Source organism: Cydia strobilella, chromosome 7 (assembly GCF_947568885.1).
Source record: "Cydia strobilella chromosome 7, ilCydStro3.1, whole genome shotgun sequence".
NCBI classification, from domain to species: Eukaryota; Metazoa; Arthropoda; class Insecta; order Lepidoptera; family Tortricidae; genus Cydia; species Cydia strobilella.
The window spans coordinates 9,113,370-9,227,762 of NC_086047.1; the positions used below are offsets into that span (position 1 = coordinate 9,113,370).

General features: G+C 38.5%; 4 protein-coding genes and 3 non-coding genes across 7 annotated transcripts; 3 read left to right on the forward strand and 4 right to left on the reverse strand.

The window, feature by feature from the left end:
* Window positions 1–8,594: 8,594 nt before the first annotated feature.
* Window positions 8,595–9,353, reverse strand: LOC134742733 (ubiquitin carboxyl-terminal hydrolase isozyme L3-like). Its single transcript, XM_063675922.1, has one exon. The coding sequence runs from the start codon at window positions 9,319–9,321 to the stop codon at window positions 8,638–8,640; it is 684 nt and encodes a 227-aa protein (XP_063531992.1). The 5' UTR covers window positions 9,322–9,353; the 3' UTR covers window positions 8,595–8,637.
* Window positions 9,354–16,866: 7,513 nt separating this feature from the next.
* On the reverse strand, window positions 16,867–109,148 carry LOC134742831 (dedicator of cytokinesis protein 4). Its single transcript, XM_063676017.1, has 35 exons — window positions 108,978–109,148; window positions 107,612–107,695; window positions 104,514–104,707; window positions 100,808–100,956; window positions 69,723–69,837; window positions 67,925–68,212; window positions 66,510–66,722; window positions 64,876–64,975; window positions 63,972–64,207; window positions 63,278–63,437; window positions 62,455–62,578; window positions 61,102–61,253; window positions 58,421–58,589; window positions 56,247–56,381; window positions 55,722–55,968; window positions 55,293–55,479; window positions 54,342–54,589; window positions 51,672–51,833; window positions 49,577–49,705; window positions 42,937–43,081; window positions 41,299–41,527; window positions 38,373–38,529; window positions 36,790–36,903; window positions 36,205–36,333; window positions 34,846–35,040; window positions 34,056–34,197; window positions 33,342–33,502; window positions 31,824–31,931; window positions 31,327–31,640; window positions 30,329–30,418; window positions 29,196–29,295; window positions 23,853–24,031; window positions 22,748–22,851; window positions 22,012–22,200; window positions 16,867–21,208 (listed from the first exon to the last, which is right to left on the reverse strand). The coding sequence occupies exons 1-35, from the start codon at window positions 109,012–109,014 to the stop codon at window positions 21,033–21,035; spliced, it is 5,661 nt and encodes a 1,886-aa protein (XP_063532087.1). The 5' UTR covers window positions 109,015–109,148; the 3' UTR covers window positions 16,867–21,032.
* LOC134742734 (large ribosomal subunit protein P1-like) lies at window positions 29,397–29,805 on the forward strand. Its single transcript, XM_063675923.1, has one exon. It carries the CDS (start codon window positions 29,409–29,411, stop codon window positions 29,721–29,723), a length of 315 nt encoding a protein of 104 aa, XP_063531993.1. The 5' UTR covers window positions 29,397–29,408; the 3' UTR covers window positions 29,724–29,805.
* LOC134743279 (U2 spliceosomal RNA) lies at window positions 47,849–48,041 on the reverse strand. The gene has a single exon (XR_010128004.1). It is a non-coding gene; the product is annotated as a U2 spliceosomal RNA (small nuclear RNA).
* Window positions 57,085–57,288, forward strand: LOC134743280 (small nucleolar RNA U3). The gene has a single exon (XR_010128005.1). It is a non-coding gene; the product is annotated as a small nucleolar RNA U3 (small nucleolar RNA).
* Window positions 59,802–59,963, reverse strand: LOC134743278 (U1 spliceosomal RNA). The gene has a single exon (XR_010128003.1). It is a non-coding gene; the product is annotated as a U1 spliceosomal RNA (small nuclear RNA).
* LOC134743057 (innexin inx3) lies at window positions 76,856–99,435 on the forward strand. The gene is made up of 9 exons (XM_063676337.1): window positions 76,856–77,138; window positions 81,552–81,724; window positions 93,076–93,290; window positions 94,071–94,193; window positions 94,694–94,789; window positions 95,668–95,778; window positions 96,175–96,311; window positions 97,290–97,437; window positions 97,714–99,435. Exons 2-9 carry the CDS (start codon window positions 81,562–81,564, stop codon window positions 97,897–97,899), a joined length of 1,179 nt encoding a protein of 392 aa, XP_063532407.1. The 5' UTR covers window positions 76,856–77,138; window positions 81,552–81,561; the 3' UTR covers window positions 97,900–99,435.
* Window positions 109,149–114,393: the final 5,245 nt, after the last annotated feature.

Consider the following 114,393-nt stretch of genomic DNA (forward strand, 5'->3'; position numbering starts at 1 on the left):
AAAAAAAGAGACACTTTTAAAAAATGACTCCCAATTTATTTCAAGTATAAAAAGTCACATTTCCCATGACACCGGCCTGGGCGATCTGCCCGTTGCCGTCCTTCTTTATTATATTTATTTTCTTAGTCGTTTTTTATTTGAATCACATTGACATTTTCGAGTCGGGTCACTTATTAAATTAGGCTTTGTATTTAAATGAACAATTAATTATTGTGTGAGGTTTCTGTTTCTCTTGGGCTTCTGTTTTGTGATAAGATTGTGCTGCATGGTTATGTGACTATGTATGTCTGTGGAAAGTGTCGACTGTCAAAAACATATCATGTATGTAGGTATACACTGCGACATCAAATTGGACATATTCCTTTAAGGACCGACTTGAGCAGAACAAAGTGAGGGGGAGGCATTATTAACGTCATATTTTCATAGAAATTTGACATCGCCACACTGTCATTGCAAATGCCATGCAGAGTTAACTTGGTCAGACTCTACTATTAAATTGCAACAAATAAGTTCCTATCAACCATTGGGTCAAATGTTATTTTATTACTAAATGAAGGAATTATAGGACAATCTTATATAACATAAGTAATTCGACCTAACCCAACAGTAAGTTCAATAAGGCTAATGTCTTAGGTAGGTATTAGACGACGATAAATATTATAATTGATATTTAAAACTCAAAATAGTTCTTTGTTTATACTCGAGCAAACGAAAAATTTAAAAATGTGGAATCTTGAGCGTTGCGAAGCGAGGGTTTCAAGGCACGAGGGTTAATCAAACTTTTAATTACCGCGTGAAACACGAAATTTTTCACCATACCAACGTGTGATAAATACTAACTGTAAAGAATGTAAAACATTTCAAATCAAATCCAAATAAATGCTATTAATTTTTTATCATTCAAAATCATCGCTTAAATTAAAAGTCAATTCCACCAACCAACATGAGGTAACAACCCAAACTTTGCATTTAATTATTTTACCACACTTGTGGATAAAATGCAATGTTCTTATACGTTTTTGAAGAATAAAGAAAGCCCTTACGCGCTGGTGTGGTGAAATCAAAATTTCCGTGCTTATCACATAAATAAATGTCCTTACCTTAGCTTATAAGGATTAGGGGTAAATAAGTCAGCGTCGCATATAATAAGACAAATACTTGATTAAATAGGTAGATAGTATGTGGATTTGATAGTTTATAGTTTACTCTTTTAATAATTCACGGTACGGTTATTAAAACAATACCCCTACTAATAGGCCAATCAAATTAGATCCAAAAATAGCGTTTTGAGGAGTTAATTCTCAGCAAGCTGGAAATCGTTTTAATACTTTCATTTGGTCCTAAATGCGCGTAATCCGAGTTTGCTCCATCCCAGGAGGTGTGCATAAGTTTTGGGACCCTTAGGAGATAAATTTTCCTTGGATTGCCAAACCACTCGATGTAATTCTACCAAAAAAAAACAGAAATTTGAAGAGGCGGCCATTTTTTTGCAATTAAGACTATGAATTCATATTAGGGTAAGTACCTTTAAAATGCTCAGATATCAATTTGATTAAAACACATTTTCCGTCAGACGTACCGTTTACGTATCTATGTACAAGCAGAAAACTGAAAAAGAGCAAAAATTTATGCACACTTTCTGGGATGAAGCGAACTCGGATTACACGCATTTAGGACCAAATCAAGATATTAAGATATTAAAATACTACTTCAAAAAAATCTAATTTCATTGGCCTATGAAGGAATATTTTGGCTTATTTGTTCTCAAGACAAATAAGACAAAGTCAAACCTTAAATGTAATGATTAGCCGAGCTTTAACTTACAAAAACGCCACATATCAAAATTAAAGTGCTCAGTCACTCAGATCAGTTCCCATGACCGATCCCTCAATAGCGCAACAATATAAACCATCGGGACAAACGGGTAAGTAACTGATGTCCGACATTAATCCTAATGTAGCAACCTACTGGTTAAACGACGTTTAATCTAAACAAAAATATTTCAATGCGCCCAATAAAACTATGGAGCGGAGAAAAAACCTCAGCCGAGTGGGCCATGGTGCTCGTAAGGCATTCGATGAGTATGACTTCTGAGAAGCAGTGCCCGAGCACTGTCATATCATGGAGCTAGGGCTGCCCGTTGGGCAGGTGTCGATAAAACCATGCTCTACAGAAACGGGCTCAAGTTAGGTATAAAGTTAACGCTATCTCTACTGAGCTCGTTCACTTACTTGCCCGTGCAGCATGGTTTCCCCTATCACTAAGTCCGTCACTTTCGCACTCACATACTTGTTAGAACGTGACAGGCATGGTGATAAGCGTACCGTGCTACGACTCCTGTACTAACGATTGCATTCTGTTAAACAAAAGCCATTATTTCTTTTTTGTGCGCGCGTGGCCTTTATGCCTGAGCGCGTGGCCATTGTGTGTGAGCCTCAGGCATAAAGGCCACGCGCTCACACAAAAGAAATAATGGTTTTTGTTTAACAGAATGCCATTCAGGTAAGTGAACGAGCTCATTAGAGATAGCGTTAACTATACTAATGCTTATAAAGAGTTTATTAAAGTAAAGTAAAAGTAAAAATAATTTATTGTACACAAAGATTTAGGATGAAACAAAAATTATCTGGTCTTAAAACTAAGAGACAATTATACATTTAAGCATTTACAATGAACGTTGTACCGGTTCCTACACTAGGCGTAGCCTGTCACGTAGGTTATTAGATAAACTAAAAACCACAAAAAGAAAGAAACCAAAAAACAAACAAACAACAACAAACAAAGGTAGGTAGGTAGCTAACAAAGGTATTAACATGAAATAAAACTATGAAAACGGATTATATCACGTATATTGAATTTATAATACATGCCGACGTTTCGAACCCTTTACAGCGTTCGTGGTCAACGGGTGACTGAGGAAAAATTACAAAGTGCAAATAGGTCCCTAGGTCGCACTGTGTATAGGAAACCTACTCATACTGATAGGTACTTTAATGACAAATCGCATCACCATCCCAGTCAACTTGCTACAGTAGGCAAATCTTTGTTTCAGAGAGCCCAGAGGATATGTGACTCCAGGCGAACGAGTTCAGGATACCGCGGGTCAACCAGAGGTCCCACATTAAGATCCCCACAGTCGAGCGCAGGCCTGCCATTCTGCCTTTTGTCAGGGGGGTCACGGACAGGATCAGCCACATCTTGAAGCGTGCTTCTATAAAAACATATTTCAAGCCAATGAAGAAGATGTCACAATTCCTGAGGCCTGTAAAATGCAATACCCCTCTACAGATTGCAGGAGTGTACAGGCTGGACTGTGAGTGTGGCCTATCATATGTCGGGCAGACGAAACGGAGCATTTCCACTCGGGTGAAGGAACACATAGCTGATGTCAAGCACCGTCGACCTAGGTCTGCAGTCTGTGAGCATGTCATGGATAAAGCCAATCACTCAATCAAGTTTGATAAGCCTCTGGTTCTTGCCAAGGAGAAGCGTTACATACCCAGAATGCTGCGCGAGGCCATTGAGATTAAGAAATATCCAAACTTTAATAGGGAAAATGGCTTTTCTCTACCACCAGCTTGGGATCCTGTAGTCCATCTGATAAAGGAGCAAGCGAGGCATAGCTTTTAGCAGATACTTTATAACATGTAGAACCCGACAAACGGGATCTTTTTGTTTCGCACTACGTATAAGTTTGAGGATCATACGAGTATGAAGGAATCAGCATGGGCACGGGCATTATGTGCCAGAGAGGAATAAATTAAATCAAGGATAAAGATGATTAGAGTGCGTTTCTCCCAAATATCGAGTTCGCTGAACCGTGCTTATGTATTTACGCCAGGACATGTGTAAGTATCATACTTTAGCTTAAACAAATATCGACAAGACCATAGATCCATCGGACCGTCGCGACCGCGACCCTAGTCGCGAGCGCGCGCGCACGACAGATGATCAGTCATGCGCCAGATGCTGCGCGATAAGCCCGCGGTAGCCGTTCATTAATCTACCCGTTCCCCCTCCTCCACCCCGCCACTCACCAATTAACCTGACACGGCGATACGTACACAGATTCGAGGAATCTTCGGCCTTATCCGAAACTATTTTGTTAGGATTAACTGATCGGTAGTTAATATATGCTTAGATAATATAATATAAAAGTAGATTTAGAAGTTGTAACCTGAACATTGTATAGCTATTATGTTTACTATAGGAAATTAAACACTAAACTTGCTGACAATTTACTATAATATTTACTTACCTATTGCAAAGGAATAATGTAAAGAAATCTAATAAATATCGAATTTTATTGTTATTTTAACCGAGCGACTAAAGTCCATGTCGCGGTGTGATGTTAACGATTATTTGACTGATTTAAATAAAGGTATTTAACCGTAACGACTTCAATATTATGCAGATTTCGCATCGAGTCAAAGGTGTCCAGTGCGCAACATTCTCGAAGTGGTCCAGTAGCGACCATAATGCGAACGTCGCCCGGCCGTTACTTGCCGAGGATTTATCAATCAAAAGCGGAGTTTATGAGTCCTGTCGAGCTAATGCACTAAACGCAGTAAATGCTGTTTGTTTTAAATGGAATTAATTTGAGCTATAATTGGGGGAAGCGCCGCGGGCGGCCAGTGGTTTGATACACTGGGTACCGACTACCGACGGACTTCCGAAACTACGAGTTGCAGAGATAGGCTTTATGAGAGATTTATTGACTTATTGAACTATAAGTTGACTGATTAGAAATTGTTAAAAACGGTTATTTTTTTACAAATCTTTTTTTTTTTTTAAATGGGGATCCGGGTAGGTTACAACTACGTTAGCGCTAAAAGGAGTGCCTTATACATAGCTAAGAAAGATTTCCCCTTTGTTTGCGTTGCCATCCGGTGGCTCAATCTTTACTCAAAGAATATAAAGAATCCCTTACTCACTTACTCAATACAAAGGCGTTCTCATTCACTTAGGGTAAATTTATGTTTTTCTGTTAGATAACATAAACTTCGACGGGAAAATAGTAAGATGTTTTATAACCGAGAAAACTTCATAGCCATGCAGGTTTCTGGTGACACCATCTATAAAGAATTTAAGAAATGACCAGATGAAAAAACGTCATGATAACATTAAATCCAATCTCACGTCACGAGCGGACATCTACCTACATTTAATTTAGACAATTTACCGTTTCCGCGTCGTGCCTTACCGCTGCCGTTCGTGGAAATCGTAAACGCAGCGCCGGCGCAAGATATCATCCCACTTCACATCTTTACTCTTACACCGATCTACCTTCTTTCGACAAGATTTCCAAATTTGAGCTCTATTTAAACGGCGATGGGTTGTTTTTCCAATTATCTAGGCCACTAAAATAGGAGGTTGAGTAAGCAAGTAAGTAGGCTTTCTACATACCCGTATATTCGGCAATGGAGAAGATGTTTTATTCATAAAGACGGTAATGTACGTTGCGAATCCGCGATGTCGTACAACTATGATAAATTCAGCGACGATTTATAAACGTTGGCGAATTTCTGGTGGATTCGTTGGAAAAATCTTAAGTCCAATTTAACAATAGAGAGATATGAAAGCTTTTTTGATGGAATTTGGATAATGGGGAATTTCAGTAGTCAATATTTTCAAAACTTGTTTATGTGCAATATTTTTTGACATACATACATAGATTTTTATAAGATATTTCAATAAATAAAAAAATAAACAAATAACTAACCAGCCACTCATTATTAGGCTGCTAGCTGAAATAATATAGCCAATTTATATATTAGGCTTATATTTTCTGAAATTATTTATTTTTGTAGTAGGTACTAAAATCTAGAACTCCACTACCATAAAGTAGAAAGTTCATATGACTACCACTCCCCTAGTCCCCTATAATTGGAAACCATTCAACCACTCGCTCATTCAGACACCACGCCAGAAATCAATACACACTGCTTAAACGTTCCCTAGCCACATGATTAGTATTACACCTAATACCCAGATCGACAAGAAAGTTAAATCATATGAAATATAAACGTCTTTACTACTATTTTACACTGAAATGGCCCTCAAGCACAGACAGCTTATTAATACGCACTCGGTCAAAAGTTAACCGGGCTTAAGTCCCTCGCATCGCCCACGAAGATTCATCACAATCGTCATTATTCACACACAAATTATGTAATTTCAATAAATGGAGCTTATTGAATAGTGATGAGCGTCGGTAGGCCTGCGTAGACACCCCGTCGCGAGCCTCGCGCTGCGATCCCAGCGCCTACCACCCGGAGAATACCTCCTGATTTCATTATATCCATTGCCTCTTAAACACTGCTGTTAAAAATTTAATAAACGTACGTCTCCGCGGTGAAAGACGTACAATTCTAAACGATTTCCAATTCAAGTCTCATATTTCAATGGTAGTTAACTCTCCCAATAAGCACTTAGATCCTCATTGTGGGTGTTGTGTCTAAAATAAATGTGTTTTGTTTGAATAAATCGAGCGGGTGCCGGCAGAGGTCGCGGCGAGTGTTAATGAATGCCCACTTTAGGTACTGACTAATATAAACGATGAAATGAACTAGACTACTCACAATACGAGTTAACGATTCCTATAAAAATACGAACATAAAAAATGGAGGGGATATGTAGATTATAATTTTTGAAAAGTCCTAGCCGCCGTCCACCTCTATTAAATAAATAATTAAGTGCCATATTGACCTTAATATTTTTGCATTCTGCTAGTTATTTAAGTATTTGTTTGTATTAGGGGGTTTTCAGGGAAAAGTGTGCCTTTTATTTTTTTTTAGAAAAACTAAGAACTTTTGGGTTATTTTCAAGATGCTTCAGGCCTTCGACCCTACGATTAGCTCGGCCTTTGGAGGCTTTCGAACTTCTGTTCGTTCGTATGTTTTAAGAAAAATAGCACACAACGAAGAATACCTTATGTAAAAAAGAACTTATAACAAAACTTATATAAAAAGCAAATAATATTTCTGTTCTCACTCCGCGTTATGACTGATGACCGTGGCCAACACGGTTTGAGATTGTGCTTGTTTTTTCCTTCTGTGAATATGAATACTCCGTAAAGTTAGTTTTGCTTTAGAACACTTGCTATTAAGTTGGGCGTTAGTGCGTATTGGTGCGTATTAAGTTAGGTTAGGTTAGTAGTGGTAGGTAGATAAGGTAGAAAACTCGAACTGAGTTTTTTTACACACAGTAATTGTTTGCCTGATTTTTAAATCATTTTTAAACTTACCAGACAGTGAAGGCGTCAGAAGTCCTGCGTTTGTGGAAATCCGTGGGTAATCTTTAGCAAATTGCGTTTAGGAACCAGTTGTATGTTGTTTTCAGGAATTGTGGTTTTCACAAATCTGAAACAGCAGATGTAGTGCTGCTATATATTATTGTGAAGCTGTACTCCGATATTCTCTAAATTCTTGTTTTAACCCATGAATTTTAGTTGCATATAAACACGATCCCCATTCAAGGTGCAGCTGCCTCAACTCAAGGAATCCATCGAATTCCTCGCAGCGGCCGCGTATCGATCACCGCTGTACGCGGAGTGTAAACGTCAACAAAACGTCGCGCGTCCCAACCATCACACTTATCAAAACAGTACAAAACGCGGGTTGTTATCGATAGGGATCACCGCGACAAGCCTCTAAATCCGTTTTTTGTGGGTTGACATCGCGCTAATAATACTCATGAGAAAAATGCGCGCCGGACCCCCGTCATCCTCCTTTTGTTTTTAATTTCTACCTCAGTGGCACCGATTTAATTGGGCTCAACTCGAACGAGCGCACCTCCGTATTTCACCTCGGCTCGCTTCATTTGAATATTTAAAGCATTTCGGGTCCCCGTCGTATTATTTTCTTTATTTACACATATTTATATATTTATTTCAGACCTGGCGTCATTTATTTGGTGACGTGACTTACCGATGTCGCGTCCTTCCCAGTATCGACATAGTTAACGCGATGAATTCTCTCGCGTTCCATTTAAGTTTGAAGTTCCCCGTAGTTTAACTTTTTGTCGCACCGGTTGTGGCTGCGGAGGCGCGGCGCGGGCCCGGCCGCGTGTGGCGCGCTGCTCTTCGTTGTTTTCTCGTTCTCGCCAGCCTTTATCTCCAACAAGTTTGCTCGTTTTTAAATGAAGTTATATCGTCCCGATTAAACACCGGACCAAGAAGGCGAGGCGAATTTTTAATTAGTTACCAAAGATAGAGAATTCTAAGGAGGAATGCGGGAGCCGTGTTGCGAGAGTGCGCCGATTTCTTAATTGAGACGTGAACATAGCGTTTCGAACATCGAGAGGCGATTTGTTGAATACGGGAAGAATAATTATGAATGGAAGTCTTAAATCGACTGCCGGTGCAAGCGGCCAAGTTGCGCGTATTCGCTAATGAAGAGAATTAATGAAAGCCATTTTTCGTAGTGCCATATCGAAGAATCGCGTGACGCCGGCAAGCGCGCGTCACCGCCGACGATTATTTCATTAGGCGATGATACTTTCATCGCAAAAAAGAAGAAAAAAGTTGGATGGCTGAATAAAATTACTTTAAGCACATAATAAATGTAATAACAACGTTGAAATTATAATAATGAATTAGGGAAGAAAAATAAGTATTTAATTGACAAATAAGTGATATTACTGAGCTGGCACTAGAGCCACAACATTGAAGCCAATGTTGTCTGGTTCTCTTTCGATAAATTCACGGCAAACCTTAGCGGTATCCTCCAAGAGCCCTTCTGGAGTGGTGGGTCCATGGTCGATAGGTCGGTCCTTACGCCCGTCCAATTCGTACAGATGGCCGTCCTTATGAATGAAGGTGACGAAGTGGTAATTCACAGGTTCTTCGGTTTGCTCAGCTTCGTGGCTAGAGCTGCGGACTAATTCTTTGTAAGCCTCGAGGATCGCAGCAGATCTCTCTAGCAGCTCTCCTTTGGCCGCGGAGTTCAGGTCTTTGGCTTCATCAATGTAATTCTTCAAAAGTCCATCAGCGAGTTGTATTTTATTGACGTTGTTGGCGATACTGTGTACGAGCGCAATTGTGCCGCACACGTTACTTAGGACTTGTTTAAGATGGAAGACATTTTTAGGGGGCTCCTTGTCCGTGGTTCGCAATTCGGATTCTTCTATGGTGCGGTGCACTTCGTAAGATTCTGAGAGCGGGAACAGCAGGACCACAGCAAGAACAGGTCGCGGCACCCATCCCAAGGCTTCGTCTTCTAGCCCTATGACGTCCACCATCCGCCAGTTATCGGGCACCCCTAACTTTTGTAAGTACTTGTTCATGGTATCGGGGTTCGACTCCATTGGAAGTGCTTCCATTTTTATTACAAATTAGGTGTATGTTATCGTGAAATAGCAGCAAAAATATGAAATCTTTTTTCAGAAGTTTAAGACTGTCAATGTCAATCAGTTTGTCGTCAGACTGAATCCAATATTTACCGAGGCTGTTCGTCAGGTTTGATACAAATGAAACAAAAAGGTAATAACCGAGGATTGATGCGTCATTTTATTATTTTAATGTTGTACCTATTGGGACCGTGCACGACAGCGACACATAGCGGTTGCAACTATAGGGAGTGTGCGCGTTGGAGGGTCTACCATCTTGTGGCCTGAATCGGATTTTTTTTAAATATATTGACACTTCATGCAGTGTTACTCTCTACAGTTCACGTACGTTTTCTTGTGTATTTAACCATCTTGTAAGCTACATTGGAGGCATAAACTTGACATTTACACTTCGCGCCAATAAACAGGGGGCTCCTGTGCTGCCCCTTACAGTTTATGCACGCTCCCCATATACATATTCTGTATATAAATAAATAATAATAAATAAATGAATACATACATATAACTGAACTTGCTTGAAACGCACGGAAACGGTCTTTCGACCCACAAAATACCTTGAGTCAGGCCAAGGCAGGTCTGCAACGATTTTGATAGCACACGCAGTGCAATGTGTGTACTATTAAAATCGTTGCAAACTTGTCGTGGGTCTTGGTCTGACTAATCACTTTTTTTCTTCTTACGGCAACTATCCACTTAAATCTGTAGAATTTGCAGTTCTTGTTGTTTTTACAAATGCACAACAACACATCTAGTTAGGCCCATATCTATATCTTAAAAACAGTGTCCATGTTTAATAAAAACAAAACATATTTTGATAGCTCATGCCAACACCATTGGTTTCATATTGGTTTTATGTTTAGCCGTAGCGAGCGCTCCGTGATCGTTTCGGTCTCAGAACAAGGACTAAAGCGTTTCGGTTTCCTCCGCCACCCGCTTTGCACGCAGCGAAATACATCACATTTTTTTTAAATGTTCTACTCAGAATCGCGAGCTCTTTCGGTCCTAATAGAAGAAAAATGTGTCCCAAAATGTCTACATGTACCTACATATTTCGTTCTTTCCATTCCGTTACCGTTGTACAGTGTATGAAAAATTGGTATCGGAATGGGAAAAAATCTTGAGAAATTTTTTCCTCTTATTAGCATCGAAAAAGCTCGTGATTCTGAAAATAAAATATTATCATAGTGTACAGTCAAAAATATCGATCCGACAAATGGCTCAAAATATGTGAACACGACTTTATTGTCAAAGGTACACAAATTTTCGAAACTTTGGGAATGTATATATATTTATGCCCTATACAACTAAAATCTGTGTACACGACACTTTTTTTCTTAATTTGGAAATGTATGTTAGTAAATATAAAACGATAACTGACGATAACCCATGTACTTGTGGGCCAAAATGTTAATGTACCTTCAGTAGTGGTAGTTCATAAAGTGAAAAAGTGTTTACTGTACATGCACGCATATTAGCGCATACTGATGAAAAGCATAAAAAATAGCATAAAATATTTTAAGTAATGTATACCTACAATAAGTAGGTACCTATTAATGGTGTGATATATAACGCCAAGGTAAACAAATACAATAAAAAGGTACTTACATACAGCAAAACAAGCGTGGATGGTCAAGATGTAGCGTCCACCTATAAAACGGCAATAAAACTAATGAATTCAGAATCATTCCATTTTTTATAGCTGTGAGATGGACCCGCTTACAAGAACTGAAAACAAATTTCTAAGAAAACAAATGAAACTAGGAGGTACCATTTGTGTAAATTACTATAAAATGAACAAATAGCAGTCAGCATTTCTTTCTTTCTTCAACTTTTGAGCAGTTTGCTTACTTGTGCTGTTGCTGAGCCTTTTATAACAATACCTAGGTACCCATTTTTGAACACGGACACGTTTATGAAGCCTATAACTAGGGTTGCCACCCATACTATAATATATAGTATCGTACTATATTTTAGTCACTTGTACTATATATTATACAAAAACAATAGAGTACGAAAAATACTATATTTTCATCACTCAAGAATGGGGTAAGTATACAAATGTCACCGATATCGCATCGTATGATCGATATTTTTAATTCGCCTCAAATCGGCCCTATTTTTTTTTCAAATTTTCCAGTAAATACTATATTTTTTCAATATTTCGACAAAAATACTATATGTGTATAGAAAAAAGGTGGCAACCCTACCTATAACATAGGTACATAATTTAAGTGCTGGCGGTACATCCCGAAATTCACTAAAATGCTGCAAATGGTACAAAAGGGTGGTGGTAGGTATGAAAATCGGTATTGATCTTTAGACCGTTTTAATAAATTTGACCCGTAGCACCAAAAAAAAGGAGAGGACTTATGACGTCATCTTTTTATGTATGAAAAAAAATTGTTCAGAAACCTATTGTGTGTGATATCAAATAAAAGGGCTTTTTAAGCCGATTCAAAAAATATATCACATTATTACATTATAGTCACTGTTTTAAAATTAGAATAAAAATTTTTTTCAAAACATACCAAGTTTGCGGGCTCCTCCAGATCCTATACCGCTCAAATTTTTTTTGTAATATATATATCAAAATACCTAATATCCTCATATCTAACCCCAAGAAAGCAATTTAGAAAATATTTAGATTGTATTTTTTTTTACAGTTTGATAATACCGGCGTCGAATTACTCAATACGAGTATAATGTCATTCGGGTAAAATAAAGAGTATTGAAACTTGGTTTACATGTTGCTTGGGTAATATCTAAACTTTAAGTAAGAAAAAGTTCTGATGGGTGGCCCACTACCTTTGATGTGTGGCCATCCCGCCGCGCCCGGCGCCACAAGCCATCCGACACCACTACCCTCTTTACACGCTGGCCCATCTTAGTGGGCCAGTATGATGGCCCATCGTGTAGAGGAGCCATTATGATTACCACACTTACCAGAGGCAACAATCTATTTCAAACAATTATTCCTTTTTGGTCGATAATCGCGCTTGGTGCGATCGAGTTCACGCGGATCATAGTAGATAGCGCATTGACGCGATCTTATCACCGCATTGACACCAGCCATAATTGATATTAATTGCAAGATGCAGGTGCTTTTTGCCTCCTGACGTGCTCGGTTTATTTATGAAATTTAGTTTTTATCAATTCACTGTTGCTGTTGTTATGTATCCAATTGCTCCTTTTAAAGGTGCACGTGCAGTTTCGAAGACAAATCGTAACTACCCGTAAATATATAATTTTTAATTTTCGAATCTTTTGTTTGCTCAGGTAAGCACGAAAGGTAAACGGGCCATTCTATCTAGAGTTAGACCAAGATAAGTCTGCAGCGATTTCGATAGCCCGGACAGTCCAAGTGTTATTTATACGTTATATGTGGTATTTTCTATAAAAAAGGGACCTTATTGTCGATGGCGCTTACGCCGTTATAAACTATGCTTCGATATAAATACAATGCCACGCGACGCTGTGCAGCGTAAGCGCCATCGACAATAAGGTCCCTTTTCATATAAAATGTTCATAAAAGTTAAACGTTTAAAATAACACTTGCACTGTCCGGGCTATCAAAATCGCTGTAGACTTATTTAGGTCTAACTCTAAAGTTGGACGCCACACTTTTTTTCATATCTGGAAATTTAAATGTTATTCGTACTCAGAATCACGAGCTCTTTCAAGCCTGGCAGGAGAAAACGTGTCGCTGTGGTGTCCCTAGATTTTATTTCCATTTCGTTACCATTTTTCATACTTTATGATAGTAACGGAATGGAAGGCACGAAAAATTTATAAATTTTTGGCACTTTTTTTCTCCTATTAGGAGCGAAAGAGCACCGAGAAGAGAGAAATAAAATAAAACTTCCCAAATCTAAAAAGAACTTTAAATAAAATCATAATCATAATCATTTACTTGCACATAAAAAGAACAAAAAAATACCCAAACAAGAACGTTGCTCCCTAGTAACAAATAACTACTTAGCTACATATTTATTTTCTACGTGTTTGGGTGGCTACCAACAGAGCGACAGCGACTAGACACATCTCCCTTAACCACTTTATGTTATCACCCGGGAAGACCTATGTCCAATATAGGTTGACTAAGGTCTGTTTTTTTATTCCGGAGACTAAAATGACGTTTCATGTGTAAGACATGACATTTCTTAGTATACCATATGAAATGTAATTTTAGTCTACGGAATAAAAACAGAATATAGTACATGCCTATAGGGATCCTCCGCGAGTGTTACATAGTTATAACACTGATACGGCTCCGCACTGTGTAAGTAAGACAGCGCTATGTACGTATATCGCGGTGATCCGCTCGCACACCCACAACCCATTAGGTACCAATTTGAAGAACGCCTTATGAACATAATTCGGATTACACTTAAAGTACCTCACTTATTCAACCTGGAATCCAGATTTCTTAGGATAAAAAATATGGCTTTATGAAGCAGAAAATAATAGGTTGGTAAAATAATTGATTTGGTATCAATAGCGCTATGGCTCGCTCCAAAATAAGTATAACTTGCACGTAACTCCGATTATATTACACCATGTTGCAACACCAGGTCAGAGCTTCTCTCTTATTAAGGCGTCACATTTTGTCAAACAACGTCCATTAGGGCAGCCGGGGCGGGGCTGCCGGTAATAGTTATCATTAGAGATAAGCTAATATTAAAGACTGTTGATCTCTATACCACGAGTATACCTAAAGCGGATTGTGAGCTCTGAGTGCCTACCGCGAACACCGAAGTTCGCAAATTGCGGGCATCATTCTCTTTTACTCCAATTAAGGCGTAATTAGATTGCCAGAATGATGCCCGCAATCTGCAAACATCGGTGTTCGCGGTAGGCCATCAGCAAACAAAAAGTGCAGTTCGAGAACCTGTGTCTCACTTACGCAATTTGTGTTTATTTCATCTCATGTTGGTATTACTTTACTCAAAACGAGATGCGACTGTAATTTGATTTCTTTTTCTTGGCCTGTAATGAGCCAGACATTAACACAGGCCTGAGTAATTCCGGAAAACCCCAGATTACATGGCTATCGTAGTTAATAAAGACCTAAAACTAAAGGTCTACTAGGTATTAGTTTGGTATTAGAAAATGCCGACCTAGACCAGCATTAAAATATATAACCAACCAAACAGTAATTTAAAGGAGAAGGAGAAAATAAATAAATTATGACACTTTATTTAATAATTTATATTAAGTAAAACATATTTCGACGACCGGTCTGGCCTAGTGGGTAGTGACCCTGCCTGTGAAGCTGATGGTCCTGGGTTCGAATCCCGGTAAGGGCATTTATTTGTGTGATGAGCACAGATATTTGTTCCTGAGTCCTGAGTGTTTTCTAAGTATTTATATATATTTATATTATATATATCGTTGTCTGAGTACCTATAACACAAGCCTCCTTGGGCTTACCGTGGGACTTAGTCAATCTGTGTAAGAATGTTCTATAATATTTATTTATATAGTTTTATATTAAGTAAAACAAAGAAGGCAACCTGAATCAGTATTAGTACAGTAGGTATCATCAGCATATTAATAAAATTGTCAGAATTAATTTATTTACTTAACCGTCACAATTTTTTTTGTATTTAAAATATAAAATCACTGCCACCAACAACAATAAGGCACGCAAATTATTTTTAAAGATAAACAGTCTTCATAAAGAACTTGTCTCTAGTCATCACGTAAGAACAAAGGTCTGCAGATGACTTACTTAAGTATACATTCAGGCTCCACTTAAAGAGCTTGTAAAGAAAATTATAATGTTTGAGTAGCATATGAGTAGCCATTTACCTTTTTCTGCAATTATAGCTATCGACGTTTTAAAACCTGTTGGATGGACTTAACAGTGTGTTTAATTCTTAGCCTTTGGATAAGCTTCGTGTATATTAATGAAAATTAAGTTCTTTTTTTATGGATTCCTTTGACCTTACTTCGGAAGCATAGATATTTTAAGACCTTAATTTTGTACTAAGCGGCGCCGTTTAGTACAAAATTAAGGGCTTAGTACAGTTCTTTTTTTTAGCATTAGAAAAAAGGTAAACAATCTTGACGTGCCTTTGTATTAAAAAATATTGAACAACGCTTTTAAAAAAATAGTTTATATTACTTATGAAAGCAAAAGAATGTAAAAGGTCGTATTGATTCATAATTGTAACAGCATTGCTGTGACTTATTCTTCAAAACTGATTTTTAATAAAACGACACGTCAAGATCGCTTACCTTCTTTCTAATGCTAAAAAACGAACTATAGTGAGTCTTGAAGACTTTCGAACTTTATAGTCGCGTAAACCTTGAAGGTTCAAGGTTTGAAGACTCGAGAGTTGAAGGTTTGAGCTCAAAAAGGGTTCAGAACCTTAACGACTCAAACTTTTAATGAGCTCTTAAGTGTAAGTCTATAAGACTGGGGCTGGGTCAAACTCTAATGTCGGCTGTACACACTCGTTGAGTCTCGGCACCGCTCCGATCCAATTGGAGAAGCGCGAGACGAGAAGGGAGCAGCATGTACACACTCGTTCTCGGCCTGTTTCGAAGTCTCTCGACGAGTGTGTACGGCCCGTTTAAGAACTCGGGCCTATTGAAAGCTCGAGCCCCCCGAACCTCGCAGGCCTGAGCTCAAACAAAATAAGCGCTCTAGGCAATAAGCGTTATTAATATTATTATGTATTAGCTTTTGGCCGCAGCTTGGTCTGCGTGGAATTACTAACTTGGGTAGCTTATGTAGCTTCGGACGTGCTTGTGATTGTCCAAATTTCATCGAAATGTTTATCGCTTTTGAGGCTTTTTAATGCTCCAAACCTTATGGACTTACCCCTTCAAAGCTTAGGAGGCTTTAAAGCTTGAGGCCTAAATACTCGAGGTTTTTGCGCTCGAAAGTAGCAACGAAACCTTTTAATTTGAAGCTTATAAGTTCGAGCGTACCGGGAAGCCGCGAACCTTAAAGTCTCGAGGCTTCTAGACAGGCAGTCGCGGCTCGAGTCTTATAGCTTAGGTACACCATTCACAACTTTAGGGTTTAGATATGTAATATTTTCAGGGGGTTCGTTTGTTATTTAACTATTTTAACACATATCAGTAAAAGAACATGGGTCAAAATCATATAAAAATAATAAATACAAATAAAAAAACATTTATCCATAGGTATATAATTTTTTTGGTATTTTATTTCATTTTTAGTTTCAATCGATGGCAGTAAATTTACTGTGGCTACAAAATTTACTATGACAGTAACAGTAACCCTTATCCTATATATTCTCTTTGATATTAGCCTTATAAAGAAAAGGGTCGGCAGTGCGCAGGGGACACCTCAGGAGTTCATTGTTCCGGGGGTATAGCTAATTGGCAATCATTTACTTACAGAAGATGCCAAAATACGCATTCTATTAGCGTTCGTGGATAAATGATTGTCAACTTGGCCACGGCCCCTGGTGTCCGTTCCGTACGCGATTGCAGCAATTTGTTATATTTTATTAATAATGAGATTAAAATCAAACAACTTGTACGATCCATTCTATATATTTATATAGACCGTTTCAATTACAAATGGCTACATGTCTTCACTATTTAATAATTTCCATTTAATTTAAGACTAAGCTTTGTACTTAACATTGCATTGGCCTCCACTAGACGCTAGTTTTTACACCAATCATTCCATCCACATTATACACCAATCATAAACAGTGAAGTTAAAGTTCTTACAGCCAAACGAAATGTTATTATTATTTTAAAATATCAATAATACTGATTGCGACTTATATCAGCTGGAGATTTGTAGGTATTTCTTGACTTTATAAATGTACAAGTCTTATCGACAATATCAATAAGTATTTCAAAAACACCAAATAAACGTAGTTAAGGTTAGTGCCCGATCGTTATGTCGCCTCGCTGCTTTTACACTATATTCATATAACGCCGAGACATACTTTTGACGATAGAAATAGTTAAGTGCAAAATTCAATCAGTGCCATAAAAATAGCCTATAGGAAGTTCGAACAGTCTGTAGAAATCTTAGTGGAAGACCGTAGCATCTATGCGAAATAATCGATTTATTTACTAAATAAGGAATCCAAAGAATAGTTAAGTTTACAAAAATAGCCGAATCAATTTTTGGTTTAATTACGAATAATGTTTTAGCTACATGGAATAATGATAATAGTCTATCCTAATGAGATACATTAAAGTAATACAATAATCACTTGTGTACATTACATACAAACTATCAATAATTTCAGTCAAGTTCATCCCAACTTACATAGGTAACTTAGTCATTATTAAAAATGTTAAGCCTGATACTATGCACAGAAACATAAATACATATTTAATTGAAATTTCATTGTATAACCGATGAGTTAGACATATTAAGCACCGGGCGCAAAAAAAAGAAACATTCCATTATTGTAAATCTGTTTTCAATAAACTATTTTATAAAAAAACAGTATTTTTTCACCGCCAAGGTTAAACATTTGTATTTTATATTATCGTTCAGTTGGTGGAAAATAAAATTATTCCTACCCGTTTTCAAAATCTTTATCGTGTATCGTTTATTTTTTTCAACGTGCAGGATTATGCGCATAATATGTCCGACTGCATTTACGATTAATCATATATAAAAAGTTAGATATATTTTTTAGTTTGTTTCCAACCTAATCTTAGACACGCTATGATGGCTTTAATCACAATATGTTGAACCGCTTGCAGATTCCTGTTTCCACAACAGCACTACCACGTTAATTAAACTGTTTGGGAGGTATTTGTGCGAGACTTTTCTAGTAGAAGGTAGCTTGGTGCTTAATATGGACCAAGTAATTCTAGTTTACCACCTTTAACAATTTGTGTCGCTTAACTTGAAACTCGGGTAAATCCATTTTACCCTCTCAGCAAATTTCTACCCTATTACATTTTCTTAATACCGAAATCGCATTGGTAATCTGACAGATGGATTTACTCGAGTTTGAAGTTAAGCGACTCAATTTTAGCTGCCTAGTTAGCTCATACTGTTTTATTGCTTGTTCAACATAATTTTATTGTTTTACGCGTCTCGATGAGCTTTGATCATCTTCGATAAGATACATGGCTCAAAGAAACAAACTTGAAAAATCACATTTAGGAACACCTTTTATTACTTGGTTATGATGCCGAACATCAAATAGATAAGTGTCCATTGCTTACTAACTATACCAACATGCATGTACTAATACTAACCAAATTGTATGAGTTACAAGTGTATAATAACATATGAATAAACATGTATATTGTTCGTTGAAAACGTCAACTTAACAGCTAGGTCTTAAGAGTACAAGATAAAAAAACTACAGTATTGAATAGAAACGTATAAAAATATCACGTTATCATGAAAACCTGTGTAAGAAGAAGTCGGAAATATGTGTTGTTCGCACATTTTATTTTAAAGAATGCCTAAAAAATGTTTTTGTATAAATGCGTTAATTTAAAGTCATCTCAAAGATAAATTCATAAAACATTCGAGATCTAAACTTAAAGCCGAAAAATTGAATGACAATACTATTTATCTAAAACTAAATCACTTTTAATTTGGAATATCTCACATCAATCTAGTAATACATATAGTTAGAACATTAAATGTAATAAGATGGTATAAACTCTTCAAAACACTGTGAGAATTTCATGTATAAAAAAATATGAAAAAATTGCACCATATTGAGGTCTACAAATTGCGGGTATTTCCCATACGTCCATAAAAAGAAAGTCATTGTTATATAGATAACACTGGGTAGGTACTCGAGATCAAACTCGTAATGAGTACTCGGACATATAGAACAGACGGGATGCACCTTTTATTGCTTGCTGCCAACAGCGTTTCATTCTCATGCAAATGTTATCTTTAAGCACTATTGTATTCATTTAAAACCCTTTTCCAGGCCGCACCAATCTAGGTTTTCCCAAAAAATCTAAATATATTCCAATTATTCCAGCTTTGATGATTCATTTCAAGACAAGTCACTTTTCCCGAAAGTGAGATCTAATTTGAACCTTAAATCGGAATTCTAAAGTTGAAATTGTATTGGCGCGGATGTAGTCGCTAAATCGTACTATGCCTGGAAAAGGGTAATGCTGCCAATTTCTTAATTGTTGCCAATGTAGGATTATAAAGACTTCATTATTGCCTATATTGTTCTGATGCAATAAAAAAATGCATGTATTTAGATTGCTTTTTAATCAGCCTTAGTAGAAATGGCATGAATTTAGTTGAGCAGTAGCGGAAGATCATTAAAATAAAACAGACTACATTGGATTCTATTGTCACAAAGTAAAATTGTCTTATAATTAACTACATAATTGATTGCGCGTTAATAATTTCATATAAAATTATTACAAGAATATCTACATTCAAGTGTAACTTTATACCGTGAAACCTGCCAGCTTTAACATATATCTGAAATACTGTTTCTCGCTTAAGCATAATTTTACTATGTAGGTACACTATCAAATCCCTTGGTTTAATTAGAGTCCGCAGTGCTTTATAGTTTTTCGTAAATAACTAATAACCGTGGCCTAGTAAAATTTTTCACTACACCAAGACAAGGAAAATATAAACTGTAAAATATTAAACAAAATCAAAGCAAATCGATTCAAAATGAATGTTATTAAATATTTATCATTCAAAATCGTCATTTAAAAGTCAATTCTACCAGAAAACATAAGAAAACAACTCAAAATTTGCATTTGATTACTTTGCCTCACTTTCTTATCAGTTTTTGAGCAATCAAGAGAGCCTTTACCAGCTGGTGTGGTGAAAAATAATATAGCTACGTCAAAATGCAAAACTAAGAGCAACGGAGAATATTTCAGCAAACGAGCAACAATAGCTTTTCCAGGTTTGACGGTGTACACGTAATCTATGCATATAAATTATATTACAAATTCTAAAAAAAAATAGAAATACATTTATTCTCAAATAAAATAAAATATTAAAATAAAATGTAATAATAGCATTTGTGCATAATATATTGAGAAAAAATCTGCACACACTAAAACAATTCCTATTACAAATCTCCATGTCATAATCTTCTTATATCTAATAAACTCTCAGAGCTATCACTAAAATGATTCTCTTTGTTACCGCAAAATAAAATGGCGGAATTGCACGTATCTACATTAGTGGAACGATTTATTCGATTTTGGCGATGTATCTCTGAGTTTTTATTTAATTCTGTATCACGTATTATATGGCCCCGGTTAAAAACTAAAGGTAGCACTAAGAAATAAACCGTCACAAACCACACTTCGCAGTCACACCTCTAAAATGAATGATATGCATGCCTAATTAAATAATACATTGACTAATGCTATATTTCTAGCGAATACGATATTACCCAATAAAAAGGAATATCTCATAATACAAGCTTAAAGTTACGAGTTGCAGGAAGTGACGGAGTAAACTTGAGAAGCAATATGGCGCCCTAAAATCATTGCTACATATTTTTACAGGCGCTAATCGTTCTACCGTTTTGACGGGAAGCAACTTTGAACTTTAATCTCGATGTCACAGGATCTAAATTTAAAATATAGTTTGGCAGGATATTTTATACTAAAGCTTAAGCTGGAGCTCTAGCGTTTTTAAGGAAGCTCTAGCCTTTGATTTTTTTTAAACGGTTAGATAAGTTCTCCTAAACAGCTTACCTAAGGGCTTAGCAGTTGGTCTCGCCGTTTTCGTGGTGTCCGGAGTCGAAGCTGCTGAGGTGGCCGAGCCCCTTGGGCGGGATGGGCGGCGGGGTCTCGCCCTCGTCGACGCGCAGCGGCTCCGACATCATTGAGATTATTTCCTCGTAGCGCAGAGATTCCACAGTCAGATCGAAATCTGAAACTAAAAGCGTTTATTAGTTTCACAGAAGCGATTGTATGTGTTTTATTCGGTCAGTAATAGGTAGGCAGTGGTAATGTTTTCTAAATTAAATGTTGTCACAGGTCTTCTTGTTATTTCTGTAAATTTATGTTTTTGTGCTTGCAATATTATAAATCGATTCTTAGAGTTTTGAATGATTCACGGTTAGTTTCACTAGACTTATATTGACCGGGATATAGACCGTGATCACCTTTCACCCGTGAACATGTAGCATGTAAATATCGGGAGCTTATAAATAATACAAAGGTAATCACGGTCTATATCCCGGTCAATGTAAGTCTAGTGAAATCGATTTTTAAATTTTACATCTCTTTCACAACAATCACACAAGTCTTTGCTATAACAAAACGTTTTGATTTTAATGTTTGATAAAGAGTAGCCGATTCAATATTTGGGATTAGTTGTCAAGCGGAAGCGGCTCCTGGCCCCTACGAGCCGGGACAAACACTAGGAAAATAAAACAAAGTTTTGCACGGAACACTAAAAAGAGGAGCTGATTCGATTGGTTACTTTGGTACGCTATTATCAGTATTAGGGCCACCACACACTAGCGTCTCCCGAGCGTCGGCGTCTAGGTAACTCTATGCCTGCCGCTCGGCGCAGTTGGCGCGACTGTCCAGCGACGTCATTTTTCAGAGCGCTGACTAAACACCGACACTCAAAAGACGCTAGTGTGGAGTGGCCCTTAGGGAAAATGTCGTGTTGCGTCGAGCAGCAGTCATAGAGTGACGTAGAGGCCGACGGTCGTGCGGGGCTCTTGTTACCGTGGTGGCGACGATGGTCCCCGGCGTTGGTGTAGTTGTGGTCGGCGAGGCCGGCGCCGACGCTGACTCCGGAGTCCCTGGCGTCGTCGCCGCCCGCCCCGCCCGCCCCGCCCGCCCCTCCCCCGCGAGCCTCGTCGCGCGCCCGCCGCGGCACCGCCGGAGGCATCTCCGTCCAAGACCGCGCCGAACCTACAACGACATTCATAAGGCTTAGAACTTAGAATGACCTGCGAATAATTTCTTGCGGTTTAAGAACCGCAAAAAGTGTAACGTACGGCATGCTTCATAAGCGCACGCACTTGCAAGACTGAAACCGCAATAAATTAAGCCTAGTTTTTATTTCAGTCCCGAAGCTTTTACATAACTTGCCTATATACAAATCGAGAGCGATATTTTACAAAGGAGGCAAAGCTTCGGGTTGCCCAGCGGTGTTTAATTTGTCACTATTTTTTATACAATTATAAATATATATATTTTTGGTTTAGTAGCGAACAGTCCAATCATGTTTTTCCATAAAACCAAGAATATAATTTCTATCTCTTGACTTGTGACAGCTAATGTATTTTCATCCTATTCGTTGACATCCATATCCATTAATCTACGGTCAAACACCTTTGAAAACACTTGCTTCTCCCTGACCTCCATGTGCTGCTCTCGCCATAAATGCACCATTAGTATATCTAGTAAGACAACGTGACAATGTTTCAATAAGTTTATGAGCATGTACATAATGTACCTGAGACCCTCGGCGGCAGCGGCGGCGCGTCGCCGGGCTCGCTCCACGACGCGCGGCTGTGGCGGCGGGTCTCCACCGCCACCGCCTCGCCGTCCAACGAATCGCTGGAAATATTACGAGTACACTTCAATTAGGGTCGGTTGCACTAAAACGTCTGTCACCGTTAAAGCGTTCGCTAAATTTTATTGTATGGAAAGTTTGATAGTTCACGGCCAATTGCTGTTGATCAGTCTGTCAAATGTGGATGGTGCAACTGGCCCTTATATAACCATTTTGACGAGTGATTATATGTCTTAAGTAAGAAATAATTGCTAAAATAATTGAACATTACAAAAAAATGCCCAGAAATTATATAATAAGTTGCCAAAATAAACTAAAGCCGAAACTAATATCAACACCTTCAGTCGCAAAGTGAAGAAATTGCTACTCGATAAGACATTGTTACAGTGTAAAGGAATACTTAAACAATGAGTACTGATTCCACCGCAAATATGTAATTTAAACTATTTGAGTAATTCTATCCGTAAATTGTAAATGAATAATGTGTAAGGTATGTACTGTTAAAATTATAGTATATTATCTGCCAATTAATTCTATAAATATTTTAATTGTACATTATTATATATTGACGATCTTAATATGTATTCATTTTTATATTCGATTGTAATAGAAACATGTAATACTTATTGAGAAATAAATGAATCTAAATCTAAAGCTAATGTTTATGAGACCTTTGTTGAGCGAACAAATATTCTTAGCCTGAAATAAAAACTTAACTAGTAGCATACCGGTCGGGCAAGCGGCTCTGAAGATCGTGGGTTCGAAACTTGGCAATGAGTTTCTTTAGACGTTTGAACTTAGAAGTAATGACGGAAATATCATTTGATATTCACTAGTTGCTCTACGGTAAAAGAGAATATTGTCAGGAAACTTAACTAATCCCAATAAGGCTTAATTTTCCCCTGTGCAGCTGTGTTCGAAAGACAGACGCCAGTCGCTTTCGTACAAACCGACGCGCCACTATCTTGGTTTCAGTTGTCCAAAGCGGGCCTCAGGCTCTATTAGATGTCACTGGATTAGCACTAATATAAAGAGGAGTTAATACCGATACTTGTCGAGTGGAGGCCGAGTAGGACTCCTGGGGTCGCCGGACTTGGGCCTCGATGGTAGAGGCGGCGCGGACTTGATCATGGAGTCGTCACCATCGCTCTTTTCACCGCTCAATGGCAAACTCGCTGACATTATGCTCTCCGGTCGTTGCTCGACGCAGTCCTCTAGCGAGTACTGAAATAAAATGTAACTGATGAAGTAAGACTACAAAACAAGATAAAACTTAGGTACTGGTCCGAAACCAAGATGGCATATGTTTTTTTTTTTTTTTTTTTTTTTTTTTTTTTTTTTTTTTTTTTTTTTTTTTTTTTTTTTTTTTTTTTTTTTTTTTTTTTAGGAAACAAACAGTCACATACAGATAAGTTTAAAGTTGCAGATGTACAATAAGACCTATAGTTCCATTAATTATAACATACTGATATTGATAACAAGTAGAAACAGGGCTTGTTCGGCACTGCCTATAAATAGGAAGATACACAGAAGTAACAATTGGATACACAACTAATAAAGTACCTAAGTATCAAACATGCTTACAAACATACATACGTTACATAAGACTATAGAACAATTACAATTTTTTTTTTTTTTTTTTTAAAGCAAAGACTGCTATGGAAAAAGTAAGCTCCGCAGACCACTACTATATTTACCGAAAGACAATGAGAAGATATCTAGATTTATGAAATTAACATTGTAATCATGACAGGCTCGTCTAAAAAAAGTATTTTTGGCGAAATTAGATCTACAAAAATCGATATGGAATGTTTGGGGGTGGCGCGTGGGAATACGAGGCAATTTAAAGACAATTTTTTCAAGAAGAGTGGAAGAATCAGTAAGGCCATTTAAGAGTTTATACAGAAACATTTGGTCTATATAAACACGTCGTGTATCTAGTGGCCCTAGACTACGACGGTGTGTGCTATTCTCTGACATATTCAGACCGTGGCGGAAATTGAGCGACTTTAACAGCTTTTTTTGGATTCTTTCAATTCTTTTTATGTGAACGGTATATTGAGGGGTCCAGACGACGCTACCGAACTCTAAAATGCTGCGAACGTAAGAGGAGTATAATACTTTTAGGGTGTTTGGTTCTTTAAATGGTTGAGATAGTCTAAGTATCAGGCCCAATTTCTTGTAGGCCCTCTCGGAGATGTGGTCTATGTGTGAAATGAAGTTAAGCTTAGAATCCAAAATAATACCAAGATCTCGGACCTTGGTGATTCTATTTATGATCTTTCCTGAAAAACTATAATTGAAAAGAAGGGGACTTTGTTTATGAGTGAAAGTAATACAGTTGCATTTATCAGGGTTCAGAAGCAATTGGTTATAACCGCAATATGCGGCAAAGCTATCAAGATCGCGTTGCATGTCCAGGCAGTCGTTCTTTGTTTTTATGATTTTGAAAATTTTTGTATCGTCTGCATAAACTAGATGTCTTGAACTAGAAAACGATGAACCCATGTCGTTTACGTATATGATAAATAAAAGCGGTCCTAAATGAGAGCCTTGAGGGACCCCTGAATCAATGGTTAAGTATCTGGAAGTATAGCCTCTTAGTGATACTGCCTGGCATCGGTTCTGGATGTAGGATTCAATCCACCTGTAGAGGTCTCCGTGTATACCGAGTTCGTATAATTTGTGTAATAACATAGTGTGATTAATTTTATCAAAAGCTTTTGAGAAATCGGTATACACGGCGTCAACCTGATGACCGTTGCCAATAGCGTTCAAAATAAAATCAGTGAAGGTAATAAGATTGGTGTCAACACTACGGCCACGAAGAAAACCGTGTTGGTCAGGGGAAATTATACGAATGATACAATTTGTCAATTCGGATGTAACAATTTTTTCTAATATTTTGCCAAAAATGCATAATTTAGATATGGGTCTATACTGTGTAACATCATGTTTATCTCCGCTTTTATGTATTGGTGTTATTAAAGCCGTTTTCCAAACAGACGGGAAACAACCCTCGGATAACGATTTACGGAAAATAATAGTAAGAGGAGTAGCCAATTCCTTGCTACAGCGAGAGATTAAAATTGGATGAATACGGTCAAGTCCCGCTCCCTTATTTGTGTTAACCTGTTGGAGGTGTTTAAGAACGAGTTTATTGTTTATGTTAATTGAAGAGATATCTACCGGGCTATTGTTAGTATGAGAATTTGGAGAAACAGGGTACGCGATACCTTTAACAAAAACTGAGTGGAAATAATCGTTGAAATAATTAGCTACTGTCTCACTGTCAGTTGAGGAATTGCCTCCATAATACATACAGTCTGGGGTTTTATTTGCGGAAAACTTTGATTTAATGAAAGACCAAAAATATTTAGGACACTTACGGATATTTTTCTCAGCAAAAGATATGTATGAATTATAGCAATCCAGTTCCATTTTGTGCTCTCTTGTTCTTAACAGCTTGAATGCAAGATAGTCTAAAGGATTTTTGTAAGTTTTCCACCTGGTGTGAATTTTACGCTTTTCTCGACCTAATTTCACTAATGCCCGGGTGTACCAAGGGGGACGATTACTAGAGCAGTTTGTCTTACTGAGAGGAACGTACTTTTTAATAAGAGTATTTAAGATTGAGTAAAAATGAGTAGTAGCCTGTTCAGTATTCATATATTGCATTGGGGTCCAGTCAGTAGAAGAAAGAGCGTCACGTATTTTTTCGTAATTTGCAGCATAAAAAAGTAATTTCTCTCTAGGAGGATCATACGCGGCCGAAAGAAAAGGAAGCTTGATGTTAATGTCGAGAGATTTGTGATGGGAGTCCTCAGGGGTTAGTGGTGTCGTACAATGCGTAACAGAGCAAGACAAATCGCTTAACACCAGGTCCAAGATCCGATTGTTTACATTCGAGCACCCGTTAAGTTGTTTTAAACCCGAGAGGTTTAAGAAATCGGAGATTAAGGTTGCAGTCGTATTGTTGTTTGTGTCAATAACTAAGCTTCCATTAAGAAGCGTCCAAATGGCATGACTAATATTAAAATCGCCTAGAATTATGTAACTATCGTTCGGATTACTAATTATAAAATCGGACGCAGAGTCAAAAAAGGATTGCAAGTCGGAATAATGTTCACCGCCGTGAGGGAAATAACAACAAGCAATAAATAACTTAGCCCGATGCGCGGCAGCGCCGGGCGGGCGCGTCCGCGGCGGCGGCGCGACGGTGCCGGCGCGTTCGATGCTCAGCCACAGCTCCTCCCGGCGCGGGCCGGAGCGCAGCTCGGGGCGCTCGCGCACCGCCAGGCCGCGCCCGCGGCGCACCGCCACCAGCACGCCGCCGCCCCGCCCCGCGCCGTCGCCGCGCGCCGAGCACCGGTCGTGGCGGTAAACGGCATAATCATTCCAGAAATACTCAGCATCGTTAAAGTCACTCGTCAACCACGTCTCTGTCAGGCATATAATATCATAATCGGCTTTCAAAACGTTTGCCAGAAAATAATGCGATTTAGTTCGCAACCCCCTAACATTTTGATAGTAAACGTTTAAGTCAGGTACTGTCGTCACGAGAAATACAGGTTTGTATAATATATTATGAAATTCAAAAGTATTAAATGTGGTAATAAAAATAGGTATATTAAAGGGCTATTGTTATTGAGACAATTTCCGAACGTAACAAAAAATAAGTTGAGTCGCCTGTACGAGAAAAGTATGTATGGGTGGGTAAAACGAGTGCAGTTAATTGTAATTTTAGGTATAATTAGAAACACGGTTATAGTCAGTGAGAGTGTGTTTAAATTGTTTTTATAACGTAATAGTAATATCGTTGATCGGCGTAGCAGTAAAGTGAGCACGTAAACAACGTAAATAATGAGTCATTTCAGTTTTGAAAGGTCGGATTCGTTTGAGATATGCAGGATTTTAGATTTATCATTTTTACGCATTAAAATCTTGCAATCTCTAACCCACAGGTAGGCATAGTTTAAATTAGATTTAACTGCACGGGCTTTTTTTAATAATAGCTTATTTTCGCGAGTTAGGTGGTCGTTTATGTAGAGGTTTTGTGGGGGCCCCGGCATTCCGATGTCGACCGTGGTGAGTGTCCGGCGCGTGCGCATAGCCGCCAGCAGCTCGTCCTTGCGGCGGCGCTGCACGAATCGCACGATGACTGCTGGCTCGCGGTCCGCGCCGGCGCGCCCGGCCCCGCCGCTCGCTAAAGCGGTGATGGTTCCAAAGCGACGCACTCGGTGAATGGAATCGATGTCGGAGTCCGACACAAAAACTCCTAGCTTTCTTGATATATCGGTCAAAAGAGACATAAGATTTTCCCCACTTTTATAGGTTAGTCCAGAAATTTCAATGTTGCTCAAGCGAGAGAATTGATCGCGACTATTCAAATCGTTTTTGAGGGATTCAATAGTAACACAGGCCTCGTCAAAACTCTTCTGCAGGGGACCCAGTGAGGAAACTTTGTCTTCTACGAGAACCAGCCGCGCATCTATGGCAGTAAGCGAGGTGTCGAGCTCGCTCCATTTTGCATTAAGCTCCTGCAGGCCCTGTGAGGTTGCGCGAATCTCGCTTTTAATAGTGTTAACATCCGATTTCATTGCGTTAAAGTCATTTCGAAACGATCTGATCTCGTTCAGAATGTCGGCGGTGGTTCCGGTGTCCGCTGATGGCGATGGGTATTTGGATACAAACGAAAAATCACGAGGTTATTTATTTCCATATATAAAATTGTGAAGCGGGTAAGGGTGGTATTTCACCGGTCCACTTTCTTTGTCCAATGTTATTGCGTCTCACTCTCTCATTAAGCAAAATGTGAGATGCAATACACATTTTTGACGAAGAATTTGGATAGGCGGAATAGCATCCTAAGGCTCGGTGATCAAGGAAAACGCCCGGACGCTTTCAAATAAATTATTTATTTTAAATTTAAAAAAAACTGCCGATCGAGGGTCGTGGTAAAAGTTAGTTAAGTTCAAATAAGTCTGTCTGGTTCCGTTTATGTTTTGATTGGCGTCCTCTATAAACGATTGCCACTTGTTACTTGGTAGCTGTACTAATACCCAGAGCGTAAGAATCTTTTTTGTCGAATTGTATGCAAAGGGAAGCATGCGTGAACTGCAGGATTTTTTTTTTTTTTTTTTAAATTGAAATCATTTATTGCATATCACATAGCAGGTACAGGTGTTCTTAAATATAAGCTGTTCATGTGACGCCCTGCTAGGGCACGGCAACATAGTTCCACATATTATGTATTGGCGTCAAGTGCCAATGCAAGGTTATTATTTCCAATTTAGGCCTCAAGATGGTGTACGATCCACCGCACACAATTCTTATAGAGTTTAGAATAAATTAGACAATGAAGTGGTGTTATGTATGAATTACTTACGATAGGTTTGTTATAGAGATGGCCATCCTCATAGTAGTTGTCATTCTGTTGTACACTCTGCGATCGTTTATCCATCTGCGGCACTGGCGGTAGCGGCGTGCTAAAATATAAATACGACAAGCTTTAATAATAATATTAAAAAAAACGTTTGATATATAGATTAGATTAGATATATTTATTTCACAACATATGATTAATAAATAATTAAATAAAATGGCATCAAAAGCTGAATTAGCTTGTGTTTACTCCGCTCTCATCTTGGTCGATGATGATGTCGCTGTCACCGGCGAGAAAATCTCTACGATCCTGAAGGCCGCCGGCGTGGACGTGGAACCCTACTGGCCGGGCCTGTTCGCCAAAGCCCTGGAAGGCGTAAACGTGCGCGAGCTGATCACCAACATCGGCTCCGGCGTCGGGGTCGCCCCCGCCGCCGGCGTGCCGGCGCCCTCCGAGTCCGCCAAGGAGGAGAAGAAGGAGGAGGAGCCTGAAGAGTCCGACGACGATATGGGCTTCGGTCTCTTCGACTAAGAAGCTTCACAGTGAAGTTATTTTATTCCATCAAGAGCTTTACTAAGCTTGTATAGATGTAAGGCAAAGTGACAACATAAAACTTGATTACAGTACAAATTACATTAATGTTACATTAATCTACATTGTGATCGTCACAATGCAAATGATGATGATGAAATGATGTGGATGTATATCCTGCAAACCCACTTTATCAGTAGAAAAGGCCTGAAATTCAAATTTTCTATGGGAGTATACCCTTCGCGTCTACATTTTTAAAATTTGCCGCCTTTTTTTATTGACGGAAATGGCTCTAAAAACTAAATGTGCATTATTTATTTCATATGTAGGTTCAATTGTCTTTGCCGCCCAGTCTACAAGCAATAAGAAGTATTAACCAAAAAAAAGTTAAATATAAAAGAGGCGCTAAATTAGAAATTATATTGGATACGTCTCTTCTTTGCGGCATGCATGCAAACTCAAACGAAGATGGCGCAACTTAAGACACTTTTCTTCTTAGAAATTGTCCGATACAAGAACAAAAAAGGTAGTCGAGGAGATAGAGGGGAGAGGTATTTGCCAGGTGGGACACTCAAAGGGGCCAGGAAGGGGTAATGGATACTTACTTGACAATGCTTTCTGACATCTGCCGCCTAGCTCTGGCCAAGCCAGGCCCAAGGTTTTGCCTCAGTTGATTAAATCGTTCCACGAGCCGCCTGCAAAATAGATCAATCTGATTATTTTTATCCGTCAGTCAGTCCGTAAATTTTAAAACGAGCGACGACACCATAAGGATGATGGTAAACAAGTAATATTTATGAGTGATAAGAAAGATAGATATAACTCCGTAATAGATGGATACAGTCTAAGAAAAAAAACGTGCCTCGAAAATCACGAAAATTTGATTCTCGATCAGATGGCGCCACTAGCTTTGGCCTACTCTCGTATAGAGGGCGTTGACGGTCATCATCATATAAAAATCATATAAAAATAATTAATGCAAATAAAAAAATCATTTATCCATATTTAAATACATTTTAACGTATTTTTATAAATCTTCATTTTTAGTTTTAAAGATGGCAGAGAATTTACAGTGGTTACAAAATTTACTATGACAGAACCGCTCTATCTTATTATATCCTCTTTGGTGATAACAAACCTTTTGTTTAAAACTACCAAAGAGTGAAATCTTTACAAACGTTTTTGTGGCGAACTCAACTATGCAAAGGTTCGATATCTGCCTGCGCCAATCGTCCATGCAGTCAATCCCGCATCTACAACTGCCAGCTGCGAGGCCACGAGGCGCCTGAGCTTGAGCTCCTTCGGCCTAGCGGTCTGCGCGAACTCGGGTGTGAGAAACGCTTGCTCGTGTTTAGTGGGAATCAGTTTGAATTTAGGTACTAGGAGAGCTCACCCCTGCAAGGGTTTGACATCCTCCGGCGCCAGCCATCCGTGTAACGTAAGTGCGGCATCCACTACGGCTAGCTCCGATGCCACAAGCCGCCTGAGCTTGGGCGCGGCGGTCGCTTCTCTCGGACTCGAGGTCCGAGCGAACTCGGCCGTGAGGAACGCTCGCTCGTATTGGGAGGGAATCGGTTTAAACTTAGGTATCGTTAAAGCTCACCTGTGCAAAGGTTTGACATCTTCAGGCGCCAGTCGTCCATGTAAAGTAAGTCCTGCATCCACCACAGCCAGCTGCGAGGCCACAAGGCGCCTGAGCTTGGCCGCCGCAGCCGCTTCTCTCGGACTCGCAGTCCGCGCGAACTCGGACGTGAGGAAGGCTTGCTCGTATTTGGTGATGCCGCCCTGCACGTTGGCGTCGATGGTGCCTTGCAGCCGCATGGAGAACGGGTTGATGTTGCGCGTCGGGTCGGCGGTGTACTGCGATATGAGGCCGCGGAGCTCGCGCTCCGTTGACTCCATTGTTTCGCAGGCGAACTGGAAATTGTTGTTACTCAATGTAGACAATTTAGCGTATAGTATAGGTAATACGGTTATGTCACACATTTTTAACGAATGCATAGGGCACGCGACGCAAACGAAGTTCGATGCGGATAACCTGAGCCATGCCTAAAATATAAAACTAGATGAGCTATACATATTTCAAGTTTTATTACTTACTTCAACAGGTGGAATTTCTTCAACTGATCTTGATACAACTTCAGACCACCTAAGAATGCCGGGAAGCGTGTTTTCGGTAACCAGCGTCGTCCTTTCAATCCAGAGACTCTGCAAATGGAAAGTAACGAATAAGTTTGATTTCAATCAATAATAATAAGTTTGTATATATCATTAATTTAAAAGCGCATTAAAGGGGAACTGACTTACGCCGAAAGAGAGAAAAGCACTTGTAGAATAGTAATAGGGCAATAAGAGACAAGATTATTTTTCACTCTAAATATTAAACCTTTTTATAATTTGTGAGGACCACTCCTCTACCCCTTCATTCCTTAACCCGTACCTACTCCTCTGCAATTAATGCATTTAGGGCCTGTTTAGAAATCGATTCGTAATTTTGTTCTGTTGTTCGTAAAAGTGTTACTTGCGTTTAGTAGCAGTTTTGCTATCTTGAACTCGACATCATGGATGCTTGTGCAGCGGGCGGCCGCACAGGGAGGTGTAAATCGGACACGTGCGCAGAGTAATTCTCATCGTGATTATAAGCACTTGCATCATCCACTCATTTTTATAGTTAGTCTTTATCCGCATGTAAGTTAGTTTTTTAACTTAAATTCGTATTGTATATTTGTACTCTCTCATGTACTCGTATTGTAGCACCACCTAGTTGTTAATTCGTTTTGCTATTTCTGTCTCACCACAGTCCTCACGACACAGACTTAACCTAGTGTGAAGGCTGCTGTTAATCTAACTATTATGTATTATAAATGTATACTTACCTAGTTTTGTCAATCTTGCCTGCTCCTCTTTGTTAATAAAGAAATTTTGTATTGGTATTTGTAAATAATCAATAAAATAAGAGTTTTGAATGATTCACGGTTAGTTTCACTAGACTTATATTGACCGGGATATAGACCGTGATTACCTTTTGTATTATTTGTGAGCTCCCGATATTTCGACGCAAACACACCAAAACACGCGTAGTGACACCGTGAGTGTAGTGTATTTGGACAGACCAACGAGTGTGAACGCGACCGGACCAACAAGTGTGAATGCGACCGTTGGTAACGTTGAAAGTGAACGCAGCCGACGCGCAAGAATGAGGGTAGACAGAGAGCTGTCTACACAACTTTGACACCCACCCGCTATCTTCAGTCACCCGTGAACATGATGCATGTAACTGCGTCGAAATATCGGGAGCTCACAAATAATACAAAAGGTAATCACGGTCTATATCCCGGTCAATATAAGTCCAATAAAATAAGTTCAATTATAAATATCGTTGCACGCGTAAAACTGCCGAATTTGCACCGGCGCCCGCCCCTCTGCTATCGTACAGCTAGTTTCATGTTGCGGCAGGGCTAGCACAGGAGGCGCGCGACAGTATCTCGCCCGCGAGATAGACTTCCCGTCTTTTTATTAAAGAAGGACGGGTAGTATATTTTGCGAGCGAGATACTGTCGCGCCCCTCCTGTGCTAGGCCCCTCCTGTACAGATCAACGTCTGTAAGTGTAAGTGTACCTTGAACTCGTTGTCCTTGTCGATGGGAGGTTTGTGCAGCGGGCGGTCGCACAGGAACGTGTTGACGTCGTTGCACGCGTAGAACCGGCGCGCCTGCTCCGGCGCCCCCGAGCCCCACTGCCGCCGGCCCGCCACCGGCTTCACGTTGCAGATCTGGATGTCTGCAAGTCGCTCACATGTTACACTATTTAGGTATACGGCAACCATTTTAGGTTGTCCGCAACATACGACAGAAGCGAAGTACATGCACATGCGAGATGGCTACAGGAATTAAAAATCGGATTATAAATGTTGAGATCCGATATCGCACTAACGCGGAAAAATCTTTTTTTAGGGTTCCGTACCCAAAGGGTAAAAACGGGACCCTATTAATAAAACTCCACTGTCCGTCTGTCTGTCACCAGTCTGTATCTCATGAACCGTGATAGCTAGGCAGTTGAAATTTTCACAGATGATGTATTTCTGTTGCCGCTATAACAACAAATACTAAAAAGTACGGAACCCTCGGTGGGCGAGTCCGACTCGCACTTGTCCGGTTTTTTACAGAGATTAAAGGAATTATCCATTTTGGAAAGTTCTTCTTCGGAAACTGAGAAATTTTCTAGATCTATGTGGAGTATCACAAATATTATAGAAAATTTCCTTGGCCAACTAAGATAGAGATGCCACCTTAGGATATTTTGTAAGATTTGTACATAATATTTGAGCACTGACATTGCGAGTCGTTAGCGATGATAGAGTCGTCGGGCGGTGTGTTGCGCATCATAATGTGTGCAGCGACGTATTCTGACTGCAGACGCTGCGTGAACGCGCCGATGCGCTCGTAGTCGTAGCCGCGATAGACAAATTGCTTGTTCTGTAAAAAAGAAAACAATTAATAAGTATAGTTATACATTTCCTAAACCAGTGTGAAAAATTAGTTTACTAATCAGAATATTTCCGATTTTTTTAAGTACTTTCTCATTTATGTTATTGATACATAACTGCCACATGAAATACACAAAATGCTAGCCCTTAGCCCTAAAAAGGCAGCTAATTACACAGGTTCTGCGATGGCAGCATGGTTGCATTTTTATCGCTTGTCACTATCCCTGTCACTTTCGCACTTACATACTTGTTAGAACTAGAACGTGACAGTCATGGTGACAGGCGATAAAAATACGACCGTGCTACCGCCGCTGGTCGTAATTGAGTCAGTAAGAGTTTAGGAAAATCACACATTTAGCCAGGCAATGCCTTAGACGCTCATAGGCTCCAGAGTTACCATAGTTACCAGATTCCGGACGAAGTTGTGTCAGCATAGAATCCAGGAAAGGGCCCGCAGGCAGTGAGGGAGACGTACAGGTTGATTCACGAAAGCTGGCACGAATGGAATAAACGAAATTTTCGAAATCGGTATACAGTCAGAGCCACCATTTTATTGGGTGCCAGCTCTCGTGAATCGACCTGTACTTAGTCACAAAGGTTTTGTTCGTGCACCGTTACCAATAGAAAGAATACTTACTCTCACAAACAGCGGGCATCCTTTTCCATAGAAGCCGACCCTGAAGTACTCGGGTTCCGGGCGAAGTTGAGTCAATATCGAGTCCAGGAAAGTCGCATGGGTTCGCAGGCAGTGAGCCAGACGTGCGTAGTCGCAGAGCTTCTGTTCGTAGAGGGTTGCCAGTTCTCGCAGCAGAGGTAGACCTTTTTCCCAGCACTGAAAAAACATATGACTAGTGATTGTAGCATTAAATCACATTTACAATCGGGTCTATCGCGAATTTACGTACGTATGGGTACGGCTACAACCGCAATGGATAAGTTAAGGATATACGATACGATACTTGTACGATGTTAATTATAACTATGTGTGTACCTATTATATACTTATAAAATTTGACATGTAAAATACAATGTTTTATGAATAAAAGCTTGAATCTAAGGAGAATCTGAAAGAATCGAAACGTCACAAACACCACGAAGTTTCGGCTTGTACGGGCCCTCGTTATTCCCCTATTCTTATATGCTGCGGAAACGTGGACTATCCAAAAGACTGGGGAGGAAAAGATAGACGCTCTAGAGATGTGCTGGAGAAAAATGCTGGGGATATCCTGTACAGACTTTCGAACTAATGTCTCCATCCTTAAAGAACTCCGTATCAAGCAGCGCCTTTGGACTCTCGTAAAGACCCGCATGCTCAGTTTCTTCGGTCACATCTCAAGGCGAAACAATGACTCCAAAGAGCGTCTAGTGGTGCAGGGTACAGCAAACGGAACAAGACCGCATAAAAGGCCACCTATGCGATGGGCTGACCAAATCAAATCTGCCATGGAAGGGCCCGTGAACGAAATTTGCCAGAATGACCTCCAACCGCGGAAAATGGCGAGAAATCGTACGGCAAGCAACATCTGTGCCTGATGTCAGCAGTTGACCACGACACTGCAAAGAGTATAACGACAAAGAAGATCGCGAATTTGTTTTGTTACCTTTATTTACCGACATTTCGACACAGGTTTCACTGGTCGTGGTCGCGGCTAACTGACGTCCCAGCAAAATGTCAAAACAGAGATGTGTGTGACTACCCGACGAAAAGTGTTTATAAAACAGTTTGAGGTAACACACTTTCAAACCACCCACTAGTAAGTTGACACAGGATTTGCTTAAACGGACTCTAGCTATTATCTATACATCTCATAAAACAAAGTCCCCCGCCGCGTCTGTCTGTATGTTCGCGATAAACTCAAAAACTACTGAACGGATTTTCATGCGGTTTTCATTTTCCCTATCAATAGAGTGATTCTTGAGGAAGGTTTAGGTGTATAATTTGTTAAGGGTAACCCGTGCGAAGCCGGGGCGGGTCGCTAGTTTAAGATACATTTACCTTTCCGCGATCGAAGTACTGTAAGACTTGATTGTATAGAGCTTCTTTTCGCTTCCATTCCGGTGTCTCGGGGTATTCTGGATCTACACCAACTTGGTCGCTTTCCCAACTCAATGTTTCTGCATACAACTGCAATATAAAAATCATCTTATAGTTAGAATGTCCAAATTAAATATAATTTTCACCGATTTCTCGCACAATTTGTATGACAAATCGGTGTAAATTATATTTCGTCAACAATAACTGATGTGTAGAAGCCGATAATTAATATTTGAAAAAAAAAAAACGAACTTGATAGATAGCGCTACCGGTCTTCGTAGGTGTTATTTTATTTTATTTTTATTTTAATTTGGTACATGGAAAACCAACAGCGCTATACATATCAAAAAACTATAATAGAATTAGAAAGCCAATTATAGGGTATGAAACGATCTTAAAATTCGATGGTTAGATTGGTTTTTAGATATGTTAAGTAGTACAAAAATGTGATAAAATTTTTTTCGAGTTTCCCTTAATATAAAAGTAATGTAATAGTGGGTATGTATTGAGATTATAATTCGAAGAAACTGTGTGCAGTAGACTTACCAAGAGCGTGCACCCGGCTTCAACAAAGTTATCTGACGCGATGTGCAAATCGTGCAGCTTGTACACGTAGCGTAAGTACATCTCTTTGCGGTCGATCTCGTTCTTGTAGAAGCTCTGTAACAAATCAGATAAAAGAATAAACATTAAAAACTGTCGAAAAACTGCGTGAAAACGCGAAATTGTGAAATATACATACACAGTACTCTTGCAATTTAATTTCAATGAGCGGCCATAGATGGCGCTAGTAGTGCAAGTGTTTTGATACGAAAGCGCGCGTTTCGTAATGTATGGTAATGTTTTTTGTTACAGTGTCCTACTTTTGGGCTAACTTGATCAGGACATATAATTTAGATGAACCTTTCGTCTGTATTTCATAAGGATCCGGGGCGAATTTTTCAGTAGTTTCTTTGCATTTTTTTCCAAAACGTATTTTTTGTTCGATACGGCACGACCGAGGTTTTAACCCACAATTTTAGACCACCGCACACATGCGACAGGTTAATCTGATTATTTTAATCAAAAAAACGCAGGGCAATTAAATTTCAACACTGACACACTTAATTTTCAAACTTAAACATAGATGGCGTTAGTAGGCGCAGAAAGTACTTAATATTTTTCTATTAAATTTAAAATAAGAGCCTTAATCGAATATAAGCAAAATTTGTTTGCTATTTTCTTTTAATAAATGCACACAATACTACAACACATCTTCAAATACTGTACTGAAGAAATTAGAAAAGTTGCATTTAATGATTTTAGCCCCAATTATGCGGTTACGTTTTTCAAGCGCTATCTGCGCTATCGTTTGACAAATTAGTTACTACAAAACGTATACCACCGTATGGGACCGTGACTGTGACTACAACCAAGGACAGAGTTTTGCATGAGGTTTAACTTACTAACCCTTTCAGCCATCAAAGCTCATTCAATCCGATTTTAAAGCCGCACTCGCCGCAAATTTTGTTTCCCTAGAGTCGAACCAAGATAACTCCGCATGGCATTTGCAATGACAAAGTGTTGCATGTCATCGTTAATGTCAAATTTCTATGATAATAATTAGGTCGTTTACAATGACACTACCTCACTTTTTTCTATTCAAATCGGTCCAAAGTTAGCTTATGTTTTATAACATTGTGTGACAGGGACAACACCTACAAGTTATCAATATTATCACGCTGTCCGTGTCACATGATGTTACATAAGATTTTACGGACTCTAGCTTAGTACCTGTGTTCCTTTGCCTATGTTCGTAACGAGTCACGGCAAAGGTTTAAAGTTTATTAAAGGGGCCCACTGATTACCAGTCCGCCGGACGATATCGGCCTGTCAGTTGTTCGGAACTGTCAAATTTTAATTCTAACTGTCCGGCGGACTGATAATCAGTGGGCCCTGTAAAGTCAACTGTCACTGTGAGGGGGCTTGCTCAGTAAAACACAAGGTTGAGTTCCGCGTCCACGTGCGATACGTCCACCTTCCGTCTGCTCTACCCACCGAATGGTCATGACAGCGGGCGGCTCGCCGTGCACATTTATTTATGTATACCTACATTACAGGCCCCTTTAGATAACAACAACGGTACTCACAAGAAGGTTGACGGTGGCGGCCATCCTCTTATCGCGGTGTTCGGCGCCCTGCATGACGGCGCGGTAGTCGAGCAACCTCTCCAGCAAGCGCGTCACGCAGCCTACGAACGCCGCGCCAGCCTCGCGCCAACCCTCGGTTGATACGCGCTCCATAAGTCTGGTGATGGAATATATAATACATATTAATAATTATGTGGACCCCACACCCCTCCGTGGCTCCGCCATTTTGAAAAAAATCCGAAAGCCGAATCAACAAAAACTTCGTTAACGTTCGGTCAATAGCTATAGGAGTTTCGCACATTTCAAACATAACATGCGGTAGCACGTTTTATTTTCGAGGCCGTTATAAACTTTGAACCGATACTATTTATATTGCGATTTAGTAATATATTTGTATTGCTAAACTCATCGACATGTGTATCCTGCCTATCCTAACCTACGGTGCTCAAACATGGTCATTAACTGAGGCGTTAAAGTCCAAACTCAAGGTTTGCCAGCGAGCGATGGAGCGCAGTATACTAGGTGTTCGCAGAACTGATAGAATCAGAAACACGGAACTGCGCTCCAGAACTCGAGTTGTAGATGTAGGTGTCCAGACCGCTAAGCTTAAGTGGAACTGGGCTGGGCATGTCTGCCGCATGCACCCTGAAAGGTGGGCCAAAATGGTTACCGAGTGGGACCCACGGAACACCATAGATGGTGCTGGCCGGGGTGCAGGCAGGCCGAAAAGGAGATGGCGGGACGACTTAGACGCATTTTATCCGAATTGGCGGGACACTGCAAACGACAGGGTCGAGTGGAGGAAACGAGGGGAGGCCTTTGCCCAGCAGTGGGACACTGGATTGGGCTAGTAAAAAAAAAAAAAATTTGTATTGCTATTTCCGTTATAGGTACGAGTATATTAGGCCGTTTCATTTTGTATTGCTACAAATTAAAATTAAACGAATACTTACACAGAACTTAGATGCTCCCTGCGTTGCAATAATGTGGCATGTGCAATAAATAAGAATTTAATAAAAAAAAACCACACAATGTGGCGAATCAATATAAAATAATAGGTACTAAGTTAAATTTTATTTAACAGTAAGATTTAATCATAAACATAAGCTTCGAGCCGAATAAATTAACATATCTTTTCATCGCACTTAAACTATCTTTTCATTTCTTTGTTTTACATGTATGTAAAATGTATAATTATTGGTGCAATAAAGAATATTTACTTACTTACTTATACCAGTATATAAACAAGTCCTAAGTCTGCTGCAGTTATCCAATCGCTTATAAAAATGCCCTTACCTTACTTATGGCGCGTAACCCATAAAAAAATTAACCAATTTACCAAATACCGGGCATGGGCAGAGACATGTGTCTACACCGCGTCGTCCAACAACAATTCAATAATCAATTTGTCATCAAGATCCTATGGCAGAATACGCTTGCCTTGCATATAATCAGCAAAGGATCCCAAAAGCAGCTAACCGTCTAGTAGTTATGATTTACTCCTTTGATGCATACGCTATTAAGAAGCTAGGGTGCTCACACGCAGTCGAACAGCCAGCGGTAGTGGTCGTCGGCCTTGTTGTCGGCGACGAGCGAGTCCAGTTTGTCGACGAGCGCGGCCTCCGTGCGCCGCGCCGAGCCGGTGGCCTCGCGTTCCATCGCCATGAGCGACTAGCGGGGGAGTCAATACTCACACGCAGTCGAACAGCCGGCGGTAGTGGTCGTCGGCCTTGTTGTCGGCGACGAGCGAGTCCAGTTTGTCGACGAGCGCGGCCTCCGTGCGCCGCGCCGAGCCGGTGGCCTCGCGTTCCATCGCCATGAGCGACTAGCGGGGGAGTCAATACTCACACGCAGTCGAACAGCCGGCGGTAGTGGTCGTCGGCCTTGTTGTCGGCGACGAGCGAGTCCAGTTTGTCGACGAGCGCGGCCTCCGTGCGCCGCGCCGAGCCGGTGGCCTCGCGCTCCATCGCCATGAGCGACTAGCGGGGGAGTCAATACTCACACGCAGTCGAACAGCCGGCGGTAGTGGTCGTCGGCCTTGTTGTCGGCGACGAGCGAGTCCAGTTTGTCGACGAGCGCGGCCTCCGTGCGCCGCGCCGAGCCGGTGGCCTCGCGCTCCATCGCCATGAGCGACTAGCGGGGGAGTCAATACTCACACGCAGTCGAACAGCCGGCGGTAGTGGTCGTCGGCCTTGTTGTCGGCGACGAGCGAGTCCAGTTTGTCGACGAGCGCGGCCTCCGTGCGCCGCGCCGAGCCGGTGGCCTCGCGCTCCATCGCCATGAGCGACTAGCGGGGGAGTCAATACTCACACGCAGTCGAACAGCCGGCGGTAGTGGTCGTCGGCCTTGTTGTCGGCGACGAGCGAGTCCAGTTTGTCGACGAGCGCGGCCTCCGTGCGCCGCGCCGAGCCGGTGGCCTCGCGCTCCATCGCCATGAGCGACTAGCGGGGGAGTCAATACTCACACGCAGTCGAACAGCCGGCGGTAGTGGTCGTCGGCCTTGTTGTCGGCGACGAGCGAGTCCAGTTTGTCGACGAGCGCGGCCTCCGTGCGCCGCGCCGAGCCGGTGGCCTCGCGCTCCATCGCCATGAGCGACTAGCGGGGGAGTCAATACTCACACGCAGTCGAACAGCCGGCGGTAGTGGTCGTCGGCCTTGTTGTCGGCGACGAGCGAGTCCAGTTTGTCGACGAGCGCGGCCTCCGTGCGCCGCGCCGAGCCGGTGGCCTCGCGCTCCATCGCCATGAGCGACTAGCGGGGGAGTCAATACTCACACGCAGTCGAACAGCCGGCGGTAGTGGTCGTCGGCCTTGTTGTCGGCGACGAGCGAGTCCAGTTTGTCGACGAGCGCGGCCTCCGTGCGCCGCGCCGAGCCGGTGGCCTCGCGCTCCATCGCCATGAGCGACTAGCGGGGGAGTCAATACTCACACGCAGTCGAACAGCCGGCGGTAGTGGTCGTCGGCCTTGTTGTCGGCGACGAGCGAGTCCAGTTTGTCGACGAGCGCGGCCTCCGTGCGCCGCGCCGAGCCGGTGGCCTCGCGCTCCATCGCCATGAGGGACACTAGCGCGCCGAGGGCGGCGCGGCGGAGCTCGCCCACTAGAGTTATCTCCAGGAGGGCGCCGACCGCGCCTGGTACTAGGTGGAGTTGTGCTTTACCTGAAAAAGTAGTAATGAGTTAAAAAATACTTTTTCACATCACCTATTCGAAAAGGGAACTTTTATTCCCTGGTAGGAGGGATCAAAGTGGCATTTTTCTGTTCAAGGACATTGCCAGTATGAAATATTGACACGAAGACATATGAAATTAGTATGCATGTAATCGATTACAATTTCTTTATAATCGATTACGTGCATACAATTTTTCTAACTTAAATAATATTTTGTTGTAATTGTAAACAATAAAGGTAATTAGCGTATTTTAAATTAATTAATAGTATATTTAAATTAAGTAGATTAATTAATTAGCGTAATATTTACAAAGAAACGTAAAAAAACATTAGTTTAATAATTTAATTTTTATTTTGACATTTTAGGTCTCCTTAAACGCAGCCATACTTGTCTATGCAATTTAAAAAGTTTTGTACAAATATTTCACTAAGCATAATTATGCGGTTCTGTATTGTGTATAAATTTGTAAATATTTAGTTTAAATCAATAACTTTATAATAATAAATAATGATATCAGTCTTCATAGTGTTCTTCCGAAGATTTGGTTCAAAGGGGTAAGAGCTAATTTGTTGCCAGAAAAATCTACAAAAATAATGTACTTGATTTTCATTGTATCATTTTAGGTGTTTGCTGCTGTCTTTGAAAAGATATTAGGTACATAATTATGAGCTGTAGGTACTTTTAATTTATCAGTACAGTCACGTCTAAAAATATCGATACGGACAAAGTGCCAGAAGTATGTACCTATACTAAGGTCGTGTATACATATTTTTGGCACTTTGTCCGTATTGATCTTTGCTTAAAATAACAATGTTTTGAAACCTAATAATATATGTGGTATTTTCTATAAAAAGGGACCTTATTGTCGATGGCGCTTACGCCATTATAAACGATGCTCCGATATAAATACAATGCCGCGCGACGCTGTGCGGCGTAAGCGACATCGACAATAAGGTCCCTTTTCATAGAAAATGCCTCATATATGTATGTAATTCCCTCATAGGTGATGTGAAAAGCAGTATGTGTCACATGGTAGCAAAATTATTTTCACCTTGGGCGTTAACACTTGAATCCCTCACTACGATCCTTCGCTTCGTTTAGGATTCAATTGTACGCCCTCGCCGTAAATATGTCATTTTGCTCCCTTGTGACACAATCTACTATTATAAATGGCCGGAAGTATATCAGCTAGGTTCGTAAATAGAGGCGATTTACAGGCAAGGGTAAAATTATAAAAAAAAAAACTATTTCAAGGGTTTCACTTTTTTGATGTCCAACTGGACTGATTCGTTAAGCTAAACTCCGAATTCAAATTGAGCTCAAAAGCTGCCGCGCTCGAGAAAGCTGTAAGATATTCCACATCCTTCCCGTAGCCGTAGAGCTAAAGCGCGCCTTACCGAGGCGGCCCCACACGGCCAGCACCTGCAGGCCGGCGGCGGCGCGCATGCGCGGCCGGTCGGGCCCGCGCCCCGCCCAGCGCTCCGGCGTCAGCGCGCTCGACGTCACCAGCGCCACGCCCAGCTCCATGTACCCCGACCATAGCTGAAAGCGGTTACAATTTACTTAAAAAAATAACCGGCCAAGTGCGAGTCGGACTCGCGCACCGAGGGTTCCGTACATTACATAATTTTAACAATGTATTTTTTGTGAGAAACGTGAGTGAAAGGTAAATTGCGGTTAAGATTTGACGCATTAAAAAAAAATACTTACTAGATCTCGTTCAAACCAATTTTCGGTGGAAGTTTGCATGGTAATGTACATCATATATTTTTTCAGTTTTATCATTCTCTTATTTTAGAAGTTACAGGGGGAGGGACACACATTTTACCACTTTGGAAGTGTCTCTCGCGCAAACTATTCAGTTAAGAAAAAAATGATATTAGAAACCTCAATATCATTTTTGAAGACCTATCCATAGATACCCTACACGTATGGGTTTGATGAAAAAAAAATTTATGAGTTTCAGTTCCAAGTATGGGGAACCCCCAAAATTTATTGTTTTTTTTTTCTATTTTTGTGTGAAAATCTAAATGCGGTTCACAAAATACATCTACTTACCAAGTTTCAACAGTATAGTTCTTATAGTTTCAGAGAAAAGTGGCTGTGACATACGGACGGACAGACATGACGAATCTATAAGGGTTCCGTTTTTTGCCATTTGGCTACGGAACCCTAAAAACCGCCAGCGACCCGCTCGACGGGTTCCCTAATTCGATGACGCTTTTCACTACAAAGCGAAATTTGAAACATGTAATCCACTACAAACGTAGCGCGTAAAGTACGCTGGGCGGTACTTCTACTGTCTAGTGAAAGTACTAAATCACGTAAAGATAACAAATGTAACACACCATAACTCAATGAATCGTTCCAAATAACTGATGCTCTGTTATTATACTGAACCACACTGAGAGAAACGACTGACCGAATTCAAAACGTATTTGCTTCCTTTTTGACTCGGGCGGTAATCTACCTTCTAGAAAGGAAGGAAATGGTTATGAAATTTTGCCATCCAAATTTTGCTGATGGAAGGTAACCATAATCTTCTAAATTTACCCACTGAGTCAAAAAGGAAGGTATTATACCTTCTAAATATACTTTAGTAGGTAATAACTGGACGGAAAATCTGAAATCCAAAAATATTCAGATTCAAATATTAATTAATTATATTTTTCAATTGAAATATATCCTTCCAAAACGTTTGCAGTTAGTACTAGGGCTCGCGGTCGAATCCGTGTTTCGTTTACACGTTTCGAATACCCGTTTCCGAATAATACGTAAACGGTTTTCTGGCCCGTTCCACACGTTTAATTAAGAAACGTGTAGTTAAGACCCGTGTACACGGATAAACGGGTATTCGAAGATACGTATCTTATTTATCCGTGGCTCCGGACACGTCCTTGACGATAGTAGCGAAGGAACGAACGCCAGCTACAAATGAATAGACAAAAGATTCATGACGAGTTTCTGTCATATTTAACCTTATTCCGTGGGTCATAGAGTCGAAATTCAATAAACGGTTTAGAAACTCCTTTCTTGAGCATGTAGTTTTTGCTTGCAATAGGTATTAAGAGTATTCACGCTTCTTATCAAAGTATAGTATTTTATATAGTACTTTAAATAGCTACTTTTTTTACGTTGCGGCAGGCCTCCTTCACTCGCTCAAAGCCACGCGCTATATGCCTACCGCTCGGCGTATCGTCGACGATATAATTGACAGAGGGCCGCCGAACGCCCGCCTGAGCGCTCGCACCGCACGTTTCCCGCGCTTCGCTTCGAAATGCCGAAACCACGTAATTATTGTGCAGTAGATGGGTGTAAAAGTCAAAAAACAAAAGAAAATTTGTCGTTTTTTTAGGGTTCCTTACCCAAAGGGTAAAAACGGCACCCTATTACTAAGACTCCGCTGCCGCTGTCCGTCTGTCACCAGGCTGTATCTCATGAACCGTGATAGCTAGACAGTTGAAATTTTCACAGATGATGTATTTCTGTTGCCGCTATAACAACAAATACTAAAAAGTACGGAACCCTCGGTGGGCGAGTCCGACTCGCACTTGGCCGGTTTTTTCATTTCCGAGAGACGAAGAAAGGTGAGTAGTATTTTAAATCTATCTTTATGAATTTTGTCACTATTTATTTCTTTGAACATAAGTAGATAAATCGTAAATTAAGGAGTTTTTTGAGTCAGGTATTATAAGTGTTGTTTTTAAATATTTGATTGACTAATATAAAATATGGTTGATTCGCAACAGTCGTTTTATTACAATAATAACATAAGTAACAGTACAACCCTAGCGCATTCTTACGATGACGCGTTGGCACGTGGCTCGCGCGGCGAGCAAGGCAGTCTCGACTCTTTGTGCGCATACTTATGGTACATTTCTTCTCGTCCTGAGCAGCAGGTATTATTATTAAGATTTTGTAGGCTATTATAGCGTAGGTATTTTCGCTTTTGTATGGGAATGATGTATCTGTTACGTAGTAACTATTTATTAATCTGTGGTTGCGGTTTAGCAATATAATATAAAACCTGCTAGTACCTATTTAAAAAGAATATTAGAACCATCGAGTTCAGTATGTAGGCAGGAAGTCAAACTAATGTTCGAAATTGGCATTAAGTATTTATAAAAAATACAATTTTAACTTGCTTCTTTATTTTAAGTTTAATTTAAGAACATGATATGAAATTGTATTTCTTGTCATATAATGTAGGTAAACCTTATAAAACAAAGTCCCCCGCCGGGTCCGTATGTCTGTCTGTATGTTCGCGATAACCAGACGTCACCTATGAATGAAGTTTTTCTTTGGGAATGTTTGTGTATATTTTGTTAAGGTTTTGTTTAAATTGGTAGAAATATGACGATGTTTGCTAATGAAGTTAGAAAAAAATCACGCTGGCTTAATCGAAAACGCTGCCCAATCTATTTGATATCAATGTATGGTGGACTTGTCTCTCTTTTATTGGTCTACAAAAAAGTGCGCGATGGCTGTCTGTCTATAGTTTAAGAATAATTAACCCATTATTAACTTTTAAAAAAACCGGACAAGTGCGAGTCGGACTCGCCCACCGAAGGTTCCGTACAAATACATCTGTAAAAATTTCAACTGTGGTGACAGATAAATGGACATTGAACTCTTAGTATGATTAGGCTTCCGAAGTGAATACTTGTTACAGAATGTATTTTATTATGCTTGACTCTCCATGCGAAGCCGGGGCGGGTCGCTATAGTTATTAATAAACACTTTAAATCAACTTGATAAAATTGCACCTTCTCAATAAATTCTAATTGTTTTTACTTTAGGTACCTCTTACCACAGTAAAACGCTTTTTAGTGCGGTGCAGCTACAAAACAATTGAAAACATTTTCTTGTGCAGATGTTTTGACCTTATTACAACGACATAAAGCTTGTAATTGGCGGTGACACTTGTGATAATAGTTTGGGAACCTACATGTTTTCGACGATGACAAACAAAAGGATATTGGAAAACAATGGATGGATGGACCACCGGTCGGCAACGTGCGCATTTAAGTTTATTACCTGAACGCTAGTGCGAAAGTGACCAAAGTGAATTATGAATGATTACCAATTTAAAGATCTATCTTAATGTAATTAGCAATATTATCGCAAGTTATCCAAGGTAGTATGGGTTTTTATGGTTCTTGGGTAAAATTACTCGATATTCGATAATCCCGCTTTTGTGTACCTACTAATAACTTTTTTGCGCCGTTGGCAGGTTTGTTGTTTTCGCAAAGCAGTAATAGATCCGAGATAAAAATAACCACGAAATAATTAAACTGTTATTTTTAATTAATATTGTATTCTGTCTGCACACCTATTATTAACGAAAATACTATACCATTATGTAATTATAAAAAAAAACTATGATCGATATCAAATTTTTGTACTTAGCTTAGAAGCAATCGGTTTTATTAAATGATATAAATAGTTTAAAATAAAAATTATGTATCCCTACTATTAAACATAGGATGATTAGGAAGATGGCTCAGTACCTATGTTTTATCAATACGGTTAAAAACAATAAATAAAAAAAAAGTAATTGTGCGGTTTTATGAAACCACGATGCAAGTGAAACTTTTTTCGGATTGTAGGCATTTAACTAAAAAAAATCGGTATTAAAATCGCGGTTTTAATCTTAACTTAATAAATTGGGGCGATAGAATAAAAGCTTCACTTTAAACATCGTACGACAAACGAATTCATCTGAAGTCAACATAATAATAGTGGACCTTGTTACCATTGTACATTGGCTCAAACTGGTTCGGAGTATTTGGACCCGTTCGGAACGGTCTTAAGTACCCGTGTAAACGGAGATACGTGTCTGAGATACGTTTCTTGGGAACGTTCCTTCGAAACGTTTTCGAATCCCGGCGGTTCCGTGTAAACCGGGTTCTTAGTACCGCCGGGCTTAAGAACACGGGTATTCGTATCGGCGTGTAACACGGATACCGGGAGCCCTAGTTAGTACCTTCCTAATTACCTCCTTTTGCAGAAGGAAAATACGGAAAATATGAATCGGTAGGTAAAAAAATTAGTAATAAAACGGAGATTTTCTTTGACATCGGCGGAATGATATCGCCTCGTTCGTAGATATAATACAATAGTACAGTCAGCACCAGATGTAGCTACGCTACGCGGGCCTAGTGCTATACACGGACTGTCGGACTATAATGTCAAGAGAATAAGGTTCGGTGTAGATTCATTCTGAACGTGTTATTCTGCTGCTGCTGACTGCACACATACTGTATGCAAACCATAAACCATAGCAAGTATATAAGAATTTTTCAAGAAATTATGTGGGCCAATCCCGGCGGCACTGCAATGCCGGGCCGACCCGTGACGGGAGTGGAGCGAGCCCCGAACATCCCGTCGGTTTACAAAAATCAGTTTAATATACTGGTCCCTCAGTGAGGGAACTTTCAGATATTAAGCTGAAAAGAACAGATACTACACTTTGATCTTAGCCAAAAGGCCGAGAAGCGATAACTGTACAACTTATTCGAAGAGGGTCATTGAATCAGGAAAAATCTTAACACCGCGATGTACGATTTCCATTGAAGTAGCGCAGCGACATCTAGCGACAAATTCGGTAACAAGTTTCTTCTGAGCGGCCATGGTGCTCATAAATATCTGAACACGCCTCTATTGTCAAGGCGTTACAGTGCGTGTTCAGATATTTTGAGCACTTCGGCCACTCCGATATATCTGGGCCCTATTTCAAAGAAATTACAATTTACAAGTGACAAGTTTATAAGATTTAACAAGTTTGTGTACCAGAAAACATAATAGGCGACAAAGTATTATTTATTTTTTAACAAATAAGTAAATTGTAGAATTAAATCTACATTTGACATAAGGGTTCATCCATTAATTACGTCACACGAATTTCGAGGTTTTTTGACCCCTCCCCAACTCCTTGTCACACTTGGTCACATTTGGCAAACCCTTCCCACTTGGTGTGACGTCACATTTTTTCAATGAAATCGGCAAATCGAATTAAGTATTATTAATATTTTATCAAAATATTTTTGACAAAAGAAATATTGGTAATTTTATAACCCAAAACAGATTTGAATAAAAAAAAAATTAAACGATTAAAAACGATTATCGTTCCAAAAACTTGTTATTTAACTGTACAGCGATTAAAATAACTTAAATAAGTTAATGTGACGTCACAAAGTTTGTGACTCCCCCTCCCGCTTGTCACAACATGTCACATTTTCTTGACCCCTTCCCCCCTAAACGTGTGATGTAATTAATGGATGACCCCTAAGCACCATGTTTTTGTGTTACGCGTTGTTGTATGAATTTTTTGTAGATTGTAAACTTGTAGATCTGATATGTATGTAATAATTGTGCACGTAACACATAAGTCATGTTGCTAAGACGCAGTTTGCAAGATATAATTGAAAAACCGAAAACTGGGACCTTCTTAGTCAGATATTGTGTTCTAAGCATTTCCCTCTATACCTTCTTATTGCTTGGCCTATTTGATACAACAACATTTGAAGTGAAAAATATAGCGGGTGCCGGTTTTACTTTTCAATTTATATTTTTTTCTAACTAACGACAGCTAACGTGGCAATGATAGATTCATTCAGCCAAATAATAAAAAAGATTTTTAGTGAAATATCGGAAATATCGTATTATATAACCTTATTTTATATAATAACTAATAAATATTTACTTTATATCGTGTAACAACACTTTTTGCAAGTAATAAATGTCTAATGGCAAAATAAAAACATATAAAGTTTTCGAACATCCAAATTCTTTGGTGGGGACGTATCGATTGCGGCCAGAATTAAATTTGAAAAAGGTGCAAAATTAAAAGAATAGTGATAAAAAGAGACTACCGTATCGTTCGCCACGGAGCGAACGATTGGCACCTTGATGTTTCAAAACGTTAAATGCAAAAAGTTAAGGCCGCTCGGCGCAACAAAAACAGTTTAAAATATTAGGAATAGATGTATCGAGAAAGCTGTATTTCGAATTATTCGATAAGTTTTAAGGACTTACTTGAGAATCAAACTGCGGAGGCTCATCGCCCAAGAACCTCTCCAATAAGGGCTTGGCCAAATCTTGTAGTGCGGAAAGTAGTACTTTGCAGCTTTGTACTCTCAACACCATCCAGTCGGCCGGAAATACCTGCGCGAAAACGTGATAATATTGTGACAAAAAGGACTACAGTTATAAACAAAGCTTTTAATTTAGTTCCATAGAGTGGCGATAGACGGCGTTAGTAATAGCTTGTTTTGATAAGAGAGAGTCAGTTTCGTAATGTGTTTTTTAGGGTTCCGTACCCAAAGGGTGAAAACGGGACCCTATTACTAAGACTCCGCTGTCCGTCTGTCTGTCTGTCACCAGGCTGTATCTCATGAACCGTGATAGCTAGACAGTTGAAATTTTCACAGATGATGTATTTCTGTTGCCGCTATAACAACAAATACTAAAAAGTACGGAACCCTCGGTGCGCGAGTCCGACTCGCACTTGGCCGGTTTTTTTTCTTAGTTTATTACATGTCCTACTATGCCCTGCATGGAAAGTTTGATTAGAAATAGTTGATTGTGTATCAAGGGAGCAAAATGTTAATATTTACGGCGTGGGAGTAAATTGGATCCTGAATGAAGCGAAGGATTCTATAATTGATTCCTAAGCGTAGCGATTAATTATTTACTTAATTAAAATACGCTATTTATTAATTTAAAATACGCTAATTAGTAATTACATTATTTTTTTATAATTAAAACAAAATATTATTTAAGTCAGAAAAATAGTATGCACGTAATCGATTATAACGAAATTTTAATCGATTATATGCATACTGATTTCATATTTCATTGTGTCATATTGTGTTAATATGTTATACAGGCAATAAAATGTCCTTTAACAGAAAAGTGCCACTTTGTTCCTTCTAACAGGGAAGAAACAGTCCAATTCCGAATAGGTGATGTGAAAAGAGTATTTAGAAAGGATTCTAAGCCTAGAATAAACAGTGAGAACAATTGACCACAATTAGTTTTGCAGATATGAACATAGATGGCGTTAGTAGACCTAGAAAGTACTGATTTTTTTTATGGAATTGAAAATAAACCAGGCGTAACGCAACTCATGCTAGAAAGTCTGATTGCAATGACTAACTTAGCTATTTTCTTCAAATTATGGCACACTATAGTACGATACAGCTTCAATACTGTATTCAAACAATTAGGCTCCAACTAGCGGCCTTAGATATTTTATCTGAATTAGTTAGTGTTTAGTAGTAGTCTACGTAAAGGTTAAAAAGCTACAAGAGGTCGCGTTTCGTGATGTTACAATAAAATAATAAACAATCATTCAATCTTTATAGTACACTTTTAGCTTTCAACAATTAACATAGATGGCGCTAGTAGGCCTAGAAAATACTGAATTACAAATCGGAAAAAGTACACGCCCACAATATAGTCAGAATCTGAAAACTCTGCAGTGTTGCAATACGGCGCTGATGAAAAATGGCACCGATAAATTTAATAAAATCCCAGAGAATTTTAAAGTACTTGACATATATGAATTCAAAAAACGGTTTACTTCGTATCTTATTGACAAATGCTACTATGCTTTTAATGAATACATAAATGATGACAATGGCTCAGACTTATATTAGAATTGTATTCGATTATTGCTACCTAAATGTATTTTTATTTTGATTTTATTGACAGTGTATTTAAATTTTGTATTAGAATTGTAAGACTAATTTTTTTTTTTCCCATTGACATTGTATTTGTTACTTGTTGTAAATTTGTAGTAGTATTACCAATAATATTAATGTTTTCAATTAGGTTAGACATAAGCATGCGTTTATTTGATAACCGCACGAGACAATTTTGTACACCTGCATAGTGGGTAAAACATAGAGATCTAACGTATATTTATGTAGCTCATCTTTCATGTAACCTATGTTTAACAAAATAAATGAACTGAACTGAGCTGAATTAATATTTTGGGCAAAGATAGATATAACTCCTTTGATTTTGGGTTACTAATTCTGCTATTTTCTTCAAATTAAACCGGTATATTAGAATACGTAAAGCTGAGATTAGTAAAATAAGTAAATAAGAAATTAAGTTCACTTACATCTTGTTCGATAAGATGTCGGAACACCAAGAAGGCCCGCATGAGGAAATCCTTGAGCGGCTTTCGGTCCTGTGGGTGCGGGGCGAGATGGCTCCACAGCCTTTGGTAGTGGGCTGGTCGCAGCAGCTCCATGCAGCCGAGTAAATCAGCTACCATTGATCCCTGAAGTGTGAAGAATATGTGAAGTATGATACTCTAGTTGTTAGTTTACTTGGACAAATTGTGGCGTCAGTTAATTTGACAACTAAAAGATGTAAAGAGCGTCCCAATGCTATGCACCATGCAGGGAAAGACAACTAGACAGCAATAGTACCTATTGGTGTCTAGTTGTAAAAGTAATAAGGAATTCGTTTTTTTTTTTTTACTTTTAAACCATACATTGCATTATGAGTATACTTGGTACTATACATGAACATTAGAGCACGTTTCCTTATGCCACATACGTGTAGGTATACAATGTGGAAAGAATGAAGGGCCCTGGAGGGAAAGTACCTCAAAACCTTCAGTTAGCTCATTTTGCTTTAAGGAAACATTCTTTTATTTTTGAAAATAAACAAAACTGCATTCAAAGATTTTTCATTTTTTTTTAATTTTGCTTGTATAAAAATATTCTTGAATACTAAATATTCGATTTTATGGATATTTTGTACGACAGACGAGTGTAAGGCCTAATGTTTCTTGGAGAAATGTTATCATTACCAGTAACTGTATCGAATAGTATAATAAAATAGCAAGTATTTTTTTAGACTTATATTGACCGGGATATAGACCGTGATTACCTTTTGTATTACCTTTAGTATTTTGTAGCGCTCTGTTTACCCTCATTCTTGCCAACGAATGAGGGTAGACAGAGCGCTGTCTACACAACTTTGACACCCACCCGCTATCTTCAGTCACCCGTGAACATGATGCATGTAACTGCGTCGAAATATCGGGAGCTCACAAATAATACAAAAGGTAATCACGGTCTATATCCCGGTCAATATAAGTCTAGTGAAACTAACCGTGAATCATTCAAAACTCTAAGTATTTTTTGTCGGTTCGATTCCTGGGTGAAACAAGCGAATTTCAAAAAATCTTTGAATGCGGTTTTGTTTCTTTTATTGTGAGATGAACAAGAACGGGTGTACAGAGGGCCTACCCTACCGTGAACCACGTTCGACGTGTTGCCTTCCTGTCACACTTACGTACGAATTTACAAGTGCGACAGAGAGGCAACAAGTCGAACATGGTTCCCGGTAGGCCCTCAGTACTGGCGAATTAACTCCAATCAAATGCAGTACAGTCTCAACAACTCATTACAATAGTTTCTAGATATAAACATAGATGGCGTTAGTAGACCGAGAAAGTACTGAATTATTTTTTATAGAATCGAAAAAAAAAGATTGCAATTAGGGGATCCCATGCCCCAATGACCTTCGATTTGAATCCCTTAGTTTTCTAATGTTTTTTGTAGCTTATCATATCAACAGCAACGGATTTTAGCAATATAGTATCCCATATTTACTTCAAAGTTTATTGTTTTCGAAATATTTGGCATCAAAGTTGAACAATTTTAGGCCAAAAAACTGGTTTTCCGGCCATAACTTTTGTGTTAATTAGTTTAAAATTAAAACCTTAGACAAATTTTTAGAGACGTCTAAGACGAACCCAAATATGTAGATTTCGTATAAGTAAGATCTTTCACAGCAATCGAGATACGAAAAAAGTGTTTTTTTAGACAATGTTTAAAACAATCATAAATAAATAAGTATTCATTTTTTTCACAATCCGGTAGACAAAAATGGAGATAAAAAATTTAAGAACCGATAGCCGCTTGTCTTATAATTCTATATGTAGTGCAAAAGTAGGAGATACGATTCAAAACTTGTCAAAAATTGATGAAAACCTCAGGTAGCCCCATAAGTCAAAAACTAATTTTGCTATTTTCTTCAAATAAATGCACACAATAGTACGATCAAAGATAGATATAACTCCGTAATAGATGGATACAGTCTAAGGAAAAAACGTGCCTCGAAAATCACGAAAATTTGATTCTCGATCAGAGGGCGCCACTAGTTTTGGCCTACACTCGTATAGAGGGCGTTGACGGTTTCGTTTGTTATTTATAATTTTAACACATATCAGTGAAAGAACATGGGTCAAAATCATAAAAATAATTAATGCAAATAAAAAAATCATTTATCCATATTTAAATACATTTTATCGTGTTTTTATAAATATTTATTTTTAGTTTTAAAGTGTGTCGACAGATGGCAGTGAATTTACTGGGGTTACAAAATTTACTATGACAGTACCGCTCTAGTATAAGTTACTCTATGGTACGATACAGCTTCAATACTGCATTCAAATAATTAAGCTCCAACTAGCGGCCTTCGATATCTTATCTGCAATCTGAGTAAGTGTTCAGTAGTTGTCTATGTAAAGGTTCGAAGGCTACAGTTTCGTAATATTGCTATAAAATAATAAACAATTATTCAGACGATTAAAAAACTATAGTAAAGACATGTAAAGATAAGAAAGCTTAGTACCTTTAGTTTTCAAGCATTAACATAGATGGCGTTAGTAGGCCTAGAAAATACTGATTACAAATTGGAAAATAAAACTATTTCGGATTACTAATTCTGTTATTTTCTTTAAACTAAATCGATATATTGGAATCGTACAAACCAGTACTGGCGAATTCCCTCCAATCAAATGCAGCACAGTCTCCACAAGTACATCCAGCGTGTTCAGGCACAGAACATCCACATCTGGATCTAGTTCATCCGGATCGACCGCTTCGTCCGGGTCTTCCTTCTTCCATAACAGTGAGACTAGTTCGCTGAGCATCTCAGCGCATTGGGACAGCTCGTCGCGACGGGCGAGGTGGACTCGGAGGTGGTGACATGCGGTTGTTAGCACTATGTTGCGGGCCTCTGGAAGATGGACAATATATTAATTCAGATTGCTATAGGGTATAGGGTTGTTGACACATGTTGAATTTTATAACTAAATCTAATTAAATAGATACAAAATGAGCAATTTATCACAATAAATTAGAAATTTTATAAATATATTGGAATAGTAAAAAAATACAAAACATCAATTAAGTTTTTTTTAACATCCAAGAAGGAAATATAAAATGGTACCATTCGATTCCTTACATTTCATTTAAAAAAATATTGTTCAGGAACTATATATAAAAACGCAATATTTCACCTACAAAATCTCAATGGCCATATTTTCCATACATCGAAACGGCTTCTATAACATGGTGACGTCACGATGTATTGCCATTTCGTTAGGCGCTCCTAACGAAATGGCAATACATCGTCAGTAAAGTGCGATTGTCAGACTTTGACTATCATTTATGACTTTTATATTGCTTTACGGCAATGGGTCCCATACAGACATTTGATCCTCAAAACAAACCTGATCGACTGATACCAATAATATATATTTGGCCAGAAATATGGCGTGCAGAACAATTCTTTAGTCCACAATATCGTCTCGCCTTTATTCATTTGTGTCTTGCCTCTGGAACAGTGTCAACCCGCCCGACAGCTGGGACCACTTCTTGATAGCCCAAGGCTAAGCCATCAGGGCCAATGGTAAAAGTAGAGCTGTTTATGAACGTACCGGGATCCTGTCCGAGCGGCCCCTTGAGTATGTCCTGCGCGGCGGCGAGGCGAGCCTTGGCGAGCGCCGGCGGCGAGCTGGCGGCGGGCGCGTCCAGCATCGATGACGTCACGCGGGCCGCTTCCACCGGCCCCAGAGCTGAAGCCACTTCTTTGGCCACGCTCGCCCATGATGTCATTAGGGCCACCTATAAATGAAACCATGCCTTTTATTACGCAACGTACATTAGGAACATAAAATGTGGGTAAAATTTATTTTGATAACCAGAATTATCAGAGCAATTGAGTGACGGTGGCTATTTTTTGCGCGTTAAAGGGGTGAAGCTCAATTCAGGAAGCTTGAATTTCACGACAAATAGACGTCGCGCTCGCACTGTTTACCGACACCAGCTCTTATTCCAATTACATAAGATATGATGAGTATATGTACCTGTGCTGGGGCTAGATGGTCTCTATGCGGATGCTGCGCGAGCGCCTTAAGCGCATGTAGCGCTGCGCGCACGTCCCGCCTAAAGCTGTCTTCATACTGTCCGCCCGTGGCGCGCGCGAACAGTCGTCGGGAACGAACAGCGAGTCGGAACACCGCGCCGAGAGAGCGGAGACACTTTCTGATTGGTTCTTGGCCTTCGGCGCCGGCTGCCCATTCGGCGCAATGTTGCACTGATGAAAGCAGACCTCTGTGAAAATAAAAACCGTACTGACCACAAAATATTATACTTATTAGGTAATATAACAACAGCTTGACTAAATAATGCTATAAAAAATTATTTTCAAAATTTGGTTCTGCCGTCTTCGAGAAATCGCAGAACATACGGGGAAAAAAATTGAACCTGTTGAAATTTTTAAAGCTGCTTAAAAATACACAAATTGAAAGTTAACTCATTGTAATTAAAGCGAGGGAATAATGCTATTTCTCACCCACATTTGGGTTCATAGAAAAGTAATGTGCACTTACTTGTACACTAAGGCAGCTGAAAAGTGCTCTTCGATGTAAACATCCAGCACGGGCTTGAAATGCTGAAAGCGACTCTCGTCCAACAGACTGCAGATGGAAACCAGCACCAAGAACACTGTTCCTGAGTGCGGCGTACTGAAAATTAATAGAATATTCGTATAAAAAACTTGCAAAACGATGATAAGACTTTATACAAGCCCGTACGAGTAACAACCGATGTAATTTATATATACTTTCTTACTATTTGACATTAATTGAGACGAAATCAAGTGTTTCATATTACCTCCTTTTTTTTTCGAGTTAAATAAATACATCGCCAGGGTCATTCGTAATATGACCATAACAATTAACAATAGTACAGTCGAAGGCAAAAATATTGATCCAAACAAATGGCTCAAAAATATCTGAACACGACTTTATTGTCTAATGTGTAAGAGCGTACACATATTTTTAAAACTGGGAATGTATATATATTTGTGCCCTTGACTGTACAAGACCACCGGTGAGACACACAGTTGTAATGCAAAAAAATCGACCTAATGTACAATGCCATGACGAATTTACTCGTGCAGTCATTATAATCGCTTACCATCAGGTGATCCGTCTGCTCGTTTGCCTCCTATTTCATAAAAAAAAAAAACGTGTGCGGCTGTTATAGATGTAGCATGTAGCAACTACGTCTCTTACGTAACCCGGCAACTAAATATAAAGTCCACGTGGTGCCCACGTTTACCTAATTTCACGGAAGATGTCGCTGTTCTGTCCGCGTCGAATCCTACTTCGCGGTGTTAAGATTTTTCTTGCGATCATGACCCTTCCCGCTTGATTTCGTTGCGGCAAGACCTTACTTCATAGGATCATTTCTATAGTAAGCTCTTCACCAGGCTATCACAATACGTGAGCTGACCCCATCCACGAAGATGAGATGTGGCGCGGTGCCCTGAGCGTGAGAAAGGCGATGACTGTCTGGTCATCAGCCATCGATGATCGTTCACTTCTCTCTTCGGAGAGAGGCGTGGGGTACTGTCGCTGTCTGAGTGGCTGGTTTTTTAAACAATTTATCTAACCTACAAATTCTCGCAGATTAAGATGCCTGATGGTGATGATATCTATAGTATGCTATGAGTAAAAACAATGCGTGTGCATGTAGGGTACATGAGGGCATTTTCACTTAACGGCCGGTTAGCAATTGTTACAAAACTGACGGTCAATGTCAAATCCCATACATTTTGTCAGGCATGTGGCGGAAGTATAAAAGTTAACCCTTAAATGCATAATGATGTATATATGCATCGTATATTTGATGGTCCGTGGCTCAATATGCAGCTATCCAAAATCACATTTATTACTTTTATACAGCATGACACATCTATTTCAATTTATTAAAAAGTTATACAAAAAATCATGCATTTAAGGGTTAAAATGCCCATATACGTAGGCCGCACCATTACATGCTGGACCTGAGCTTGTATGGTATCTGACGGCATGCGTACATAAGTAGGCAATACAATTAATTACTGGGCCTGACCCTAACCACAGCTATACATACTATACAGTATACTCCATGTTGTAATGGATAATTTTCGGTGTGTCGACAGCTACTTATTGTAAGTAGCAAACGTCCTACATATTTTATTCAACATTACATACTTATTTTACGTAGCAAAATGAGGCAGTGGTAAATTACGTCGCCCAACCAATATCAGTAGAACGTTATGCTTCATGCTGTATCATTTTTGCATGTATTTCCAGTATGCACTTTACGTACATATTTTTATTTTGTGTATAGTCTGTAGATGCAGGATTTTCGTAAATATAAAATAGTAAGAGGATTAGGCGGCGGTAGCCGGGTGGATCTAACGTCTGACTTTCAATCCAGGTCGTCGGTCGCGGGATCAAATACTGGCATACCATACATCATCAGTTACGTATACTAGACGTATATAGAAGGCGCCACCCCGAGGCATGTGTACATAAAAGGAAGCTCCTTAGCTCAGTCGGTTTAGAGTACTTAAGAGCGATTGGACGGTTTTCAAAGGTCGCAGGTTCAAGCGAAGCTCAGAAGCGGTGAATTTATTTGTAGTATGAATTTCTCGCAGACGTATCTGCTTGTTAACAAATTGGTATATAGACTATTATAGACTGAATTATTATATAAGAGGTTTACACGGTACCTGTTCCCGTCCTCAGTGGAAAAGAGTGCGAAGAGCGCGTCGAGGACGTCTCTCAGAAATTTGATGAGCTCTTCACAACTGAGTCCGTCGCCCAACCGCAGCACCCGCAAAAGCGTTTCTTGCACCTTCTCTGGCCGCGCACGCCATTGTAACAGCGCCAGTAGGTCCTCTGCGCAATTTGAATGACATTTTTTAGAATCATAAGAAAGAAAAGAAAAGAAAGACTTGTAAAAGTGACGTAAAACAAACAAATAGAATTACACCTTTTTCTAAGAATACGAACGTATAACGTATACAGAAACTGCTTAAATCATTCTGGCTTCACCTTCGGTAGTTTTAGAGATTTTGGGGGTCAGTCAGTCAAGCCGAAACCGCCACATCTAGCCTATTATAAAAACGCTAGAATGCTATGCATGCTCAGATATTTTTGAACAATTTCGCACTAGGACCCTCCGATTCGATTTACACAATATGAAAACAACTACATTACTCATTTAAGCACTAAGTATACTGTTTGGATGGTATGTTTTATGATATAGTTTTCTATAACATTAGTATTTAAGTTTTGTTACTAATACTGATGTGGGTTAATGCCTGAATTAAATGATTATTTAATTTACATTATTCCTTTACTAACTAGACATGGGGGATAAATAACGTGTTACTGTGACTTTTCACAGAAGAACAACGTTACATAGCCTGCATAGAGTAACTTATACAAGAGCGGTACTGTCATAGTAAATTTTGTAACCCCAGTAAATTCACTGCCATCTGTCGACACACTTTAAAACTATAATTGAAGATTTGTAAAAATACGATAAAATGTATTCAAATATAGATAAATGATTTTTTTTTATTTGCATTAATTATTTTGATGATTTTGACCCATGTTCTTTCACTGATATGCGTTAAAATTGTTAAATAACAAACGAAACCGTCAACGCCATCTATACGACTGTAGGCCAAAACTAGTAGCGCCCTCTGAACGAGAATCAAATTTTCTTGATTTTCGAGGCACGTTTTTTCCTTAGACTGTATCCATCTATTACGGAGTTATATCTATCTTTGATAGCCTGTAAAAGTGGGAAGGTTATTTTGGATCAATTACATGTGTGATAACGGTGTGACAAAAACATGATGATAATAGCACCGCGACAATATCATATGGTGATATAAGTAACAGGCGTGACGCGTGACATAGTCACGTTGAAATAACAGTGTGACAAAAAAAAAAAACGTTCGTTACAGGACCGTGACGTGTCACAAATATCATCATGCAGTGACACCGGGTAACAGGCGTGACAAAGTCACGATGACTTGAAACAGGATCGTCAGGCACAGTAACGCTTTTCCCCATTCGATAATTTCAAGTTAATAACGGGGGGGACAGCGCGTACGCAGTCCCCACTACCAAAAATTACGCATCCGAGTTATCCACATTAGGGATAATCGCAAGGGTCAACCCAACCGCAGTGCAATGGAAGAGTCTCGCCCTGGGGGAACCGCCTTTTTGATCACGGTATCCCCTATGCCAGGTAAGTATGATTTCACAACGTTAGGCGAGGGACGTCACTGACGCAGGAAAAATCTTAACACCGCGAAGTAGGATTCGAGGCGGACGGCACAGCGACATCTAGCGGCAAATGTTGAAACTCTCACTACCTAAAAATATGCTCACGTAAATACAATCAAATATAAACCAAACCAGGTAGCATTTCGATTGAGGCTTTTAAATTTATATTTTTTTTGCCATATTGGAAAAAACTGAACCCGTGTGAACGTTAACCGTTTGTCACTGTTATTGAACTCGGAAACTTTAGAGTACATAATTAAATAGTAATTAAATTTGGATTTTAGATTTTATTATGTATATAAACTAAGATACAAAAAAGTTGTACAGAACACGAACTTAATGCCAGAAAGTATTCTTTAAGCGTTAACCCTCGGGCTAAACAGGGAATTATTTACAATATATGAGAAATTGAACACTAAATATAAATAACTATTTTTTAAGTTATATTTTACATTTTTTTTTGTGGAGCGTATTGTAATGATTACTTACTTTTATTTCGTTTTAAATTCTTTTTTTTTAAATGAAATAGGAGGCAAACGAGCAGACAGATCACCTGATGGTAAGCGATTACCGCCGCCCGTGGACCACCAGTGGGGTTGTAAGTGCGTTGCCGGCCTTTAAGATGGGAATACGCTTTTTTCTTGAAGGTCATATCGGTCGGGAAATACCGCAGGCGACAGTTCATTCCACAGTTTAGCTGTGCGAGGCAGGAAGTTTCTAGAGAAACGCACAGTTGAGGACTGCCAACCATCTAAGTGGTGAGGATGGTAATTATTTGTAATTTCTGTAATTTGGCTAAAATAAATACGTCCATATTCTATGTATTTATTGTAAGGGTTCATATTAATAAATTAGATATAAACGGGTTATTTCCACTAGTTACCACCAAGTTGTTACCAGTGGTAGCTACTGGGTTTTTTTTCCACCAGTGGTAAAAAAACCCAGTAGATACTAATGGGATTTTTTCCTAGTAGTTACCACTGGTAAAAGGTGGGATTTTTATTTCCCAGTAGTTACCACCAAAATATTGTTAGAGTACAATACATACTAATAAAAACACTGATAACAACTTGGTGGTAACTAGTGGGAATAACCCATATAAACTTACCATTCTGTGTCAGTTTAGTAGAACATAAAAGCGTGCTGATGGTACAGTTTTCTTTGGAACTTCTTTGGAAAGACACCACGACGCCGTTAGTGGGCGTGCGGGCTGAATCAGTACTACACGAAGGAAGTGATAGGTAGCTCGCTGTTGCTAGTCTGAAACAATGATGTTAGGGGTAAACTGGCGATTATCTTTTCAAACAATGCCCTTGTTTCATAATTTCCTTGGGACCTCTAGGGATAATTTTGAAATACGATCAAGGGAGTCCCCGGCAAGCTCGGTTGAATTTCATTTCCCATTCAAATGGAGTTTCGTTTCATTTTAAAACTACGTGTTGGATTGTAATAAAACTTTGCACATACAATGAGTTGAGGTTTATTAAGTTCTGTAATTAGTTTATATAGCTCCAGTATATAAAACAATCGAATAAGAGCTAAAACAAGTTTCGTATGAAAAATTTAAATTTGCTGTTTTTTTTTTAACTATGGTATCTAAAGCTACATAAACTACCTACAGACCTAGATATACCTTAGCCTAATGTAATTACAAAGTTTCAGAGCAATCTAGCTAGTTGTTTTAAAATGAGAGCGTTACTACGTTTGTATGGTGAACCGAGCTTGCCGGGGACTCATATTAGTATAGAATCTGCCCGTCTTGCTTTCTCGGTATTTTTATTTTAATAAGGGCACTTTAGACGTTACTTTAAACGGCAACATAAAATATAGCGTACAAAATTTAAAAATATTTTCTTACGTTTCCCGGGTTGTCACAATTTAGAACAAGATGGCGCTAGTTCTGCAACATTTTAGAATTATTCAAAAAATATTCATGTTTTATATCTGTTTTTTTAACACTGTTGGTGGCAAACGAGCATACAGCCCGACTGGTAGAAAGCGATCACGGCAGCCTAAGGACACCTGCGCCGCAAGAAGCAAAATATTGAAATGCAAACTTAACAAAGTCCCCCAATAGATGTCGCTAGTAGTCTAAGCAATTTCCCATTGTAAATTTTGTAAATTTTTGCCCGAGAGTGATAACCCGATAACTTCCATTTATCATTCAAGTATTTCTAAACATGACGATTTGTGGTTATTTATTGAATTTCCTTGTTGGATAAATGATAAGTGAAACACTTAGAATGAAATAGCCATCTGCTTTAATATAACAGTCTCTATCACGCAAAATAGGCGCCAGTCGTCGAGTTGCGGAAAATCACCCGAACTACAATACAATAACAGTCTCTAAAACAACGAACTTTTTTGGGTGTCTATTCATATGGTCATATACTTTAAAATTTCAATACAGTATTGGCGGTTTGCCAAATCTTAAAAAAATTTGAGACTACAAATGAATTACTTGGTGGGATCGTCGCATTTGTAAACGTAGAGTTCGTGTGCGCCGTCTCGTAGCGTCGCGCCGCTCGCTTCCATCAGCCGGGCGAAAGAGAACCCGAATAGCTTGCGCTCGTTCTTATCGCGTGCTGCAATTTATAGGTTATAAATTAATAACGGTCTCATAGCCTGGTCGCTGGTCGGTAGTGACCCTACCTACGAACATAGAGTAACTTATACTAGAGCGGTACTGTCATAGTAAATTTTGTAACCCCAGTAAATTCACTGCCATCTGTCGACACACTTTAAAACTAAAAATAAATATTTATAAAAACACGATAAAATGTATTTAAATATGGATAAATGTTTTTTTTTATTTGCATTAATTATTTTTATGATTTTGACCCATGTTCTTTCACTGATATGTGTTAAAATTATAAATAACAAACGAAACCGTCAACGCCCTCTATACGAGTGTAGGCCAAAACTAGTGGCGCCCTCTGATCGAGAATCAAATTTTCGTGATTTTCGAGGCACGTTTTTTCCTTAGACTGTATCCATCTATTACGGAGTTATATCTATCTTTGCTACGAAGCAGGTGGTTCGAATCCTGGTAAGGCCATTTATTTATACGGATACATTATGCGGTATGGTATCCCCATAGCTAGACTGTCAGCCATTATAGTTTGATCACAAAACTTATGACATCGTTAAGCAAAAGCATTATCTAACTGGCGAAACTGCGGTACAATATTTAGTATCACGTTGTGCGTATTTAGTTGTTGTCTGCTTTGCAATGGACTCTTAATTTTTGAATTTTCTGTCATAGCTAGATTGTCAGCACTTACTTGAGCAATGTCGGAACTCGATGCGAACGTGTGCTAGTGTGAAGGTCTCCAGCGGCACGGTGAGGCGCAGTTGTTCGCCCCACGCTGGGCTGTTGTTATGGTACAGCACTAGTGACTCGTACAGTGTCGCACCACTGCCGCTCGCACCCCATACGCAATCCTAAAACATTGATAAACTATATTTTCATTTCTCATGCTCTGAAAGAGGGTCATTGTTGTTCTAAAAGGTGTGCAGAAAATGATACGTGCATTTTACGTTCGTTTACGTTCGAAGTACGAATTTACACTTATTTCTATCCGACATAATTTTTGTGCCACCTTACTTAAAATAGCAGGTGCCTTATAAGATGAACGATACTATGTATTAATTAGTTCGGAGGCTTAATTGGTCCGTCGGTGAGCATGCGTATTTTAACTTTGGAGCCGCTATTAGGCTGATATTTTGTTTGAAGTTAGTCTTCCATGCTTTTTTCGTTCGCTGGTTGATACACAATCCGTGTATTTTGTCAGTTTCATTCTAACTATTTATCTATCAAGTAAAAAAAATATGCGGTATTTCTAACCTAATAAAGGTTTAATTTAACTATTATCATTAGTCTGTCTAGGCTGGTCATTTTCAGGAATGACGGTATCAGAGAAGCCTCGTTTGGCTATCTCTGTCGCACCACAATTACTATACATTAGTTTAACTCACACTAATAGTCTGTCCAGTGTTGTCATGCACCGTGACCGTAGCCAGCACATTCTTCGCTGTACTCTTCCCTCCCCTTTCAAACTCGGCTTTTTCTAAAGTCAGATAGAGGTCATTCCGGACGTCTCCGGGCATGATGACGTCAGGGAAGCCCCGTTTGGCTGTCACCGTCGCGCCTGAAGCGACGGCTTCGTTGATGCTGCCCGCGTTGGTTAGTAGTCGTAATGCTACTACAATGCCTGGAAATATAAATATGACTATATCGTTTAATAAAGTTCAAATACACCGTTATTCTGATTTTTTTTAATTAAGCTAAGTTTTTTCGAATGCTGGATTATGCATAATATCATTTTCTTTTAACGCGCGAACGACTCTAAATTTACACAAGAAACCTTCTTTCTAGAGATGAGATTAGCAACGCCATCTATTTGATCTAGTACGCTTTCTAAAAATAAACGACAAAGACGGGGATGTGACTTTGCACGGAAATTAAGTATTGACGACCGGTCTGGCCTAGTGGGTAGTTACCCTGGCTGTGAAGCCGATGGTCCTGGGTTCGAATCCCGGTAAGGGCATTTATTTGTGTGATGAGCACAGATATTTGTTCCCGAGTCATGGGTGTTTTCTATGTATTTAAGTATTTATATATTATATATATCGTTGTCTGAGTACCCATAACACAAGCCTCCTTGGGCTTACCGTGGGACTTGGTCAATCTGTGTAAGAATGTCCTATAATATTTATTTATTATTTATTTATTTATTTGTTACTTGCCTCAGGTTTTGTTAATATTTTAACTACATGCCATTGTAATATGCAACCAAATGGACCACTTGCAGCTTGCAGGGATAAAGAGCTTGCAGCTAACAACATACAGGCATTAGATATCTACATATGAAATACGTACCATAGTTCGGTTGTCCTGGTAAAACATTACATTTATTAGTCTGCTTCCGAATCAGCATATCGTGTAACTGATGAAAGTCTTTTTCTTCGCTTTGGTATACCTGAAAACGATAACAAATCCATGAGACCAATTTTCAAACAAACATTTTTCATACGAAGAAGCCAAGGGTACTATTATCTAGGTCACCTAACAAAAACTGCCAAATTCGGGACCCACCTCTTGGCCGTCTTAAAAAGGGGACATAAAATGTTATTTGTAACGCTCAGATGCCCTAGTAGTTTCAGGGCCCACTCAATATTCGCTCGCGACCCACCAACATGTATTTATAAACGGGGACACGTAATCATGGTAACATGCCACAAGAAAACGTTGATTGGCCCTAATAAAATCGTCGATAAGTCGTTCTTTTATGTCTTTGACAATCAGTGCGGTCATATTAATGCAAGTCAACCGTTAATTTATTTCGTCAGTGTTCATTTGTGAAGCAATAAATGTGTCAGGCCAGTGATCAAACATATGAACTAAAAGCGACCATCAGTAGACTTCTTTGTGTTTGCAATAAGGTTTACGAAATGTCAGTTAATGTGTGGTACATAGGTCCCTCAATAGGTACAACATACATTGCGGACAGAGAATATAAGTACTTTTTACCTACTTACTAACTACTCGCGCTCAAAATGTGAACAGGGTGGTGCTATTATAACATTATATTGTTGCTTATCCGTGGACGCCTACGCACTAATAGGCTATGTGGGGGTCAGTAGCGTAATAAATTTCTTTGAAAAAAGCATAGAATACGCAACGTAGCAATAGATATTCCAGGCTAACGGTTGCCGCTTTTGCCAGGTGTTCCTTGGCAAAGTCGCGCTATTACACTGATTACCATCTTTAAGGTTTCTTCCTTGTCGTATCCTCATGGCTGAGGGACGTGACGAATGTGGACACTCTTCACCAGTGCTCTCCAAGCCGCTCTGTCTTAGGCCCAGTGCATGCTAGCCTGCAATGTGGCGATTGTCTCTGACGTTATTCTGTCCGCCCAACGCGTGGCCGTACGCTTTAAGGTTTTAGAAAACACGATCGTCTGCATTTCAGCAGGTCACTCATCCCCACGGCGGGTCATAGAACCCGAGCCTTACGGACTATGGTGTAGTCAAAAGACTGCACCTTACCTTACCCCAAGCGGACGGCGAGCCATGGGGCCACACCGCTCGCCCGTACCGCCGCCACCAGCACCGGCCAAGCGCCCGAATCTCACCATCTACGCGTTTTTTTTCTTTCTTCTTGATGGACTTGAGGGCGGTGTTGCCCGTAGCCAATATCATGTAAAGGGGTAGTAACAAATTTAATGCTCTTAGAGCACGATGTTGTTCGGTGGTTGTTGTAGTTGTCTCGTAAAACCGATAGCTGGATTTTACGAGAAGCACGTGGACTACCAGCCGTTGACTCCAAAATGGTGGTTAAACACGCTTTGAGATTAATTCTCCATTCACTGCACACTACCACATTAGATTACTGTATAATAAAGCTATCGATATTACACTAAACAATATGAATGAGCAAAAAAACAAAGGAAATAATCACGAGGCTACTATCAAGATGGCGTTCGAACCGGAAGTCGCGAACAGCGTTCTTACCTTGAAAGTGTACTCTTTCTCCGTCGAGCCCTGCACCGGCTGCCGGAGGAACTCTGTCAGCGGCAGCACCCCAGCCCCGAGCGGGCGCCGAGCCACGGGGCCGCGGCGCTCGCCCGTGCCGCTGCCGCCGCCGCCCGCGCCCGCCCAGCGCCCGACGCGAACTACCCACGCGACCAGCCATAGTTCGCGGGAGAGATCCGTTGTTGACAGGTCCTGGGGATTGACATGTTGCAGTGTTAAGAGAAAGCAAAAAACCAAAAAGACAATTCTTTAGAAGTTTAGACGGATTAAGTTAATAAGTAGGCATATTGAAGTCCTGTACGAATAAGGGTCGGTTGCACCAAACTGTTTGTCATCGTTAAAGAGTTCGCTAAACTTTATTGTATGGAAAGTTTCATAGTAAACCGCCGCGGCGCACCGGGTGACGTTGATCAGTCTGTCAAATACGAATGGTGCAACTGGCACTAAGACAGACGGATTTTTTACGTGATATCGTGATAATAAGAGTATCTCATTCAATCGCCTGGTGTTAAGAAATGAAGGGTGCTTTATCACTTGGATAACTCCGTTCATCATATATCTGCTGATTTTTAGGCATTGTAGATAGTTTGCCCATGTAGGATTCGCTGTTTTTAGGCATTCTTAGAAATGTGAGTAGAACAAGTTCGGAGTATACACCCTTTCCAATAAAAAAAGAATTATCAAAATCGGACTACTCTGTAAAAAGTTATGTGTGGTCACGGTTTACTAATGTATTGCCAAAAATCGTTTCCCAAAGTATTACTTCCCAAACTATTTTACGCAAATTATCATTTGGCAAAATTTCATTTCGCAAATTTTCATAATCCAACCTAACCTAACCCAACCTTGTACGTGATTTTCATTTCCCAACTATGGGGTTGCGTAATGAAATAGTTGCGAAATAAAAACTTGCTAAAATTTCATTTGGGAAATGAAACTGATGCCATAAGTTTGTTGGGAAGTGAAATTTGGCGAAGAATATTTTGGCTAAACGGCGGTATCCCGCGTGGTAACACATAAAAAATATATATATATATACGCTTAGACTTAAGAACCTGCTCCGTTTTTTTCGTCGATAAAAAAATATGTAACTAGGGAGCTGGGGACCTAATGTACCTATGATACCCATCATATCTATGGCAGAATGACTAAATCAAGAGCATATGGCTCTTTTGGGAATCAAATCAAATACATCCCTACTAATAGTCTGTACATAGGTACTTTGTGTGAAAAGAGTGTAGGTACATATTATTATTATCATTTACAATTCGAAAGTTACAAATTTTAGTTAATTTCTACTCAAAATCACGCTTCATCTCCGCCGAAGAATACACTCATGCGACATGAGGTGACGATTCTAGACTTTGACAAGCTAAAACAATCTTAATACTTACTGCAAATAAGGTGCTGTTCGCGTGTAGTCTGTCAACATAGTTCGAGAAGCCGTCCCTCGCTATCCTGACTCTGAACCTCTCTGACAAAGGCTGTGCTCTTCTCGCATCGTGCAGCCAAAGTAAGAGTTCCGCTTCGTCCCCGCCGGCTGTATGGCCGAAGTCCCTCATGCTGCACATGAGGTGATGGCTTTGGACTGTGGTGGGGCCGTTGGAGAGACTCGTGTTTGTGAGGGTTCCGGAGTTGAAGCTGCTGCCTGATCCGCCGGCGCGGCGAAGGGTCCCACGCCACTATAAACACATTCATGTAACACTCATGTAGTGCATAAGTGCTCGACAAAAAGGTTTCGTTTAGGAGGAGCAAGGTTTAAAAAAACATCTGAACTTAGACTATTTGTGTTCTTGTTTCGCTATAGTAGTTTATGTGACTGCTACATAATGCCTAATTATGTACAGTTACATACACTGCTTTATCTACACACATATTATAAACTTTCTATGATATATTCACTAACCTCATATTACAGCCGACATTGGGGCATAGTTGCTCTCTGGCGGAAGTCGCGGATATGAGGTGGCGTCTCCGAAATATCTTTATCGCACATTTTACGCAAAACTTTTCCTAGTTACTTTAAAAACAACAAAACAAATTATTTTTTACTTACAAAGTAATTAAAAGATAAACTGCACGTCAAATGGCGGCAAAGAAAACTTTTAACACGCATGTCACGCATCTGTAGTTTTTTTTTAATTCAGAGACAAACTAGAGTGGGGGTCGATTGCCATATCGTTCGATACCAACTAACAAGCGAGATTTGTCAAATTTGTATGCAATTGACATTTCATTTCCAATAAAACGTCATCTGGACCGATATTAGAATAGAGGTCAAATCAAATTTCTTTGTTTTTCAGTGATGTTCGAAATTTGAATAAAATAATATTATCGAAATCGATGTTATTATTTAGCAATAATAACATTTTCAGAGATAAAAAGTTTACTGTAACAAAACAGTTTATCTTAATGTTGGCCATTATTTACGGATTTTGAAGGCATCATAGAGGGTTTATGATACGTGTGTAGATAAAATATGTATATGATTGCGACCGAGATGCGCTAAGATAAATAACACATTAAGTCTGAATACAACTTTAAGACAATTATATTAGCGATTGGGTATAGTGTGTGATCCCGTGAGTAAATAAATATTTAGCTAGGTATATAGATATACTCAGGTACAGATACTATGCAAATTCGAGCACAAAAGGATTTATTCTTGTCTGTGTGTGCGCATCCGTTGCGCATGTACCAATGAATTCACAAGTGGCCCGCTAAGACAGTAACATGTTTCAACAAATATGTGAGATTTATACAATTGCCGATCTAAATCTTTTGTCACAACACATTCAAGACAGAACATTTTATTCATCTGTAGCAACTAGCAAGGTATATTATTACAATTATTACGTTAGGCAATAGACAAAAATATTACACGATGATTTTAGTAACAAATCTCTTGAAAACAACTTGCATCTTCAAGTTTTTAGGCATTGGCACGGACTTTTGTTGCATAGCGTAAGGATGGAACAACCATTTCTTGAAACCCTAAGTGCTTCTGGCCGTAAGTGGTACAGTTAGAGCGAAAAGTAATGCACATATATGAATCGCAGTGGCACGCTCGGCACTTTCTACTTGTACCCTGTACAATTCCACCAGACTCAATGTCCTTCGGCTCCGCGCCGTGGCACCAATTCCAGGCACAGTTTCCTTTAATAAGTATAAATAAAATAAGAAACTACGAACCGCAGCGGCGCGCTCGGCACTTTCTACGTGTACCCTGTATAGTTCCACCAGACTCATGTCCTCCGGCTCCACCGCCGCTGCCCCCCGCCGCGGCACCAGCTCCAGGCCCAGTTTCCTATAACAAACAAACGAAAACTGTAAAATATGCCCTATAATTGCCCCTGCACAGGAGCACCAATCATGAAGACATTTGATATTGCACCGAGACGATATTGCAATGCACAATAATGTTATGAATTATGAAGGAAGTTAAAAAAGTGGATGGGGTAAAAATAAAAATCCTATGCGTAACAGATCGTGATATATTTTGTACATAATATAGATACTAGGGTGCAAAAGTTTTTAAACAAAAAGTACAAAGGTGTTTAGCATCAGATGTTTTGGGTGGCTGAGATTTTTCACGGCCAAACCAAAAACTCTTCAATTGTGTTTATGTGGGTCCTTATTAAAAAAAATATACCGAACGTGTTTAGATAATAATATGATTCTAGCGTCTATAGGCGTAATAGGCCATAAAATAAGTTGAAAAATGATAAGCATTTTCCTGCACGTTGGCCCTTATCCGGTCCGTCGGCGTCAGTTCAAACTTGACAATGGATTGTCAATCTTACTCTAACAATTTAAATTACAATTTAGGAGGGTCGTGTGATCATTAAAATGCCGCTGCTCAGATAAGGGTTAGTGCAATAGATGGATTAGGTCAGTGGAGTCAAGTGTGGTCATTGTGGTAATTGCGCTTACTTTAATTAGATACGACCGTAAATAAAGGATTAGAGGCTCTTCTACCGCGACCGAGCTTTCCGTTTCCTTACCTTAGGCCCCTAATTAGTCAATTGCCCCGAGTGACATTATTTTTATACGACACATTTTATCTAATTTTGATTTGTATTCAAATATGTATTTTATTTTAGTATAAATACAAAAAGGTATTTAAAAATTTAATAGAAACGACACAATTTTGTTGATGAAAACATTGAAAACACATTCAGATAAGGGATTGGTCTGGTGACAGTGACAGTCTGCTGTAAAGTGTAAAACTCACCACTGTCACACCACCATCACCACTCATCACTGTCACCAGACCAATCACACTTATGCTATGTTCCATTTTGAGATTCTTTGGCTTTTACTATACTATTATCTTTTGGGCAGTGAAACCTAAAAGGTCTGAGTGTCGTCTCTAATCCATATAAAGGCAAAGTGTCCCCATTCTCTCTAATGTAGGAAGCCTGTGGTCAAGTTATAGGCGTAGGTATTAGGCGACCGATTTTAACGTAATATCCCCTTAGGTTTTCTGAACCTAATAATGTTGTTTTGGTTAAAGAAAAACAAACGTAAATTGTTATTGTTGTGTTATTCACTTGGAATGCCAACGTGTCATCTGCAGCATTCATTCACCGTGGTCTGGGAAGCCCAAATGCACTTACCTAATGAGGAAAAAACAGGTCAGAATACCTACTTCTTACAGTTCTTGCCGTTAGCCTTATGTAGCTTTAAATGCTTTCCTTTAAAGGAAACTGGAGTTAAAAGCTTTAAAACGCAATCATTCGAAAATAGTTCATATTACGACAAAACTCGATCCGTTTGGCTAATGTATAAAGAAACGTTATGTGTTGAATTTAAATTCGTGTAAATGTAGCTTCGAGTTGGACAGCATTCAAATACCAATTTGATATGCAAAAGCGGTCGTATCGAAATTCTTTGTAAAAAAACCGCAATGTAACCTGTCTACGAAAAGGCTGTGAGAGCGTAATGAATCACTCGAAGAATTATTAAACCGGATACCGCTTTAGGCTGGGCCAATAAAAAAGAGAGGGTAAATATTTAAACACTACGTTGTTAGCTCATCGGATCGTATTTATCGCGAATATTGGTGTTTTTGCCCAGATAATAAATAAGGTATAGTGAATTTAATGCCATAAAATATCTTAACACCATAAAATCAGGATACCTCATGCTTTTTGAATGTTTGTACGTAAATTTAGATCAGCAGTTGAGACAGCTAAGGGATTTTAAAGCATCACGTCATATGAACAGGGTCAAATGGAAAACTAGAGATTTGTCCTAAATTCCATGAGTTACTAAAAAGTAAACATGGTATATTTTTATATTCTTGAATCTCACCTAGTAAGCGGTTTGATACAAAGCAAGTGCTAAAGGAAAATTCTTCTAAGATGACAAAAAAAAGTACGTGACATTACTTGCATTGCTTTTTGCATATCACTTCAATATGACTCCACGCTGGGTCATCACATTAAGTACGTTATCAGTAGGTATCTACATGCCTATAAAATAAGAAAATACATAAGAAGACCTACAACAATGCAATATATTTTTAATTAACAATATAGGCTGTACCTATATAATGTTTACTTATAAATACATATAACGTAAAATGTTTTAGGTGTAGGTTTAGCAAACCCATTTTTAGAATATGGTTATTACTTATTAGAATAATAGTGCGCGGCAACTAATTCCCCTAATTTTTATTAATCTTCCTGTCCGTCCTTGTACAAAAAGGCAGCGCCTAAGTTTGCTAAGTAATTTATTTAAGAAAAACTATTTTAAAGGCCAAATGAGAGGATAATCGGTCACGTAACCGACGTTGTAGTTCGAGCTTTCAATCAAGTCGCGTATTGGTTGGCACACCGATGATCCCTGCTTTGCACCATGCCAAAACAAAACCTATCACGAAGAAATAAAGTTCATTATAGATTGCGACAACGATTCATTTAAAAGGGCGCTGGTACAGGCAAATATCAGTCTTAAACCTTTCACGTTTAAACTAACATTTGAGTAGACCCTTTAATTAACCGTGTTTTATGTGAAATCGTGGAATTATTAAATTTGATTTCGAGAAAGGATGTTAAATAGTCATTTTGCAGAGAGCCAATTTACGTTAAATTGGCCGCAGTCTCGCGGAGACACTGAGACTGAACACTAATTGATGCTATCATGATTTCTTAATCGTATAATCAAGGCGACAATTCATGAAGTCACGCTTATTCCCACGTAAATAAGCATGTATATAGCAAAAACTAAGTAGATGACTCTTTTCGGTTGCCAGATTATAAAATCTGGCCAATGACCCAATGCAAAAAATAACAGGTATAAATGAACTTGTATTTTATAGATACGAGTATAAGCAAATGAGCAAGAACAAGAACCTCAAATTTCCATTCTCCATTGAACACTACACCGTGATGGAGGACAAATATTTGCTAATTATGTGCTCCACTAACTCAACCGGTGTTCATGCAAATATGATCGAAAATCGGAGCCTTTCCGTCGTCTAGACACGCCAAACTAGACCTGTTTCTGTGGCCATATTTAGCCAAAAACTTGAAATATCGAATGATGATGATGCAACCTTTCAGACCTAAAAAAATATGATTGCTGTTGAGCATAATAGGTAAATACCTGCGGTTTATTTGGTTTTATACCTACTCAGTATGATGAAGAACTGAGTTGCAAAAACGCCTTTTCACACATCCGAAAAATATCCAGACGCAGACGAAAAACCAACGCCATTCCAAGTCCCATCGCAGAATATTTGCGGAAAAGTTAAATTACCGAAACCATTACCACACGTTCCTATTAAAAATATATATACTTATCCCAGGGTATGACTAATACTGAGATTAAGACTAATTGTCTCGTGGCTTGGGATGGGACCGATCGGTGTGCAACGGAAAGGTCGCCAAACCAGTTAGTCAAGCGACACTGGAAGATGTCTGGCAAAGCTTGTGGCATACTTGCCAGCTTGCCACCCAATCTAAGTGGTATTATCTGAATGTGTAGATATAGTTCTTGAACTATTATGTAAACGCAACCGTGAGGAATGGAAGACGAAATTCGAAATAAGGAGAAGGCATGATAAAAATTTGTAATGACTAGGGGTGCATTTTACAAGATAGGCAGACCGATAATACTTTTATTAAATTGCAGCAATTACAATGATTTATAAAGCTACAAGTTACAAATTTTACTAGTATTAGCCTAAAGTGAGTAGTGACCAAAACTTCCCTTGCCATTAGTCAAAACGTGTGTCAGTCGCCGTTTTACCCACACCTGGAGGTTCCGTATTGTGTTGCAGAAAGTTTTTTGACATATTTTGGTATTGCATAATGTTACTTGGCAGAAATGTCGTTTGGCAGAATTACCTTTCGCATAGTATCATCAAAGATAGATATAACTCCGTAATAGATGGATACAGTCTAAGGAAAAAACGTGCCTCGAAAATCAAGAAAATTTGATTTTCGTTCAGAGGGCGCTACTAGTTTTGGCCTACTGTCGTATAGATGGCGTTGACGGTTTCGTTTGTTATTTATCAATTTTAACGCATATCAGTGAAAGCACATGGGTCAATATCATAAAAATAATTAATGCAGATTAAAAAAAAACATTTATCTATATTTAAATACATTTTATCGTATTTTTATAAATCTTCATTTTTAGTTTTAAAGTGTGTGGACAGATGGCAGTGAATTTACTGGGGTTACAAAATTTACTATGACAGTACCGCTCTAGTATAAGTTACTCTATGATATAACTCCGTCATCATCATGGTATCATCTAGCATACAATCAATCTTTTACGAATATTGATTTCGCAGATAAAGGTATTGCATAATATTTAGGTGGCATAAAGTTATCAAGTTGAGGCTTCCTCTACGTTGAATGATGACCCTTTGTCCTTTCACGGTTCTACAACTATCAGCATACAAAATTCCATCTAAATCACTTCAGCGATTTAAGCGTGAAGAGGTAACAGACAGACGGATAGAGTATGATGGAATTGCAGTTTGCCTGTTTTTAAAGTGTGTCTATACGGTAAAATAATCAGTAACTACAAAAGTCCGTCGGGTAAATATAAAAAAATATGAAATTAATTTCATAATCTAATGATAGGTATCTTAAAGTTATGTTCTAACCTTATCTATTTTTCTGGTATTTCTTCGTTTTTGTATGAGGTTGCAGTTCTAACCTAACCTACTTTTCTGGCAGCGGTTAGTTATTGTAGACTACAATGTAGAATAACCTAACCTACTTTTATGGCAGCTGTTCGTTTTTGGAGGGAGTCGCAGTTCTAACCTAATCTAGTTTTCTGGCAGGTTTTTTGTAGGAGGTTGCAGTTCCAATTCCAACCTAACATAACCTTCTTTTTTGGCACTGGTTCAAATCCGTTGGGGTCTTACTTAACCCACTTTATTTACATGAATAATGTCAAATAACTATAAAACCCTATTTAATGTCGTACTAACGTACTTAGTGTATCTGTGGCTAATGTACGTTTTTTTTTACTATGAAGGGGAGAATTTTTGCAATAACTCAAAAACGACTAAACTGATCATGTTCGCTATAGTTTTCATTGAATGTCTTTCTTAAGCTCTATATCTACGATTTTTTTATATTTTTTGACCCATTGTTCCAAAGTTAGAGGGGAGGTGGACACACAATATATTTTTCTTTCGGAGCGATTATTTATTTCCAAAAATATTCATTTTATCAAAAAATGTTTGTAGAAGACCCTATTTGTTTTGAAAGACCTATCCAACGATACCCCACACCCCACACTGTAGGGTTGAAGCGAAATAGAAAAAATTACACCCCCACACTACGTAGGGAGGAGGGAGGTACCCTAAGATTTTTTTTTTACATTATATTGTACGACTGTCGGATTTATTGATTTATATATCTATGCCAAATTGAGTTTTCTAGCACTAACGATCACGGAGCAAAGTCTCGGACAGACAGACAGACAGACAGACGGACGGACATGGCGAAACTAGTTGACTACGGAACCCTAAAAAAATCGAAATTTTGTGTGATTATATATGGACGACGCCAAATAATCAACCGCTTCAGGCTTGCGAATAAATATTTTCATCACAATTGCGCAGTAGGTAAGCGTGCTATTTCACGCATGTGCAGCGGGAGTTTTCTCCCACGGGAGTTTTTTTTTTTTAGTATGTCATTAACTCATACGAACCAAGTAGGTTCTAAGTAAAATACTTGTTAAGTCAAGGTATAAAATGAGTTTTACTTTCAAAATACTAACGTTTACAATTTAATTGTTTTGTGAGTCCGTGCCTTCGATGCCTAACAGCCTGTCAAAAATTGACAAGATGGCGGACTAATTTTAATTTTATTTTATTTGTAATGTCTGAAATGTCACCGTATTTAAGAATTATTTCGCTTAAAATTAGTTTTTTCTTTGCAAGTCTGATGAAAAACATTGTGTAACTCCGGGGGTAAAAATATTGCTAACTCGAGTCTTTAGATTACTTTAAAACGGGTCATTCACGTATTATTAAGTCGAATAGCTCGACATGTTTCGGTCCAATTTACGAGGACCGTCTTCACCATATAGACCTCGTTAGCAAAATTTTACTTATACCCCCTCGTTGCACAATGTACTATTACGATTGCGTTGTCGTTTTGCGGGAACAAAATAATGCCTGACAAGTATTAATGGAAAAACCCGTTACGTAAAACCTGTTTTTTTTTTATTATTGAAATGTCCCGAATCTAAGGGTATTCTTCTCTTTTCTTTTGTGAGTTTTTTATGCGACAGATCGAAAATCTCGGGGTTTTTTGAACATGTGGTCAGGTCAGATGCCTATCCAATGACATGGTCCCACGCAGACCCACACATTTGGTGCAATATGTAAGTTGTGATAAATTTTGAAAAATAGTCAAATTAATAATGTTGATAAAATAAAATAATTATTTAGCGTGTTCTTTATTTTATTTCCATTTGAACCTGCTTATTGATGAAAGATATCTTCATCAATAAGCAGGTCTACTAGCACGTAAGATAGTAGTCAAATGGCTGATCGAGACAATCAATAGCCCAGGGCAATTATAAGTCTTAAAACCGGTAATCATAGTCTCATCAAAAAAATGGCATAATGAAACTTCCGAAAGCAAGGAGTTTGCTCGTGGAGAAAACGCAAGTACGGTGCGCAGCGCGGTCCAACGCTCGACAGAACTGGTTCAGAGCTACTGACTACTGTACTACGGTTTTGTTTAAGATAGAGCGCAAGCGACGGTCGCGAGGTGCGAGTGACAAGGACAGGTAGCATGGCTGCGCATACGCAAGTTCGGTAGTGAAAAGGCAGGAGGCCGGCGGACCGATTGCACTGATCCCCCAGTCAGTGTCTCGACCCGCGTGCAGCTGGTGTGCGAGCCAGCCGCCCGGACCATCCGTTTTACTTAACTCATTTTAAATCGTTCCATTATGTTATGAAATAATCCGAATCTAAGAAATCAGTGTTCAATTAATATGAGAACGTGCCATTTAAATTAAATGTGAGACCGTATTTTAGTGTTGTGGTTAGACTCTAAACGTGAAATTGTAAGTTTTGAGAAACCGGAGGTGGCGCTAGAAAAATAACTGTTAGGTTTAAAACAGGTAAGTTGTGTCACAAAAGCTTGGTTTTAGGGACGGATCGAGACGCGTAGCTCCTGTCTTCGATGCGAGGAATGCAGTTTGACAGCATAATGGACATATGCGGGAACAAAAGCCTTGTGCATAGTCATCCCTGGTCTTTTTTTTTGCTCGCTTTCTTGTGTTTGAAGAATGTTGTACGACAGTGAGTAATATGGAACCGATACAAGGTGTTTATGTGATGATAGCAGTAATGAACGAAATGAGCATACCTAATCTGACGTGTCAGGATGAAGTATCTAGCAGGTAGCGGCGCTGTCCCCATTTACCTGTGCGGCAAGCGAAGGGGAAGGGATGCAGCTCCCTTTACCGGGAATATTTGTTTGTATAGAATAGACAAAGCACCTCTAGCTTTAAGTAATGAATGTGTTTCACACCTTGGCCGAGAAAATCATAAAGTTAGAGATCATTTTTCTCGTAAAAAAGGGAGGCTGTGTACAAAAGTAACTTCTCACGCCGACGATTATCGAAAAATCGCCCACATGCCTCGAAACAGGTAGACACTTGAATTTGTGGTAGCACGTGAATTGTCACGGTCCACGGGTCTTTATTGAAGATGTTCCGGCCAAGGACAGGCCAAACAACACATAAACTGGCCAATGTTCAGTACCTGCCCATTCACAGCCGACCCACCCGTATATATAGGCTATTATAAAAGTTTATGAAATCAGTATGCAACGATGAAATTCGATTTAATGCAATAAGGTAACTTACATACGAAATACTCAAGACGTTATTGTAGCAATAAAGTTTAGTTATCTCTAAAACTAGGTCCTATTTGCTGTTCTTAATTAAAAGATCATTCAAAGATTTTACTATCTTTGTTTCAAGGGTAAGCATACATCATTTTTATGTCAAGGCATTTAATAAATAGGTATTACCTTCTAACAAAAAACCGAACAAAATAAAATTATAAGCCTGGAAGTGGAGGTACGAGTATATGCTCTACCTTTCCAATAGAAAATAATTATCAAATTTTGACAGTTCTGTTAAAAATTATACTCTAGCATGAACATATAAGCTAAATATAGTTTCAAAAACCTGCATTTTTGAGCAGCAACACATTTAAATTTCAAATGACAACCAGTGGCGTAGGAATTCGTTTCCCACCGCGCGGTGTGCGAGGTTCTCATCGCTCTGGACAAAGCATCTTTAACAGGTCACAGTCATTGGACTCATGTCACGGAGCTTGCACCACGCTACCTGCATAACCAATGATTCCGGCGCCTGGTGATAACCCCTCGTTAAATTTTAACAGCCACATTTTACCCACGAATTCGCAGTTTAGTCGGTATTCAATCTGGTGACTTGCATGGCATTTACTCGTCATTTCGTAAATGGGTAAGTGCGGGTCTTATCGATAATGATAAGTGTGCAGATAAGACCTCGCTCATTACGTGATATCAATTAACCCGCATGTTCCACAATGCGTGCGTTTGTTTGCAACCTTAAGCAACTTTGACCTTAGCTCGATAACAATTATCTTTTTCATAATATACTCTAAAATATTGTGTGGTATAGTAATTTTATATGTATTTAAATATAAGTTGTCAATATGAAGCCGTGAAGATGTGGTTTATGATTGACTGAGCACCCAATCTCCTTGTATGACACAAGCTTCATCGAGCTATCGCAACCGCAGAGTACTTATCTATCATTTCTATACAGCTCCATATACGTAAGCTTATGACGAAAAACAGGCGTATTTGTTCGTAACGGATGCGTTAGAATTGATATCGGGTTAGCTTATCTCGAACATGACTATGAAAGGAAAGTACGAAGGCGCCCAATCACGAATACAAAGTTCCCATATGAACATATGAAGCGTGTGATACTAAACGCACGTGATTTTTCTACGAGGTAAACAATAAAAGAGTAACCGGAACAAGCATACGCCAACAACACAGTTAATTGTAGTCGACGTCACTGACTGCGAGACTGCGACCCTAACCGAGCGAAGCGTCATACTGCCACTGCCATTCAAAACTTGATGATGATGACAGTACAAACTTTTTAAGCAAATAGATTATAGGCTCGATCGTGATCACAGTTACGCATGCATTTCAACAGATTTTTCACTTCTCCATTCACTTGGAACGCGCAAATCTCCAGGTTGCTCAATAATTTCAACCGACCTCGTCGTTCCTGTCATTAGTCATGCTTTTACCGCTCTCTTATTAAGCCTGCAGCTTAAATAGCCCGTTATTGTCCGAGGGGTATCGATATTGTGTTTTGTCGGCGAGTGACTCCGAGATTCTTTTCCCACGTACGGGTTATCCATAGTGTGTGAGACTGTGTAGACGTGTGATGCTCGGTCGGACGCTCTCATCTGCCGCAATTAGTGTCCATTCAGCGGCGAGTCGACGCGTGCCGGCGCTCTTATATAAGCACAGCAGCTGATTACTTTAACTGGTTATCATTTTGTTAAGTCAGCAATAAGTATGTATGTGGGTTGCTTGCCCCGTGAAGGTGCTCTAAGGATATCAGTTTATATTTAAACTTGAAGTCGGTATTCATGATAATAATGTTTATGGCTTATCGCAAAATGCTGCGGTGAACTTGGAATGCAGAGATACATTTAAGATTTAATGAGCTTCGGTAAAGAGCATATATAAATAAATATGTTACGAGTGACAAAGCAGGTTCAGGGCAGGGGTGTATCCTACCGGCAGCGTGTGCGCCTGTGCCTGCCATAAACGGTGGAATGCTCCCGCACCCCGCGCCCGCGCTGCGCCTGCCCTGTGGCCCTATTATCGGTCACCGCGTTAGCAAACAGTTCATTTAGGACATATGTCACTCCGTCGATTTAGTTTCACGAACAAGTTGGCAGTACCTAAGGCATAAAATAACTGTTATTGATTTTTCTGGTCTTGGGCTTAACGTGGAGCTGACTCACGATACGCTGCGGACTGTAAAGAATTTGCGAAAACTAATCGATTGGCAGATCGCGCCGTGCGAATCGGGCAACGTTTGTCGCCGCGCAAACTGGTTTTCGCGTAAAGTTCGCGTTGCCACGCGGTGCATCAGCACAGGGTCAGAAGGATGAGGGGGAGGGGGCGGTTGGAAACGCAGGAGGCGCATGAGCAGCGGCCGGTCGACGACCCGCCGCATGCCCTGCGCCGGCGCAACATTCGCCTCTACCGCCGACTATTCTAACACGAACACGACCACGACGTTGGCGAAATTCTTCACATGCAGGAATGACTAGCATTGCTGTGGTGCCTACAGTGTATCGAAGTAATCGAAGAGCAAAATGTCCTTAGAGAAAAAAAAATAACTTCCCAACAGCACATACAGACAAAACAAATTTTAATTAAGTCGCAAAAAATCGACTTTAATGCGAGGTCACTAAATCTGATAAAGTTATTTGTTACTGATGATTATTTCCTACCACTTACTACCACGCTTACGCAAGACTTAATTATAATCTTATTCTGTAACAAGGCAAGCAATGATATTTAATTTCAATTGTCCATTAGCCTATGCCCCCTAGTAAACGACCTAAATAGTATAAAGTGCTGGACATGCGATATAGCACAGGAACAGACTTGGCATGCCAAGGTTGGACCCATTAACCACGAATTGTCTCATAGACGTATTCATTTATGAACTTATCTCAGTAGTAATACAAGAAGACGTAACGGGCGGATTCTAAATAAGTAATGATCGAAATGATGATGCTTAAGGTGTTCGGGCCGGGCCGAAAATATTAGTTTATAAAAAGCGATAGACCTCGAGCGCCTAATGCGAAGCGTGGGCGAGAGGTAGCTGCATCGTTAAATAATGCTGAGAGGTCATTGATTGGGAGACGGCTGCACCTTTAAGAGCTACAGCTACATTCAAACTGTAACTTACGATTTCTAATAGGATTTTGTTTTTATGGCCAAATACATTCAACAATAGAAGACTGAAAGTTAAATTTAGGATGCTAACAATTAATGTTGAAAGACGAACGACGCTACAGCTGTTTAACACATTGATCCCAATCATATCGGACGGAGTAAAATTTACCGTTTAGAGTTCTAATTTAGTATGGGTAGCGCATGGCACTTGTCACGACGAGGATGCTATAGCCGCGTGAATTTATTTATAGTCCCCTTTACTACTGTATTTGTTTATATGATTTGTTAGATTGTCTTGTAACTGAATTATAAAAGGAGTGTCTCTATTCTGACGTACCTACTTTATTTTATTTTTGGTTATATTATTAAAAAATTAAATATTCTCAAAAAAATATTTATTTCGTTAATAATCAGATAAGTTAAGCTATGTGATGTATGGAAAGTGATGTGGGTACGTAGTTGGAAGCCGATGATTTACTCAGATCATATCCCTTAGTCATTATACATGTTCTACATATCTCTTCATTTGTTTCAGCTAATCCAATATGGCGGTTCTTGGTATGGTGTCCGCGGTGGCGGGCTTCGTCAAAGTCCGGTACCTGATCGACAAGGCCGTGATCGACAACATGGTGTTCAGGATGCACTATCGCATCACATCCGCCATGCTGTTCCTGTTCTGTATACTCGTTACGGCCAATAATTTAATTGGTGAGTTGCATTATTTTTACACGTCTGATTAGGCTAGTTGATGGGTTAGAAACTAGGGGCGCGTCACATGGGAATAAGGCAGATACCCCTTCCCAACATTTAGCCGCCGCCGCGAAGGCCGCGATTCTTTGACCTAGAGAAGTTTGGGGTCCCTGGTTGAAATCCCGATGAGTGTTACTAATTTTGTGATGAGCACGAGTTGTCTTATTTTCTGTGAATAGCCCACCACGCCAGCACGCAGCACTGGCACATATTGTAAAACATAGAGTAACTTATACATATATACTTTGCCTTAAACAGTTTTTTGAGTTTTCACTATGACATTGACGCATCAAGGCGGTTTGTTTACAGAGGGCCAATCGCGAAACACGAAAATCGAAATTTCGTTATCTGCTTCTTTATCTCGCGAATATGCAAGTGGTAGAATTTCGATTTTTCGTGTTTCGCGGTAGGATCTCAAATTGTGCTAGTGGCGCCCCCTTCGCAGAGTTTTGCGTAATATTCCCTATTGAAAAGAATGTCATTATACTACGCGTCTCGTTCTCGATGATAGCTGATAACATGTAGTACTATTAAGTATGCTGAAACTTGACAACGTTTAGAGATTTAAATTTGAAAAATATTCCCGCGCCCGACGCTACGACGTCTCGCGCGCCAATGCCGGACGTCATATTGTTTCGTTGTGCAAACAGCTTCTGACGTTTGAGAATTTTCAATAAACTAGATTAATTGTTTATATCGTTAAAATTGTGTTAATATTGTGTTTCAACAATGCCAAAAAAGCGCATCATCATCGCGACAAGCGATCTAAAGAACGATACCGGGAAGATCAAAAAACTTGTAAAAAACTCAAGTTAATGCAAGAACAAATTGATAACCTAACAAAATGTATGACGGAGTGACCTATAGGATTACACTATAGGAAAAAATATACGAGGCAAGCAAGTTGGTAGCCTTACACAGCACCAGTGTCAATATATTATTAAAACAAGCGTAGTTTATTCGGGAATAGATACGAGTAAGTGGTGTATTTATTTATTTTCCTTATCCTTAGCTGGTGTAACTTTGAACAAGAAGTTGAACTTATCTAATTTAAGCAAACAACTAGAATTAAATGCGTGATTTAAAGCGACCCCTTAACCTCAATGATGTATCGACAGACAACAATATAACAGTTATATTTTAACCAACACCGAATATTGCAAGTAAACCAAACATTAAAGGGAATAATGTGAAAGTAGAAACGTCAACACGCTTCAGCAACATTACTTTCGCAACATGAACCAGACATATAGTGAAAGTAATCAATATTCCTTTAACACGAATCGAAAATCTATTGACCTGATGAACTAGACATACAACAATGAATCCGCTCATGAAAGATAACAGTCCGTTGTAACATGAGTCATTTTCAGGTCATTCAGTAGTGGTGCGGAAACGTAGTACGTAACAGTTATCCAAATTGATACGTCATCGACAAATTGCTCGTACAAACAAAACGTGGCCGTTCAAATACGTATGTTAGAGTCACTGAAGCGAATCGGGTCAGTGAACTGCAGCTAGTTAAGGATTTGTCGTGCACCGTCTCAGGTAGCAAGTGCTATTGTTTTAAATTACCAAATCATTCTGTGACAGTGTAGCAAAGTGCGGAAACTTGAGATAATCATTCACTGTAGCGATTCCATTGTAAATTAATATCCCCTCAATTATGAAACTATTCCCTTCATGAATATTAACAAGATGATGTCTTTTGTATGTTAATAATAACTATCTTGCGCAGAATCAACTTAAGTGACTTTTTTGCAAAGTTCGTCATTCGTGTACAGATTTTTTAGTAATTAAATTAAAATAGTAATAGTCAAAGAAAGAAGGCTCTGGAAATGTAGCACTGCTTTCTTACAAAACGGATCATAAACCCATTTCTTTTATGTTCCCAATTAATGTTGTAGGTAACTAGGTACCTACTAGATAATTTGCGCGCTGCCCGTTTTTAAGGGATTACGTAAGTAGTAAGTACCTACGTCAAATCGGCTACGCAAAGTAAAATCAAAAACAGTGCAATAAACTCGCACTACTTAAGAGGAAAGGGGGAGCGGCCGGTTCTCCATACCATACAAACGTAGTCCCCATTTTCCTCTCTGGATATTGACATTAGGGTTTTTTTTACATAATTTGACATATATTAACATAGCGTTTGACTTTTTTCGTTTTTTTTATTATTGTCAAAAAATAGAAACGAAAAACAGATTTCTTAAAAAAAATTAAATGCTCCTAACTCTTATAATATGGCATGACTGTGGTTAATAACTTGATATACAACGAGTTGTGTCAAAATATTTTCAATAATGTTAATATCCAGAGAGGAAAATGAGGACTACGTTTGTATGAAAAGGCGATTGCTCACGGGTCCTCCACTTTCGTCTTAAAGAAAAACGCAAAATCTTGTGCCCTATATAACAATAGTATTTCGATGCTAGTGCGGAAAGTATGTCATTACCAAGAATGAAATTTCCGCACGTGTATCGAACGACGTTTTTTAATACAGTTGCGAAAAAATAAGAAAAACAACAAGTAAGGAATTCGAAACTTTTATATTATTAATTCTGTGACATCATTGACATTGACAATGAAGAGGTGTTTTTTTAACTTTTATTGAACTAGAATGGATGCCCACTTTAATGAAAGTTTTTTTAATGCAAGTTTTTTGTTTTTCTATAAGCCAGAAATAACTGTAAATATAAAATATTGTACTATTATTACCCAAGTATCGTTATTTACGATTATTTGTGTTTTATAAAAACAATATCGAATGTTGCCTTTGGAAACTTAAAACATGCTTGCAGTAAGAAAAAAAACGCCTCTTCTTTGACAGGCGTTCCGTTCCATTCAGACAACTTATTAAGAACGGTTTTTCAATATCAAAAAATAAACGTGTTACAATAATGAAGAGGTAAGTAATATAATATGATATATGTATATTTTTCGTATTCTTACATTAACAGTAGGTTTTTATGTTGATAACGACGTTTAAAGGAAACTAATATTAACACTCATCAATAAGTAGTCAAGAATTGGAACATGAATAAATTTAAAAAAATTGGAAAAGTGAAAAGCACTAGTTCGCGAAAACCAACTTTTCCGCACGCTAAACAGCTACGTAAAGTAGCACTTTTTGAGCAACTGTATTAAAAAGAATTAATCAGTCAACAGGAAAAAAATATTTATTTTTTAACAAAGTTAATGTCTAATAGGCTTTGTCTATTAAGTCGGCAGCTCAACTACGAATCTTGCTTAGATTATTATTATATTAACCAATACCTACATCTCAATTATTAAATTAGATAATTTCGTGCCAATATATCAAAGCCAACGTTCAAGTGGATGTTCTACCAGCTAGCTACTAGTAATTAGAGGTTGATCTGTAGCGCCGCAGTGAAGTGGCAACAAAGGCGGGAACTCGAGTATACGGTGTTTATGTTCGCGTTATCGCATGCCCCTCGTTCAGCCGATGTAAACAGATTCGGTAATAGCCACTTATGGAATACTATATTGTCGTATTATTGTTTGTAACATGTTGCGGCGTGATTATATGTCGGTCTTGTGGATAATAATTCATATAACAAATAAATTATGACAGTCTTTTTAGATCTTCTGAGCTAAATTTCAAAGTGTAAGAAAATATTATGGTACGTATACGTAGGTACATAATCAGAATTTAAGTTCAATGCAACGCACAGTTTTACCTACAAGTTTTTTTAGTATTAGAACTCATAGAATCGCAAAAAAAATGCTCATTGATATTTTAGCTGTTCAAAACTTCATCATTATATCAGCCTGAAGACGTTCACTGCTGGACATAGGCCTCCCCGAAAGAGTGCCACAATGACCGGTCTCAAAACTTACTACGGTGTTCAAAACTTATTATTAAATAATTAGCTAATTTAGCAAATTGCACGAATTAGCCGTGCAATTTAGAATGATAACAGGCTCGCTATCCGCAATTTATCTCTAAGTGACTGTTAATTAACCTAGCTACTCGAATTGACTTCATCCACTCTTAAGCTTAAGTACCTACTTTAGAAACTTAAGACTGACAACATGACATGTGAATTTTGGAGCACGTAATTTAATAAGTGGGCAATCCTAGATCTACAGATTCATTCATAGGTGCCCCCGACCTTCGTATAATGTGTTTTCCACTGCATTTGCACATTTTTAAGCTAAAAATACAAATTATGAGGCTAACTAATAGGCAGTTCCCATATCCCAATTACATTTGAGGAGTTGTCTTGTCGAGTCATTATCAAATCGAAATTCTGGCGAGAACATCCTGTTTCTAATAAAATATTAATTAGTTAATAAATAACGGAGAACTAAGATAAGAAACATGAAGTCGATTTGAGAACATACTGCTCTTTTTAAGTCTTATTAAACCTACTTGTGCAATATGAAACGCTAACAATCACATTAGTAGCGTCAGTCGGCAATTTCTTTTAAATGTAATGCTGCATATTATACACTTGCATTGCAGTTAGTAACGCGATGTTTAGAATACTCTGTCCTTACTAGATAGCAACGTTTAAGTTCGTGATCTCTGCCCATAACACGATTAGGTATAAACATGCACATTTGTGCTCCAGGTGTTAATAAGCAAAACAATTCATGTGCGTCAGCCGTTGCTAGGTCGCCTAGATTTAACTGGTTTAATAGTCAAGTAAGCGATACCAACTGATCTGTTTTAGCATGGAAAGATAAATACTATTTATGATTATTTTGAATCATACAGTATCTAATGGTATTAAAGTGTTTTAAACTGGTGTATAGTACCGGCCAATAATATATCACCTTTGTGTGTTTTTGTATGAACTTGTACAGAGTAAACAATATAGGTTAGTTTGTAGATTGCATCTTTTATTAATCATTTTCTACAAATATATGATGAATACTGCAATGAAATACTGTGAATTACAATAGGAGACAGCATATTTCTAAAAACCGGCCAAGTGCGAGTCGAACTCGCGCACGAAGGGTTTCGTACCATTACGCAAACAACGGCAAAAAATCACGTTTAATTGTTGTATATAGGAGCACTACTTAAATATTTATTTTATTGTTTTTAGTATTTGTTGTTATATAGCGGCAACAGAAATAAATCATCTGTGAATATTTCAACTGTCTAGCTATCATGGTTCATGAGGTACAGCCAGGTGACAGACGGATGGACAGCGAAGTCTTAGTAATAGGGTCTCGTTTTTACCCTTTGGGTACGGAACCCTAAACAGCTCTAATAAAAAAATTAAGTTGACTATACATTAAAACAAAAAACCTCTATGAAAAAACCATTACATGAGACCAATTTTTCTCATCGCTCGTACAAAGGACTACTACTAGACTACCTAAAGTGAGGTGGAAGGGTGGGAGTCACTCACAAACTTATATAAAACCATGGAGGTGATATATTATTGGCCGGTACTGTAGTTATTACCAACCTTTTCGATTATTTTGAAAATATAAATCCATTGTGGCTAATGATACATGTAGGTATATATGTCTAAAATTACATATTAATTAAAATTCGTAAGTTATTATGAATAAGGTTTATTTCTGACAATGAAGATGTTGCAATTTCCAACACTTAAACAATCATTCTTCCATTGTTACCTCATGACCTGAATTAATCAAGCACAAGGTAGCAGCTTTTTATATATTAGTCGAAGATTTGCAGAATATATAGATTCAATTTGAATTCCAAGAAATGAGGACCAAGACTTCCTGGTGAGAATAAACTACCTTCCTCATGTAAGGTACTGTTTAGTCATAGTCATAGGTTTTTATTGTGAATAATAATATTTATTTCCCAACATTACGAGTCTATGACGATGATGACGAAGCAAATATTATTCAACGTCTCGTCAGACTCTTGTCGGTGGCATATACATATAAGATAAAAATATACGTTTCTCGTAATACAAAATGCTTAAGAAGAAAGTGGAGGACCCGCGCGAAATCGCCTTTTCATACAAACGTAGTCCTCGTTTTCCTTTCTGGATTAACGTCATTGAAAATATTTTGACACATTTTGTTGTATATCAACGACAGCTATTGATTTTTTTCGAATTTTAAATTATTATAAGAAATCGCGAAGCGTCTGGTTGACGTAACTGGTGACCGAAGAGCTGGCGGCTTTCTCGCACAACGTATCGTATAGCGATACAGCGAGGAAATGCCGCCAGCATCCTTGGTAAAATGCCTCAAGGGCCTATTTTAGATTTAAGCTAGTTATTGATTTCGTTTACGTAGTACCACTGTATATATCTTGTATGTAAATAAAGAGAATTATAAGTTAGGAGCATTACAAAATTTGTATGAAATCTGTTTTTCGCGCCTAATTTTTACAATAATCAAAAAATCTAAAAAAGTCAAACGTATTAGCTAATTAGCTATCCTATGGTTAATATAGATAATTAATTAGACATCCATCTGTGTAGCTTGTTTGTTTATATACGAGATCAATAATCGACAAATAAAATCCAAAAAACATCTTTAGACTTATCAGAGTTGTGTTTCGGACTGTGCAGGTAAGAAGTTAAGAACAGTACTTCTTACACTAAGTACAACCTTGATTATTGTTTGGGTTTGCATTAATGATGAAGTCGTCAATAAATTTCATACGTTGCAAAGTTCTCCGTGACCCAGTAACAGCCGCCTGCAGCTGTGCAACCTGCGAGCGGTCACCTACGGCGATTAAAGCCCTTATCTCGCGTTTTATGTATACACAGACGATGCAATTGCCATAACAAGAATAACCTGAATCGATTGCACGGTGCTGAAGGGTTGGTGTAATAGGAAACATATTGTAAAGTGGGACATACCTGGCTGGTATAACCATGCCTGTTATACAAGCTTTGGGAGGGGCAGGTAGGTATACGATATCTCAATACTAATTGTTGAAAAATAAAAGCTACAGTCAAGGAAGATGGAATCAGCTGGAAAGAGATATAAACATCATCCTGTAGGTACCAATCGGAGTTAACTCTTATTTATCTAATAAACATTAAATTAAGGATGTGGGACTAGCATAAGATGAGGGTACGCGATAATTCCCGGTAGAATATGATGAAAGTTACATTAATTCTAATTTAAGATCACATCACTGTACCATATTGTGACAAATAAATACATTTTATTTCGTGTAAATGTTTACTTCGATGACATAATTAACTTCAAAACATTAAATCCCATACAGGGATAAGTTCGCCTTGTTGTGTTTCTGTACATACATACATAAATCAATTAATATTTCGAAACTGTCGAGCTATTTAGTCCTTTCGTAATCATTAACAGAATTTTCGTAAATTCCCTATCGCATTACTTTCTGCAAACTTCGAAAATGATACCATTTCCTAGAACTTAGGTATACATGACATATTTCCAGCTGTGTAGGTAGAATCAATGCACGTGTAGTTTCAAATATAAATTTGAATTCTAAAACCAGGACAAATACGTTCCAATTCTTAAAACATTACTTTGTGGCAGTTTGATGATTCTCACTTTTTCATTCTAGTCGATTTAGTAGAATACTAAGAGGCAATTAATACACCAAAAGCCGTGTGGTACCTAAATGGATTGTCAGCCCCATCTACTTCACTGTTTAAATTAGAGATCACACCAGTTTGCACCTACACATACATACGCCCGGCCTTTACATACACGCCATAGGCGCCATAAGCGCCATACCCATCTTGCAATAACTGTTTATAAACCTCTCTATAGTATTATCTCCTAATGATTGTAAGCTTCGCTCAGCGTAACACCGAAGTCGAGCACGCGGGATAATAAATAGCGAGCGCTGATGATAAATGCTCTAACTAATGCCCTAAATGCTCGTTATTGCTTAATCAACGCGAGACGAGTCAGTCAAATTCACACCTAGGCTGTTATTAGTGAGTCATGTAATGTGTCGGGCTAAGACATTGTTTTGAATGTTTGTCGGACTTTCCTTGTTTGCGAAGGATTAAATCAATTATGGTACTGAAGTCACGGGTCCAGATTAGATTTTTTTTAACCGTTTGGATTAGTTATAAGTAACTATTCTTGTAGTACCACTTTGAGTACCTACACGAATACTGATTTCATGCTTATCCTGGATACGGTTACGTCGGAGACCTTTACGACTTATGTTTTTGTATTTTGAGGCGTACAATTAATATAGCTAAGCAAAAGGAATTAGCTATTTTCAAATTACCGTCGATTTAATAGTAGGTAGGTAAAATTACGACCAAGAAATAATTATAGTTTTATTGAAGCTGCGTTAGCTTAGGTACTGAGATTTTTATATCCAGAGAAGGCAGACAGGTTAGTTTAGCAACCGCAAGCAACGACAACTTTCTGTAGGCAGCAAGATCTATCCATAAAAACGTTTATAGCCACGAAAGTTGCTAAGATCCAGAGATCAATGAACTCTTTGCAAACTAATAAATTACAACTTTATTAGGACTAGGAAGTTGTTTGATTGTTACAAGATATTCTATTTACTTATCAAAGATAAATATAACTCCGTAATAGATGGATACGGTCCAAGGAAAAAACGTGCCTCGAAAATCAAGAAAATTCGATTCTCGATCCGATGGCGCGACTACCTTTGGCATACTCTCGGATAGATGGCGTTGACGGTTTCGTTTGTTATTTAACAATTTTAACGCATATCAGTGAAAGAAAATGGGTCAAAATCATATAAAAATAATTAATGCTAAATAAAAAATCATTATTTCTCCATATATAAATAAATACATTTTATCGTATTTTTATACATCTTCATTTTTAGTTTTAATCGTGTGTCGATGGCAGTGAACTTACTGTGGTTACAAAATTTACTATGACAGTACCGCTCTATCCTATTATATCCTCTTTGTACTTATTAACGCCGCTGTATTTATGTTTTACGAAAACAAATGCACACCATCAACATTTAAAACATGAACATTGACATAAAAATAGCCGAACGGCCCCGTAAATATTGTTCACTATCGTTTGCCGCCGAAGGGCAACGCGAGGAACCCACATGTTGCTCATATTTATCATAGCCAATGTGGCATTTAACTTTAAGTCGCGGCTTGACACCATTCTCGGTAACTGACGCAGCATACGTATTTTCAATAAAACTGTGTGCAAGCGTTACTATTTTACCGCGTTATACAATACAAACAGTACCCGTATTCATTAAACTCTTGAAATATTTAAATTAGATTTTTAAATGTTCATTTTCGTTATATCATTTTGGGGTCTCCTGTCACAAGTATTGCAATACTTACTAGGAGGTCCCAACCCTTTCTCAAATTGTAACACAATGATTGTGACCAATAAACGATTTTTCATTTTCATATCAATTGAGATTTCAAGTCCGCTATATATTAAGGTAATAGAGTTGGACCAAGCTAACTCTGCATGACATTTGCTATACGAGGTGTAAAAATGACATTGTACGTACTAATTTCTATGAAAGTATGACGTGTTTAATGATTTTTCCATATACTTAGTTCTGTTAAAGCCGATGCAGAGTTAGCTTAGACGGACTTTAAGTTACATATCATATTTATCTACAGTCTCAAATCAAATTCTTGCCTCTGAATATTAAGATCGTGCCTCAAGCAACTTCTAAGCACATTCGGTTTGCCGCCGACTGGACATAAACGTTATATTTATAAATTTACGTGCATTCTATAAATACCATGGTAACCCCAGCGGGCAAGGTGATCGAGTCACGGGCGCAATTGTGACGGCAGGGCAGCTGCAGTCATTGCAGTATTACTACCATCCGCCGGTGCAATGTCGAGGTCGAGGGATATCATAATTGCACTATGGCACTATCGGAAATACAAGCGAACCACAAAGTATTAAATAACCCTAACCATTTTTTTGTACAATAAAGTGATTTACTACTCCTACTAAACCTTGTCTGCCAGAGAGATAAATCGGCTATGCCTATTAAAACGATTTGCTAGAATGAAGATTGTAAGGAAAACGCATCTAATGACGTCAATAAATGCAAAGATCACCAGGCCGTCTTCTGTGCAAGTTTTTGCTCGTTTAAAACATGTTGGAATGAGCCAAGTGTGGGAATATCTGTTTCGTGTATTAATTTTAAATATTAAATTTAAGAATATCAGATTGAAGTTCGACAAACGTGGAACTAATGTGGCTCTACTGTATCTAAAACAAACAATTTTTTTATCCAGCCACCCGTAAAGATTGGCCGATTTGAAACGCGTGTTATTAATGTACCGCCAAAGCAGATTTAAGTAAATTGTAAGAAGCTCAATGAAATAAAAGGCCGTTAATCATAATCGTACAATGTCAAGGTCATCGGACATAATGATTACAATCTTGCGTATACTTCACGATTGCATTTTATTTGCGTTTATTCACAGACTTCTATTAATATTTTATGATGATGCCATAGTTTTTGTCATTCTAGTTCACATACTTTGTTAACTGCTTGCGGCATAAAAGGAACTACTTTAAGAAAAGTCTTTGTTCTACTGAGACACTGCTCGGTCTCGGGTCCATATAAGTACTTAAACCATCATTTAAGTTTAGTTCTACCAATGCAACATTTATGTACCTACCCATAAAAGGTTGACAGCGCTTTCAGTCGTTTCCTGCTATTGTCAAAGCCACGAAATACAGGTGTATACTTCCTTTTTGGTGGGACTGAACATACACTTTGTCTGTCGACTGACCCGTTTGTCTAGTTGCGACCCTGAGTATTCGTTGGATCTAGAGTTGATCTTTATAAAGTGCCATACGTAACTAGTACTAAGATGGACGTCGTATGATGCGACCCACATTATGTAATTACTAACTAAAGTCGTTATAACGTCTGATAAATTGTTTGTACCGTAATTATATTGATTTAGGTAGTTTTCTCTAGTTAAGTTTAATACTAGTAGGTATTATAGTAAAAACATAATGTAATTTCGTAACTATTAGACGCTTGAAGAAGTGATCCTATTAACAGTTCCACTGGAACTATAATTAGCATTTTAGTTTTTATTAAAAATTAAAAGTAGACGAAGTAGTCCTAGGGATAGTTACTGCGCACACGGCTGCTGGCATATTTTTTCGTTACTAATAAATAAGTTTCGACTTGCGATTATACGTGCTCATCACTTGACGAAGTTTCACAGGTTGTGTGTACCATCATTCACAATGTTAATTAACAATTCGTAAATTTTACTGCAAACACAAGGTTCACCGATTGTTATTCAAGTTAAAAGTGTTGTTGTCAGCAAATATAACTACAAAGCCTGTAAATAGCATTAGAAATATTTATGATGTATTGTTTCCTTCAGGCGACCCAATTTCTTGTATCACCGAAGGCTCGATACCACAGCACGTATTAAACAACTTCTGCTGGATCACATACACGTTCACGCTGCCGTACAGCCCGGCGGTCCAGCACGCCCATCCCGGCGTCAATAATCTTGGCAACGAAAACAATCACGGAGCGGATGACAAACGTATACATGCCTACTATCAATGGGTGCCGTTTATGCTTTTCTTCCAGGTAAGAATAAACTAACAATATATTTGACAATAGTAGTTAGGACAGCCTCAATCCATTTGTTGGCCTGTTGATCATCACTAAGAGTGAGGCAGTGTCCAACATTACCACATTTATTTACGGTAATTATGTGTAAAGCGACTCTATTCCCGTAATTTCAAGCACGCGCAAGCGCTAAATTAACTGTTATCTTACATACATTGTCGACTTGGCCAAGTGAATTTGTGGCGGACCGTACTTACGTTTCATTTTAACCTTTGATCGCAAACGACCAATAAAGCAACGTACTGATGTGTTTTAGAAGGTTTACGTAAGGTCGCTAGCTTCATTATCTTAAGTGTGGCAGTTTAATAACTATAAAAGTATACACTATTCAGTATATACTGAATATATTAAGTAGACTACTATCCATCTACGCACCATTAGATGCCCGTTTTTGTAAGATGCGCGATGACATACATACATGTCGCATAAATACATGCACAACGATGACGACATTTTATATTGAATAAACATGAAAAACCGCGCAGTCAAAAGTTCAATGACGAACTAATCACATATAGGTAGAGGCCCTTCCCATGCCTACATATACCTACCTATTGGCTAGGCATCTATCTAATCTACGAAAAAAGATTAAACTTAGTTTGAGTTAACTCAGTGCATGACTACATGTCTGATTATTCAAAAAAGGTGCATGTGATCGTCAACTCGTGCAATATGTGCATAACAAATGTTTAGTCATTATCTGCTATCGTATGACTCATTCGCGTTGTATATTGTCAGGGTCTCCTGTTCTACATCCCCCACTGGATCTGGAAGAACTGGGAGGAGGGCAAAGTGCGTATGATCTCCGATGGCATCCGAGGCACGGTGGCCAACATCTCCGATGACAGGAATAAACGACAGGTAAATGTTTAAAGTCTAAATTACAACATAAAGTGCACTTAAAAATAAATAAATGTCAAGTGACCCGTGTTTTTGCTATTGAGTGAGTTTGAAGACGAAACACAAACGATCCTTTAGACGGTATCACATATAGTAGTAAGGTTTACTAATTACCTCTAAGTAATGGCTCATTAGTAGGACCTAATGGACACAAAAATAAATGTAAACTGCATCAAGTCCCCAAAAATGATATGAACCCTTATCTCTCGGTCTGACATTCTAACTGATATCTGCATGACCAACGTAATTATATAGGTAGATACAAAACAAACGAACCCGATTTGATTATGATTTAGATTTGGCATTGTGTTTAGTCCATGTCACCGAGTGTTTGGTAAAACACTAATTCGTTATTGTTTTAGTGATTGTGTTGGCCTTGGCCTGTTTTTAAAACACTATTGTTATCACGACTATGCAAATATGAAATAAATGTTAAAAAACAAATAATTATCTACTTTCAGAACCGACTCGTCGAATACCTTATAGACACGTTGAACATGCACAACACCTATTCCTTTGGATATTTCTTCTGTGAAGCCTTGAACTTTATCAATGTTGTAAGTATGGACCATTCACTCAACCAAAGATAGATATAACTCCGTAATAGATGGATACAGTCTAAGGAAAAAACGTGCCTCGAAAACCACGAAAATTTAATTCTCGATCAGAGGGCGCCACTAGTTTTGGCCTACTCTCGTATAGAGGGCGTTGACGGTTTCGTTTGTTATTTATAATATTAACGCATATCAGTGAAAGAACATGGGTCGAAATCATATAAAAAAAAATGCAAATAAAAAAATCATTTATCCATATTTAAATACATTTTAACGTATTTTTATAAATCTTCATTTTTAGTTTTAAACTATGTCGATAGATGGCAGTGAATTTACAGTAACCGCTATGACAGTAGCGCTCTATCTTATTATATCCTCTTTGACTCAACTATTAGTACTTACTGTACTTAGTATAGTACAGTACGTTTGGTTAGGGTTAGTATAGTACGTTCCGTCGTGTTTTCCGTCTGGACGCCCTAGGTACCGCTGGAGAGACGAAGTGCAGAAAGACCTCAGCGAACTCGGCGCCGTCGACTGGACAGAAACTGCTTTGGATAGAGTAGAATGGCGGTCTATGGTATCGAAGGCCAAGATCCACTTCGGGTCGTTGCGCCACAGTAGTAAGTAAGTAAGTAAGCAAGTAAGTATTAGTACTTTAACAAAAGTTGCTCGACAGTTAACTACTTTGTAAATGTCGTCAAATTAGCAATAAGCTTCGCCTTTCCCTTCAAAATATTCGTGTTGTAACTCTTTCCTTATTATAGAAAAACAAAAGGGAAGCAGGATCATATTTGCGCATATAAAACTATAAAGTGAATATCTGCCAAACAACATTGACAAAGAACAAAATGTACTGACATATATGCACTTGTTAATTTCAGGTTGGTAACATCTTCTTCCTAGACAAATTCCTCAACGGCGCCTTCTTGACATACGGAACTGATGTAGTGAGGTTTTCGAACATGAACCAAGAGCAGAGGACAGATCCTATGGTAATATCAGTTAAAACCTATTTTATCCAAGCTGCATGACGGGATACCGATTTTACAAAGACTCATATTAGTTGACTAGAGTCAGACCAAGCTTGGTTTGGTAATATGAGTAAGTTGGCAGCGATTTTGATAGCCCAGACGGTGCAAGTGTCATTTTAACCGTCAAACTTCTTTGAAATTATGACTTGGACCGTCTGGGCTATCAAAATCGCTGCCAACGTAGCTTGGTCTGACTCTACCTGTAACCTGTACTGTGATTCTAAATCTAAAATCATTTTTTTAAGTGGATTCTGATCGTTCATATTTATTTTATTTAACACACTACCCGACTACAATTTGCATACGAATACTTGTCTGTCTATTGCACTTTGTTAACATTATTGTTGTCAATTGCAGATCGAAGTCTTCCCCAGACTGACGAAGTGCACATTCCACAAATATGGTGCTTCTGGTTCAATTCAGAAACACGACTCGCTATGCGTCCTCGCCTTGAACATCCTGAACGAGAAGATATTCATCTTCCTCTGGTTTTGGTAAATACGTCTCTTAATTACGAGAAGTTTAGACTAGATTTGACTTTGGATTATAATATTGACAATTTAATTTATAAATTTTATATACAGATGTCAATAACAATGAAAAAATCAACGATAATCAACTGGCTAACGTGGGACTCGAATCCACATCATTGGATTGCCGGTCTAACGCATCGCAACGCATTTCATTGTGATTGACATCTGTATACAGGTTGGAACATTTCGAGAGACTGAGCTCAAAGGATAGTGATCTACAATCGAGTTATTATAATCGTAAAGTTGGATTAAAAAGTAAAACAAAATCATTAAACTGAAATATTTTGATATCAGTGACAACCCTACAAACTAGTTTCTTGTAAAAGTCATGTCATTGAAACATACAGATTTTTGCACTAATGTTTATCAAACTGTATCTCAAAAACGGTTAGAAATATTAACGTGATTAAAGTACGTAGCCTAAACCATTCCCCGTTTGCATAAAAGTCCTACATTGTGTTCCACTCGATATACAATTTATAAATTGTAATGTGGTCCGTTCCACAATAAAAAAGGAAAAATGCAATGTTTGTTAAAAACGTACTTATTGATATATTAACATTAAGACAATGTAATTCCTATTAATTATCAATTTGACTTCATTACAAGCACAGTTCATCAGCCGACAAAGGACATTCCATTATATATTAATTGTTAACGTATAGCTCCGAGTCTTTTGTTCACTTACATACTAAATCAATTGTATGATTATACGACTGTGAAAATCATCAATCAACCGGCCTTTTAGGACAGCCTTAGGTATCCTCGAATTTATGAAGGACTGACGAAATAAATAATCAGGCAAACAATACAGACTGCAACCAGATTCCACAGAAGCATTAGGTATCTGTGCTCCAAAACACTATGATAGAACGAGAATATGCTATTTATATATACCTAGACCTAATATGACTGAATGTACTATTTAACGTGTTTCAGGTTCATCATCCTATCGATAGTATCGGGGCTGGCGCTAGTGTACTCTGCGGCTGTGATTCTCCTGCCCAGCACCCGTGAACAAATCTTGAAGCGTCGCTTCCGCTTTGGAACGCCGAAGGGAGTCGAGGCTCTTGTCAGAAAGACGCAGGTATGTAGATCAAGTGTTTGATTTATTTGTTAAGATTATTGTTATAAGCTCACGAGTTTGCTATTTAATCTGTAATCCATTCATCAATTACAACGTTAGTTGCATCACCTGATTTATGTAACAAAAAGATCAACAATGGCAGGATAATATTCTCGCTCTACATGCAACAGTGCATAACTTTTTACATGCAGTTTTTTAGGATTATTCCTCGTTCTTGATCAAGCTTATGTTTACCACAAAAATGAAGCTTATTTTAAACATTGTTTGTTGCAACAGGTGGGTGACTTCCTGCTTCTGCACTTGCTTGGGCAAAACATGTCGATGCGGGTATTCGGCGAGCTCCTGGACGAGCTGTCTCGGCGGCTCCACCTCGGCTCCAACCCGCCCTCCGCGCCCTCCACCATCGAGATGGCTCCCATATACCCCAATATAGACAAGTTCTCCAAGGAAACAGAGACGTAAGCGATCATTTGTTTAAAGTAGTACACACTTTTGTCCAGTAGTCATTTGATATTCGGCATAGTGCCTCTATTAGACTATCAAATAATGGGCAGGGAAAGATATTTTTATCTTAATTCTTGGTAAAGAGGCATTCGAAGGAAATGTGTATTACTTTATATTGTAACTGGGTTTATTGATTAAAATCCTTAGATATTCCAAGTAACGAAAATGGACGGTTCATGACATTCCTTTTAATTAGAATAGAGAAGAAGACGAAAACGTTGACTACGCACGCTAAGAACTAAGCCTCGGTTTGCCTTTTTTCTAAGCTTAAGCTTTAACTTTGGGTCTCAATCAAATAAATTAGTGTAAAATATTTTTTCAAAATTGTACGTTGATAATTTGTGAATAAAATAGTTAATAAAATGAATTATATAGTGTGAAAGGATAGATGTAAGGAGTGATCTAATTGTTACGATATTTTAATTTGAGTGAGACTGTCGCGTAAAACTCGATGATATATGTGAACTAACACAGTGAAATAATCGAATTCTAGTAGGTAGTTAGAAATTCAATTATTGTTACAAAACGAATCAGTTTGTTAACTTTGCGTCTAAGAAAAAACTCAATAAAGACGACTTTGCTAACATAAACGGAAACTCGTTATTGGACGGCCTCTTACAGAGTGGTTTAGACGGAACATGTGAGAGATATTAGTCTAGTTCAAATATAATAAAATAACTCCTTTTTAGTTTTAAAATAAGCATATGAAGACATGTTCTAAGATGCAATTAGTGGTATAACTAAATAAATGCTTTTATCTCAATACTTTTACACTTTAAGCTAACGAGTAATTCCATATTTTAACATTTTACACCTAATAATTGACGATATTATAGACTTAAATTTACACAAAAAGACGAATACACATATCACCAGCATGAAATGATAGAATTTTACTTTTTACTAGTAATAGGTACAAATTAATTACTTAAGTGGTAGGATTTCGGTGCAAATTATAAGGTACTAAAAGCGTAGAGAATATTTTTGTACTCAAGTAAGTTACTCGAAATATTGTGCCATTGTAACAAATCCTTGTTATGCCTTTTTGGATGAAATTGGACACCAGATTTGCATTTCCTGACTTCCTACGATACTTTGTACAATGTTGTCCTTTTTAATGTCTCGAATGTTTTATGCAAATGATATACTTAGTTGTAGTTTATATTATTTTCAGTCATTTTAGCCATATTCTTAAGAGTAAGAATCATTTCATCTTGTATCATTTTGATAGAAACTTCCTTCATCTCCCTGTATAATAAGTAGTAAGACGTTACTCTATTTCAGTTTTAGCAGTATGCCTGTGACATTAACTATATTATTTTACTTTACTACATAAACAATTTTTTGTTTTTATTCTTTTATGATAAATACCTGTGGCCGATCATTGCGTACAATTATGTAAGAAAGACTGCTACTGTGAAACTGTGTACACATTTTTACGTAGTTTCTATGTAATTTGGTTATATTTTCTTTCAAATAAACGAATTAATAGTTTTCATCTTATTTATTTCGTGTTAATCCCAATTCACCAACACCGATTATTATTATTAATAATGAACTGTGTTGTCTTAAAAAAAGTATGTCTTTTTAGCAAGCGTATGGTAGCAAGTGGTATATAAACTAGTTCCCATTGTTCTGTTATCTAAGTGGATAAGTTACGTCAGAAAATAAGGATAATTCAGCGTGAAAAATTCTAATAATTTTACCAATATAAGATGCTATAAAGTGAGGGCCCGTTTCTTCAGCTGTCGGTAACCGTAATTACATTTAGGTACCCAGCTACGTTCACTCGCTATGTTTGAACATACTGGGCACAAGTACGGCAGTATAGGGGCCGTGTGCGTTGGAGGGTTAGCCATGTGGTGGCTTGATTCGGAAACATAAACATTTACATCACGCTGCCATCTACCGTTCTCGTACGTATTCTTGTGCATAGTAGGTTCTGCCATCTTGTGGGCTACATCGGAACATTAACTTCACATTTACGCCTCGCGCCAAAAATCTGACGGCTCCTGTGCTGCCCCCTACAGTTCATGCACGCTCCCTATTCACTGACACATTCCGTAGTACAGCGCCAAGTGCAATAAGACACAGCGCCCTGTGTAAAAGTCCCAGTGGGAGCAGTGCCCGTCGATCGCTGAGCAGTGCCCTCATAACCAGTGATCGGAATAGGCAGGGTATAAATACCTAAACTTGGCAGAACAAACTCGTAAAGTGGAGACTGCCTTGCGATAACATTTTTTCCGGGAATTAATACCCGGAATCGTACTAAGTAGATAATATTGTTATAAATACGGTAAAAAACAATGCATTCCTCGATTTTTTCCAATACAATCAATATGCGTAAAATAAAGCAACCAATTTTTTTGTAAATTTCTATATACACTGCTCAAAAGAAAATAGGGGCCACTAAGCGTTTTGAACGTTACGTGAAAAGCATAACGTGAAAACAAGCCTTATTGAGCTTACTGTGGGGCATAGTCAATTTCTGTAATAATGTCCTACAACAGTTATTTATTTATTAATTATTTACTTAGGACTAAATTCCCGGAAAAATAATATCGCAAGGCAGTCCACTTTATGACTTTGTTCTACCAAGTTTAGGCATTTATACTCTGCCTATTCCGATCATATACTACGGCACTGTATCAACTAATATTTCTCAAACAGTACTAGACATTTTTTATTCCACATTGGAGTCAAACAAGCTTATAGCCCGCCTGATAGGGGGATTTACGTTCCGGGGTATGAAGATGCCTAATATTATCAGTGTTATCATGGAAACCCACACACGATTTGTCAATTCGTGGACTAATAATATTATTCTAATATCGTTCGAGAAATAGGCCCTAAAGAATTCACTTACCGGTTCCCCCAGTCAAGTTTAGCGACGAGCTTTAGCCGCAACGCCCTGGTCTGGTCCTGTGTTAGAGTCCCAGCTAGTAACGCCCGTCTGCCGCTGAGCAGCTCTCTCATGACTTTCGCCACGGCGCTGAACCGGTAAGTCTCGCGTTCCTGAGAAATTAAAATTCTTATTTCAGTGTATGGCATTATATAGCTTCCTAATCCAGCGGCAGATAAGATAAAAAACAAGTCGTTGAAGAATCCGACTACAGTTGTTTTCAGAAAAACAATCCGCCTTTTTCAAAGTCAGTTAAAATTTTTGCCTTATGCCATTCATAATTTATAATTCTTTATTGTAACCATGGTACAGTATAGATGTCAATTATAATATACAATGTCTCATATGGACCCTGTAAGGGCACATCATATCAATAGCTAACTCATAACATATTAGGATATTTATTGTATTGTATGTAGCAAATTATTAATTTATCTAAAAAAATATCAAGTCATAAAACAAGTCTTCTAATTACATATGAGATTTAACCCCGGGTTAGTGGGATGGTGCAAGTGGCGCTAAGATTATTAGGGCCGAGTAATGTTTTTAGCGCCATCTAGATTATTGCAAGGAAACTATTACAGCATAGTCTACGCTAATGTATAGGTAAGGTTGGTATTCCATCTGACCAACATCTTGGTACAATGTGTATTTACGTCTCACATTTCACAAAAAAAACCCCAAGAGCGTTTTCACATTGTCCGATCCGATCCGATATCGGATGTAGGATCCTACATCCGCGTATAGTCAGGCCGCGGGGTCAAGCCCGGGCGCCGTCTTTAGCGGTCACGCACACTACAACAAGCATTATGCCTACACATACGCACACAAACAAATATTATCGGTCCGAAAGCTGACGGCGGGCTCCGACATGACTTAATTTATCGAAAGCGCCTTACCGATATCGGATGTTGGAAAGCGCCTATGAGAAAAACAGTTGCAAGAAAGTCCATTGGCATTAAGTCCGTTTTTTTTGCGTTATTTATCGTTTTTTTAGTAGTAAGTAATGATTTAATAAATTCATAAATAAATACAGAGACACACATATATCTTACACTTTACTTCCTTCCGATATCGGATCGGACAATGTGAAAACGCTCTAAGGCTATAACTGCTCTGAGATCTACATTTTCTGCTTAGTGACAAATTATGACTCATTCAAGAACAAAGAAATAGAATAAGTTAAAATGACTAATTATAAAAAAAACGCATTCCTAAAAGGAATTTGCCATGTTCCGGTAAGGCTTTCGCAATATTGCTTCAGTACCTAAGAAGACTAGCCAAGTGTTTTTTTTTCTGGCCTCAAAACCGACACCGGCTGACCGGTTTTTATTATTTGTTGTTAATATTTTTCTTTATTACTATACTACTGTATGTATAATATATATATGTGCAACGTTTTAAAAATCTGTATGTGGGAATAATCACAGGTAATGATTTCCTACTGCTGTTTTTAACTAACGATAACTTCACTGGAAATCAGTAAGTATCGTAGAACTAGGTATACACTTAATAAATGAACGTTTTTTTTCTGGTTACAACATTGTTGTAAAGCTATTTTTTTATATATTTTATTCCATACAAATAATTTTAAAGACGAAAGTAGACGACCAAGCAAAATCGTCTTTTCATACCAAAGTAGTCCTCATTTTCCTCTCTGGATATTAACATTATTAAAAATATTATATATCAAAACCGGCCAAGTGCGAGTCGGGCTCGCGCACGAAGGGTTCCGTAACTATTTATTAATCTGTGGTTCCGTACCATTACGGAAAAAACCGCAAAAAAATCACGTTTGTTGTATGGGAGCCCCATTTAAATATTTATATTATTCTGTTTTTAGTATTTGTTGTTATAGCGGCAACAGAAATACATCATCTGTGAAAATTTCAATTGTCTACCTATCACGGTTCATGAGATTCAGCCTGGTGACAGACAGACAGACGGACAGACGGACGGACAGCGGAGTCTTAGTAATAGGGTCCCGTTTTTACCGACCGGCGAACCCTAAAAAAGAAGTGAGATGTATATCAACCACAGCTTCGTTTGATTTTTCTCGGAGCAGTAAAAAAATTGTATGGAAATTGTTTTTCCACTCCAAATTTTTATAATAATCAAAAAATCGAAACTTAATTTACATCAAATTATGTAAAAATATTTTCCATAATGTCAATATGCAAGGAGGTAAATGGGGACTACGTTTGTATGGAGAAGCTGCCGTCCCCTTTCCCCTTAATATCCACAGTATAGTATTTTTTAATGAATGTAACGTATACATGATTTTGTCGATAATCGTATCGTCAAACCGATACCGATTTTTGAAGTAAATAATAGGCGATACCGATTCCGATATAGACGGCTTAGTAGTTAATTAATAAAAAAATATGTACTTAATATGCATAAAATACTTCTGTTTAATAGACACTAAATTTTGTGAAGTGTGAACAACTGAAATATAAAAATATGTAAAGAAAAATGCCCTATCAAAATCAAAGAAAACATTTATTTAGGTAATCATCAAAGAATCGAAGCAAAAGTAAATCAAAATCAGTAATTAAAGTTCACTTTACGAGTAGGTAGATTTTTGTTAAGGAAACAAAGTCTATTCAAATTATTAACACCGGCGTTCTTTTCGTGCGCTTTTCAAACTGTGATATCGGGTGAAATTGAATCGGCGATGCCGATATACCGGTCGGCCGATATATCGGTATCATTACATAGCTAGTATTTTTTAAAGATCAGATTCGATCCCCAAAAATAACCTAAGCTACAATGTATGTAAGTAATTATCTTTCGAGCATGTTTACGTAAACAAAAACTACTATAATATGCAAATAGCATTTCGCAAGTCATGTCTTTTGTTCATCTTCGTCGTCCATAATCACAAGCTAAGGTCGTGAATAAATTATGTATTTTAAAGAGGCTTAGTTGGTGATTTCGGTTTTGAGTTGAATTTGTAGGTTTAGTTGCCGGCAGACGTATCGTTTTATAGAAATCATTAGTGTACCTTGCCATAGCCGATAAAGTAACCGGGAAAGGGTACCTCAGAAAGTTGGGCAAATGTAACATTTATACCTAATTGTGTAGGTATTTTAAATACCATTACTTACGGTGGCAAACAAGGGTTCGGCTCGCCTGATATTAAAAGGCCCCGCGGCCTATGGGCGCTTGCAACTAGTGGAGACACACGCGCGTAGCCGACCCTTTAATTTTAAAAGGATTCACTGTATTAAACATTTAAGGGACAAATTGGATCCCCACATAGCTAACACACACCCTTGAGTGCACTGAACATTTTGTCATTAAAACTTAATAGCCTTAGCCCTTTCCTACTTACAGATCGATTTCTCAGAGCAAACATGAATGAAAATAACTATATTGCTGCGAGAGTTCTGCCATAATAAGCATTTTGACGAACCAAAGGGTATCAGCTCTATTATGGCCGCTCTGCAGGGACTACGGATTTCATAGATAAAGACTCTAATGTCTAACCTATCCATGAGTATACTTTATAATATTTAAAAAAAATACTAGCCACTGTAAAGATACTAATAAAGACTTTTCAGAGTCGCGCCCATTCTACACCAGGCTCTTTTTTCAAGTCCACGTAGAAAGGAACCCATTCTGACATGTCACAATACTTTTCATAAAGTTACTAAAACATACTCACCACATAAAGTTTCTTCCATAGTCGCGCCCATTCTCTCAGCACAACAGCGATCTCCCGAACTAGAGGATCGTCTTTTAGCTCAGCAATGGCCGTTGGTCCAGAACCCTTTACAGTGCATGGCCGTACGGACACCACGCAGAGGGGAAAGATGCCCCATGCTGATCTGTCCTTCGTGCTGAAGCCGCGACACCATCCTAGAAATGTTTTTAAACCAGCGTCTTGAAGACCTTTGATCCATGTATGTAAGATACGTGTTTATGTAAAAACAACCGGACAAGTGCAAGTCGGACTCGCCCACCGAGGGTCCGTTACCTACAACTTTAACTATTGTTTATTTTTTTACAAATTAATGGTTTTTAGATTTTTCCCTGTATTTGTAGTGCGAGACGATAGACAACGTTGAAATTTACGTTTTTTATATTATTATATACGAATGCACAGGCAGCTTAAAATAGCTGATACGTGCATATCAATGTCCTGCACTTGTGTTTTGTCCATTCGTGAAATGTTTGTCGAGTCTGTTTTTAAAGGAGTTCACTGAAGGCGCACTGATTACGGATTCGGGCAAACTGTTCCACACTTTCACTACACGGTTAGACAGGAAGTGTCGTCTTGGGTTGCTACTACTAAGCGTCCGTGCCAGCTTCAAAGAATGTCCTCTCACAGTCTGTCATTCATATTCCGAGTAAAAATGTCACTTAACCCGGGTACGTTGTAGTGTCCTATGAGCAGTGGCGTAACTAGGGGGAGGGGGGGGGGCAGAGGGGGCAAGTGCCCCGGGCGCCATCCAAGGGGGGCGCCAAAATGGGCAAAAGGCAGCAGCAGAGAAACTTTTGTCAGTCGTCAGGGGGCGCAAATTTGATGACTGCCCCGGGCGCCATATCCTCTAGCTACGCCCCTGCCTGTGAGTATTTTGTATGTTGCTTTAGCTTTTGCTTGTCTGCTCCAAGGTTGTCAGGCCCAATTCCTTTTGCGGCATAAACGGCTGTATCTTTTTTTACGTTAACTTCGAAGTTTGATTTTTCACAGCTTTAAGGGACTGTGGACCTGAGTATTTGGTTTTTCAACTCGATACCTCCACGCGTTCCCGAGATAAAGGGTCTTTTTTTTTTATTTTTATTAAAGGACATTCTTACACAGATTGACTAAGTCCCACGGTAAGCCCAAGGAGGCTTGTGTTATGGGTACTCAGACAACGATATATATAATATATAAATACTTAAATACATAGAAAACACCCATGACTCAGGAGCAAATATCTGTGCTCATCACACAAATAAATGCCCTTACCGGGATTCGAACCCAGGACCATCGGCTTCACAGGCAGGGTCACTACCCACTAGGCCAGACCGGTCGTCTTGACAGACAGACGGACGGACGAACAATAAAGTGATCCTATAAGGGTTCCGTTTTTTTTCCTTTTGAGGTACGTAACCCTAATAAACTAGCTGTAGCAGTAACTTTATAATCAAGAATTAAAGTATAATAATAATAATATTAACTGCCTAGGTATGACTCGACCTCGTGACTGCGGGATACTAACCCATCGCTCTAATTGCCCGTCGACACCAAAATATTTCCATCGTGTCCTTCATACGAGTATATATTGTGGTTTCCTTAGACATTTCTTCTAACAAAACAGAAACGTCTACTTAATACAAAACAATTTAATTCAAAATTTATCTTTAAATTCAAATAACTCATCTCACGTAAACTGTTTTCCAACCAAAATGTGATAAACTTGTGAATCCATTCAAAAGTTCATCACATAAATCTTTGAATATGCAATTAATAAATTCCACCAGCCATAAATGTTTAATTAATGAGTGTTGGGGACAAAGGAAGTAAACAGATATAATCACTTTCTCATTTCACTGTTTAAAAAGCTCAGTTAATTTGCAAAGTAGTTTACACTCCAGATAAAATATGAAGCTTGCTTAGATTATACTCCCTTTTTTTGGCTTTGCCATATATACTCAGGTAAAGAAAGATTATATTGGCCAGCATTTCACATTCTGTTAGGTACTATCTGCCTTTGAAAATATATGATTAAAATAGATCTAAATAAGCATTTAAGTTTAAGATATTAATACATACATATAATCCCTATATCCTGAAGGAATAGGCAGCTAGAAATCATAGCTTAAGCCCGTCACAGACAGAGCGATAATATATATTACTATACCGTAAGATACCTTGATGCCGTAAGATATCTTATAGTATAGCTAAGCACCACACACGACAACGATACCAAAATATATATCGCTCTTTGTGGGAGAGACGAAATATACCAAAATACATCGTAATATACCAAGCTATAATATAGCGAGGTATCTTAAGATTCCTTGCTATAAGATATCGTAATATACCAAAATATATATTATAGCTTCGTGTATGGACTCTGTCAAATAGTATGTGAAATAAATCGTTAGATGCGTTGCTATAAGATATCTTTTGGTATATTATCGCTGTCTGTGACGGGATTTAGTACTAATAGGTTTCAAAACTAAGAAAATTGGAGCAAAATCGCTTAAGTTATAAAAAGCATTTGGGTGCAGAAAAATCAGATGAATTAAATGAGCACTTGCTTTCCTAAGTTTGCAAAAATGTGTACCAAGTTTAATTTTCCCATTTTGTACCAATATAAATAAAATACCTACATATAGATGAAATAAAACTATGAAAACGGATTATATCGCGTATATTGAATTTATAATGTCACCCGTTGACCACGAACGCTGTAAAGAGTTCGAAACGTCGGGATGTATTATAAATTCAATATACGCGATATAATCCGTTTTCATAGTTTTATTTCATGAGTAACTATCGCGGTAACCGAAAACAATATTACCTACATATAGGTTGTATGACGGTAACATAATGGGATGCACGAAAAAAGTATGGAAACTTTTTTCTCCTATTATAAAGAGAAGAAGAAGATTATAAACATTATGATACAAAGAACTTTGTGATTCTGTATATGTAAACAAAAAATGGGCTAAATTTATAAACTAATTAAAGTAAATATATTTTTACGGAATGCTCAAGTATGCTTTAACTCCAAATGTATTTAAGGTATGATGGAGCTGATGACAAACCTGAGTGTTCTTCTAATATCTGCACAGTCTCTCCTATCTCCAACGGCAACCCGGACCGAACATCTCCCTTCCAGTTGAAAACAGCTGTAATAAAAATTAATAATTATAACTCCACTAAACACAAACAGCAGATGGAATATTATGATTAAAATAAAAATCCGTAAATATAATGCAATGTGAACCAGAATGACCTTAACTAGCAAATTCTTAAGTCATCAGTTTATTGTCATAATTATACTTTGTAGTAAATGGACCAGACCAACTTATTTTACATGTGGTTTATACATATTTATTATGTACAAGATATGGTGTCATAAAAGTCGTGAACCACCACCACACCACCACACCATCCCCTCTGCAGACAAACTTGTTTCGTTATCTTATTTATAGTTTCAGATCTTTAAAATTGCTATATATCTACCCCTTTGCGGAGCTTCTATTTTTCATTCTAAGGGTAAAAGGTAACTAACAAACCTTCCTCGCTAAAGCACTGTTCAGTTTATGCTTGCATTTCAAATTTCATTACCAGTCATACAAAAAAATTCAACAAAAATTTGATCATTTAGTAACAACCTTATGTCAATTTTTATACAAGCAGATATGTCTGCGAGCGATACTCCAGATTTTATATTAAAGGACAAAAAAAACGAAGGAAGGATAAGGAAAGGAATGGAAAGATTTGCGAGGTTCTGTTAGGCTTCTGTAGCTCAATTGGTTAAGAGCACCGGGACGGATTACGGAAGTTGCAGGTTAAAGTCCTGCCGGAAGCGTAACTTTCCAGTTTTTCCTTTAATATAAAACCTTATAAGTGTATCCGGCTTATTTAATCATTGTTTGAAAGTTTAAGTGGGAAGAAGTGTATCCAACATAATGTTCTACGGATAGACACTTGGTTTTTTAATTGATTTGATCACCATATGAGGCTAGAGTTAACTATCCATAAATTCGTATAAATTTACTTTAAGTGCTACAGAGAACTGTTATGCCTAATATTACTATTTTTACAAGTTATTTAACTTAAAAACGAGTTATAAAAGGCTGTATTTCATTGAAGACTACCAGTATTTCTTTGTCAGGACTTTGGACATGTTCAGTTCAGTAACCTAATTTAAAAATAAATCTTTACTTCTCTGATTTATTGAATAATATTAACAAGATACTACTGAATACATCATTATAATTAAAATTATTAAGCCTGATCATTGTCCGGTAAATAATAAAGATGAACGCAAAAAAAGTAAGTGGGACAATATGTCATATAGTCGTATAAACATGAATAATACACATATATTTTTTACGTTTCCGCTGCAATTCCGGACAGGATGTATTATATTGCCGACGGAATACATAAAAGGGTTTGTCTTACCAACTGCTAATTTAGGAGACTTAGTCGGCACCCACATCCTGTGCCACAACAATATTACACTTGTCGCGTTTTAGAAATTCACAATAACATCGTAAATAGATTAAAGTTTGATTAAGAATAATAAATCTCAAATATATTATTTCCTTCAGAGAAAGACAATCGAATCGACTAATAGATAAATAGATAGATTTGACAAGTATCTTCTGCGTGTTGCTACTATTAAAAAAATGTACAGGCCTGTCTTTTATTAAGTAGTTAAGTAAAAACAAAATCTGCTTTTTATTCAGTGTCTTAAACAGCTTCTGCCATAGATAAGAACAACAAAAGTTTTCAAAAGAAGCAACTTATTACAACGCGATTACGAGTGTGGACGGTGCGCTCGTGTCCCCTTGTCCCCTTGTCTTTCCTCGGCTCGCCTCGCTGTCGCTCCGCTTGTCGGTTTTTCGGTCGCGAGGGGGTGAGGCGAGGGAATCAACCACACTCTCGCGCTTGCTCACTGTGTTTGCTGCTGCAGACAACATCGAAACTGGACAAAATTATTTTTCCCTATTTTTTCATGTAATCTATGCTAGATTTACATGCATTAATACTAATTTTCGTTCTTTGGTACTTTGGTACATATTTTTCGTAATAGTCACTTCAATCAAATCCATCTTGTAGTAGACGTAGCTAGCAACTAAATAGATCGCGAGTGTGGATGGCTAGCATTCCTACGGCAAAGAGTAATATAATATATATATAGTATAATATATACGGCCTCCACTCGCCAAGACTCGCGCCAAGCGCCTGTAGGTGGCGCCTCGAGAGTGTGGATCCGGCCAGCCTGGCGCAACTAGGAACAAAAATACAAAATGTATGGAAAAAGATATAACACTAATGGCGGTGTAATGGCGGATATTACCTTCTCATTCTCTCAGTGTCTTATCTTACTTCATTTTATGTCATTATTATGTCAATCTTACTTCATCTGACAGTCGCCATTTTTATCTGCTCCGTATCGGCCATATTGTGTTGTCGGGAGCTTCAACGATTTCTGTTAACTTTTCGAGCTTTTCGTAGTATTTTTGGTTTTAATTCGTGTTATTATTATATAAAAATCGTTTACTGAAACGGATTGTGCATATTTACAAAAATTCGAACCAGGAAACAATATAGAATTTTGTGCTATTTGTGGAATTCTTGCCTACCGATGTGAAAATAAAGAAAGGAAGTTTATGGCGAGATTTCCCCTGGATCCTGTTCAGCATTTCCGGATGAGCAGACAAGAAAGGGCGACAAATATAACCTGCGAGAGTGGCACAAAAATTATATTATGTTTTCTGTTTTACTATCGCGCAATGAATGTAGCAGCCAAAATGACTAATTTTCTCTGGAGAAGATAACACTGCCAATTTATCAAGAAACGTTCGAGCAAGGCGGCAAAACAAAATAGGCTTTGTAATGTCTGTAATTTTTCTAAATAAAATACTAAGACTGCAAGGTTATTTGTTTTATTTTTTATCGATAGAAATGATAACTTATCACCCAGGGCCGGATCTAGGGTAGAGCGAGTGGAGCGGCCGCTCTAGGCGCCGGATGGCAAGGGGGGCGCCAAAATGGCAAATGAGAAAAAAAAAAGTTTAAAGACGCGAGTGTGTCGCGGGCCCAAAATACGGTTCGTTTTTCTTTTGGGTAAAAAGCTTCAACGAAGGGCGCCAAAACCCGATTTCGCTCTACCCTGATCAAGGACTCGGGCCGGCACTGTTACCACCTATGTATCACCCCCGAGGTACCACGGAAAATTTATCGATAAATGCTGGGAATGCGTACGTACAGCACTATTCATTTCGCTATGTTGGCACTCACGTTGCTTGACTCAATTTTGAGGTTTGACGTATGTCATATTATGCGTGTGTCACTAGACTAAATTGATTCTATTACATTGGCCAGTAAGGAAGTCCTGTCTCTCAGAACGTAGTGTTTATATACTCTTTGGATCCGGCATTAAAAGCCTGACCAGGAATAATCACGCCGATCACGCGCCATGTTGCGGAATTTCACTGGAACTAGTTTTTTCATACTATACTGAACTGTCACCCTATAGAATAACGAGATCTGTAGTTACGTCACTTACGCCAAACTGACATGAGTTGTCAGTGTCAACTGTCAATAAAGCTTCGAGCGTATTTCGTGTTTATTTTGTGATTTTATATTTTGTGTGGTAAAACAACTCGTTTATAAATATGTCCGACGATTTTATCCCTTTCAATCAGAGCACGCCAATGCAAGGGAAATGGCAAGACAGGAAACAAAACCAAAGTCAACCAAGATATCAAAATAACCGATTTCAGAACGGCAATAGAAGAGGAAGTGGTCACAATAACAGATGGGCTAATAATTCTCAAAGGAACAGTAGCTTTGGGGTAAGTAAATCATTAGATATGGCGGCGTGATATTTACGTTGTACACTAAGAACTTTTCCATTATTTTTTGCCTTCATGCAGCCCACGCCATAGACGTTAGCACATTTTCTTCTATTCATTCATGATAGGTACTAAGAATTGTAACTTCATAATCTATCATCCAGGATAGATTGCCCCATAAGGTACCTACACTACCTACTGCGAATTGTTTGTTTGAAACTATTTTTTGCATATGGCTTTTGTGATATTGATATTTTACTATTACTGAGGTTTGCAGTTTTTTTGTAGCACATTGCTAATCTTGAATAAACCTCATAGTCATAGACAAAAGGTAGGTATTTCAAAACATGGGCATGCTTAGTAGGAATGCTTATAAATACATTATTTGTACTTGTTTCAGAGTGACAGTAACAGTAGTTTTGGCAGAGATAAAAGCAATATTGATGCATATTTGCACCCTTCAATGCTTAAAGATCCTTGGGAGCACCTACGGCAAGCTAGTCAATAAGTTTTATTTCTTTAATGTAAGTCAATACTGTACCTACCTTTTATAATTTTTTAATAAATTATGTCTTTTAATAGACCTTACAAATTTGTTATACATGCACTTACCACAAAAATTGTATAGAATTCTATAGTCACCTTTATAAAAAAGTGTTCAGAAGTTTTCCCTGAAACATTGACAGAAGATATTGTAAGTACCTAAGGAAAGGTTCTTTATTTCACCAAAAGACAAAGCAAAAAACACCTTTTCCTCTAGCCTCCCTGAGACCTATAAAAAGGTCTCCCATTCCATTCTATTTTGAATCTTTGTACAGTAGCGATCAAAACGATTTTGACAAATAATATTTGTCAAATATTTAATAATATTTTATAACCAAGCCATTATGTCGGGGCCGCCATGCTGAACTGTGGGTACTGGTAATATCATAGACATAGTATAGTAGTTATAGACATGAAACCGAGCGACCAAGGGCAAGAGAAAGACATATTCATGTATTGACAGGTTAATGTATGGCAGCATAATCCTTTTTCTCTTTCACTCTTATAAATTTCGGTATTTCGCCATCGCCTCCTACCTATGCTGCCATAACCTGACCATGAAAAAAAACCCGGTCGGTGATAAGGACAAAGCATGGCACTATTTTCTCTTTCCTCTTATAGGAATCGCAATAAGACTATCTTTCTCTATCAAAGAGTGTCAGGCCCTGGGGTAACATATTTAAAATGAGGCAGACAGTGTAGTTAACAAGGGAATACTCGTAAATTAATTCCAAGTTTAAACCAATTGTCCCTCGTAAGGCCCAATGTGCATTACAATATACACTCCGTTTCAATCGAATTAGAACCTTTCATAAACCAAATAAAGTAGCGTTTCTTTTGTTTTATAGCTTTCTCAAACAAACGAAATTGTTCCCAATTTTCTATACAACAAGGTTCAAATAAAAAAAAAGGAAAATTTCGTTAGGTTGGCCTTAATGTCACTTAGTAAAGTTGTTATGCATGGTGGGCCTGAATAAATTGGAATCACATCCACGTCACCTTGAACTACACATAAGTAGGTGTTAATTATGAGTATTATGACGTATTTTAAGTGGGTACGAAGCGCACCATAATAGGCACCGACTTCCCACTGATATTATCACTGAGAATTTGCCACTCGCTGGTCATTGCTTCTTGTTAAAAGTGGATCCCATGCCCCAATGACCTTCAGTCTGAATCCCTTAATTTTCTAATGTTTTTTTTTTCTACTCGTCGACTGTAATAGTTTTAAGATTTCGTATACAAAACAGTCATTGGGTACTTTTAATGTATGGACTCCCAACTCAACTATAATATTCATTTCGAAACGGTTTAGTCAACTATAATGAAATTGACCAATCACAGCTAAAAATTGAATTTAGCAACGAGCAAGTACCAAGGCCTCATGAGTTACGAGAAGGTGTCGCTGACCAACCCGCCGGGCCCCGGCGGCCGGGGCGCGTACGAGTATGGGGGTATCGCGAATGCTCTTGTGTCTTAGCTGTATACTTTTGGTTTTTTTTTCCTATATGATTCTACAAATTTAAAGTATTATTTTTGTTGACTCGTAGAAAAAGTATTGTATAGTTGTAATAGTGATATAATCAAGCTTTTCAATCTCGTACCCAATAAGGCCACTCGGCAAGCTTCGTGGCCTTAACACGGTACCACGGTACTCGAATGAAAAGCACTCCATTATATCACGATTGTATAAAATACTATTGTAGCTTATCATATTAACAGCAACGGCTTTAAGCAATATAGTATCCCATATTTACTTCAACGTTTATTGTTTTCGAGTTATTTGGCATCAAAGTTGAACAATTTTAGGCCAAAAATCTGGTTTTCTGGCTCTTGTGTTCATTAGTCTAAAATTAAAACCTTATACAAATTTTTAGAGACGTCAAATTCGAACCCCAAATACGTAGATTTCGTATATGTAAGATCTTTCACAGCAATCGAGATACGAATAAAGGTTTTTTTAGACAATGTTTAAACGACCAGTGAAATGTCGAACCGTCGGTAAATAAAGGTTTTTGTAATAAAATACGTGTAAGTAAGAAAAATATTTCTATAAATTTTTGTGAACGTATTTATAGGGCACCCTATAAACCTTATAGCTTAGATTTATGGTTCACTAATGGTCAATAAAATTAAGGGTAATAGTTAATTAATTAAATTGTATTGTATGGAAAGTTTCATAGTAAACCGCCGCGGCGCGCCGGGTGACGTTGTCAAGTGCGGATGGTGCGACTGGCACTAAGATTGTTATTGTTAGTACCTATGTTAGGCTAATGTTAGGAACACAATTTTTGACTCCGTAAATTTGGTTTTTTGGTTTTTCACATATCTTGGAAACTTTGCGTCTCGACATGACTACTTAATCGAAACCAAAGCTGATAAAATTTGCTACAATGTAGATAATCAAGATAAAAATGAGAGCCCTAAATAAACCTTCAAGAGCGGATATTTAAAAACTATACAAGATATTG

Bases quoted from the DNA above. Each gene is read 5' to 3' on its own strand.
- LOC134743057 (XM_063676337.1), top strand. From the start codon at position 81,562: ATGGCGGTTCTTGGTATGGTGTCCGCGGTGGCGGGCTTCGTCAAAGTC. The intron at 96,312-97,289 runs GTAAATACGTCT...AACGTGTTTCAG, and splicing joins TTCATCTTCCTCTGGTTTTG to GTTCATCATCCTATCGATAG. The intron at 97,438-97,713 runs GTATGTAGATCA...TTGTTGCAACAG, and splicing joins CTCTTGTCAGAAAGACGCAG to GTGGGTGACTTCCTGCTTCT.
- LOC134742733 (XM_063675922.1), bottom strand. From the start codon at position 9,321: ATGGAAGCACTTCCAATGGAGTCGAACCCCGATACCATGAACAAGTAC.
- LOC134742734 (XM_063675923.1), top strand. From the start codon at position 29,409: ATGGCATCAAAAGCTGAATTAGCTTGTGTTTACTCCGCTCTCATCTTG.
- LOC134742831 (XM_063676017.1), bottom strand. From the start codon at position 109,014: ATGTGGGTGCCGACTAAGTCTCCTAAATTAGCAGTTG. The intron at 68,213-69,722 runs GTTCGTAGTTTC...ATGTGTTTATAG, and splicing joins GTGCCGAGCGCGCCGCTGCG to TGGCGTGGGACCCTTCGCCG. The intron at 51,834-54,341 runs GTTTGTACGATT...TTCACACTTCAG, and splicing joins GAGGGAATTCGCCAGTACTG to GGATCAATGGTAGCTGATTT.